Source organism: Myodes glareolus, chromosome 15 (genome assembly GCF_982192425.1).
Source record: "Myodes glareolus chromosome 15, mMyoGla1.1, whole genome shotgun sequence".
NCBI classification, from domain to species: Eukaryota; Metazoa; Chordata; class Mammalia; order Rodentia; family Cricetidae; genus Myodes; species Myodes glareolus.
In genome coordinates this window covers 20,871,891-20,976,521 of record NC_142040.1, presented here as the reverse complement: position 1 = coordinate 20,976,521, position 104,631 = coordinate 20,871,891, and the positions used below count along the sequence as shown (strand labels likewise).

Genomic DNA, 104,631 nt, shown 5'->3' with positions numbered 1-104,631 from the left:
TCAGAGATGGAATGTGTGCTGTCTGGGCTTTGTTGACGGCAGGCCTTTGAGAAGCAGGTCTGGAGTCCTTCAGTCCCGACGCCTCCGCACTATACACGACCTCCGTGATTCTGTGATTTCTACAACTAGTAACGGCAGAGAGATAAAGCCGGGATGGTACTGTACGCCAACTCTCCTTAGCCTTATTCCCCAGGGAAAGGTGAGTGTGCTATCTGCCTGGTCCGCAGCCCCACTATGCAGGACAATCAGACCCGCAGCCCCACAATGCAGGACAATCAACCGGACGCGATAGGGAGTCAGGTCAAAGCAGGAACTCAGTTTATTACTGTGAGCGTCAGCTTATATAGGTTAAGAGACATAGCGTGATGTGGGGGCACCTCCAGTCAATGAGAGACAACCAAGCCCTCCCTCTGGGGCAGTTACCTAGATTTTGCTGTTTCATTCCCCCCTCAGTAGCTTTGAGACTATCCTTCAAACTCCAGCCAGGTTTTCCTCTGTCCTACTGGCCTCGAGGTACAGGCCCTGAGATAATTTTGGCCCAACACTATATACACTAATTTTTTTAAATATTTATTTACTTTATGCACTTTGAGTGGCTTGTGGACCTGTATGTACGTGCACCACGTGTGTGTCAGAGTGGGCATTAGATCCCCAGGAACTAGAGTTGCGGATAGCTGTGAGCTGCCATGCGGGTGCTGAGAATTGAACCCAGGTCCCCTGCAAGAGCAACGTGATCTCGAAAACACTAAGCCAGCTCTCTAGCTTCCCTTCTTTTCTAAACGTCATAAACTTTTACTTTTCTAATAATACAACTTGCAAATAAATTTAAAAAAAACACCACACACCAAAATTACCCAGACCAAAGTCTATTCAGCTCAAAGAACACAGCCACAATAAACACTTGGGGCAGGAGCCCATTCCATGCACTGGCTCCTCAAAGGGCGGAATGGACTCAGCTGCCTTCTCAGAACCTGGTGCTGTGAACGGCCCTCGCTTTCACGGCTGCTCTTTCCTAACCCTCCTCAGCTTTCCTTCCTTCAGCTCAGTTTAAATGTTCACAAAGGGAGATCCCACAAACATTCAGAATCTAGCCTACCTATTTAACACCCTTTTCACTGCAGACTTCGAAGTGTTAAAATAGTTCTTCTCCTGTCATTTCCCCCTGTCAGTAGAAAAGAAAGATGCAAATTCCTTAGGACGTGAACATCAACAGCATAGCAACATCCGTAAGTATCTTGAGAGAGAGAGATTCCCTCTCCTGCACCTGGGTCTCTTGTCGCCCAGGATGACCTTGAACGCCGCATCCTCCAGCCTCAGCCCCGAGTGCTGGGGTTGCAGGTGTGTGCCACTAGGTGCAGCCATTATCTATTCTTCAGAACGGTTCTCCTGTACGGCTCTTCCACACGTCTCTCTCTAGTGCTTTCAAATTTATTACATTTATTTATTTATTACTGGAAGGGCGAGTCATGTGTACCAAGGTAAGAGAGTAGAGGTCAGGGCACAACATACGGGAGTTGGCTCTCCCATTCCACTGTGTAAGTCCCAGGGAATGAACTCAGGTTGTCAGATTTGGCTACAAGTCTCTCTATCTGCTGAGCCATCTCGCCAGTCCTCTCTCCTCTGTTCAAGAATGCTGGCTGTTAGCTGCTCAGAGCTCACATCAGTCCAAGGCCCAGTTCTCAGAAATCTCTCGGCCTGTGACCCATATTCCAGAACTGGTTACACTTGGGCTTTCCCTCCACCCCTACCCTTGATACCAAGGATCAAACCTAGGGCCTCACAGTGGTCGGAAAATCCTCTGCCGCTCTGCAATACCCCTGGCCCATTTTACTTTTGATTTTGAGACAGGATCTCATGAAGTTGCCCAGGCTGGCCTTGAACTTGGAAATCTCCTGCCTCATGCTTCCAGGTAATTGGGGTTATAGGCCTGAGCTACCAAGCCCAGCTTCACTCTTGAGCTCTTTTGAGTCACCGTATCATCCCAGAGCTGCTGACTAGCCATCAGGAGCTGAGTGCTTGGGGACCTTGTGGTCTCTGTCTCTCTGGGGCCACTTCTCAGGAGCTCTTGGCCTCTCTCTGTAGGCTTCAAGGCTTCTTTTGCTGTGTATCTTGTCAGCCCCAATTTTCCATACTAACCAGCTTGTTCGCTGTGAGTCACCACCCACAATTCCCACGGGGAGAAATCTGCTTAACTCGCCTCTCTAAGGGCAAACTGGGCTGTGTACGATTGGTTAGCAATGGACTGCCTAGAACAAGGTCAGACCACTGACTGGTGGGGATAGGAGCACAGGGGTGACCTAACTCCTAATGGTACAACATGAACGGAAGAGGGAACTTGGGCAACTTCCTAGTGGACTTACAATGTAAGAGGCGACCTCTTTTTGAGGCTTGCGTCCTGTGCATTCCAATTTAATATGGTTGTTTTGTTTGGTTGGCTGTGGTTTGTTTGGTTTCTGTTGTTGTTGTTTGGCTGGGGGCTTTAAAAAACAGTGTCTTATTCTGTCGCCCAGGATCTTCTAGAACTTGAGTCAATCCTCCTGTTTCAGGCTTTCAAGAGCTAGGATGACAGGCCTGAGCCGCTATTCCTCACTATCAATACTGTGCTTTCCACACTGCTTCTCGCTGTTGTATCTTCAGAATAAGAGGAATGTGAGCTCCCTTGGCGTAAATAGAGAGTAACTCTCCTGAGGCCATTCGGTAATGGAGCCAGAGGATAGGAAGCCAGGTTCCCAACCCTGACACGGGGGCTTCTGCCAGCCTCGCTGGGGAACTGGGTTCAAGCCTGGATAAAATTCCTGATAATCAAGAAGCATTTGTAAGCAAGGGTTCCCTCTTTATGTAAGAGGACATATTGAAAGGAATGCTGGGAGAGACTTTTAGCATGTAATTTCTCAGATAAAGCATTTAAAAATGTAAATTTGGTGTCATTTCAAAATTTGCAGGGTAAGAACTCATTTTAGAGTCTGTTTTGATTACAGACTCTTAAAAGTCTTCAGGTCCAGTTTTCTTTGGTACCTAGGAAAAGTTCAAAACCACAGAGCAAATGTATATATGTGTAAATTAATCATGAATGATATAACTACCACCTTTAAAATCCTTTTGATTTATTCCATCAGCTAAACTCTAATGATTTTTTTAAAAATGTATCAAAGGACTACCTCTCAATTTTTCTCCCTTGCCATCTACAGCGCTCAGGGCAATCCTGTCATCTCCTAGGCCTTTGCTGACCTGCGTGGTCAAACGCTTTGTGAAAAGCTGTTCAGTAGTACGCCATGTGATGTCGGCTCACATTAATTCTCTCTCCAGGAGAGGCACTCAGTATTCAAACTGTGTTTGTGCTGGCATAATCTATTTAGTCTTCGGCTTCGCTTCTGGAGATTTACAAGCATGCTGCCTTGACAAGACTCTCCTCTCTGCAAGTCCTTCGCAAGCAAGCCCGGGAAGAGAAATCACAATGTCCCGAAAGCCACTTTCCACGGAAGCCATTAAGAAACCGGTAAATATCTGAGAGAGCTGCATAAAGATGTCCGCGACGACCGGATAATAAAGGCAGCTGCTCCCATCATAGACAAGCTATGAAAACTTAAAACTTCCACTTATGCACCTAAGGAAAAATTTCTCAAAAAAAGCAAATCCATCCATGTCATTGCATCTTTTTATGTAGAAGGTAATTTATTCACTTGTTTTCAGCTTTCAGCCACATTCTGTGTTCCTAAAAGCACGAAGTCCTTTGATTCCAATAGAATCATGATTTCATGTTAGCAAGCGCCTAATGTTTCTCTGACTGGGTTTCATATACGTCAGTTTGGGGGAATAAAAAGTGTTCGTTAAATTCCTCATTTGAATTGGATGACGCAAATCGCTTAATTGTTCAGAAAGCAATTAAGAAAAATCTTTTACTAAGATGTTGGTCTAGATGTTGATGATTCTGAAATGAAGTCTTGGGAACCTTTATCCTGGTTGGAGAAGGACTCCAGAGCGGTCCTGTTAGCTACAACCCAGTTGGCGGGAATGGGTTCTTCTCAAGTTTTGTCTTTCTACCATCCTTCTGGAGTCTGGTTCTGGTAGGTTCGGTGAGTACCAGGGGTTCTTGTGTGATGGTTGCTGGGTAATTTTTACCCAGCAGTTCAACCTCCACTTGCTGGCCCACTTCACTGAGCTCTGTGGGGACATAAGCAAAAGCCAGGCTCTTCTGGATGCTGTAGCTGTAGCCCCCAGACGTTGTGTTGCCAACCACCTGAAAAAGAAGAACAGCTGTCCTCAGCATGTCAGCATAATGGTCAGAGCGCTGCGCTCCTCGTCTCCAGATGTTTCCCAAGAATCAGAGCTGGCTCACAGCAGGGAGGAGGCTATTAGCATATATTCACAGTACAGAATACAATTCATCCTGAAATACTTACACATGTACCCCATGTCCTTCCCTCCATCCCCCCGTCCTTCTGGTCCCTTTCTTCACAGCTTGTCACCTTTCTACTTTTATGTCTTATCTACAGATATTTTTCAATCTGTATTCCACAGATGAAAGCAAATATGTAATCCTGTCTTTCTGAATCTGGTTTCTGTCCCTTAACACAATGATTTCCAGTTGCACACATTCTTCTTTGTCCCTGGTAACCGGACTAGTTAACCCTCCCACCGGCAGTGTTCGAGGACGCCTTTGCCTCTCACATCCTCACCAGCACTATTACTGTCTGTGGAGATCCTGTCTGGGCTGGGGGAGGGGATTTCAGCCTTACCTATTAGAAGGCACCTAGGTAAGGTGTGATGTTAGCAGTTAGTTTTACCACGTCTCCTAGACTCTGGAGAAATGGGCAGGAGTCCTGGCACCTACTCTCAAGAGCTTCCAGTTTAGGTGGGAGAAATAATAGAGCTACAAGAAAATAGAACCATAATGCCATGGCTTAAAACATGAAAGGCCTACTTTATAATTTGAAAACAGGTGGAATTAGGTTGCAAAAATGAAGGGTTAAAGCTTCCAGAGGGAGGGAAGGCTACAACCAGCACATGATAGATAAGTCAATAAAAATGTGTTCAGTAAAATTGTACCCTACCTTAGTTGGCAATGGGCAAAGGAACAAGCCATCAAAAACAGAGACGTTCCTAGGTAACTGGGGTGTGAACAATACCAATTAAGCAATCAAACCCCAGGTGTTGATAAAAAAAAAACAAACAAACCATGCAATAAGCCTCTTTAGAAGATCAGAAGGCTAGTGCAAGCCAGATCTAAAGGAAAGGATGACAGAGAAATAAAAACAGAATGCCGGGCTGGAGATCCGGCTCAGCACCCGAGAGCACTTGCTTTTCCATCCCAGCACCCATGTCCTGTGACAATTCCAGCTCCTGCAACTGGCGTCCCCTTCAGGCCCTTAGGCAGTGCACACACATGGTACACACATGAGCAGGCAAACAGGCACATTAAGTAAAAACCTCTCTTTGAAGAAATTAGAATTCAAGGGCTGGAGAGATGGCTCAGAGGTTAAGAGCACTGACTGCTCTTCTAGAGGTCCTGAGTTCAATTCCCAGCAACCACATGGTGGCTCACAATCATCTGTAATGAGATCTGATGCCCTCTTCTGGCCTGCAGGCATACATGGAGGCTGAACACCGTGTACATAATAAATAAATAAATGTTTTTAAAAAAGAAATTAGAATTCAAAACCATTTGTTAAATCAAAACACTACTTGGAACAAAGACTAGAAGACAACAAAAGCAAAATAGGACATGTGAAGAAATGTACTCACACAGACAGACACACACAGAGACACACACACACACACACACACACACGAGGTCTCGTGACATTCTGCTGTTCCTTCTGTTCAGCACAGTGAACTGCACATGGGTGGTGTCAACACTCACAGCATGAGTCCACCTAATCCCCCTGACAAGAGCACAGGCTAGCCCTTGTCACTTCAGCCTTGTAACATCAGTGTATGATGTTAGCACACTCATGAACTCTTAACCCTAGACCTTATCTCTGAGGTCCAGATTTTTAACTATCCCTTTGAAATCCTGAATCAGAGGCTCTCCGTGAGCTTATAATGAGAACTGGCTATTAAAGACAGAAACAACGGAGTTGAATGTTTTCTCCTGGCATATGATTGACAATTAAAATACTGCGCATGCTTTGAAGTTGCTTTTTCTCCTTTGGGTCAGAGCTTAGGAACACAAAACAAGGATCTGGGTCCAAGAGGATGGGGGTCTAAAGGCTGTCTCGGCGACTTTGGATTCCTTTCTAAGTCTGTAAACCAGAGATTTGTGTGGGCAGGTGGGAGAGTTGGCATGGTTTTCCTGGGTTACTTAAGAAAGAGGAAGGGCACTGGGTGACACTGGGTGCTGGACCCTGACTCACTGATCACAAGCCCTCAATCACTCAGAGATTCCTCAGCCATCCTGCTTCTCCTAAGGACCCACAGGGAATGCTTGCTGGCATTTCTTCCTTAGTCTCCTAAGAGGTCTTTGTTTTGAGTGTTAATTTTTAAAGGGGCTTTCATTTCTACTTTAGCCCGGGACAGTTTCAAAATCTAGCCTTTCCTTTTATCTTACTTATAACATCCACAGAGAAGGTTTTTTTTTTTCTTCTAGCACGATCTACCCCAACTCCTCTGGGTTAAATTAGATCCATCCCTTCTCACCGAGGACACCGTAAGGACACGTGTCCCACCTTCCCCTAGTAGACCCTCACTCTTCGTTTATTGGAACATTGACCTTGGGATTTTGTTTTTGACCAAGGTATATAATTCTCATTTATTTTTAGCCTTTTCTCATTTGTCTCTTAAATTAAGTCTCTCACTGATGTAGGACAGCATGGAAAATGAACTTTCACAAAGGTGGCACACTTTAAAGTTGCATGGTAACTTCTTGTGCCTCTTCTGCTGTCTCTATGTGTTGGGATTTGTAAGCAGAAGGAGGAGGAGACAAAGGTAATGACAATGACCACTGTGCTTACCTCCTGAGCTCTCTAGACTTTCCCACAGCCTCTTCCTAAAAAAAGGGTCTTTCAGAACTAAAGTGCCCTTATGTCTTAATTTCTAAAAACCTAAACCATATTAAGGACAGGCATCCCCCAGCCCCCACTTGGACTGTCCCCCAAGGCTGCCCATCACCATTTGACGTGCATACATCTCATGGACTTCCCTCTCTGTCCACCCCCTCTCCCCTAGTGTATAAACTCCACAAAGGCAATGGTTCTCTTCTGTTTAATTTGTTGTTGTGCCTAAAACATGGCTGGCACAGAGTAAACTACAAAAAATTATATAAAATGCATTGAAGAACATAAACTTATTTTCTGTCACCAACACTGGGAATATTTGTGGTAATAAAATGTCAAATACCAAAAGCATAGGAGATAAGCACAGTCAGGAAGCAAAAAGCAAAAAAGTATCTATCATTCCAGAATCTAAGGAATAGCTGACCAGAAGGTTAGTGTCTCATGTTTGGTTGGATAACGTAGTTAATGGAGAGGGTTCTAAATGCTCCCAATTGCCCCATGCCTTGAATCCCAGCACTGGGGAGTAGAGGCAGGTGAGGCCAGCCTCATAGCAAATTCCAGGACAGCCAGGGCTACCTAGAGAGACCCTATCACAAAAAAACCAACCAAGTAAATAAAATTAAGAGCTGTCAACACAAAGAAATGATGTTTCTGATAATGGAGCTGTCAATCACCCTGAAATGATTGCCACACACTGTGTCACATGGCCCCTCTTAAATATGCATAATTAGTGTGTCGATTCAGACATTTGCAAACATTTTAATTTTTTTTAATATTTTTTTATGGTTTATTTAACTTTATTTTATGTGCATTGGTGTGAATGTGTCAGATCCCCTGCAACTGGATCTTCAGACAGTTGTGAGCTGCCATGTGGGTGCTGGGAATTGAACCCGGGTCCTCTGGAAGAGCAGTCAGTGCTCTTAACCACTGAGCCATATCTCCAGCCCCAGCAAACATTTTAAAAAGATGATCTTTGGAAATGAGGACTTGCCATGGAAGATCTTTTAACTAGGAATATTATACAATATATTATTTTAATTAGTTACATTGTTTATGCTGCGGACTGTTACTTTACCTATGTAAAGGTGTGTTTCTTTCGTTTATTCTGCATTTGTTTATAATATAAGAATGTGCATTTAATTATGTAAAGATGTGGTGCATCTGTTTCACCTTGCCTGCTTAAGGCACCTGATTGGTCTAATAAAGAGCTGAACAGCCAATAGCTAGGCAGAGAAAGGATAGGTGGGGCTAGCAGGTAGAGAAAATAAAGTGAGGAGAAATCTAGGCTCAAAAAGAAGGAAGGAGAGAGAAGAAGGAGGAGAGAAGAAGGGGCACACCTGAGCAAGCCATGGGGGAGCAAGCCAGTAAGCAACATCCCTCCATGGCCTCTGTATCAGCTCCTGCCTCCAGGTTCTTGTCCTTTTTGAACTCCTGTTCTGACTTCCTTTGATGATGGAAGTGTAAGCCAAACAAACCCTTTTCTCCCCAACTTGCTTTTTGGTCTTAGTGTTTTGTCACAGCCATGGCAACCCTGACTAAGACAGCTGTAGACATTATCCTGTCCAGGGGCTTCATGCTATAGACGAAGAAATCAGGGCGAGCAATCAGGTCAAGAACCTGGTTAATAGCAGTTGGTGCTTGGTAGAAGTCATGGCAACTGTGGACGAACTAGAAATCGGAGGAAGAACAGGCAGATGCTGTGTAACCCAGGCTGGCCTCAAATTCACTGCACAGCTCAGGCTGGCCTGAAACTGATGATCCTCCTGCTTCAGTTTATTGAATGCTGAGATTATCAGAGTTCCTAGCTAACAACACGTATCAAGGAATGAGGTCGAGAGCCAGAGAGGTGGCCCAGTAGCTGAGAGCCCTTGTTGGGGCATTTGATTCTCAGTGTCCATATGGTGGTTCACAGCTATCTGTAACTCTGTTTCCAGGGGATCCAAAAATAGAGAAAGGAAAGAGGAAGGAAGGGCCACAAGGAACCTTTCAAACAGAAGAGCAAGCTCAGCCCTGGCTGAGATGGGAAGTGAAGACCAGCCTGGTGGGGAAGGCAGAGAGGAACTGGAGAGCTGAGGAAAGCCCATTAGCTCCACCGTGTGTAATAACATACTCAGACAACACGTGGAGCTGTGGCGTGTAACTAGGTAGTAAAGTGACTTCAGGGTACACCAGCAAGGACAGAAAGAGGACAAACTGAAAGAGTTAGCAGTCTTTAGAGGAAGGGGCAAGAATCAAAGCTCAAATATAGGTTGATTAACTCAGCTCCATCTACCAATCACCAGCTGTAGAAACTAAACAGATTTACCCCTTCTCTCTGAGCCTCATCTTTACAACAGAAATGCTCACACATGTCCAACAGGGATGCTGCAAACCTAAACAGGCAAACAGGTGAAAAGTATCTGGTATGTAGGGGGAATTCAGCCGCAACAGTTCTATCACAAGGCTTGTGCCTTCGTTTGTGTGTTTGTTGAGTGAGGATGTGATTTGATGCCACAGGTCCCCCGACTCCAGCCACCTACCACTAGAGGGACGGAGAAAATGAAAACAGGCGTCAGAGGTGCTGCAGTCGGTGAGAAAAATCACAAGACCGGGATCTCTGAGCTTCGCACATTAACAAAGCTGTCCCTGCTCCACACAGAATGCACAGCTCTTAGAAAGGTCTCGAAGGGCCAGTGCTCTTTGTCCCCGTCAGCCCCCTGGGCAGCCCTCACCAGCCAAATCACATCCAGGTGCTGAGCCACACTGGACTTTACAAACAGAAAAGGTGAGAAGAATGAAGACCTGTGGATGGGCTATCCCACTAACCCTGCTTAGACCAAACTTCGAGAAAGATGTGAACAATGCAAAGTTGGAAGACAGAGACCGTATTCTTCCTGAAAAACCAAATGAGAAGGTGGCTCCGTCCCATGTCTCCTGCTAAGCTTCAACCCTCATTGTCATAATGTGTCCATTTGGATTTGTGGTTGTTGTGCTAATAGTATCTTTTAAAAAGGATTTCTGAGAAATTAAATCAAATATCAAATTCTTACAAAATCAATTTTCTGCACTCACGGACATAAATATATTGCTTCCCAATATATTTAAAATCTTTGGCTATATATTTTCACATGCACATAGATTCTCCTGTTTACAAAAATGAGCGGCATTTCAGTTTCTTGTCAGTTAATTGCCTTCTTTTTCTTTAACGTCAGCTCAGAAATTAAAACTGTGCCATCCTTTCAGTAAGTGGATAAATTAGGGGGCAAAAACCCATCCCAGTAGAGCCCAGAGAAGTTAGGTCGTGGGTGATGGGGTGGCCCTGGCACCCACCTTGCCCTTGTACCAAATGCTTTCATTTCCCTCTGGATCCACATCCTCCGTTGCCAAGGTGAGGAAGACGAGTCTCCGTTTCAGGCCCTCGGCTTTAATCTGCTTCAGGGCTTGCTTGCCTATGAAGTCGGCTGGCTGCAGGAATCCAAGATAATGATGATGAATGAGGGTTCAGACACCGTGACAAGGTTAGAGATGCAAGCATTTAAATTTGTCTTTGCTATTTTTCCCCAATTACACATTAAATAAAATTACAGATTGGATCAAACGTCTACACAAATATTTCTTAGTGGCCAAGTGACAGTACCAGCCACGTATTCCTCTGGAATAGGTTAGACTTAATGTAATAACTTGGGAAGACAATTTTATCAGAACCAATTCATCAGAAAAGCACAAGGAAAGCGCGGCCTACCGTGCTGGTGGTAGACACAAGTGGCCCTGTGTCTCATGGGTCTGGACAATGGCATCAGCTGTCTGGACAAAGCACGTCTCAATTTCCACCCATTGGAAGATATATATATATATATATATATATATATATATATATATATATATATTCTTTAATATGTGTATATATATTCATATATATATATTCATTCTTTGATATGTGATGGATGCCAGGAACTCCCCCAAAATGCTACATTTCCCCTTTCCTTCAGAGCAAATTCCCTGGGATGTTTTAACTACTGGGCTCTCCTCATTACTTCACGCAGGAGAACACACACAGGTGTGGAGTCAGACTTCAAGTGAGACCCCGTGTAGGCTGTAGGGTTACAAAGTGAGTCAGCTGTGAGTGTCTGTAACAGAGACCTTACTCCTGAGCCTGCTCTTTAGCCTTTCTTCCTCCTTCCAAGTAACACGTGGCTGACGACACTCATGCTCCAACTTGAAGGCTTTCCCATTATTAGACACCCCTCAACTGAGCAGTCCCCACAACTAATCAGTGGGGACGCTGTATAATAAAGAAAGGAAGATACAATTCCACCCAGCCAGAGTGCCAGGAGACCTTGGGTAAAGTGAGACAAATTCAGCGGAGGCTAAGAGCGAGGACAGTGCCCAGGAGAGAGCAGTGCCCTTCGGGTGAGAAGATGATAAGTCACACACACACACACACACACACACACACACACACACACACACCTCGTAAGGGGTGAAGAGGGAATTCGCTACACAAAGCACAGCTCGCTAAAAGACATTCGAGATGCAATAAAAAAAACTCTCCAAATCAACTGTCACATACACTCAAAAACAAACAAACAAACAAACAAAAAACCCAAAACCCAAAGAAGCCGTCTCAAACTTTATTTCTCTACTAGCCAGATAGGGAACACTAGTTTGTGCCAAAGGCGTACTCTGTCGCCAGCACTTAAGATTTATATGGTGTTCTCTCAACATGAGGCCTTAGGACTGTGTGCAATAAAGCCCATGCCCGCCGGCAGTCAGCGGGAGTTCTCACACGCCTCACACCCGATGCCCCCTCACAAGCCTTCAGTGATGCTAGGCTTCCAGGATGGGTCCTGCAGGGACCGCACTATAAGTCGCTTACCTGCACAGGATGCTGAAGAAGGCTTCCATTACCCTGGGCTTAAATACTAAAAAGCCTTGTTTAAAAAGATCGGAGGAATCACTGTCCCTTTAAGACAACGTGCTTTTCTTCCCCGGAAAGCCTGTCTCCGGTGAAGTCAAACCTGGAGCCAGGGGTCTGGGTTACATCTACCCACTACGCCCACCATTCTGAATTATTCATCGAAGTATAACTTCCCCTTTTCTCCTTTTCATTTTTTTCCCCACTTCACAAAGCTTGGGCATGTTTTCCTGGACACTTGGGCTCCCTCGCTGTCTTTGTATATTGTTATCCTACATCTCAGCCCACCACCCACACCTTGCTTCCTCCCCAGGGCTGCTCACAAAAGGCTTTGCCTTCCTCTTCCTCTGCTCCAGCTCCCTCCTCTGGGTAGCTGCTGAGGTTTACAGTTTTCTATCCTGCCATTTTCTTTTAAAAACTAATAAAACTGCCCTAGAGATTTCTTCTGAGTCTGCCCTTCATTCTTTTATTAACAAGACTAAGAACCCTGAAAAGGGCCCCAATTTCTGTGGTGACAGGTGGCACCCCATGTGGTGCTCCCCAAAACTTCCAGTAACCAAATAACAGGAATAATTCAATAGAGAATAATTCTTGCTAAGTCACGTTTATGATGGGTTAGATTTATGATGGGTTAGGCTGTTGACTCAGTAATCCTCACAGTAATCCCCGGGGTAGGACTGGATAGGTACACCAGTTCACAGGGCAATGACCTGAGGCTCAGTCAATGGCAACACAAACCAGCATCTGTAGATTTGTCCATATGTAAAAACAAACAAACAAGCAAACCCATCTGTATCAGGATCCTGGGATACATGGCTGCTAGAAATACTCAAAACGCTGAGGCTGAATTAAAGATGGGAAACCCATGCCTGGAGTCCTGGCACTTGGGAGGTCAAGGCAAGGGAATTTTTGAGTTCAAGGCCAACCTAGGCTACGAGAGACCTTATATCAAAATCAAATCAATAAATTATAAGAGTCAAAATTAACCTGTAAGCCCCACCTGCCCAAGGACAAGGTAACTCCCTGAAATTGAGAGTTGTCATTCTTGGGAAATAACAAGCCAAGTGGTTTCTCTCCCCTAAACAAGTTTGTTTGAAGCAACTGCACCAGAAGTGCTTGATCACATGTAGGTGGGAGGGTCGTAGGCAGGAAAGACATCAGGATGTATGCTCCCCCCTGATTGGGTCTAATGGGAAATGCAATGAATTATGACTTTTGCCTTTTTAAGCCCCTGCACAATGTGATCCATGACTGTCTTCTGGGGACTCAGAGGTGGACCTGGCCAGAGCCTGTCTTACCTGGCCAGTGTTTAGCTAAAACTTGCTTCAAATTGGGCTCAAAGTTGTGAAACTTGTTTTTCTCTCAAGAATCTCAAGATTAACAAAACACAAATTCTCTAAAAGGAAAATACTTTAAAATTTTTCCTTCAGGTGGCCCCTGTCTGCTTTGGTTGACATTCATTATCAGTAGTTTTGTCGTGTGAAATATTTGAAAACACTCTGCAAGCCGGGTACTAATAAAATCTGACAACTTCTGTCTCTATCTTGTGAGCAAGAGCATCCTTCGGCACGAGTGTAAACAATGCCCTGACAACCAAATCCCCACTGCCCGTACATCTCGGGATGGTTCGTGTAGTCAACGTGACTGGATGAGATTCGCCGACGATGCTCAACAAAGCAGAGCTCCGTGTGCCTGCCGAGGAACGTGCAGAGATTATAGCGTGAGAGCTCTGACCTAATGGTTTAATCCACAGGTGACTTCAGAATTTGCTTAGACCTATGGGAGTTGGTGGCCCTGGTTCCCTTCTGCAACTCCATTTCTCTCTGCTTCCTGGCGGCCATGGGTGGAGTCTCCCTCCCTTGGGCTCTCGCTGGCATGATCCTATACTCCAGTACATGAACTGAACCCTCTGAAACCACGAGCCAGAATAAAGTCTCCCCCTTCCAGGTTGTTTCTGCCAGGCATTTTTGTCACAGCAGTGAGGACAGTGACAGAGAGGAAGGAGTCCGCTTCCACCCCTTCACAGGCCTCTTCCCAATCTAATGGGGCTCTCAACACGGGCAGACGTAAAGTGCAGTCACCACATTTCAACCCTGTTTTATTTGGCTTACTCTCAAGATTTTACTCTACCACCTACTAATTAATTGTAAATGAGAAGAAACAAGTCTTAAGGGGATGCTGTAATCAGAAGTGGTACTTTCAGAATGACCCAAGAACAGAAATACATCTGTTTAATGAGTCATTGATGAATTACTGATATAAACAGCAGTTAATGTCTTTAAGAAATGGACCGATTTCTGAGGCACTGAGTCTTCAACTTAAAAATAGTCTTGACATGTTTTTTTTTAGTGTACTACTTTTAAATACCAGTAAAAGTCATAATGTCAGCCACCTGTAACACACACTAAATATATCATCCATATATACAAAGTAGGCTGTCCGTGAAAGCTAATTACTCATCCTCTATTAGCCCTGTTAATGGCATGCATGTTACCTGAATACTGGTGTCAATTAAGTAAATTAAACCCGTGTACTTGGGGAATGAGACTTGGGGCAATGAAGTGTTTGAAGACACAGTCGAAGGTGACAGCTACAGTGGAGGAAGACTGGAACCCGGATTTGGGAGAGGGGCCTGCCGTAGACCAGAGGAGAGAATAAGGGTGAAGGCTTGGGCCTTCTGTTCCCGTTTATACAGGATAAAATGCCATCAGAAAATTCAAGGGTATCTGTCATCAGTTTAACTTAAGTTTTGGGCTCATATCCTTTAAACTCAAATATTAAATGTTCCAAAGACAGAACTGAAATAAGTTTACATCCCGTGCAACAGAAACTGAATTAAGTTTCACATCCCACATCCCAGAATCCCCAAGAACCAGGCATGGGCGCCTAATCCTGTTCTGTGTTTGTCAGCCGCTTGTTACCAGCTGCTCCAGAGTACAGGGTGAAGATGAAAATCCTGGCTGCCACTGTCTCTCATACATAACTTGAGAAGCTTCTTGCTTAAAATGGGCTCAGAGAATCATGGAAGGCATCCTGGAGGAGGTCTCCTTGGGAAGCTCGTGACCATTGCTAGCCCGAGAATGGGTTAACTGTCGCATCCTCTGGTCAGCTGTTCAGTGCTCTGGGCATCTGGGTTTGACTCAGATGCTGAGAAAACTGTGTCCTGAGGTCACTCATTTGGGGAAAGGGTTGGTTCAGGCTTCACACCATCAAGACAAACCACAGCCTTCTTCAGAGGTAAACCACAGAAGCCTACGAGAGCTTATAGTCATAAGGACCGGTCTCACTATATTACCAGAATTGCAAAGCCGGCGGAGGCTGGAAGGAGATTGAGCAACCAGGCTCAAGCCTGGGCAGCCCTGGTATGCTTTCTCTGCTGTTCAGTCAAGCGCATCTTCACCAGATCCTTTGTGGCCAGGTGGTAAACAATGAGTTTAGCTGTATTGTTGGCTGGAAAATGAACTCTCCCACATACACCAAGTTTTCATTCTCGGCCCTTAGCACACAGCTGAGAAACAACTCAACTAGCGTTTTCCTAGCCCCGAATTACTAGCCAGATGAGAGAGAATCCCTTCTCAAAAAAAAGTCTTTAAGAAAGGAAGAAAAGGGACTCTACCAGGTACTGAGAAGGAGAGGAAGGAGGAGAAACTCAAGGAACAGTGTAGTGGCTGGCACACACCTGTTATCTCAGCACTCAGAGGTCGAGGCTGGAGGATCGCGGTAGAGCCAGACTAAATAACAAAACCCTGACTCAAATACCAATAAAACAATTTGTAGACTGAGGAAAACATTTAAAACATGCCCGAGGTAGACCAATTAGCAAGATAATTACCATTTAAAGCAAATTAAAATTTTTTGAAAGCTAAAATAATAGCCCCTCTCGCATGTATTCTGTGACTTCCATTCAGTCCAATTTTAAGGAGCTAGCTTTTGAAGCGCATAACTCAAAAGAATGCTGTGGGCTACACGTGCCTTTACCAGGTACACTTTTACACTTAACTTCAGAAACGGCATTTAGCGTTCTCACAGTATAGTTGGCACTGCAGATTCTGCAAGTTCAATCGATTGCAGAGAAGAAAAAAATGGTCAGGAAAAATTTGTGCTTGTGTTGAACTTATGTAAGCATTTTTCTTATCATTTCCTAACAGTGAAGTGTGGCCCCATTTGCATAGTGTTTGTGTTGCCCTGTGTGCTGTGTGATTTGAAGTATGCAGGAGGGTGTGGAGGACTCAGAATTGGGGTCCCTCGCTGTGCTCCGGAAGTGTTTGAGCACATGGAGATTTTTGTTCGCTGGAAGGGCTGGGTCTCCACTACCCACCCATCATAGGGTCAGCTGAGTTTTCTGCTCTCTACAGGGTAAACAGGTACCTGAGTGCCTGTTAGGTGTTTTACATATATGCAAAAAGTGCCTGTTGGGTGTTTTACATATATGCAAAGAGTGCCTGTTGGGTGCTTTACATATATGCAAAGAGTGCCTGTTGGGTGCTTTACATATATGTAAAGAGTGCCTGTTGGGTGCTTTACATATATGTAAAGAGTGCCTGTTGGGTGTTTTACATATATGCAAAGCAAATGACCCTCAAGGAAACAGCATGGAAACTGAGTGAGCCTCAGCAGAGATCTTTCCTTGATGACTTCTTAACTGCTGCAAGGGTTTCATGCATGGCTGCTTTCGCCTATGCATTTCGTTTAGATCTGCATCAGCCAGATATTTAGTGAGGTGACAAATCCTCTTAATCTCATCTCAGGCTCATAGCCTGCTCGTGAGGTTTATGTTTTCTCCATGATGTAAGTAAGAACATTGAAGCGTGTGCAGATGAACTACCTCGTGTGTCTTAGCCTGGCAGGTGGAGCTGAGGGGGCAGCGAGCAGTCTGCGGCAGCGAGCAGTCGGCAGCGTTATGACCGGGACCGCAGGGCAGGCCGTAGGAGCTCCTAACACCCTTCGCCATTGATTCCCACACAAATCTGAAAACCCAAATCCCTGCTTCTGGAACAGAGCTCCAAACCCACAGGCACAGCTGCCTTCCAGGCCTTTCCACCTGGCTACTCCACGCCCACCAACCCTCCCCGTCTGCCAGCCACATCTGTCTTGTTTCCAGATGCTGACAATACCCCATCTTTCTCTCCACCCTTCACACGCAGCCCCCTGGGTGAGCTCCACGCTACCACCTCATATTGTTCCCATGATTTCCTCCCCCACCTACGGCCTCCACTTAGCCAAAGCCTGTGCCCTTTCTCCACTAGACTCCTTCAGTAATTGGGGAAAAGATCTTCCTGTCACACGAGCAACTTTCTTTTAATCAGTTTTCCATCACCGGAGAGTCACTGCTTGCTCAAAGGCCCTAAATCACTCCTTAGCTTGGCAGACAAGAAGGCCCCCTTCCTGATGGGCACCTCTGCGCTCCTAATAGCAGTTCTGGGCACTGCTTTCAACGGAATACATTAACTGAAACGTTATTCATGTGCCAGTTCCGAGTTAGGTGTAGGAGATAAAATAATAAAACATATTTTGTATATGGAATTGAAAGTGTACCATTCTGATCAAAAGAGATAAACAGAATAAGTTTACTCTTTGAACAAGTAAGATAATTTCAAATGCTCAAGACCTACAAGGAGATCGTATCTGTTAAATTTATGTTGGATTCCATAATCTACTTTAGAAATGATTTACTAAAACCTGACAATATCTTTAAAAAGATCAATTGTAATCACCAAGCTAATTTTATGCCTAAAGTAAAAAGCTTAACATTAGAAAATAAATATAATTCAACAGATAGCAAGTAAAAAAGAAAAACTCGCTGATTAAATGTAAAAAAAAACACTTTAAACTAATATCTACTCCCAATTAAAAGAAAACATTTAGCACTAGGAACAGAAGAAATTGCTTCAACCTGAAATAAAGCAGCCATGCAAACCTGCAGTGAACACCATCCATAGTGAAGGGGAGCCATGCAAACCTACAGTGAATGCTGTCCATAGTGAAGGGGAGTTGTGCAAACCTACAGTGAACACAGTCTATGGTGAAGGGGAGCCGTGCAAACCTACAGTGAACACAGTCTATGGTGAAGGGGAGCCATGCAAACCTACAGTGAACACCTTCCATAGTAAAGGGGAGCCGTGCAAACCTACAGTGAACGCCGTCCATGGCGATAGGGATGGTGTTTTCCTCCTGCAGTCAGGGTCAAGGCAAGGGTGTTTGTCCTCACTACTTCCATTCAGCTTTGCTGAAGGTTAAGCCAGTGGAGGATCTGAGCAATGCAGTAAGGTAAGAAAAGGAAATAGAAGACTTTAAAAGAAACAAAGAAAAGCTGTATTTTCATACAGCATTGCTGTCTGTGTAGAAGACCTGCTGGAACTTGCAAAAAATCTACTCGAGCTATTAAGTAGCACTAGTAACACTGAAAAATTCAAAACCTACTGTGTTTTTTATTTGTGTGTGTATATTTGCATGTGTGTATGTGTGTGTAGAGGTGTGCATTTGTGTGTGTGTATTATTGTGGGATTTGTACATGTATGTGTTGAGTGTGTGTATACAAGTGTGTGCAAGTCTGCAGGTGTGTACATCTTCTTTGATGTGCATTGGTGTTTTGCCTGCAGGCATTCCAGGGGATGTTGGATCCCCTGGAACTGGAGTTACAGACAGTTGTGAGCTGCCGTGTGAGTGCTGGGGATTGAACCCAGTCTTTGGAGGAGCAGTCAGTGTTCTTACCTGCGGGATCATCTCTCCAGGCCCCAGGTGTATGCATTCTTATAGAGGGTGTACATGTATGTTGTAAGATATTTGACTACACTGTATAAAGATATGTCACTCTGATTGGTTTAATAAAAAGTTGAACAGCCAATAGCTAGGCAGGATTTCCAGGCACAGAGGATGCTGGGGAGAAGAAGGGCAGAGTCAGAGGAGACGTCATGAGACACAGAGTGTGCAGAATGGGAAGTATGTGGACGAGGTAGGTGAGCCTTGGGGCAGCACATAGATTAACAGACATGGGTTAAGTTATAAAGGCTAGCTAAAAACAAGCCTGAGCTATTGGCCAAGTACTTATGATTAATAATAAGCCTCTGTGTGGTTATTTGGGGAGCAACTGGTGGGACGGAGCTCTCAGGGGTCTAGATGGAAAACTCTGCCTACACATGTTTGTTTGTGTGGACGCAGATCTGCGGGTGTAGCACTCTTTAGAGGGTGCACATGTATGTGTGTGTACCCATGGAAACTAGAATTTTATGGCGGGTGCCTTCTTCTATTTCTCTCTAACTTGTATTTTGAGACAAGGTTTCACGCTGAACCTGGAGTCCACTGAATGGACTAAAACAACTGGTCAGTGAGCCCCCAAAATCCTCCTGTTTCTGCCCACACAGTACTGGGATTACATGTGCACACAGCCATGCCTGGCTTTTTATATAGGAGCTGAGCAGTGAAACTCAAGTCCTTATAGTGGGCCGCAAGCTCTTTACCATCTGAACCATCTCCCAAGCTCCCAACTGCATTTCTATAGACTAGCAATAAACAATTGAAAGTTAAATTTAAAATAACATTTATGGTAGTATTAAAACACGAAATCCTTAGGTATGGATATGTACAAAGATTTACAGACATACACTAGACTATACAAAATATTTCTGAGAAAAATGAATGATGGTCTAAATGGGCTTAGAAGCATACATTGTTCTCAAGTGTTGAAAGACTTGAATTAACCTATAGATGCCGAGTATTTTCAATCAAAATACCAACAGAGTTTTTAAAAATCAATTGGCAAGCTGATTCTACAATTTATGGAAAACCCAAAGGACCTAGGATAACCAAAATTAATCTTACTTAAACTATAGCAATTAAGGCAATGTAATATTAGTATCAGGAAACACTGATAGTTCAGTGGAATCTGGCAGAGCCCAGAAATAGGACCTATGGACATACAAGAGCTGAGTCCTGCAGGTACGTGAAGGCGGTAAGTACAGACGGAGCAACCTTTCAACAAATGGTGCTGGAAACCAGAGAGCCATGGGGAAATAACTTCATCCTCCCCTCACAATGGATACAAAGATCAACTAAAGTGGACCATAAATGTAAATTTAAGAAGGTGGTTTCAGACCTTGCTTCAAAATGAATAATTTTTAAATGTTTACAATTTCTAGATGAAACTTAGCTATGGCTGAAATTTTGGGTTAAGCAACAGTTTCTTAGACATGAACTGAAAACGCCCTCCGTAAGTGGTCAGCCTAGGGTCGGTGAGACGGCTCAGTATGTAGAGGCACCTGCTGCCAAGCCTGAGGGTCTGAGGTTCATCCCCAGGACCCACACCGTGGAAGGAGGAAATCAACAGGTCGTTTTCTACTCTCCAAGGCCCATGTGTACCCTCCCCCCACAATCCATCAACCAATCAATTCATGTGAACCGTTTTAAAGATCAGTTGATAAGGCTTCGAATTTTATAAATTAAAATCTCTGAAAGACACATTTCAGCAAACAAAAATATAAGATACAGATTGCAAATGTATTTACAGGGCACTTGCCTGATAAAAATTTATATGTAAAATATATAAGTAACTCGAACAACTCAGCAATAAGAAAGTAAACTGAACATGGGTGAGAGATCTGAGCAGACACTTATCAAAGAAGAGACAGAAAAGGCAGACAGGAAAATTAAAAAGTGTTTAACATCATTAACCACAAAGGAAACAAATTACAACCATTTCACACCTCACATAACAGCTCGACTAAAGAAACAGACCAGCTCCTGGTGGCAGGGCAGGCCTTTAATCCCAGCACTCAGGAAGCAGGGGCAGGCAGATCTCTGTGAGTTTGAGGCCAGCCTGGTCTACAGAGCAAGTTCCAGGACAGCCAAAGCTGTAAAGAAATCCTGTCTCAAGAGAAAAAAAAAAGAAAGAGAAGAGAGAGACTGACCAAAATAACATCTGACAAGGTTGCAAAAGAGTGAAATTCCTATGTGCTGGTTGTAGAAATATAAAATAAAAATGATGCACTTTGTATAAATCAACATCTTGAAACATTGACATAGGAGCTAGAGAGATGGCTTATTGGTTAAGAGCACTTGCTGTCCTTCTGGAGAACCTGGGTTCAGTTCCCAGCACCCACATGGCAACTAGCAAACTAGTTACAGGGATCTGACGCCCTCTTCTGGCCTCCATGGACAATGCATGCACATGGTGCACATATGTACAGACATACATACACACAGGCAAACATATAAAAATAAATCTTTTTATAAAATAAACATAACATATCCTTGCTATTTGACTCAATAATTCTACTTCCAGGTATTTGTCCAAGAGGAAATAAGGCATATGTTTATAGAAACAGTTGTGCAGAAATGCTGCCAAGCACTGTGATTACACATACCGTAATCCCAGCACTTGGGAAGTGGAAGCAGAATGGCAGGGAGGTCAACCTCATTCCCCAGCTAGTGAATAAAGAGCCAACGAGCAATATGAAATACTGCTTCAAAATAAATATATCTTTATAAACGTTTATAGCGGTTGCATTTATAATCATCCTAAACTGAAGTAGCACAGATGTTCAGCAACAAATCAGTGCTGAAACACACCGCAGCACAGAAGACGGAACACTGTGGCCATGGCCGTGTCGGCCAACGCAATGGGTCTGCAGCCTGGTGAGCTTAGTAAAACCGAAGCTTGAAGGAGCAGAGAGAGTTTTGCTGCCGACAGTAGACAAGAGCAGCCCCGGGTTACCGCCAAAACGACACCTTCTCAACAAAGGAAGCTATGCAGGCTCATGTGGGGATTGTCTCATTGCTGGGCACGCTCAGGTGAAGGTCATAATTTAAGAATGATAGTAGACACGTCTCTGGATATGCTTAGGATCACATATAGAAAGGTTAAAATAAAGGCAGAGGCAGGAGGATCTCTGTAAGTTCAAGGTCAGCCTGGTCTACAAGGCAAGCTCCAGGACAGCCAGAGCTGTAACACAGAGAAACTCCGTTTCTAAAAAAACAAAAAAAGTGCTCAGTTTTCAAGTTTTGGCTGGAAATATAGGAAAGGACGTTTTGAAGCAATAACGTAGGAGTTTGCCGCTAAGGACACCTGTTTCATCTTGCAACTAACAAATAACAACATGAATGACTCTTGAATTATGCTGAGTAGATCCATATCCCAAAAAGTATATGCTATATGTGGTAGTTATAACTTGACACAGCCTGGAATCCCTGGGAGAGTCTTGATGGGGGAGGATTGTCTACATTCATTCAGTCCCTGGGACTCTCTGGAGGTGGGAGTTGTCTTGTGAACCGATGTGGGAAGGCCCAGCCCACTGTGGGTGGCGTCATTCCCTGCACTGGAGTTTCTGAACTGTGTAAGTGGAAACATCAAACTGGGCACAATCAAATAAGCAGGTGGGCATGGTGCCTCTCTTCTCCCTGCTGTAGCCGTGACCGGCTCACTCCAGTTCCTGCTGCCATGACTACCCTACATGGTGAACTGCAACCCGGAACTGTGGACTAGGAAAATCCCTTTCTTCCCTAAATTGCTTCTTGTTGGGGTATTTTATACAGCAGCATAAATGAAACATCAATTTCATTTATATAGATGTTCCATTATTCCAAAAGATGCAGAAGTAAATTATAGTGACAGAAAGCAGATAAATGGGTGCCTGGGAGTAGATGAAGCTGTGGGGAGGGTTGGAAGGTGGGGATTACCAAGGGTTGTAATTATTCCTTTTGCCTCCGGGGAAAGGCACATGCTATCTTTATTGAAGCTATAATTTCATTTTGGTATGCATATCAAACCTTTCAAACTGTTTACTTCAAATGTCAATGATTTTGTGTTCAATATGCTGTTCAAATCATAATATACATACATAAAAGAAAAGCAGTCTAAAATTACTTAAAATTTATTCTGAGACCAGGGTTTCCATGGACGTCAAGGTCTGAAAGCAGCGGGCGGAGAGCACACTTGGGCTTTTCGGGTAGAAACACTGATTCATAACTGAAATTGGATCTATCTGAGGATGATAATTCAGTAGCTGTTAGTCTAATATGCTCCGACAGGTGTTTGGGAACGGTAAGCTCTGCTCCAGCCCAGGCTGAACCCCGTGTCTTCCCTTCTTGCCCATTGTCGCTTAGCAATGAAGATGGGTAAGAGAGTAAGGATTGCACACGGAAAATGACGTAATTATATGGCTCCTAAACACCGTGGCTCCCACCTCTATGCAAAGTGGCATTTTGTAGACTTTGAGACTCGCAGAAGGGGCTTCCTTTTACAGATCAGAAGTCTCAGGTACAAAATGAAATTAAATTGCTTCCTCAGGCTGCGTAGATAGGGTTGAATGACTTTTAAAAACATCCAGGGGCTCGGCAGCTAAAAGCACTTGCTGCTCTTGCAGAGAACTGGATCTGCTCCCAGCACCCACGTGGCAGCTCAGCTGTCCTCAGCTCAGACCCAGGAGGTCCAGGCCTCTCTCTTCTCACCTCCATGGTACCAGGTGGGCACATGATGCACAACCATACATGAGTGTTACTTGTATGTGTAAAACAAATAAATATAAATAATAAAACTTTCTTAAGCCCAGGGGCAGGAGTCATGGCTCAGTGGGTCAAGTGCTTGCCTTGCAGTATGAGAACCTGAGTTCGGATGTTTTGTACTGGTGTAAAGCCAGACGTGGTAATAGTGCCTGCAACACCGGCACTCCTATGGCAACACGGGAGGTGGAGGCAGGAGAGTTTCAGTACACTCATTGGCCAGCTAACCGAGTATACCCAGTAGTGCACAACAAGAGACCCCACTTCAAACAAGGTGGAGACAATGACCAACACCCAAAATTGTCCTCTAACCTCTGCACAGGTACCACGTCATGGGTGAACCCTGACCCCCCCCCCCCCCCCCCCACATACACATTGTAAAAGCCCATTTGGGACTTGAGTTGTCATTCAGTGGTAAAATGCTTGCCTTGCAGGCATGAGACGTGAGACCTATTTTTCAAGGGAAAATAGTCACTTTTTGCACACTTATAAAGAACAAAGAAGTGGGACACACTATTAGTGACATGCCGCCTAACCAGGACGAACCTTCTGACACAGCAGGCTCCACAGCACCACGCTCTGCCCCGGCCTGTTGCTTTGCCATCTAGTCTTAAGACCGCACTTGGTATGGGGTTACCAGAACTAGGCAATGTCATCATCTTCGTGCTTAAAGAAAACAAAACTAGACGAGATGGCTCACCAGTGGGACACTGCGGAGCAATCTGGATCCTCCTTTCAGAGTACTGGGCTGGGGGTGGGATTGGCAAGATGGCTCAGCAGGTACAGAGACTTGCTGCCAAGACTAACAGTCTGAGTTGGGTCTCTAGACCCACACGGTGGGAGGAGAACAGCAAATCCCCTCTGAGCTCCCCTCCCCCTCCCCCAAATAAATACACTCCACAGGGACTCGAAAAGAATAACATTGGCTTGGGGGCAGGTCAGGAGTTTGCAAATTAACTACATCAGAACCACTACATTCAAACAAATTATTGCGAGTCAACTATGGCCACGTATACTTGTAGGACCAGCATGCAGAAGGAGAGACAGACATGGTTGCCACAAATTTTAGGCCAGTCTGGGCTATAATAGCAAGACTCTTGGGAATGCAGGATGATATTCTGCATCACCCTAGATCTCCAATCCTCTTCTGAACTCTTGCTCCCACTCCTCTCTCTCTCTCTCTCTCTCTCTCTCTCTCTCTCTCTCTCTCTGTGTGTGTGTGTGTGTGTGTGTGTGTGTGTGTGTGTGTGTGTGTATGTGTGGCATACACATGTGTATGAGTTTGTATGTGTTCAGGTCCAGGTGAACATGTGTGCACATAGAGACCATAGGTTGATGTCTGGCACTTTTCTCCATCAGTTTGCGCTGGCTAGTTTTATGTCAACTTGAGACAAGCTAGATTGGTGGTTCTCAACCTGTGGGTCAAGACCATCAGAAAACACCTATTTCCGATGGTCTTAGGAACTGAGGCATTGCTCAGTAGCAGCATTACAGTTATGAAGTCACAACGGAAATAAATATATGGTTGGGGTTTCCTAAGTATGTATTTTCCAATGGTCGTGACCCACAGGTTGAGAACCACTGAGCTAGAGTTCCCCAAAAGGAGAGAACTTTGGTTGAGAAAAATGCTTCCATAAGATCTGACTGAAAGGCATTTTTCTTAATCAGTGTCTGATGGGGGAGGGGCCAGCCCATGGTGGGTGGTGCTATGCCTGGGCTGGTGGTCCTGGGTCCTATAAGAAAGCGGGCTGGGAAAATCATGAGAAGCAAGCCAGTAAGCGGCACTCCTCCATGGCCTCTGCATCCGCTCCTGCCTCCAGGTTCCTGCTTCAGTTCCTGTCCTGACTCCCTGAGATGACAAACATTACTGTGGAAGTGTAAGCCAAATAAACCTGTTCCTCCCCAAGTTGTTTTGGTCATGGTGTTTCATCATAGCAATAGTGACCCTAACCAAGACACTCCCATCTTATTTTATGAGACAAGGCATCTCGGTGAACCTGGATCCTTCTTTCTCCTCCCTTTCTACCCAGTGCCCAGATTACAAATGCGTACCGCCATGCCTGGCTCTCCTCCCTTTCTATCCATGCCAGGGTTACAGGTGCACACCACCATGCCTGGCTCTCCTCCCTTTCCGTCCAGTGCCTTGGTTATGGGTGCACACCGCCATGCCTGGCTCTCCTCCCTTCCCGTTCAGTGCCTTGGTTATGGGTGCACACCGCCATGCCTAGCTCTCCTCCCTTTCTATCCACACCAGGGTTACAGATGCACACCGCCATGCCTGGCTCTCCTCCTTTTCCGTCCAGTGCCTGGGTTATGAGTGCACACTGCCATGCCTGGCTCTCCTCCCTTTCCGTCCAGTGCCTTGGTTATGGGTGCACACCGCCATGCCTGGCTCTCCTCCCTTCCCGTTCAGTGCCTTGGTTACGGGTGCACACCGCCATGCCTGGCTCTCCTCCCTTCCCGTTCAGTGCCTTGGTTACAGGTACACACCGCCATGCCTGGCTCTCCTCCCTTTCCGTCCAGTGCCTGGGTTACGGGTGCACACTGCCATGCCTGGCTCTTTACCTGGATGTTGGGGTTCCAAACGCAAATTCTTCTGTTTGCACTGCAGGTACTTTCGGCCTGGTCCTATGCAGTTATGCAGTCCAGAGTGGTCTTCAACTCACAGCATCCCTCCTGCCTCAGCTCTCTATTTTTTTTTTTTTATATTGACTCTGGGTCTCACTTCATTGCCACGGTGGCATTGCGCTCATTCTGTAGCTCAGGCAGGGCTTGAACTTGAGACCTTCCGGTCCCAAACCTGGAAGTAGCTGGGATTACAAGTGCCTGGGACGTACCACCAGGCCTGGCTGAGATTTTATTTTAATTCAAGTAGGGTGGAGAATGGACCTTCATGGGGTAGGGGGATAAATGTTTAAGAAAAATCTGCTCTACCTAAGCACGTTCTTCTTGGTACGTAACTCTCTCTGGCTCTAGAAATCGCAGGAGAGAAATTCCCCAAATGCCTGTGGCATCCTGAAGCAACCGTGTTCCCTTTGCTCGTGATTAGAATAATATATTGTTCCATTTCCGATGCTAATCAAACGCCGCCGATTTTTTTCCCCACATAAACTTCTTTTGGAATGACTCAAAATACCACGGAAAACAATGGTAAGACTTATTTTTAGAGGAGGTTTAATTAGATTTTAAAAAGCAAATTTCTGATTGGGTTAACCTATTTTGTGGGTTTGAAATTCTTCCTTTGGGGCTCTACTGCTCACTTCCACAAGGTGGCAGTGCTGTGCACCGTGGCAAGCCCCTCCTCCTGCAGACGTGTTTCCAGAATGGAGGCTAAGAACCTGTCCTGCAGCCTTACTTCCTCGAAAATTCAGTTTCTTGGGTTCTGAGAGGCATCAGAAGTGTTTCTTTAGCCAGTGGTTTAGCAAGAAATATAAAGGTATTCAATAAATGTTGGCTAAATGAATGTGTGCGTGTGTGTGTGTGCTTGTGTGAGTATGTGGGTATGTACATGTGAGTGTGCATGTGTATGGGTGTGCACGTGTGTAAATGTCTATGTGTGTGAGTGTGTGTGCATATGTGTGTGTGGTATGTGTGTGTACATATATGAGTGTGTTTGAAAGTTGTGCATTTGTTTTTTCGTGTATGCATGTGTGTGTTTGAGCATGCGTGTGCATGTGTGTGAGTAAGAATGTGTGTGTTCTTGAATGTGCATATGGATGAGTTGTGAATGTGTGTGTTTGAGTGTTCACATGTGTTTGAGTGTATGTAAGTGGGGAGTATATGTGAATGTGTACATGTGTGATTGTGTGTAAGGGTATTGTGAGTGCATGTTTTTGAGTGTGCACATATATAAATATGTGATTAAGCGTACATATTTTTGTGAATACGTGTTTGAAGGTGTGAGTGATATGTGTGTGATATGTGCATGTGTGTGAATGCATATGTGTACATCTGTGTGTTAGTGTGCATGATGTGTGTAATATGTGTGTAGATGTATGTGCCTATATGTGTTTATGCATTTGAGTGTAGATGAGTGAGTGTGGATGAGTGCATGTTCATAAATATGTGTGTATGTCTGTGAATGTGTGTGACTATGTGTGCCTGTGTATGTTTGGACATGTATGTATGCACTGTGTATCCATGTGTGTTTGGACATGTGTGTGTGCACTGTGTGTCTATGTGTGTTTGGATATGTAGGTGTGTGTGTGTGTGTGTATGTGAGAGTGTGACTCAACGACCACTTTGATTGACTATCACAGTGATTGCTACAAGTGACCACCACAGTAACCACAAAAGTGACTACTTCAGTCGACCAATCAACGACACCACATTGAGCACATGATCGACTATCACAGTGGATGCTGCAACTCACCATCGCGGAGACTAACACTGTGAACTGCAACTCACCACCGCGGAGACCAATACTGTGAACTGCAACTCACCACCGCGGAGACTAACACTGTGAACGACCACAGAGTGACCACCCTAGAGACTGCTATGCTGACCATTACAACGACTTTCTAAGTGTGTGTGTGTATATGTGGTGTGTGTGTGTTTGTGTGTGTGTGTGTGTGTGGTGTGTCTGTGTGTGTAGTGTGTGTATCTGTGTCTGTGTATGTGTGGTACGTGTGTGTCTGTGTATGTGTGTATGAGGTGTGGTATATGTGCATGTGTGTATGGTGATTGTATGATGTGTGTGTGTGTCTGTGTCTGTGTGGTACGTGTGTGACTGTGTGTGTGAATGTGGGGTGGGTGTGTGTTTCTCATAAGCCAGTGCCAGGGAAGGAACTGAGCTAGTAATGGAAGATTCCTATTTTCCATTTTCTCTCTCTCTACCTCCTCAGTGGTTTGGACAAGAACACGGTTCACTTAACAAAGCCCGATGACTGCCCCCATCCCACCCCCCACACCCCGTTTTGCTCCTTAAAACGGGTGTGCAGTCATCTCACCCTATGCTAGGAGGAAAAAGTTGTTATAACAAAAACATGCCTGAGGACAGTTTCTGTTTATAAGAGAGTCTCTGTAAACCATAACATATGTCAGAAGGAGCGGGGGACAAACCTGGGCAGATTTTCAGGTCCCCTGATGCCATATGAAAGGGAAAGACAGGTGCTCCACACCGAGCTTCCCTGGGCTAAAGAAACGCCCTTCCTCGGGTGGCATCATCTCCGTGTGATTTGCTTCCACCCTCAGAGACAGAGGAAGCGCCTGGTGCTCCCCACCGCCTACCCCTAGCTCAGACACCCACCTGCCCGTCTCACTACGGTCACTGTCACGGGATAGATGTTTACAGATCTAGCAGAGGATTCTATTTGCTTTGGAGGTAAAGAAAAGGAAGAAATTATTTCAATAAAATTTTCAATTTTTTTGTTTTGCTAGCTTTGTTTCCTTATCAAAAACAAACATTGCCCTGTCTCCACTTCAGTCTCTGCCAGACACTCCTTTCCCAAAGCAATGTGGATTTGGGTATTATTATCCTCTTAAGTGTTACAGAACACCATCTGAAGGGCTTCGTAGGCATCCTCTCTCTGTATGTTAAATGTCCGAATAATGTTTTTGGTTCTTAGGCCCAGGACTTGACTTAACAAGTTACAATATTTGGTTTCCAGGAAGCTGTCTCTCACTGTAGACCGCCGCAAAGCTGCGACAAAGCTGTGAGCCCCCACCCCGGGGAGGACCTCAGGACCCCGGCATTTGCCTGAGAGATTAGCCTGTACCTCTACCATGAGGTTGTAGGCAACCAACTGTCTGCATCCATCCCACAATGGGAAAGACCCAGCTCAGTTAGGGCTGAGTCCTTGGGCTTCGGGAATGTTAACCCAACACAGTCATTAAGGACAAACTCTTTGACACCTGACTAAGCATCAACAATTCAGTATCAAAAAAAAAAAAGCACATTATCCATCAAAATTAGTATCTATTAAACAATTTACTTTGGAGCTCAGCTTTGTTTGTTCGATTATATCATTTGAAAGAGCTAAAAAAAATTCCTGGGTGCACTTGCTGATCACCAGAAAAAGCACCTAAAGTTTCCACTTTCAACATGAAGACATCACTCAGCTAGGCCTCCTTCCCACAATACCTCCAAAACACGTAGGCTGAAGAACTGATTCTCCCTCCACCCATCAGGGCCAGCAGCACAGAGCTGGGTACTTCAAGGAGTCGGGCATTTTTATCTTTCTTTCAAACAGCCAAACACAGACTTCTGTCACCGCAAGGAGCAATCTGCTGCTAGGAGCGGCCCCAGCTCCAAGCACCTGCTTTCTCTCGTCGAGAGACAGATGGAGCGTCATAAAAATAAAAGCCAGGAAAATGCACAGAGACGATGGGTTCCTTTAAGAACTCTTCATGGAGTCCTTGCTCCTAAAATTCGGTGCTACAAACACACACGTTTCCTGTTAATACCTTAGCTGAGAATTTGGGAACTGATACAAAGCGGAAAAAAAAAAATTCCCATATCCTGGTGTATAGACAGACGTTTGCATATTCCCACAGGAGGGAAAGCCAGCCTAGAGGCTGAAACACGATAGTGTATTTGGGGAATCCGACAAATACCCTCTGAGCGGCTGTTGCTCCTAACCTTGAACACTGTCGACGGCTGCAAGTCCTCCCCCCCAACCCCGTCAATAACATAACCTCATTTGCATGTGTAGGACTGGCCCCAATGAGTAGGGCCATACTAAATCGGCCTCCTATGATATGAATTTTCACAGTAATAATGTAGCATAGTTTCTCAATTCCTAGGAACCCCTGTAGGGCTTATTAAACCACAGCTTTGTTGGCCTAGCTCCCAGATATTCTGCTTTTAGTAGGTCTAGGATTGGACCTGGGAATTGGCATTTCTAACACGCTCCCAGATGTGGCTGAGGCTGGCAGCCTGAGGGCCACTGGTGTGGAGTATCTCTTTGGCACATCGATTTCAATACAGATTCTTTGGGCCTGTGTTGGCTCCTCCCATTTCATACTGGGCGTGACAGAAAGACATCCTTTGTTTGTATTTAGATGTTATCATTAGATACAGACTGCTTCAAAAGCACTTGCTTAATCCAATGTGGCAAGACCGCTAATTTACCCTTTGAACATCCAAGGAGAGTCAATGACCAGTCTGCTTGGTCCTCTCGGTTAGCTGAGGTACAGCCTCACTAGATGCCAGAAGTGGTTGATACACACATAGCACAATTTCTGTAAAGATGTCTGTTGAAATCCAACTGATTATAATCGAACTCACAGACATTGCCTGCCTCTGTCTCCCAATTGCCAGAATTAAAGGTGTTCACCACCACCCAGTGATTTTTACGACCTTTCATCTTGGGTTTAGTCTTAACCCTGGATTCTGCTATCTTAAATCTCTAAGTCAGCGGTTCTCAACCTTCCTGATGCTACGACCCTTTAATACAGTGACTCATGCTGTAGTGACCCCCATAAAATTATTTCATTGCTACTTCGCAACTGTAATTTTGCTGCTGTTACGAATTGTAATGTAAACATATGCTTTGCAGGGTATCTGATGTGTGACCCCAAAGGGGTTGCAACCCACAGGCTGAGAACCACTGCTCTAAGTGCACTAACACAGATTGTACTAGTTAAATTATGACAGACAGCTCATACAGAGAAATTAAGCAGTGCTTAGTATTTATGTTCAACTGATTTTTTTTCTTATACTCACATTGGTTTAATTTTAAAGCATGTCTCCAGCATAAAACACTGCCACCATTTTATGATTTATTTCATACACATTTGAGAACATAAACACACCTTATTCAGCTTGATAAAATAGTCCAGTCCAGCTTCCAAGGGGTTTGTATCACAGTTCATCTGCAAAGAAAACATGGTTCAAATCTTGGATGAGCATGTTCACATCAGAACTGTGCCGCCATGAAAGGGTTTGGCACTTCACCAAGATCTGCCTGCCTCTGCCTTCAGCGTGGAGGATTAAAGGGGTGTGCCACCCCCCCCCAGCAGACTTAGCACATTTTGGGTAGGGGTGAGGGGTAGACAAATTCCCCATTACTACAAAGAGAACAGAAAAATGGAGAAGCAAACCCACTGCCTGCATTCACCAAACAGTGGCAAACATCGAGTTCCACCCTGAACCGATGTACACAGCTGATTCGAGCGGCAACAGTCTCTAAAAGTGTTCTTTCCTTGGAGCAAAAGCGCTTTGTGATTTTTGAGTAAAGATTCTTTTTTATTATTTATTATGTATACAATATTCTGTCTGTGTGTATGTCTGCAGGCCAGACCTCATTACAGATGGTTGTGAGCCACCATGTGGTTGTCGGGAATTGAACTCAGGACCTTTGAAAGAGCAGGCAATGATCTTAACCGCTGAGCCATTTCTCCAGCCCCTTGAGTAAAGATTCTTAAAGAGACTAATTACGGACTAGTCTCCAGGGCAGTATTTTCTTTCAAAATTCAAATGAAGTCTTTGGCAAATGTCATTTAAATATAGCACACACAGAAACTGAAAGCTGGGATTTATTTCCACTGCTCTTTTATGTTAAAGATGTTAATTAATTAATTTTTATTATGTGCACATGTCTGTGGCTGGGTGTGGCTGGGTGCAGGCAAGTGTCCTTGGAGAACTGAGACACTGGGTTCCCAGTCCCAGACCTGGAATAATGCAAGGTTGTGGGCTGCCCCAGGAGGATGCTGGGAACTGACCTTGAGTCCTCTGCAAGAGCGGTACAAGTTGTTACTGCTGTCAACCCCTGAGCCATCTCTCTGGCCTCTGCTCTTTTAATAAATATTTGAAGGCTAGCACATGGCATTCCACAAACAAGAATCTCCCGTGTATTGTGTGATAATTTTACATAATTATGTTTTCTAAAGTCTTTAAATAACTTTGCTTACCTTGTAATTAGCCATGAATGGGAGTGAGGAGAGAAAAATTGATGGCAGAACGCTGGCCTTTACAGAGTTCAGAGAAGAAGAAGGGAAAGTGGGGTTGCATCTCAAAAGTGGTCGCATCATGATACACGATAGGATGCATTGATGCAGAGGGAAGCTGATATTTGGTGCTAAACTTGAATAAAGTCATGTGAGATTTTTGTCTCTGTTTTGTCTTCAAAGATTTTTTTTTTGCCTTCTCAAAATTTTATAAGATTAAAATTTATATGATGAAGACTAAGGAAAGATGAAAGTGGTTAAACTCAGTAGAAACTGTTAAATATATAGAAATGGAAACAAACAGAATACCACGCATTATTCAGTTAATAATGAAGAATTATAGAAATCAGCCTGCTTTGTTCTCCTATGGCAACGGGAACTCCCTGCTCTAACCTCCCAAAGAGTCAACACAGTACTTACACAAACTATATAAACACAAGACTACTTTACACCACGTAAAATTGTTCTCATATTTCTTAAATCAATTTGAATTACTCTGAAATTATTTTTCAGTTTGCTCAAACTTGAAGAATTCTTTTCAGAAAAACAGAGAGGCTTCGTCGCTTTTTCAACACTAGAGGGCGCTCTGGCACTGTTGGGAAACCGGTCCTAAACCCGAGCGCGGTGGGAGAGGGCAGGAAAAAAAAAAGCAAACACCAGAAACGTCAACAACAGAATACAGCTACGCCTAACTCTCAGCGGAACGCCTCTCTGCACTTTTTTGGGGAGACCACGGAGACAAAGCTGCCCTGTTTTTCTGAGGGCGCTGACCTCACCTAAGTCCTGGCTGTAGACTGTGCCCTGAAGCAGGCAGGAACTAGCTTCCTCCAAGCTCCCTTCTAAGGCCCAAGACCTGAGCTTTCACGTTAAATTAGAAATTAATGGTATAGTGTGTTTATTCGACTCTTTAAAAACCATCTGTCTGTGTTAATTCTTTAGGATAAATACTCAATTTTACTGAAGAGCAGAATATCCGAGAGATTCGGTCACCGAATGAGCTTGTAAGTATGCAGGCTGTAGAAGATAAAGCTAAACCCCAGAGTCCCCACTCCGAAGCTCATCTTTTCCACGGCCCCTAGAGCCTCAGTGTTTTCCAAGAGAGCAGTTCTCTGAAAATGTTAGGGGTTTGGTTCTCCCACTAGGAAATAAAAATAGGTGACTAGGACCGGGATCAGGAATCTGGACTGCGGTGACTCAAGGATTCCAGCGCGTTTGGATGCAAAATAAGAATCCTGGTAACAGTTCGTTCTTGGACAGCTGCGAAGGTTGATGGTTAAACGTCAGAGGCGTGGGACAAAGGCTTCTGTGTGTGCCTGTAGTGGATCTTGATTACAATTGGTGTGGGAAGACGCATCGTCATTGAGAACACTGCATTCCCTGCACCGGGACCCTGAGCTGGTTAAAAAGCAGAAAGCCAGCCCAGCAGCTGTACGCAGACATGCAGTCATTGCGGTTATGGAAGTGTTGTGACCAGCTCCCTCAAGCGACTGCCCCTGTGACGTCCCCACTCTGAAGAACTGGAACTGAGGACTGAACTAACCCCTTCTCCCTGAATTTGCTTGTGTCGGGGCATTTTATTACAACAACATAGAAGGGACCGGGCAGCAGCTAGGTAAACCAAATGCACATAAATAAAAATGTTGCATAAATGGTTAAGCGTTCTACAACCAGAAAATCTTGCTTACCACTATTACAGGTGGGGAAAGACTAGACCAACACATATGGGGTCCTTGTCCCCATCCCGCAGGAGGGAAAAAAAAAAAGAACATTATTTCAACCAAGGTTGTAGTATGAGAAGAAAGAGATATGTGGAGAAGAGGAGAAGGAGAGAGATGAATGGAGATGCTCGAATCCTCTGGGGTGTGCTTGTTAGAAAATACCTGGGGGCCTTTAGTCCCAGCACTCGGGAGGCAGAGGCAGGCGGATCTCGGTGAGTTTGAGGCCAGCCTGGTCTGCAAGAGCTAGTTCCAGGACGGCTCAGGCTACACAGAGAAACCCTGTCTAGAAAGGAAGGAAGAAAGAAAATGTTTGGAGGGGGTTAAGGCAGAATAAACATGATTCCAGAACCCAGTCAATGTTCATGGTAAATAGAGGAGGCCTCTTTCCCTAATCAAAGTCACCTAATAGTGTTTGATTTCTCTTACAGCCAGAATTGACAATACTGTTAGACTTGTACCCAACAAACAATAGATAAATAGATATAAGGTCTTAATGAGGGTGCTGGTATTCAAACCTCTGAGCCCCACGCTCGGAAAGCTTTCTCCAGTCTTAAGGCGTTCAGGGCATATGTTCCAAAATTGTCAATGCCCTCCTGCTGGCCCGCATTCATGATGAGCTCATACAGGGCTGCAGAGTCTTCTCTTCGGTGGTACAGCTCCCATCCCAGCTCACCTGAAATGCACGAACAGAGTCCACTCAGCACTGAGAGCCGTGCCTGCAGGGTGAGCACTCATGTGTGTTAGCCAACACGCTCAGGATAAAGCCTGCTCGCATGATGGCCTTTGCCAGTTTTTAGAAGACCGGTTCACAAGGAGCCGGTCATCTCACGGGTCATTTGTGTGTAGTCCCTGCTCCTACACGGAGGGCGGGTGCTGGATGACTTCTCTTCAGAGGCAGAAGGACTCTAGTCAGGACTAACTTCCCACCCTGGACCTTGGCTTCATCCTGAGCCTCGACCATTTCCAGGGCAAGGATAGTAGGTTAACAACCAGCACATGTTTTCAAGCGTTCAGCTGGATACAGGAAAGACATCTGCGATGCCTACACTCAGAAAACTGAGGAAGGAGGATTCTGAGCACAGGGCTAACCTGGGCTACGGAAACACTATCCAAAAACAAAGCTAACTGAAAGCTTTAAAGAGGGCGAGGGGCCAGTTCAGACAGTCACGTACTATGTATTTAAGCATGATCCCAGAAAGCACGTCTTAAAAAAGGTGCAGGATGGGATGGGATGGGGGTCACACAAGGGCTCAGTGGGCAAAGATGTCTGCTGCCAAGCCTGATGATCCGAGTTTGATTCCTGAGACCCACACATCGGAAGGAAAACACTGGTTCTTGTCAATCACCCTGTGTGCTGGGGAAGTGGGCACTCTGGCTGGCCCATTAGCCTGTGAGAAGTCTTGTCTCAGAAAACAAGGTAACCCCCAAGGTGGATCTCTGGTCCCACATGTACGCATGTCGACCCCACAATTCATTCACATGTTCACATACACAAAAGTAAAAGCTAACAGAGTTTACGGTTTAGACACTCCTGTTGAGTCACAGCCTAAAACATGTAAAGAATGTGAAATTATTCATTTCGTTCTCGTGGATAGCCAGCAAGTCTTTAACTTGCTTTGCTTCTTAGCCTCTCTCCTACCTGATCCTTTTGTTCACCATTAGAGCTAGGTGCTAGAAAACCAAAGGAAAGAACATTACAACCCAAAGGCTCCTTATTTTTCAATCAGAGTTGCCCTTTTTGCCAAGGTTGGGAAAATTAGAACGGAGGTCCGAGAGACTGTGACGTTAACAGTGAGCCTGTCACAGGTCGATAGCTCCGCCAGGACGCCACCCGAGCAGGAGCATTACCGAGCTAAAGTGAATACCTGGGCACCCAGCGCTCCTTCAGTAAGGGGACACAGGGGTGGGAGGGGGTAAGCCTGAGCGTCACGGGGTAATGAAGAGCCTCCGGCACCGAATGCCTACTCTGTGCCAGGCTGGCCGCAGGTCTCCCAGGGACCACACGACTGGGAGGGAAGATTGCTGGGGGGCCATGCTCTAGTGCAGTGGTTCTCAACCTGTGGGCCTCGGCCCCTTTGGGGGTCAAACAACCCTTTCACAGGGGTGGCCTAAGGCCATCAGAAAATACAGATATTTACATTATGATTTGTAACAGTAGCAAAAGTACAGTTATGAAGTCACAACAAAAATAACTTTATGGCTGGGGAGGTCACCACAACATGAGGAGCTGCATTAATGGGTCACAGCATTGAGGAGGCCGAGGACCACAGGACCAGTGGAAAGCTTGCCACAGTCGCATCAGGCAGGAAGCCACACTGTGAGCATTCCCATACGGTCTCCTGACTGGGGTCTTCCAGCTAGTCCAACGGCTGTACTCTGCTCTTTGCTTGTCTACCATTCCAAAGGGAAGCACCTAGAAATGGGGGGGAGCCTGTGAGAGGAAGGCGACCGGACAGACTTCTTGTCTTAGAGCTGGGCAGAAGAAATCGTTCTTCAAAATCAGAGAAAGTGTGTGTGGGGGGGGGGAGGTGTTAATGCATGCATGTTTGTGTGTGAGTATAAGTGTATGTGTGAGTGAGCATGTGAGTGTAATAACGTGGGAAGGTGAGCGTGAGTGTGTGTGCAGGTGAGTGTGTGCATTGAAAGGTGTGACAGTGGGGGTATGTGTGAACACATGAGCGTGAGTCAGCATGCATTGTGAGGGTGTGGCTGTGCGTGCAGGGATGTGTGAGCGTGTGTGCAAGCATGCATTGTGAGGGTGCAACTGTCTGAGTGTGTGTGTGTGTGTGTGTCATTTCTGGCAGCCTTTTCTTACTTTAGGCTGTTTCCCAGTTCTTACCCGTATAAGAGATCCTGATAGCAGTGACAGGAATGTCAGACATCTTTAAAGACTTGGTTTGAAGAAACTTGAAAGCATCATTGCTGAGATCTTCTGAGGTCAGTTTCTGAAGGACTCGTCTTGCATATGGCCCTGCCACTCCCAGGACCCCAAGCTCATCAGTTATGTTTTGAATTTCAACATTATATCCACCTCTGACAGCTGCTTCTTCAATCCATCTGCATTGGGGTCATAAGAACTGCATAAGCGTCGCTTGAATAATGCATGCTTCTAACATATTATGTCTCTAAAGACTTGCTTCAAGTCAAGAATTATCAGAAAGTCCCTAGAGGGTCATGGCATGTAGCCATCTTACTTTGAAAGTTGCCAAAACCGAGTCCCTGAGAGGTAAAGAGATTCTCTTTAAATTGCTCACTTAAGACTTGGGAGGGAATTTTCCAGGTAACCAAGAATCATCCAGTTTAAATGAGCTTTGCCACGGTTATAAATAGTGATGGTTCTGTTGCATTTAAACTAATGGTTCCATCTTCAAAAATTAATTTAAACCGAGTTTGCTTCGATGCCTGCACCCAAGATGCACACTTGTGCTGCTAGCCATTAATAATGTGCCTGCCACCAGACACATAATTGCTCTGACAATCACAGAGAAAGAAGAAAACTCCAGTCTCAATTTCTAAGTCTTGATGAGGTTTTGGAAGGCAGTTCTCTGGCCCCTCTGTAATTTATTGAGCCGTCCCCAGAGCCCTGGGAGTCTATCACAGTGTCCGTCTAGACTAGGGGAGGCTTCGGTGAGTAAGGTGACCCCCACACCCCTCGCACCCGATCAGCAGACTTTCATCATTCTGCAACTACGGGAGACTCTGAGTCAGACCTTGATTTGGCAATAACATCCCACGTACTTTTGGGATGTTGAACTGAAGACAGAAACTTTACAGGCAATCTAGTTGTGAGGCAGTGTGCACTGGGTCCCACAGCGGGAGCCATAACTAAGTGACATCTGACTGAAGTGAGCCCGGCGTAGCACCTTAATCAGTCCTGCAGACTTGGGCAGGTGATTTTAACCCACACCTGTTTCCCCATCTGAAAATGAGGATAATGCTTCCTTTGCAAAAACTTTTTATTGGGTACATGCATGTGTGTGTGTGTGTGTGTGATGTGTGTGCATGCATACATGTTTCATGTTGCATGTGTATGGGCATGCATGCACATGCATGTGTCGAGACCAAAGGTTGACAGTGAGTAACTTCCTTGATGGCACTCCACCTTATATTTTGAGGTGGAACCTCTCACCTGAACCCGAAGGTTGACTGCTCAGACAATCTAGCTAGCCAGCTTGCTCTGCACATGTCCTGTCTCTGCCTCCTAAGTGCTGGGATTACCTGCAAGCCACCGTGCCTATCTGCCATTATATGGCTGCTGGGAGTCTAAACTCCAGCTCTTGTGCTTGTGAAGGATGCACTCTACCTTTGGAGCCATCTCCCCAGCCCCTGCAAAATCTTAAGAGAATTAATTGAGGTCTGAAAGGAGTGGTGGCCCATTGATGATGCTCAGTAAATTAGAGTCAGTATTGTCAGAACCAGAAAAACCACTGGGCAGGCAACCTTGTGGAGTGGGCGGGAACTTTACTTCAACTACTCCTACAGAACAGGTGAGGTTTGTTCACACTGATGAGGTTTGAGAATTGAAGTTGGGGGCTGTAAGAGAGCAGATGCTCTTGCAGAGAGCTCGGGTATGATTGGTTCACAGCCACCCATAACTTCAGATCCAGGGGCTCTGACGCCCTATTCTGGCCTCTTCAGGCATCTCCAAGCACACACACACACACATACTCACACACACACACACAAACACACACAGCATAATGAGCACTTTAATTGTCAGCTTGATACAATCTAGAGTCATCTGGGCAAGAGTCTCAGTGGGGAATGCTGGCCTGTGGGTGTGTCTGCGGGGCATTGTCTTAATTAAGTTAAATGATGTAAAAAGAGTCATCCCTTGATGACAGCCTCATTACCCAGGCAGGGGTCCTAAACTGTCTGGGAGTGGAAAAACGGAGTTGAGGGCCAGCAAGTGGCCATGCATGCATTCCCTTCTCCCTGCTCTCGACTGCAGATGTAATAGGGCTAGCTGTCTGAAGCGCCTGTTCCTGCCCTGACTTCCCCACAATGACGGCCTGTAACCTGACATCGCAAACTGAACTAACTAACACCTTTCTTCTCTAAATTGCTTTTGGTCGCAGAAAGGAAACTAGAATGAGCCAGTACCAGCAATGCTCTTGCGAGACTGAGTCAGTGTATCACCCGCTCAACATTTTTTTCCTGGTGTGTATTTACCTAAGATCGTGGAGCTCCGACCCAGAACCGGTAACTAACAGGAACTCGCCCGGGGACTGGTGGGAAATGGTAAACTCGGCATACACTCGGCCTTTGGGTGTCAGCATGTGACTTATATTTGTAAAGCCCACCTGCGCCAAAGGATTGAAAATCATGTTAGGGTGAACGAAACAGCTTAACACACATGTAGAATGTGTGGACTGTGAGAAACCACCACCTCTCACCTGTGTCAAGTGTATGAACCAAACCAAAGGTTCATTTACATTTTCCATTTTAAACAATCATACAAAGATTATTTGTTCTAGAAATTGCACTTTGGGGCTGGAAAGACGGCCCTGGGGAAGGGCAGTTTCGGCCAACGCTGACACCCTAAATCCAGTCCCTGGACCCCATGGGTGAAGAGCCACCTGCAAGTTGTCCTCTGACTGCTACATGTGTGACGCATGTAGATAAACAAGCATAGTAATTTAAAAGCCTCCACATCCATTTAACTGCAGTCAACTTTTAGGATCTCATTGGCACGTTAATGAAGCCGTTACTTTCCTAGACTACAATTTTCTCAGCAGAAATGGCTGCTGAGAATCAGCTTGCGTGCTCTCGGTCAGTTGAAGCGTTCTAGCCTTCAACTCAGAAGAAGTGAAATCGAAGAAGGGTGGGTTTGGGTTTTTGTTTGTTATTTTGGAAGGACCAGGTCAGAATCCTGGACCTTGTCTATTTACCTGAGGAATGACATTTGCAAAGAGATGGTCCAGAAGTCGGGTGGAATCTTGGCCTTTGATGTTGAACTTGCCAAACGGAGACAGGTCAATTACACCAACTCTTTGCATAACCTGTTTGTACTCAGAACCCACTGGCTCAAACCAGTTGGTGCGGCGGAAACTTGGCCTGAAATGTGAGATTTACTGTTTAAGACAACTGTCATCCATGATCCAAGAATTTTAGAATAAGAATATTTCAATCACCCCACCCCCATCTAGAAAAGCCTACGGGGCTGGAAGATGTGTACCCTCCAATCTGTTCTGTAAATTATATACACATGTTGGAATCTGACCTTTTATAGTTTACTTATCTGTGTGTTCCACTCATTTTATAGTGAATGGGGGTTAATTAGTGAGAAAAACAGGACAGAACTCTTGAGTGCTCTGGTCTGAAGGGCAGTGAACAAGGCACCAGTCCAAGGGTTTTGAACCCTGCTTGCTAGAATCATCTGGGGAACATTTTTCAAATACCAATTGTTAAGCCTCATTAAATCGGAATGGAGTGTGTGTGTATACCCATGTGTGTTTGGATGTTGAACACATGTCTGTGCATGGGCGTATGTCTCTGTGTGTGCACATGTATGTATATGCCATGTATATATTCCCGTGCACGCTCATATGCAGTTGTTTAGCCAGCACTATCTTCAGAACCATGAAATGCAAGTCACTTTCTCTTGTTAAAAGGGACTGGGCATTGTGGCGGGTTGCAGGGAGTGTCCATGCCTGAGTTAAGCAATGGTCTAGCCTAGCACCTTCATTTTCTAGAGAAAAGGTACAGAGTGACTTCTAGGTCTTTTGCAGCAGCTAATGACAGAGCTGGGTCTAAAGCAAAGGTCTCTGAATTCATTTCAAAAGGTCCTTTCCACTTAAGCAAACTTCCAACATGCTGTTTTTCACTTCAGAGCACCATGCTAAGTCTGCAGAATTTTCCAGTAGCTTAACTATTAAAATTTAAAAAAAAATGAAGCCAGATCTAAATCTCGCAAAATGAAACAAAGCTAGTATTTATCTGAGTCATTTCTGGAAAACCAAGCCAAGTATCTGGCCCCCAAACATGCTAGGTCAGCTGCTCCTAGAGCGGAACACACTCATTCATTCTGAGTGTATCACACCACTCACCTGAATCTAAAGTAAACATCAAAACCTGTTGTTTCTTGTGCATACATGTTCATGCATGGGTGCATGTGCACATATGTTCATGTTGAGGCCACAGGACAATCCCAGGTGCCATATCCCCAGAGCCATCCACCTTATTTTATTACCAAGACAAGCTCTCTCACCAGCCTGGAGTTTGCCAATGGGCAGGCTGATTGCCCAGCAAGACCCAGAGACCTGTCTCCATCCCTCAGTGCTGGGAGTACAAGCATGTGCCCCTTCACCCGACTTTTCTACATGGGTACTGGGGGGCAGGTCAAGCCCTGGCATTTTTGTAGGAAGTGCTTTACCATCAGACTTCCTTCTTTCCAGCCCCAAGCCCTGGTGAGAGCAGCAAAAGGACCGTCTGACGGGGACAGGAACTGTAAGCTCTCTTCTAGACTTGCTATTCAGTTTTCCTTAGTTTATGGGTTCTCATGGGGGAAAATAAGCACCGCTAACCCCGCGTCCAGCAATGACGTGCAGCACTTCACAGGAGCTCAGAGGCCTGTGCTGAGGGCAGGTTGGGTATTTTAGTTTAACCCAAAATGCAGGTACCCTTGGTTGTTTCGTGACCCAGAGCTGTGGGTTCTTTCCATGTGGTATTTGAACCTAAGTCACGACAAATCTTCTGCTGTCAATCAGAGCCATGTCAGTAACTGTATGGGGACGAGGAAAGGTCCTCTGAGGTTCTGGCAACTGCCAGTAAAAGAGTCTTCGTTGACTGGCCAGTGTCCCCTGGACTGGCTTAATAAGTGCCGCCACCACAAGCAGGTCAGAGATACCCGAGTGAGCTCAGTGCTCCCCTGAGGGCGACACACGGTGATGACAGAAGAAAGAACCTGTGCCCTCCTGTCCTCCTGCCCTGCTGTCCTCCTGCCCTGCTCTGCCATCCTCCCGCTCTGCTCTGCCGTTCTCCCGCTCTGCTCTTCCTTCCATCCTCCTGCTCTGCTCTGCCGTCCTCCTGCTCTGCTCTGCCATCCTCCCACTCTGCTCTTCCTTCCGTCCTCCCGCTCTGCTCTGCTGTCCTCCCGCTCTGCTGTCCTCCCACCCTGCTGTCCTCCTGCTACGCTGTCCTCCCACTCTGCCCTGCCGTCCTCCTGCTCTGCCATCCTCCCACTCTGCCCTGCCATCCTCCCGCTCTGCCCTGCTGTCCTCCCACTCTGCTCTGCCATCCTCCTGCTCTGTCATCCTCCTGCCCTGCTGTCCTCCCACCCTGCTGTCCTCCTGCTATGCTGTCCTCCCACTCTGCCCTGCTGTCCTCCCGCTCTGCCATCCTCCCACTCTGCCCCGCCGTCCTCCCGCTCTGCCATCCTCCCACTCTGCCCTGCCGTCCTCCCGCTCTGCCCTGCTGTCCTCCCACTCTACCCTGCTGTGGAAGCCCTTGATCAGATCACAGGCCACTAAGACGTTCTCTTACCGATACTGAGTGTCCTGGCCAGGTTTGTAGAACCAGTGTGGCTGTTCCCAGCCTGCATGGAAACCCATGGAGCATTTGGACTGCAGGATCTTGTAGAGCCCACTGACCCTCTGGGTCGGCCTCCCCGCAAACCGCTCTTCTTTAGGATAACCGACTGTGAAGAGAACATGGGTGCTCTAACAGCTTGTCACAGAAATGACACAATGTACTGAAGGGACTTCAAAATGGAGACAATAGAACTTACAATCCAAAGCATACATATGTTTTTTCTAAAAGATGTCGCTTATACCGATCATCAAAGGGTAAAGTAAAAATACACTCAAAACTTAAAATCAGTAATGTATCCGCCCATTAGCTCTATTTAGTCACACACATCCCTTGTTGTGGCTTAAAGCACAGGGCTGCCCACAGGTCCTCGCCACCCCCAGGGCACAGAGCAGGGGGTAAACCTAGAGATCTTTCTAGATGTCAGAAAGTTAGTACTTCACCAATGTTGTTGAACCCGTACGATTCTCTGGCTTTGGCCTCGGTGTACTGGGTCGTCGTCCATTTGCCATAGCGATTGGGATCCAGTTCTATCAGGTCAAAAGGGGGTTCTCCGTGCAGGATCCAGTCACTGAGGAACTTCCCTACCCCGCCAGCGTGGATTATGCCATAGCTTTTGGAGACAAAGGTTGGTGGCATGTTACAAATGAGGTACATCCGAATGGGTAAAGCATGCTCAAACAGATTTCAGGCCATCAAAGTTGGAGTCACCGAGGCCGGGGAAAACACACAAGTAATATAATCTTTATGCTGTACATTTTTTCCCTTAAAAACATATCAGTGCTTGGTCTGGTATGCAAATGAAGGCACCTGACTTGACTGCTGGTGTGTTTTCTCAGTTCCACCCTGAGGGATACCAGAGGGATACCACCCTGAGGGATACCTGTGCCTGCCAGCTAGTAACTACGCTGGCTTTAGTGTGGATTGGTTGGCCCTCACCTGCCTTCTGAACTGTGATTATCCTTTGATAGGAAACTCTGTGGGAGATGCCCCTCCCTCTCTTCCCAACTCAGAGTAGTGCTGATTCTCTTAAGTGATGGCCTCTAGGCAGGGGATCTTGTACTTAGAAGCACTCCAATGGGGGCAGGCACTCATTGGGGGCTTGTGGGAGAGGGCAGAAGGGGACATGGCCTCTGTAATTTGTAACTAGCAGGTCCCTTGGAGGGGAAGGTCTGCCTGTCCCCATTCCCACAAGAAGATACATTGGGTCTCATGTAACCCAGGCTGGCCTCAGACTGACTATCTAGCTGAGGGTGGCCTTGAACTTCTGATCTTCCCATCCTCCCCCTTCCTAGCTCTGGGATCACAGCGATATAGCACTATACCTGGCTTGTAGGGCACTGGGGATCAAACCCAGGGCTTTTTGCATGTTAAGCTGGAACTCTATCAACTGAGCTACAGTCCCAACCACCCAAGGATGCTTTAAACTACACATGTTATGATGTCAGAATCACAGTTTCCGGTAGGCTTTATGTGGGTCTACCCGCCCGTCCTTATCCAACAAAGTCTTTAAATATGAGTCTATCTGTGGTTACATAAAAAGGAACTTTTGAGAAACTGGATGGGGTGAGAGTCGTGGAGAGAGAACCAAGGGAATTGATATTTAATTGTGAGACCCCCCCATTCCCACATATTTAAAAAACCCTCATAAAAGAACCCCGGCGTCCCCCAAACTATAGTGACTTCACAGCCTGCACTTTGCTTCTGAGAAACGTGAGAGGAATTCGGCACAAAGCAAAATGCTCTCCCCACAATTGCACTCCTTTAGAAATATGGCTGTGCCTTGACTGTCACCAAGTTAGTTCCCAAGGAGAACACAAAGGCATCAATTGGTACTTGCAGCATGAGCCCCGGCACAGAGCCGCAATCATTAAAGATGATCTGAACAAACAGCCAAATAGAACAGAGAAGAAAACTAGAATATTAGAAACTGTGATATGATGGTGAAGTGAGTTTGACATCAATATTCAGCATATTAATGGAACAAATATTAGAAATGAAACACGGGCAAGGAGTGGAATCTTAAATAGAAAGCGGCCGAGGAAGTTCTATGGAAGTAAATCATGTTAGACAAACAGGAATTACAATGTAAACACATAAGACATTCTATTCATTTGATACTTTGAATATGTCACATTCTGTTATGAAAATATTCTTGTCCGATTGGGGCAAATTGACCCATTGGAAGTCAATGGCATAAAAAGAGACACAAAGAATGGAAGGGCAGGAAAGACGTGAAGAGAGTTTCAGAAGGTGATTGCCTCTGCGTACTGAGCTTTATCTTATAAGTGCTTAGCCCATTATGTGTTTAGTTCCTCTTCATTCCTTGGCCATCAAAAGGAGAAAATTCCACCCTTGCCTTACTCCACACTCCACCGCTTCCCCGTCCTCTATCAGCTCTTCGTTTCCATTCTAGGGCCTGATACTTTGATGTGGGGCTTCGCTAAAGTAAGTGCTTCTTCAAGAAATGTCAAACATCAGGGTGCTACTCACCCAAAACCTATGGCCACCCAGTAGTTTCTGACCCCCTGATGGGGCCCCACCATAGGCAGGATGTCGGGAGAGTAGGTGATGGGACCATTGACAATATTGATGATGTCCGCCTTTTTCAAAACAGGAATCATCTCCATGGCTGCTTCTAGGTGGTCCGTGATCCGGTCCAGGTCAGACTCAAAAAGTTCTTTTCCAAAGCCTAGAGAGACAGACCTCTGTGGTCAGAATGTTGTGTGTAAGAAGGTCTCAAAGTGATGCGATCTCTGCAACAGGTGCCTGTAAGGCAGGCATTCCTTTGTCTTTAGATGCTAAACTCAGGGCCAGCGAGATGACTCAGGGTAAAGGCACTTGCCACCAATCCTGACATCCTGAGCTCACTCTCTAGGAAAGAACTGACCCCTGAAAATCATTCTCTGACCCCCACACATGTGCTATGGCATTTAAATGTCCACATACATACACACACACACACACACACACACACACACACACACACACATATATATATATATATATATATATATATCAATGTAAAAGATATTAAGCCCAAACTTGGCACTCACTATCCCCATGCCAGTACGCAAAATATCTTTGGGGACAATAATGCTATTCCTTTCTAAAACAAAGCCACCTGTTTAGTAAATAGAAATTGAAATTTATGCTTGGTGCTTACCCCCAATACTTGATGCAATTGTTATTAATAGTTTGGTTTGTCAGAAGTTTTTTTCTGTTTGTTTGTTTGTTTTTGAATTTTTTGATCTTTCAATTAACATAAAAAGGAGAGCAAATGGAGTGTATTCCAGGACCCTGGAGAATGAGGACCATGGCTCCAGGATCCAGGATGGAGGACTTAAGAGCGTTTTGAATGTTCCTTTCCTTGGGCAGCCTCCATCCTGCAGCTAACTCCCATGTGCATCCGCAGGTCGGAGCTCTGTGTGCAGAGGTGAGTCTTGCACAACGATTACCTTCTGCTTGTCCTAGAAGTCACTGTGTGGTGTGGGAGAATTATCTGTAATCTGTCAATCATGTGTTTTAATAAAACGCTGATTGGCCAGGCAGGAAGTATAGGTGGGTCAACCAGACAGGAAGTAGAGGCGGGGCAATGAGAATAGGATAAGGTTAGGGAGGAAAAAGCTCCCTCAGCCATTCCTGTGCAGACCACCGAAGAGGCAACAACATGTGAGCTGACAGCTGAAAGAGGTACCAAGCCATATGGTTAACACAGAGTAGAATTATGGGTTACCGAAAGATGTAAGAATTAGTTAACAAGAAGACTGAGCTAATGGGCCAATCAGTTTATAATCTTATGGAGTCTTGTGAGTGATTTTCCTTGGGAGTTGCCGGCTGTGGAGTACTGGGCGGGACAGAAACCCCAACAAGCCGGCCCTCATGCTACAACTGTGGCTAAAAGCATGACCACAGATAAACTTCATGATGTTCATCCACATAGCATCCACCCAGGTTCTCCCATCCCTTCTTGAGAATTGCCAGTCAGGGCAGAGGTATGGAACCTCCAAGTGAGCACTGTTACACTGGGTCACGTGGACACCCATGTCAAGCACAATACATAGTCCACTCTCCCTTCAGCTAGAATTATTTAAATATTTAAATATTTGTTCTGCATTTATTTGGCAGAAAAGCCACAGCTTGGGCAGGATGGGGACAGAGTCGCTCCCCATACTAACCTCCCTAGCAGTTCAGCCCTCCTGAAGTCAGGATCGATTCTGCACAGACCCAGATGTGCAGGGCCCACTCAGCAAAACCAAAACCTTCTGGCTGCTGGACCAGCCTCTGCAGAGGGCGAGGTGGGTTAGAAATCCTTTCCTGGTACATGGGAGGGAGGATAAGTTCTCTGCCCCAAACTGCTCGTCAACATACAATTCCAGAAAATACACTTATGTTTCTTCACATTGCCTCAAATATTTCAGTGCCCAAGCCAAACCATAGTTTAGCTCCTTTCTCAGGCTGAAAGTAGAGGGTTGGGGAGATGGCTCTGCCTAGAAAAGAGCTGGCCTTGTGAGTACAAGGACCTAAGTTCAACCCAGAGCCCATGTTTTAAATAAATTAAATACATGCATAGATAGATAGATAGATAGATAGACAGACAGATAGATTAGATAAATAGATGAGAGAGAGAGAGAGAGAGAGAGGGAGGGAGGGAGAGAGAGAGAAAGCTGGGCATGGCTGCATGTACTTGCAACCCCAACACTAGGGAGGTGGAGACAGAGTGAATTCCTGGGGCTCACTGGCCATCCAGCCTACTTCTGATGAGTTCCTGGCCAACGAGAGACCTATTCCAACAAATAACATGTAGACTGTGTCTGGAGAATGACACCTAAGGATGCACTCTGGGCTTCACATGTGCATACATCTGTACATATATGCACCTGCATACAGGGACACACATGTCCAAAATTAAACTAGGGGCGTCTGCCTAGATAACTCAATTCTTGATTTGGCTTCATGGAAATGTCTCATAGAAGAAAAAAAAAGAAAAAGAAAACAAAAAACTCTGGCCCTCCTTGCCTATGGAACAACTCTATTGGTGCGGCCCAGAGCACTGAGTTGCCCGTACTTGTGAGATGCAGGAGGGCCTCTGCCCACTGTTTCAACTTGGTTGAGGACTCTAGCCTGCATTCTTTGCAGGCTGGAGATCCTGTCTTGGGCACTTGCAGTGTGGACAACTGTCAGAGCACACGAATCTGTGTTCAGATCTTGAAACCAGACCAAGTAGGGAGATTGAGGGAAAGGACTTGGCAGACGGTTGGCATGGTCAGAGAGCCTTTGCCAGCAGCCCCATCTCTAGTGTCAGCTTCTCTCCTCAACCCTTTCTTCGGGTCTACTTACTCTTCACAGAGTCACCTCCAACCCCTCCCTCATGCCATCCCAGACACCTGAAGGGTAACACTGAGGTTCTGTCTTGTTCTCTACCTGGCTCCCAGCCACGGGGAGTTGATCCATCTTCTCTGACCTTTGTCCCTTCATTTGCCGAACCCACCTGGAGGGACTCCATGAGTGACCCAGGAGGCCTGAAGCTTCATCTTCTCCTGACTTTCATATGGCCCAAACAAGAGCCCGTCCCTTTCCTGTCGGAGGTAGTAGGATCCTTCCAGGTCGCGGAGTACCGGGAGCTCTCGTTTCAAAGCTTTCACTTCCGGTATGGTTGACGTGACGACGTATTGATGTTGAACAGGGATGAGAGGATGCTCTAGTCCAATCATTTTGCCTACTTCACGAGCCCAAAATCCTTAAGAGAGAAAATTATTTTAAAGACACCATCACATGTATACATACACCTATGACATTAATATGGTAATTTGTATTTGGAAACACCGTTGTTTATTTGGTTCAGTGCTGGAGAGCAAACGAAAGGCCTTGTACATGCTTGCCAAGGGAAGCTCTGCCACCGAGCCATATCCCCAAGCCCTAAGGATTTGTGAGCATCACAAAAGTGAATGCCTAAAATTCCACAGACTCAAGGCTCTTCTGCTGACTTTGGTCTATGTACTTTGGTAGCAAGAATGCATTAAGTTTCTGCTACTTCAAGAGTAGCAGTGAGATTGTGAAGCTGCTTCTTGGAAAGCCCCGTAGTTAAAAAACGAGAGAAACTAGGGGGGAAGCTCAGTGGTGACACTTTCGGGCATGCGTGTGAGGCCCTGAGTTCATCTCTAGCACAGCAGTAAGGAAAGCAGCAAAATAGAGGCGAGGTCCATCAGTTCCCAAGGTTAGACCTGAACACACATGTCTGAAAGACCATAGCGACTATGACCACCAAATCTAAATGCTTTTGCTGCAGTGGCAAGACTTTATGTCTGTCTGTCTGTCTCTCTTTCTTATTCTGTCTATTTTTTAAAAAATCATGGAGTTACATGTTGCCAGAGCTAGCCTCAAACACTTAATATGCCCAGGCTGGCACTGAACTTCTGAACTTCTGGCCTCCACCTCCCCAGACCAGGGCTACAGAGAGACATGAGTCACGACACCCAGCTAGCAAGACATTATTTTAAATAAACACCACACCTTTACCAATAAAAAGGTATTTCAGTATCTAAAATGATCAATGTGTGTGTGTGTGTGTGTGTGTGTGTGTGTGTGTTTGATAAAGATGTGGTGTAGCTTCACCCGTCAATTAATTATTTGTAGGGAGGGATTTCTATTGACCAGTTTGTTTCCTAGTAGGTTTGAGTAATTATCAAAGGACTGGCAAACCCTCTCAATTACTGCTTTTCTTAGGGTGTAGTTTAAAATTTCAACCGTTTCTGTTTCTATTTTCTTTTTTTTTTTTCTGGCAAGAGGTTCTAAGATCTTCATCGTCACATAGTCCAAGGCTAGGTACAGTTACCAGGAGTCAGCCTGAGAGCCCCGAGCAGGTCGGGTTTGCCTCTAGTGTTTGTTTCCAGTTAAGCTAAAGCCATCTATACGCTTGTTCTGTTGTTTTGTTTCCGGCTGGCCTGTCAGGGTGTCACGCTTGAGTAATCACCCCCCACAGGCTGCCCTTTGTAAACTTGGAATCCAATCTGTGGGCATCTGAGACCTTTGCTGGCCTTAAATAATCTAGAGACTTAATTTATTGTTTCTTGTAGAAAGGTGTGAATTATCACTGTCAGGACTTGGTAAGAAAATATAGCAAAGCTGTATATTGTCCTTATACACACTAAGACAGTTTTCAAATCTAAAGTCAAATACTTAGCCAAGTAATTCAAAGTACTACAGTCTCCCCAATCTAGTTATTTCGATTAAAAGCATAAATTGAAGAAGATAAATTCTGTCCTATTCAAATATAATTATAAATTACTGAGTCTGATGCCTTGCTTATTAATGCATTTTATCATTAAAATAAAGTATACATGTTTGCCCGCATCTCAGCTAACTGTATTGCTTTAAATCCCACAAGCTCCACACCGTTTACCCTTTGGTGCTAGTATCTGAGAAGCCTCCTTTTCTGTTTATTGAATTAGTCTAAGTCTAGCTAGGATTATGCTGCAACTCTGGCAAGAGCACTCAGCGACCAAGGTCAAAGGGGAGAGTCAAGCATAGAAAAAGCATCCTGAAAGGAAGCAAGTGAAGGGCCCAGAAAGGTGAGCACTGGAAATGAGCTCTGTTTAAAAGAGTGCAGAACTGGTCATGCAAAAAATGGTTGGAAGGAAGGAGGTTAGGTTGAAGGAAGGTTGATTCATGACCCAATTCACGTCTGCAAAATGCCTTGTACACAGCGACAATGGAGGTCTCTCTCGTCTGATACAGTGACAGGCAAAATGCAGCAACAAAGCTTTTCTCTCTAGCTTTGGAGCCTGTCCTGGAACTCACTCTTTAGACCAGGCTGGCTTCAAACTCACAGAGATCCGCCTGCCTCTGCCTCCTGAGTGCTGGGATTAAAGGCGTGTGCCACCACCACCCAGCAACTCTTTTTGGATAAACGCTAGGCTCCGTGTCAGCATCATTCAGTCACTTCCTGATTGGCATTACTAGGAAAGTTCTTAGATAAAATTTACAAAGTTTTCTCAGGTTTAATGAATCAACCGGAAACAGGGTCAAGAGGCACTTTCCTTACCGTGCACGAGAAAGCTTCGCTTCATAGTGAGTGGCTTCTGTGTGTCTAGGCCCTGTCCCTGTGCGGTGCTGTGTCCCTGGGCCCAAGCAAGACTGGACTAAAGCAGAATCCAGTTCATTTATAAAGTTCTGGGTAATAAAGGGCAGTTAGCCTGCTGCGTGCTAAGATGTTGGAAGCACTGAGAACCCTCCTCAGCCCTGCTCGCTCACAACTAGGGTCACACAAACAGGAAAACTAGGAAAGAGGGGGAGGGCAGAAGAGGAAAGGGGGAAGGAAGGGAAGAGGAGGGGAGGGTAGGAGAGGAGTGGGAAGAAAGGGAAGGGGAGGGGAAGGTAGGAGAGGGGAGTGAGGGAAAGTGAGGGGAGGGGAGGGGAGGGGAAGGCAAGAGAGCAGAGCGGGGGGGGGGGGGAAAGGGAAGAGGAGGGGAGGGGAGGGAAAGGGAGGGGAGGGGAGGGGAAAGGAGAGGAGGGGAGGGGAAGGCAGGAGAGAGGAGAGGAGGAAAAAGAGGGGAATGAGAAGGGAGGAGGACTGAGAGGAGGAGAGAGAAGAAGGCACAGGGAGAGAATATGGTCAGTACACTCCCCTGCTGGCTCTCAGAGCTAGAACTGTTCTCAGGAGCTATGTCAGCCCGATGAGGTGGGCACACCTGTAATCCTGGATCTCAGAGGGTGAAAAGAGTTTCAAGTTTAAAGCCAATTTGCACCCGGGTAGTGGTGGTACATGCCTTTCATCCCAGCACTCAGGAGGCAGAGGCAGGAGGATCTCTGTGAGTTCAAGTCCAGCCTGGTCTACAAGAGCAAGTTCCAGGATAGGCTCCAAAGCTACAGAGAAACCCTGTCTCAAAAAAAAACAAACAAAACAAAACAAAAAACCCAATTTGTATTTGTATTCTATACAGTTTGAGGCCACTTGGCAATTTAACAAGGCCTTAGTTCGATGCAAAATTAAATACATAAATAAATGAATGCGTAGGATGTAGTTCAGGGGCACAGTTCTTAGCATGAATGAGGCCCTGGGTTCAGTAATCAGCAGCAACCCCCATCCCCACCACCACAGCCAAAGAAAAGGTCTTGGGAAATCATCTAAGAACAGACAACACAGTTAAAACACAGTTTCTAGACCAGAAATATAGCTCAGTGCTAGAACACTGGTATGCTGGCTAGTTTTGGACAAAGGAACCCCGACTGGGGAAATGTCTCTGTAAGATTGGCTATATATAAACCTGCGGAGCATTTTTTTTTTTTTAAATTAGCGATGGATGTGGACAGGCCCATCCATGTGAGTGGTGCCATCCCTGGGCTAGTGCTCCTGGGGCCTATAAGAAAACAAACTGAGCAAGCCCTGTAGGTAAGCAGTGCTCTTGTGTGGCTTCTGCTTCAGTTCCTGCCTCTGGGTCCCTGCCCCGACTTCCCACAGCGATGGGGAAGTATAAAATAAAATAAACCCTTTGTTCCCTCAGGTTGCTTTTGGTCATGGTGTTTTTTCACAGCAATAGAGACCCTAAGTCAACCAGCCTAACCTGTCAACCAGCCTAACCTGTCAACCAGCCTAACCTGCACAAGGCCCTGGGCCCAATCACCAGCATTTCAAAAACAAAACACATATAATAAATACACCTTACTAGCCCCCAGCTAGACTCTCTGAATTAGAATCTTTCTGAAGCCTGAGAAGCCTTCCAAGGTGATTCCCAGGTACCCTCGTTTAACAACCAAGTTCCTTGGGAAGTCATTTCCTAGCAAATGTTTGCTAGATGGTTTCAGGGCAGAAGAAAGGAATAATCTTATGATTAGCACCAAGAAGCCATGATAGTTGATGCTGGTTAATGTTTCCCAGACACAGGCATAAACTCTCAAGAAAACAGGCATTACAGCCCTAATTATTGCGGTAACTAATGGTTTTACTCTTTTCCACATATACCCTGTCCTGAGCATTTCATAGTTTACTGCCCACAATAACTTTCTGAGAGGGCATTATTAACCTTTCTAAATTGGTAACTTGCCTCAAGCAGAGGCTTGGTCAAACATGTGTCTCCGGACCAGAGCGCCAGTGCCCTGGACAAAACTAGAAACACAGCAGCAAACGCACAGGCCTTTGTTCTTTCCCCTCCCTATGTGCATTCCAAAGACGCAGCAGCCCCTACGTCTCTCACAGTGCGACCGCTTCCAACTCTGCATCCTGGTTCCTTCAGGTGGATTCCAGAGCCACCCTGAGGACTTTGCCCGACGGTGTGTGGCATCTTGGTCTCACTGGGTAACTCTGGGAAACGTTCCAACTGCCACGTTCTGAAACCATTAACGTGATGCTTGCTTTTATTCATAAAACTGACATTAAAACAGCATCAGCTCTACGAGAGTGGTGTGACCAGATCTCTGCCCCCGGTTACCAACACCAAGGCTGACCTTACAGAATGCCTCCAGCAGTTAGGAAAGTTCTTTGAAAACACACATAGAAATATACCAAACACACCACACACACACACACACACACACACACACACACACACACACACACACTCCTCCTTACTTCCCAGGGGCTACTACTATGTAATCAGTGACTTCTGCCCAGGGAAGGAAAAGGAAGAAAAACTGGGACGGAGGGAGGGAGGGAGGGAGAGAGGGAGGGATTAGAGATAGTGGGAAATTTGGTGTGAATAGGATAAAGAGTTGAGAACTGAGACAGGCCAGTTCACACAGGTTTCAGCATGAGCTTCCTGGAATACCACAGAGAGACAGTAAAGGTGATTGGGCAGTTTGGAGGGGCAAACCGTGCAGGAAGGACGGCCATTTCTTGAAGGGCTGACCATTGTTAAAATGAGATCCCTAAAGCTTGTCTTCCTGGGCAGCTCAGACAACCCTTTTTAAAAATGGGTTTATTTATTTTATTTTATTTTTTGTTTTTATTGAGCTATATATTTTTCTCTACTCCCCTCCTTATCTTTCCCCTCCCTTCTACCCTCTCCCATGATCCCCATGCTCCCGATTTACTCAGGAGATCTTGTCTTTTTCTACTTCCCATGTAGATTAGATCCATGTATGTCTCTCTTAGGGTCCCCATTGTTGTCTAGGTTCTCTGGGATTGAGAGTTGTAGGCTGGTTTTCTTTGCTTTCTCAGACAGCCTTCTCTCAGGGCTCTACAGACATCACCTCAGGGTCTCACAAATGCATAGGAAACACCACCTGATGTCCAGTTCCCGGGGTGAGCTCAGGTCTCCTCGGAGCAATTCTCACTTTGCTCTTCGAAAAGGCCTTAATGTCACAGTAAAAGAAATGTGAAGTGTTTCCATAGTACCCTATTATGTAAGTAATTGTATCCATTTTAGAAAAGCAGTGGGTAAATGTGTTAAACTGAGAGTTATTTCTCAAAATATACATCACGGCTGCACGAGTTCCTGAGGCACTACGTTGGAAACAAAACACAGCGGGCCTCTGAGCAAGCTCGCCTAAAGTGAGCGCAGCTGCTGGTCACTAATGTCTGCCCCAGGAGCTGGACACGGAGGTCTCAGTCTTTGCTGCCGCTATGAAAGTAGTCAAAGAGTTTTAGGAGTAAATTCAGGCGACCATGAAACACTGCAAATTTACAAAGAACTTATTAGGTGGCGTTGGTGGAATGAATGATTTCCAAGACTGCTCTTCTAAGAGAACTTGGACTAGAGGTTCCGACTTGTATTCGGTTGCTTCTACTCTTTAGGCAAGTTTTATAATGTGTTTAATAATGTTCTGAAACGTAAAGTTTAAAATTTTTGACGAGTCAAAGTAATCTTTGAATAAGAGAGAGAATGAGAGAGCAGAAATGATCAAATCTGCCTTAAAATATAAACTAAGAACAAGTCACATGGTAAGAAATTGGAACAGTGGAATTCAGGTTTGTTTGCTTGCTTGGTTATTTGCTTTGAGGCAAGATCTCAAGTATCCCAGGCTGGACTCAAACTCCCTACATAGCCGAGAAAGGCCTTGGACTTCTGATCCGAGGACTTCATGCATACCAGAGAAGCACTCTGCAAATTGAACTCCATCCTTAATCCCTGGAATCTGAACATGAGCATAACCAGTAAAAGATAAAGATAAAAACTGAAAAGAGAAAGAAGCCTAAGTTGGCGAAACACAATCTAGAGTAGATAAGAATGGAAACCGGGGGAGTACACAGGAGAGGGTGGGTAAAGCCGGGCAGAGTGGCAGAGAGAGGGCTGGTGGCTTACCGGTAGCATTCACAACTCTCTTTGCTCTCACAGACCCTTGTGGTGTTTCCACATCCCATGTTCCATCTGGCATGGGCTTCAGAGACGTCACCGGTGCAGGATACTTCAGAAGGGCCCCGTATTTCCTAGCCCCAGCAGCCAGGGCCATTGTCAGAGAATAAGGATCAATGTGACCATCTCCTGGGTTATACAGTCCAGCTAAAATCTAAATCAACCATAAGAAAGTCAGTACGCCATGTATATTTATCACTCGATGCAAATATAGCCTGCTAAGCAGATGCTTAATAAAACCAATCTTTAAAAGTCTATCAGTGGCTAGAGGGGTCCAGAGCTGAGTGGCAGAGGGCTTGCCTGACATGCACAAGGATTTGATTCCAGCATAGAAGGAAAGCATCTTGACAGCAGGGGGAACGCCTTTTTCCGAAGCCCTACTCGGACTTGAGCAAGATTCACAATGAGAGTTGAGTGACTTGTCACAATGACAAACAGCTTGATCCAGCCCTGCAATGGTCTCCGATAGTTGGACATATGCCACTAAGAACAAAGAGCACAGTTTCTAATCTGCTGGTAGCTATTATCTCCAGCCAGTGGCTAAAGCTAAGTTCTAGATGATAGAAATGTAAAGAAAAGGGTTATATGGTGGCTTCCACAAACCGCTCCAAAAAGACAACTAGTGTTATGTCCATCTTTGTTCCTTTCTCCATCCTGGGGTCTGGCATGCAGATACGATACGACGGCTGGGTTCTAACTGCCATTGAGGAATAATAGTACAAGAGTCACCACACCCCAGGAGTGACAATTATCCAGAAAGTGACCTGATCCTTGAAATCTTGATGACCTCGTGACTCTTCGTTAGGGTTTCTGTTGCTGTGATGAAATACCATGACCAAAGCAACTTGGAGAGGAAAGGGTTTGTTCAGCTTAGACTTTCAAATAACAGATCATCATCAAAGGAAGTCAGAATAGGAATTCAAGCAGGAGAGGAACATGGAGGCAGGAGCTGATGCAGAGGCCACGGGAAAATACTGCTACTGGCTTACTCCACATGGCTTCCACAGCCTGCTTTCTTATAGAACCTAGGACCACCAACCACAATGGGCTGGGTCCTCCCAAAGGGATCACTAATTGAAAATGTCTTACAAGCTTGCCTGCAGCCTGGTGTTATGGAGGCATTTTCTTCACTGAGGTTCTCCCCCATTCAGATGACTTTTGCTTGTATCAAGTTGACATAAAACTAACCAGGACAAATGCTTAAATGAAAGAGAAATTGACTCGCTTAAACATTATTATTGCAGTCTCTCATGTTTAAAATCAAATCTAATTCTAGCTGACATGTCTGTTACAATATATTGAATTATTCAATACTGTAAATAAAATTACATATGTGTCAATGCATATCAGATATCATCTGGTCAGGTGGTGCAGGTATGTAATCCCAGCTCCTAGGAAGACCAAGGCAGAAATTTCAAGTTCAATACCTGTTTGGAACAGAGTGAGTTCAATGCCAGCTTGGGCAGCTTTGGGGAGACCTTGTCTCAAAATAAAAAATAAAAAATGGGCTGGGACTGCAGTCCAGTGTTAGAGTAGTAGCCTAGTGGTGGAAAGAACTAGGTGTCCATTTGCCCTGCATTCGTAGGCCCACATATATGCGTGAGGAAAATGTATGCTCGGTTCATAGGTCAACAATGCCTTCTTGCAGCCTACTTTGTGTTAAGGCTTCAGCTTAGGCATTGTGAGAGAAATAATAAAAGGATGGACCGAGACGAGGTGAGCTGGCAGAGCCATAATGCAATCTCAGCTATTGGACAAGAATTTGCCGTCACCCATGAATTCGGAGTCTTGACAAATATGTTTTCCTGCATCTGTTTAAACTATTTTGAGCTCTTTGCCCTTTGTTGATGTGATGTTATTACATTACGTTGATTGACATTTAGTTTTTAAACCAATCTCGCCTTCCTGGGACACACTCTATTTGACTGTATTGTAGAATCCTTGCTCCAATCTACTGGATTTTTGTGAAAGACTTTGTATCTATATTCATGAAGGGCTATAGTCTGTCTTTTCCTCTGATGCTTTTCTCTCGTTTTTATGTCAGAGACATACTAGCTTTATAGGTTGTGTCAGGAAGTATTTAATTCTAATTTTAGAAGACTTTGTGAGGGATTGGTATATTCTTCAAGTATCTGTTAGAATTTATCAAAGATATCATCTGGGCCTGGACTCTTCTTTGTCTGAGTTTTTGTTTTCTATAATTTAGTCTTTGCCCTTATGGTTCCAGTGCAAGAGACTTTGGGTTTCAGTGAAATTCACTCTCCTGCCTGCATGCAAATGTCACCCTGGTGGTTTGTCATGGCCATGTCCTGTGGTGATCCCATGTCTGTTTGGTTTGGCACACTGGCCCTGGTCCATGTGTTTCCATTGCTTAATATCTTTGAGAAAAATCTGTAATGATGAGAGTTCCTAGGCAAGCGTTGCAGGGTTGACATCTAAAGAGACAAATGGATTCTCATAGCCTAGCGGAGGGGATTTCAATGAAGACACTGTTAGCACATCAACTCATAGACAAGGCGTTCCATGCTCTGTAAAAGCCCACAAGAGCACAGCGCCCCAGCACCCACATCACTTACACAAACACTCAGAACAGGAACTACTGACAGTCACTAGCAGGGCAATAACCGTCTGCTTCCCCCATGAACCCTTTGGCTACCCATACCCAGGACGTATGCACAGCACAAGTCAGGGGTCTGGGTTCAAATCTTTCCTCCAGCAATTCTGAACTGAACAAACTCATCCCACTGTGTAAACTGTTGAAGATTTTGTTTCTGGGCCACAATAGCCAGATTTTGCATAGGAGGGGCTAACATGGTCTCTATTACATAAACAATACTGAAGTAGATGCTAGTGCCATGATCATCACGTTGAAAGGATGGTCACCCAGGAGGGAAAAACTTTAAATTCCCTGTCAGTGGATTCTCTGCAAGAAATTCAAAGTTGATCTCGATCTTCCCCTGGCACAGTCTGAAAGGGAAGTGCAGCTAAGGGCTGGGAAGCATATGAGGGTGGCACAGGGCTTCTTGAGCTTTAAAAATTTAGAAAACTCTTTCTAGAACCACGACAATAGGATGCCAGTCTCTGTGAAGTTCCCCAACAGACAGCTGGGGCGTAGAACTTCAGTCTGAGCGATCCAGTCCTAGATGGGCGTTGAAATGTCTCTTTAGCCAACGTGGGCAGAAACTAAAGGGTTTTCATTGCCCCTGCATATGTTATCGAGTAGCAGCTCACCTTGTGATTTGCCCACATTCCAGGATCAGTCATCTAATGTTGCCATTCTCAATGTGCACACGGATTGCTTTTACTTTCATCTTATCAAACTCATAAATTCACGGAACTTATTAAAATATATTTTTAAAATGATTTTAGTTCAAGTTGACGAAGTGAAATTGCCCTTCAGATAAATACCTTGTTCAAGCACAACAGTGGTGGCACATAGCTTTAATCCCAGCACTCTGGAGGCAGAGGCAGGTGGATCTCTGTGAGTTCTAGGCCAGCCTGGTCTACAAAAAAGCCAGGGTTGATGCACAGAGAAACCCTGTCTCAAAACAAACAAATGAAAAATACCTTGTTCATGTTGAGTAAAGGAAACATCTCTTGGATTTTTTCAGGCTCAATAATATACTGTTCAGTGGCATGCCAGTTGGTCCGGGTCATTTGATATTTAAATTCATCTACCCTTACAGGAGTCGTAGCAAGTCTGATACTGCCCGGTTGATGGAATCCCACCACCTGTGACAATCATTCCAATAAAAGTACATCAATAAACTACCCCCTGGTACTCACACACAGTTCTCCAGCACAATAAAAACTCAAGTGAGTAAAAGAGAAATTTACTATATGTAGCTAACATCATAATTACACAAAATATTTGCAGCTTATGAAAAGATATTCATCCGGCAGCAATTTACTCGGTGTTCCTATAAGCCAGGCAGCACCGAAAGCCTGAGGTGCAGGGTGAACGAGAGAGGCAGAGCCCCTGACTGATGGAACTGTCTGTCGACAGGTAAAGGTGCGGCAGTAAGAGCATAGGGTTGCGTGGACTAGGGGGTCAAGTGCAGGGTGGAGAAGCACCACATGAAAAGGAGAAAGCCAGAGGATTTAGGGAGGGATTACAGAGAGTTCGTGTGCTGCTCTGGGGAGAGCAAGTGTGAGTCAACACTCATTTGGCGTTTCTTAAAGTCTTTCTATTTGAAAAATTTCAGTGTGCCCTGGGTCATGGAACAAGAGGGTATCCTGGTCTTCAAGTTGCTCACATCACAGTCTGCAGGAAAGAGCACCAGTAAAGCAACAGTAACAGTGGGACAGTGTGTTAGAACAGCGTGCGCGCGTGCCGTGTGTTAGAACAGCGTACGCGCATGCTGTGTGTTAGAACAGCGTGCACATGTGTTATATGTTAGAACAGTATGCACACACGCTTGTGTTAGAACAGTGTGCCCGCATGCTGTGTGTTAGAACAGCGTGCCTACGTGCCATGTGTTATGATGTAGATGGGCCTTCTGTCTGTGTTATCTTCATTGGTTAATAAAGAGACTGCCTTGGCCCTTTGATAGGACAGAAAATTAGGTAGGCAGAGTAAACAGAACAGAATGCTGGGAAGAGGGCAATGAGGCAGATGCCATGGAGCTAGACACCAGGTCAGACATGCTGAATCTTTTCCGGTAAGACACCACCTCATGGTGCTACACAGATTATTAGAAATGGGTTAATCAAGATGTGAGAGTTAGTCAGCAACTAACTCTCTAGAGATAATGGGCCAGGCAGTGTTTAAATGAATACAACTTATGTGTTATTATTTCTGGGGCTAAGCTAGCTGTGTGGGAGCCGGGCGGGATGAAAAGCAGGCCTGCCCACAGCTCCTTACTACAGTGTTAGAACAGCGTGCACGCGTGCTGTGTGTTAGAACAATGTGCACACACGCTTGTGTTAGAATAGTGTGTACGCATGCTGTGTGTTAGAACAATGTGCACACACACTTGTGTTAGAATAGTGTGTACGCATTCTGTGTGTTAGAACAGTGTGCACACACACTTGTGTTAGAATAGTGTGTACGCATGCTGTGTGTTAGAACAGTGTGCACACACACTTGTGTTAGAATAGTGTGTACGCATGCTGTGTGTTAGAACAGTGTGCACACACACTTGTGTTAGAAGCATGAGGGGTTGGTTGTCTGTGTAGATTGACAGGAAGGTGGTTCCAGTTAGAACAGGAAAGAAAAAAACAGCATAAATTTAGAAAGCAGCTGTGAAAGCACCCAGAACATTCCAGAAGTATACACTGTTGAGAACAATTAAAGCACATGAGCAAAGGAAATTGAGGGAAAAGAGAATGTTAGGAAGTGAGGAGACGAAGGCTGGGGGCCTCAGACCCTGCTAAGTCTTTGGTCTTGATCCTGCAGACTCTGGGGAGCTTTTAGTGGCCTTCAGTCAGAATAAAGCATGAAAACATTGAGAAGCCTTTGATCTTAGCTCATGGAAACTTTTTATTTTGTGAGCACAGTCACTATGAGAAGGGATAAAGGCAAAGACAGGGAAGGGGACTTATTGTACTGTTTCTAAAGCCAAAGGATGATGGGAAAGAGAAAGGCGGAGTCATGAGTCACCAGCCAGATGCAGAGGGAGCAGGAGATGAATGTGCCATGCTAATAAAGGTACCACTATGTGGCAGAGTGTAAATAAGGAATACGGGTTAACTTAAAAAAGTAAGAGTTAGCTAGTAACAAGCCTGAGCTATTGGACAAGCATTTGTAATTAATATGAGCCTCTGAATGATTATTTTGGCAACTGGTGGGTGGGTCCAACTACACTCTTCCTTTAAAAAAATAAAAAATAGTTAAATACGTGGATAATATACTTGTAGAAATTAAAGTGATGTTAAGATCAACCCCGGTTCTTACCTTAACCTTTCTTTCTCTACCACAGCAAGCCCTGCACATGGATTCTATATCTGAGTGATTGACCTCACAGACAGCTTCAAACTAAAAGCATTTACCTGTCCAGTTTCTTCTTCCAGCTTCTCGTACAGTTTGATGCTGTCATAGTGTATTTTCTTCAAGTTTATCCCAGGGTGAAAGTAAGTTGTTAAGCCTGCCTGAAGAATAGGGAGGGAAGAAAACACTGAAATATGTGGGCATTTGCACAATGTTGATAACTCCTCTGCTACGCAGCAATTTCATGCTGCTGAGACTAGAAGAATATAGGGTGGGTGCAGGAAAGAACACATTGGTTGGAGACCGCCAAGCAGATGGTGTATCACATGGTACAAGAAGCAACTTCAGTCGTACAAGTAGAGCAAGAGCCAGCCCACAGACACATCCAGGAAGAGCCTAAAATGCACTAGGAAAAGGGTGAAATGGCGTGGGTTAGGTGGAAGGTTTAGAACATCTGCTGTTGTTGATTGATTTTTATCTGAGATGCATGGGACCAGAAGTGTTTTGATTTTAAGTTTGGAGACCAGGAAGATGGCTTGGTGGGTAAAGCTACCTGCCACCAACCCTGATGAGCTCCCAGAGCCCACTGGGTCTTAAGAGAGGACCATCCACTGTAAATCGTCCTCTCGAATTCATGGCACGTGTGAGTAGGTAGATAAGTGCATTGCACACACACACACACACACACAGAGAGAGAGAGAGAGAGAGAGAGAGAGAGAGAGAGATAAATTAATTAACTGCTGGGTGGTGGTGGTGCTCGCCTTTAATCCCAGTACTTGGGAGGCAGGTAGATCTCTGAGTTTAAGGTCAGTCTGGTCTATGGAGTGTGTTCCTGGACAGCTAGGGCTACAAAGAGAAGCCCAGTCTGGAAAAACCCAAAACCAATAATTAATTTAAGTGTAATTGAAAAATAAAAGTAAAGATTTTGAATTTTAAAATTATGAACCAGCGCAGAGCAATGGGCATCTGTCGGGACAACTGGCACAAGAAAGCCCGACCACAGGAAGCGGGAGTATGAGCTGGGACAGCCTGCTGCCAACGCTAAGCCCCGCCCTCGTGGTAAACACAGTCCAAGTTAGAGGAGGCAATAAGAAGTGCCGCGCCCTAAGAGTGGGTGTGGGGAGCTTTTCCTGGGATTCTGAATGCTGAACTCGCGAAGCAAGGATCATTGATCTCGTCTACAATGCAACCAAAGACCAGATGGTCCGCACCAAGACCCTGGTGAAGAACTGCATTGTGCTTATTGACAGCACACTGTACCGACAGTGGTACGAGTCCCACTGTACACTGCCCCTGGGCTGCAAGAAGGGAGCCAAGCTGACTCCTGAAGAGGAAGAAATATTAACCAAAAAGCGATCAAAGAAAATTCAAAAGAAATATGATGAAAGGAAAAAGAAGGCTAAAATCAGCAGTCTTCTGGAGGAGCAGTTCCAGTAGGGCAAATTTCTTGCCTGTATCGCCTCAAGACCAGGCCAGTGTGGTGGCGCAGATGGCTACGTGCTAGAAGGCAAGGAACTGGAGTTCTATCTGAGGAAGATCAAAGCCTCAAAAGGCAAATAAACCATCATTCATAACTCATGTGACAAAGGTGTTTATTGTTCTACATTTAAAAAATAAATTTGTGTATATATAATAATGCCCAGGTCTATACAAAAAAGAAATCTGTGTGTTTCCTAGACACCTTATATACACATTATATTATACAGCATGTCAGATAATCAAATGCACCTACACATGTTTGTTGAATAAATATTGATTAATTATTCTTTAGAAAAGATTGATAAATATTAAAAATCTTGTAGCCCCTTCCGTCAACTCTGAGAGACGCAATGTAGCATCCAGACCAAGAATTCTAGGCAATTACTGAAGCAAGAGTTTTCTTAATTAAGTGTCTGGGGTCTCATTTTTCAGCTAATTTATCTTGGGGAGCTCATCAGAACACAATCTGTTCAACTCAAATCCATTTAGGAATATTTATAACTTTCTCCTAAGGGAATTTGAGTCTCTGAAACTCAAAACTATTCCCATTAAAGTCAATCAACCACTGTTTAGAAACCAGAAGCTCAATGCTTCCAATCTTGTCGAAGCATCTAACATACACACAAGGGATGCTTCTGACAAAAATCCCATCCTGGTTCCTAAGGCATCTTGTAGCGCTGCCCTGGTGAGAGCATTGGAATGTTTCCACCACAGAACTCCTGCCAGGGTCTTAGAAACACGACCGAAGCGCTCTTTCCCTTTCACAAGCTTGAGATTTGGTGTGCATATGAACTTTCCTCATCCAGTCAGTGACCATTTCTGGCCTTCAGTATCTGCCACCGACCCCAATTCTGTCTTCAATGCATCTTCTACCCATCAACTGAGAAAATAAATGCTCACGAGTACTGGCCAGAGCTCTGATTACTCCTGGAGATCCTGTAAGCCACAGCCCTGGAAGAATCCAGGTGGCTTAGTGTTTCTATGGCTATAAAGAGACGCCAGGACCACCACTGCAAAGCTGAGAAAGGAAAACATTTCAGTGGGGTTTGCTTGCAGCTCCAGAGGTTTAGTCCTTTGCCATCACGGTAGGGAGCGCGTTGACACACTTGCAGATGTGGCAAAAGCGAGCTTTACATCCAGATCTGCAGGCAGCAGGAGGAGAGAGACCCTGGGCCTCGCTTGAGCTTTTGAAACCCCTAAAGCTCACCCCAAGTGACCCACTTCTTTCAACAAAACCACACCTACTTCAACAAGGCCACACCTCCTAACCCCTCTCAAGTAGCACCATCTCCTAATGACCAAGCATTCACATATATGGACTTGAGTAGGGGACAAATCCTGTTCAAACCACCGCACCAGAGCATCAGAAAGTTCCATTCTTTCTATCCACCTATACTGTATTCTCTGTTCCCCTACCTCAGAAACTAGAGACTAATGAATTTTCATTTGAAAGAATCACACGGACTCACTAAAGACATTTAGCCCCGTGTCCTTTGTTTAGGGAACACACACAAGTCTTTGAGTCAATTCAGAATCTGCAAATTTTTGTTGATGTAAATTTAAAATAACAAGAAAGGAACACTCTTCCCTATAGTGCAATGACAATAACCAAGTAAGAAAAAACTGCAGGAAAATCATGAAGGGCGCTAAATAATGGGGGTGCGTTGGATGCCAGCTCAGGTTGTGACCCCTAGCCTGATATGCTTCCTATCTCTCAGGGGCCTCCACTGCCTCAGAGAACTCAGCCATTGGCCTAAGCCATCATTTATCCCAGTGGCTCCAAATCCTTTATTCATACACGCATGCTCAGTTGGAATGTTTGCACGTAACCACTAAAATATTCTTATGCCTTTATTTACACAAACATGTAAATATAGGTTACTGTATTAATAGAGATCGTAAAACACACTAAATGAGCTTGAGATGAGTGAAGTATTTTAAATAAATTTTATCTTAGTTACTGTGCCGGAAAGCGTGTGAATATTAAGCTCATGAATCACGTTTTCGATAGAGCGTGGTGATTAACGCACTTTATTATTGAGCTGCGTACACTGTATTGAAAATACAGCCTGGTTCTGGGCTTGCTTTACATCCAGGATGTTTTATTTGTTTGCTTGAATTCCTTTTTGTTGAAAGTGGTCTCGCTATGTAGCTCAGGCTGGCATTAAACTCTCAGTCTTCCTGTGTATTAGCTTCTTTGGTATGAACACATACCAAACGAGAAGCCATTAGAGAAAGAAAAGGTTTATTTTGCCTTCCAGTTTGCAGATTACAGTCCATCACAGTGGGCAAGGCACAGAATAGAGGTGAGGGGAGCAGACGATGCTGCATCTGCCCTCAGAGAGAGGTGAGTGCCAGGTCTGTCTGAGCGCTTCTTTTCCTTTTATTCTGATAGGGACCCTGGCATGATGCTCCCCAAGGTCAGGGGTCTTCCTACATCGATTAACACAATCTGACAAGCCCTCACAGATGTACCCAGATGTTTGTCTTCTAGGTGATTCTAGAGCCTGTCAAACTGACAAGTAGGATTAGCTATAACATTCTTCCTTGTCCTCTTGAGCGCTTGAGAGGTTGAGACGGATTTCAGAGGCTAAGGGAGCAGAAGACGCCTCTCAACCCTACATGGACCCAAGTGGAAGCAGAGGTCTCTTGGCTGTGTGCTCTGTGTTTTAAACCCCCTTCTCCATTTCAAACACCTGTTACTGCGCCAACCTATGCAAAGGTTCCTGGTAACCGCTGACTGTCATGGTCTCTCGTCTCTCTGTTCTTGCTACAACTTGAAGAGCATCATGCTCTTTGTATTTTAAATACATGGGAACAAATCCTACTGGAATTCCTTATCAGAAAAAGAATTAACAGGTTAAACAGACACACCCCCAACAGGAGATATCATTTAGTGTAGAAAATCTAGCCATAATATCTACATTTCTAGTTAGTCCCTTTTAGCATGCTCTTCTCCCAACAGGGCTGCCTTGCAGGCCAGCTGCTCCCTCTTTAAAGACTCATCCTTGCCCACCCATCTCTTTCTAGGGCTGAGGATCAAGCCTGGAGCCTCTCACTGCTACTAGATAAACACTCCACCATTCAGCCACACTCCCAGACACAGTTTTTGCAGCCCATGTAACTGCTACATAGAAACCACGCACATCCATTTGGATTACTAGAAGCCAACACATTTGGAACACTTGCCTATTTGTAGAAGAAATACAAGCTTAAAATTCTCAACCCTTTCCATCACTGCCAGGTAACAAATCTTTCCAGAGTACAACTCTGTCAACCTCAAGCCATTCCTCTTCCTCTCCTCACAAACTATACCATGTAAAGGCTCAGTAAAGCTAGTCACCATGACGGCCTCACATAGCAGTCAAAAAAAAGGGCCAAGATGAGCCCACTGTGCAGAGCCAACCTGTTCCCAGAGAACCTGGGGATCCTAACCAATACATCAATCACGTCATGTTAGTAAAGTTTGATTTCTTTCTTATGTATGTAAATAAGTGGAAAGTTCTAGATTATCTTCCATCTTGGGTCTTCCAACCTGGGATCTCTAAAGATAGTGCTGTGACATCATTCTCAGGGACATGGAGGACCCTATTCTCCAAACCCGCATCTGATGCCATTCCTCGGGCACTGACGGAAGTAAGCAAGACCTCAGGGTCCGCAGACTTGGCTACACTTTGAACTTTCGGTCTCAGGCTGTGCCGTCCTCCAGCCCTCATTTCCTGTACCTTGTGGATGCTTACATCACAGAAAACATCTGGAACTCCAGGGATCTCCAAGGGTGCTGCCTTCATTTCCAGTTTGTCCTTTTAGCTGGTTCTCCAGCTTTGAACATCCCAGTCTGTTCCTGGATATGTCTGGGCAGAATACACTTGGCATGTGAAACTTCCTGATGGCATTTCTTACAGAGAAGGCTCATAGATGTGTGAAAGCTCCCAGAATCAGTTCCTAGGACAAGTCCTGCCCTGTCCCTCATTTCAAGGGGCACAAACCACCTAACTGCTGCTGTCTGACTCCACACAATGGTTCCCCGTTTGACTCTGGCTTACTGCCTTGTTTAACGAGATGAGGTGCTTTCCCCCACTCTTTTGGTATCTTGTAGGGAAAAAATATTTTACACAGTTAACTTCACATAACTTCTTATAATCTTTGGCTGCTTGTCTTAAAGAGTTTAGGCTAAGGTAGGCACCATGTATTGGTGGGAGAGCTAGTAAAATCTCAGGGAACCCTGTCATCTATCCTGAAATGCAAGCCTTATCAAATCACTGTCAGTAAACAAATAAGCCTTCCACTTTAATGTGTACCTGCCTGCCCCCACTGAGCAGTCGAGAAGCGTGAGGCAGTAGAAGCACCATTCACCTCAGTTGACCTCTGCCTAAAGGTGCTTGTCTGGCTAACCTCAGAATCCCCTTAGGACGCTTGCACCTACTTCCCACTCTGTTTAGTGTCCGCTCCTGTAGCTGTCTCTCTAACTGCTCCTCATGTGTTCTGTGCTTCCTACCAAGTTTCTCTTTTCTTCAAGGCTCAGACCCCACTCTGAGTGTTTTATGTGCCCGAGACTAGCTCCAGGAGGGCAGGACTGCTTTGTTCCTATGTGACCTCACTTCTGGGACTGACCATGGCGCCCTAACACGGTCTTTCAGTCTTGAGAGATGACAAAGTGTACACTGAACTAGCTGGATTTCTGCCAATTTGACACAAGTTATAGAGGAGGTAGTGTCGATGGTGAAAATGCTTCCATAAGATGGGGCTGTAGACAAGCCTGTAGGGCAGCTTCTTAATTAGTGATTGACATGGGAGGGGCCAGCCCAGTGTGGATGGTGAATGGTGACATCCCTGGTCCTGGATCCTATAAGAAAGCAGGATGAGCAAGCCATGGGGAGCAAGCCAATAAGCAGCACTCCTCCAGGGCCTCCAGGTTCCTGCTCTGCTTGGGTTCCTGCCCAACTGCTTTTGACGATGAACTGTTAGATAAAACTGTGAGTGAAATAAATGTTTTCCTCCCAGAGTTGCTTTTGGTCATGGTGTTCCATCAAGGTAACAGTGACCCTAAGGCTCACACTTAGGAAAAAAATAGAGGAAGGACAACATGAAGTCTACACAGAAAATCTAGTTTAGGGACACGAGACAAGCCTAGGGTACCAGGGCCTCTGCAGGCAGAGGGAAGGTAGTGGGGAATCAGCAAAAGGAGATACCTGTGCTGGGAAGACTGCTTCCAGCAAGTGATCCCATGCCCATACCCCATCTCCCACATACACTGAGTGAGGATGAGGGGTTGGAGGGAGGGGAGCCGGACTTGATGCTATTTTGGGGGGAGCACTGGCTGACGGATGCGTGTGGGCTGACTGCGGGACTAGAGACTGCAGTCAGCTGAGCTTGAGTCTGGGTGGCAATGTTTACCTGCATTGAGCCTGGACAACCATGTCTATGTAGACACCTGGCCCATGCGTCAAGTGTGTGCTGAGCATGAAGAGGACTTCAGAGAGAGTGCCCCTTTCCTCTCCTCACCACAGGAAAGCTGATTATGGAACGAGATAGCCAGTGAAGCCAAGCTCTTCCTCTTTCTCAAGAGAGAGAGACAGACAGACAGAGAGCGAGCTTGCACATTTGCAATCAATGAATCTTCCTTTCCTATCCCTTGCTGATTCACACGGCAATATGCGAGCTATGCTAACCCAGGGCCTTTACCTAGGCCGTTCTCCACTGCCATCCAGGCATGCTGCTTCACTAGAACAATGACAGAAACTGCCGACAGGGTGAGACTGTCACAAAATACAAAACAAACCCCACTCAGAAAATGGAATGCATCAGAAAATGGAAACTGAAGGAAATTTCTGGAAGTTACCCTGGGTAGAAAGTGGCAGAGCCAGGATCAGAATCCCGAACCCACATGTTCACATAAAGTGTATTTAAATAGCGATTTCCCACTTCCTGGAAGCACACCAGTTGGTGACAGTATTACTTTGTGGTGAAGTGAAGGTCCCATACTCGGCAGAACTCTCTGTAGGAACCGTGAATGGGAGGAGCTGGCGCACAGTTTGGGGGCATACACAGGACATTTTGGGGGTGCTTTCCTTACTGCGTGCCAGGTAGAGCCAGCCGTAAGCTCCGACTTCTCCAGTAGGACCACATCTCTCATCCCTGCTTTGGCCAGATGATAAGCCAGACTCACGCCCACACAGCCGCCTCCAATGATCACCGTCTCTGCTTTGTCCTTCCATTCTGGGGCTGAGGGTGGGCTTTCCTGTCTGGAAGACAATGCTTTTAAGAGTGACTCCCTTGCAGAGTTATTCCAGTTATTCCCTTGCTTGCCTGTCTCTAGGACTTTACGCATACAGGATGCATTTTGCACTTAGAAATCTGAGCCCTGACTAGGTGCCCGGCATTGAATGCGGCTCAGAAAATGAGCAGTAGTAGGTGGCGGTGACTGCTTCTTTCTCAACCTAGACATCATTTTTCTCTTCTGAAAAGCACACTCTGACCAGGCGATGGTGGCACACACCCTTAATCCTGGCACTCTGGAGGCAGAGGCAAGTGGATCTTGGTGAGTCTGAGGCCAGCCTGGTCTGCAGAGTGAGTTCTAAGACAGCCAGGGCTACACAGAGAAATTCTGTCTTGAAAAACAAACAAACAAACAAACAAAAACAAACAAAAAAATCACCCATATGCTGGGACTGGGGCTCAGCTGGTCAAGTGCTTGCTGTACAAATATGAGGGCCTGAATCTGATCCTCAGTTTTCACGCAAAGTTGGGCATGTGTCTCCCATCTGGAATCTCACCAAATAAAGACAGGAGGATCCCTGGGTCTTGTTGGCCAGCCTCCCTGGCCCAATCAGCGAGAGACTCTGTCTCCAAAAACAATTTGGAGAGCAATTGAAGAAGGTACCCAACCTCTGGCCTGAACACGCCCACACCCCCCCCACACTCCTATTGATTTTAGTCTTAGAAAAGCCCTAATCTTCTTGCAACTTGGCACCTGCTCATCCTCTTATCTCTGATGCTCCCCAAGTTGCAGGGAGATGGATAGAGAAGCACCCTCCTCTTCCGGCATCTCTAGTCACCAGTTTGTAGGACAGGCTTCCCGGCTTCACTGTGAGCTTTTTGAAGGCAGGGGACAATATTTGTCACTGATCTCAGCCCTCTCTCAATGCCCACATCCAATATGTATGTCCCATGAGCACATCTGATCTTTCGCATGACTTGTTCTCAACCCTCTACCGGCACAACTTCCCTATACAAGTTCCTAAAGGATGGCATCCTGGCACTGGGGAGAAGGGTTTGTTTGCTATTGCTATATTTCTTTCAGAGTATTTTCTTTTCTATTTATCAAGTGGTCCTTGCATTCCTGCTGTGTGTAGGGCTGGGCACACAGGGCCTCAGAGCTCTGAAGCTTAGAGCAGACTGGGGAGATAGAAGAAGTCAAACTGAAAATGTGTGCACTACAGCAATGAAGCACTCTTTGAGGGAAGGCACGGGTTGCAGGAGTGTCCATCAACAGGAGGGCATGATGGGAGTGGGTGAGGAGGAATGAAGGGGCCAAGGGGTAAGGCAGGAAAGCTCCCAGTCTGTAGGGGCAGTTGTGGGCAGTCCGCACAGGGAAGGGCTGGGCTCTGAAAGGCCATTGAGGCTGCATGCGGAGGGGCCTCAAGGATGCATCTGGCTCTCCTTAAGACAAAGAACACTCACAAGTCCTGTGGATCATAACCAAAGGATGTGACTTACTAATTCCTTAGTTCTTGCTTTCCTTCCTAGTCACTAACCTCTTTATTCCATTCATGTCTGACGTAGGAAGTCACAGTATGAATTAATAAGAATTCTGTGGAAATTCTCCATGGTATATTTGATGACATCAAACCAAAAGGTGTCATTTTAAGGATAAGGTTTTGTTGCTGTTGTTTTGCTTTGTTTTGTTGGTTTTTTTTTTTCAATGAAGGGTTCCTGTGTGTGGACCCAGCTGTCCTGGGACTCTCTCTGTAGATCAGGCTGGCCTCGAACTCAGAGATTTGCCTGCCTGGCTCTGCCCCCTGAGTGCTAGGAATAAAGGCGTGTGCCACCACCAGCAGCTTAAGGATACCTTTCAAAGTGCAAAAAGGCAGGCTGGAACCTTCCCTCAGACTGACGTGGTAGTGGCGGCTGTGTTTGTCTAAATACACCTTATCTGGGAAAAGATGATCTGGTTATCTAACGAGGATTACATTGCTGAGCTTCTTGATCCTAATCTGCCTTCATAGTCTGTCAGATTTAAGGACATGGGGCGTGACTTTGTATTCAGACTGACAGAAAAGCAAAACTTGTAGAAAGGCCTCATAGAGCTCTCTTCTGTTGTGGCTGCTTCCGTTTGGTTTTTGAGACAAAGTCTCACTAAGTATTTTCCACAACCTACAATGGCTTTGAGGTTGACATCCTGCCTCAGATTCCCGAGTGCTGGAACGTCAGGCTTTTGCCACCACAGCCAGTCTGTCTTAAGGCTGTTAGAAGAGAAATATCCGTGATGACTCTCAATATTTTGGAATATATGCATATGTCATATGCATATAAACACTCCCACGCTCATGAATAAAGACTTCAATCTTACATTGTATTTGTCTAATCAGGTTTAAACAAATTAACCCAAGATGAACACCTTTCCATTTCCTTCCCTATTAGGTGCAGTCTCCCAATTGGAGTGCTTTTACAGCTTGTACATCCTTCTTGCATGGTCCTTCACTTAGGGTTTGCAGTGCTCCTGAAAGCCAGGCAGAGGGGAATTAGCATCCTGTTTTTGCTGATGAGGAGCCTGCACTGGGCCAGCAGCTGCTGTGTCTGAAGGAGCCAGAACCGCTGTTCTGGGGGCCCTGTATTCCCAGAACCAGGAACAAGCCCGCATGCCACAGATGCTATGTAAAAATCTGTTGATGGAAGGATGGCCAGCTGCTACTCAAAAGCAACCCTTGCACACTGTAGGCTGTACAATGCAAACGGAGTCAGCGCCTAACGTTTGTTGAGGGACTCTATGAATAGGAGCCTCGCCTTGCCACCGTGGGTGACGCCAGGAATGAGTACGGGAAAATCAAAGATATTGTCCCGCCATTTTACATACAGACAATTTCGTCTTATTTATGAAGTTCCACAACCCTGCTCTAGGAGCCAAAGAAGGAAGACATGGGTAACGAGCACCCACCGGGGAAGCATCCTAACCTTACCCGAATCTCACTGTCTTTGGGCAAGTTTGTTGTTGTCCTTTGATCTTTCAAATGACCTAACCCTTTTCCTAACAATTTTGTTAAAAAAAAATTAAAACAAAAACAGACTCTCATATTTGCCTAAACACACGTGCGTTAAAAATGCCAAGTTTCCATTCTCTGCATTACCAACCAACCTGACCTAAGCAGTCTAATTGTTAATGAGTAGGCTGCTTAATTATATTATAGACTATTGATCAAATGAAAAACTATGCAGCCATTCAAAAGAATAAGGCAAATCAAGACACCCTGGAAGAGAATAATCTCTAAAACGGATTAATCATTGAAAACAAAACAACAATAACAACCACCATCAAGGTGGGAGTATATGGGAGGCAATGGCGTCTAGCTGTTTGAACACAGGAGACAGGTTCCTACAGACAGACATCCACACACTGCCCATTGCTGACCGGGCAGGGCTTGGGGCCAGAGAAACTGACAGTTTTCCCTGGTAGTTATAGGTAGTCCCAGGAGGACTCCAACCGGTTCCTGTGGGGAGCTTAATGGGTCCCCTCTTCCCCACCTGCGGGCGGTGAGCACTCACCCTTCCCGGCGGCCGGTGGAGCTTGGGCGTCCAGGGGAGCCCCGCAGCGCCAGACCCCGCAACCGCAGCGCGCTCGGGCGGAGCATGGCGGAGGGGAGGCCAAGCACCGACTACACGGACTGTGGCCTTAGGCAGGAGGCAGAGGGAGTGGAGAGGGAGAGGGAGCGGGGTGTCCTCCCACAGAGGGGCGGACTCCAGCACCGAGGCGCCTCCGGGACCGGTGCCACCGGGACCCGCGCCTGCACAATCGCGGCGACATGGCACCAGCCGGAGGCCCGCGGGCCAAGAAGGTGAGTGTTGCTCAGGCCTTCTTCCTTTCCAGCGAAGTTCAAATCCCGCTTCAGCCAAACCCCTAAAACCTTATTAGAACTGTACGTGCGGCCCAGAGCCTCAGTTTACCGGATACCAAGTGGATTAGCATTCATGGAGCCCTTACCCAGCCCAGAGCTTCTGCATTTGCTGGTATCCCTAGTTCGCGGGGCGGGGGTGGGGGTGGGGTGGGGACTGAGACTCAAGAGTCAGGCGACCTACTCAGAGTTGGTGATCGCGTTCAGGACCGAGGAGGGATCTGAGGTCAAGTTTTTGGATTTAAGGGACCCTTATTTTTCTCTCTCAAGGAAGCACATGCAATAGATAGCCCCTGGCGTTCATCTTCCCAGTTTCTGTCCGTTTCTCTCAGGTTTCGTCTTAAACGCATCAACCAGGCCCCTCAGCTTCATGCCTGTCCTGTATGAAACAAGGACACCTTGTATTTCTCAGTTGTTTCAGAAGGCATTCCCACATCTGGCCCTTCTCTCATGGCCACCAGATTTGGGCTTCATTCCCACAACACTGAAGACATGTTGTGGAAGCAAGGAATAGCCCAACAACCAGAAAGGCATGAACTTGGAAGAGGGGTCTCCCAGGATCCACCAGAGCCGTCCTCCCGGACACCATTCAGAGTCCTGGGGCAGTGGAAGCAAGAAATGGGCACCTCTGTTTTAGGAATGCTAAGAAACTGGGGTCGGAGGTGACCTGCACTAGGGATTGAGAGAAGTCCAAGTTCAACCCCTTGCTAAATTGCTAGTCAGCCATTAACAGCTCCCAGTGAGAAAGAACTGAGGGCAATGGTGACCTCACACAGCATAGACTCACCCTAACTGAGCAATAGTTACAGACACACCGGCAAAAGACTAGACAGGATCCCACGCAAAATGTGGAGCCGAGGTTTCATAGCTCTCTGAGAGATGTTCTTCTAATGACAAAAACTGAAATGTAGGAAAGAAATGAAATTGTTTAAAAGACTTGCCCGAGGTGGTGGCACATGCACGCCTTTAATTCCAGGACTCGGGAGGCAGAAGCAAGTGGATCTCTTCTGAATTTGAGGCCAGCCTGGACTACAAATCAAGTTCCAGAACAGCCAGGGCTGTCCCTGTCTTGAAAAACCAAAAACCAAACCAAAGCAAAAAGACTCCTTTTAAAGGTGAAGAGCATCGTGTTGCCTTCCTTAACCTGCCTTTGCTGGGATTAAAGACTGCACCACGCCGCTCCTGGCTATTCACCTTTTTAAAAAGTTTTTATGGAACCAGTGTGGTGATACATGTCTGTGGTCCCAGCACTCGGGCAGCAGAAGCAGGTGGCTCTCTGAGTTTGAGGTTAGGCCAGTTTACATAGTGAGTTTTCCCTACCCAGGGCTACACGGTAAAACTCTGACCTTTTTTTTTTAAAGTTTTGAAAACATTGTGTGCCCATTCCTCTGGGACTCTGCTCCTGGAACAGTGTATTTACATGCTGGTCCCTGTTAATGTGTTCCTGAGAGATAACTCGGGACCTCTCTCTCCTCCGCTGGCAAGCACAGGCCGCCTGTGCCTCCACCCCATTCCTCAAACCACAGGAATTGCCTCTCCCCACCCCACCCCCAAGCCAAGCCAGGCAGATGGGGCTGTTTAGGCATTTTGAATGCAGATCAACAGTCTCAGCCTGAACCCAGATGGTAAATGCAGAGGTTTTAGGTTGATATCTTCCAAAAGAGGGATGGAAAGGCACCCCCGGCCCCCACCGTCAGATCAGCAGGTGCACTGTCTGATGGAGGATGAATGAGAAGGCAGGACTGCTGCAGATGAAGTCACATCCTTAGCATCCTCTCCCTGTTCTCACCTAACCTGATTAGAACTAAGTGAGGAGGGGGAGAGACAAGGAGGGACAGGCTGCTCGGGCTTCAGATTTCCAAAATCCAGTTATTCTGATAGTGACGACAAAGAAAAATGGAGACTTTAAAATGCTGGGCAGGGGGCTCGAGAGGTTGTTCAACAGTCAAGGGCCCTGACTGCTCTTCCAGAGGACCTGAGCTCAGTTCCAGTACCCATGTTAGGAAGCTCACGACTGCCTGTAATCGGTTCCAGGGGATCTGCTCCCCTGCGGGCTCTTAGGTCACTGCACACACATGCACACTTGTGCACACATGCACAAAAACACATAAAAGGTAACATAAATTTCTAAAGAAAACTTTGGACAAGCTCCCAGATAAGAAACAAAAATGAGCTGAGGAGTGGCGCATGCCTTGGGTCCCAACACTCGGAAGGCAGAGGCAGGCGGATCTCTGTGAGTCTGAGGCCAGCCTGGTCTACAGAGTGAGTTCCAGGACAGCCAGAGCTGTTACACAGAGAAAAAACAAAATAATAATAATAATGATAATAATAGAAAGAAAGAACAAAAGAAAGAAAGGACAAAAGAAAGAGAGAGAGAGAGAGAGAGAGAGAGAGAGAAAGAAGGAAGGAAGGAAGGAAGGAAGGAAGGAAGGAAGGAAGGAAGGAAGGAAAGGAAGGAAGGAAGGAAGAAAGAAAGAAAGGAAGGAAGGAAGGAAGAAAGAAAGAAAGAAAATGTCTCACCTTCTACCCCGTCTCACAAAGACACAGTAGTCAAAATATGCATTATGGTTCTTTTTAAAGCCTGCTAATTTTTTTTAAATGCTTTCTTTATTACTTATTATATGTACAGTATTCTGCCTGCGTGTACATCCGCAGGCCAGAAGAGGGCATTGGATCTCGTTACTGATGGTTGTGAGCCACCATGTGGTTGCTGGGAATTGAACTCAGGGCCTTTGGAAGAGCAGACAGTGATCTTAACCTCTGAGCCATCTCTCCAGCCCCCAAGCCTGCTAATTTTTGCTGGAAGTGTGCCAGGCTTTGCTTCTGCTTCTCAGGACACAGTCACTACCCCTTGTGGTGCCTCCGATGTTTTCAGAACCACTCGGTCTCTCTGCTGTCTCAGCTGGCAGAGTTCACTGAAAACCTCTCCTTCATTAGATGCTGGTAGAGGTAGGAGGAAGATAGACAAGTAAGATATGTCACCTGTCCCCCCCCACCTTCTACCATCAAAGTGAGACAGGTAAGGGCCAGATACTGTTGAACAGCTGCACACATGGACAAAGGTGCTGAAGTTGTCAGGGCACAAGGAAAGGTGATGGCCGACAGAAGGACAGTGAGGTGTGTTAAGATTATTCAGTAATCCAGTGGCTGGAGCAATAGGGGTGAGGAAGCCAGAAATGCTTCACAGATACAAGCGGTAAGGTTGGACATGAGAAGAAGGAGCCTAAGTGAGAAACCTGGAGTAACGGTTTCCCCTCAAGGACTGGGTGATATGTTTTATTAAATTTGATTCTCAAATTGACTAACCCAAGGAGGTGATCTGCATCTCTCACCCAACTAGATGCAAAAGTAAGTCGCGCATACCTGCCGTGGCTATGCTGGGTCATCCTACAAAACCTTATTACCAGTTGGCTCCCCCTGACACTGAGTGCAACTGAGGGTGGCAGGGCTACAAGATGATTCTACACCTCGGTGACATAATGCCACTCCAGTCAGAACGGGAAAGATGGCTTCTACCTGTCCTGCTGGCTAGTGCTGTGACAAGGACACGCCCAACAGCCATGAAGACTGCAAGTTTGGGGGTTTGTTTAAGTTGAAGATATTGTGCCCCCATCCTTTAGTATATGAGTAGCGAAGACAAAACAAACAAACAAACAAAAACTAAAATGACTATCAGGTTAATCCGTGCTTTCAGTATAGTTTGGTCCAGAAACTGCCAATCGAGAAAAAAAAAAAAAAAAGATCTATAGCTCCTTAACTGCACAAAATAGGTATTTAGATTGGCCAGGAATCATGCTGTAGTGTCTTCTGAAACACTCTTAGACATAATTTTAGCAGAACTATTGTCTGAAGAACACAAAATCCACATGTCTAAAATTGGAAATGACTTTAGAAGGAAAAGCAGGGCACAGAGAGAGCCTGCTGAGTCTCGGGTCTCTTTCCCAGGGCATTTTGGAGCGTCTGGACAGCGGGGAGGTGGTGGTTGGGGACGGCAGTTTTCTCATCACGCTGGAGAAGAGAGGCTTCGTGAAGGCCGGACTCTGGACCCCAGAAGCAGTGGTGGAGCATCCAAGTGCAGGTGAGTACCACGGCACCCAGAAGTGTTTGTACAGGTAACAGTTGGCTTCAACACCAACGAAGGAACATCAAGGAACAACAGCAAGCATTTCCTAAGGACTGCTTCTCTTGCACAATTGCCAAGGGGTGGAGGCTAAGGCAGAGTGTGAACTGAAGCACCGGGAACAGTATCCTTCTCTCTCTCTCCCTCTCCTCTCACCCCTTCTCTCTCTTCCTCCTTCTATCCCTCCCTTTCCTCTTCTCCTCTCTCTCTCTCCCTCTCTCTCTTTCTCCCTCTATCCCTCCCTTCCTCTCTCCCTCTCTCCATTCATATTTTCTTAAAAAGCATAGGTTTAATATATATATAAATATATATATTTAAAATATACATATTTCACTGTTTATTCCTTGGAAATTTTCCTTCTAGCTATTCAAGAGTTTTTGTAAGTTAACAAAAATTATTAATTGCCTTAGATTCATCCTGCTGAAAGTTGTGCACGGTAGATAACAACCATGGCTATAGTAATAATGGCTGACGGCCATCACCAGCTTAATGAAGCAGACAGCCAGGCTCTGGGGACCAGAATGCATCTTCCTGACTTGGGGGGAAAAAATAAAACTAAAAGAGTTAGAAGCTAGAAACCATTGCAGTTGGTTGGTGACCTTACAGTGGTGTTTTAACTATACTTGGCTTTATTGGTTTCCCTTGCTTTTCTAGAGTCGGGGGACTAAGCCCAAAGAAAAAGAGGGGAGATCAGGTCACACACTGGGAGTGTGGCTTGAATCTACCAGACTCCATTCACATATCCGTCATGCAGAAGAGAAAGCTAGGGTCCTTGTTTGGTTCTTCCCCAGAACAGCAGTGTTAGACAAGACCTGTGACCTTGACCACGTCCTGGGGCAGGACGTGGGCCAACGGTGAGGACAGATGAGTTTACCACCAGGAGATGCCCAGTGTCGTTGGTGCCCTGAGGCCATTTGTGCTATTTCCGAGACTGCTCAGACACCTGCTTCCGCGGAGGACAGAATAGCTTTGCTTCTCCGGTGCCTCTTGGGACCTTTTCCTTTTTGTCTTACTTTCGAAAGATCTTTCAGCTAAACTGAATGTGTTGAATTAGCCAGAAGGGGGTGCTGGTGGGACGGAAGTAAAGGGGGATTTTCTTTTCTTTCCTTTTTGTTTTAGCAGAGTCTCAGACATCCTAGGCTCGCCCTAAGCTAGCGATGTATGTAGCTGAGAAAAACCTCAAACTTCTTCTGATCCCCCAGCCTCCACCTGAGTGCTGAGATCACACCTGCTTTACAGGGTGCTGAGGATCAGATCCAGGGCTTTATTCACACTGAGGAAGCATTCTGCCAACTGGGCTGCTTTCCCACCTCAGGGAGGGGACTCTCTCAGAGGCCATGTGCAGCCAGGGCTGCTTACCACATGGCCCCTTCATCCTTGCTGTGGAATCTGCCTGCTGTGGGTGTCATGTGTAGGCCTGCTGCTCTCTGTGTGAGCTTCTTCACTCTTCCCACTTGGGTGATAATAGGCCAGCGGCATCCTGCACACATTGCCGTGTGAATAAGCTCCAGACAAGGGATGAGGGGACAAGAACTAGTCAGGCCTTTTAGTCTCTGCAGGGGACCCGCTGGAGAGCAGTCAGCAGAACCCCGTGGGATGCTCCACAGTGCATGTGGCCCTGTCACACTCCTGGCTTTAATTGGTAGCTCTCTCAGTTCTACGTTTGAAATTGGATCTGGTGGGGAGGAAAGAAAGGAAGGGAGCTGCTACTGAGAATGTAAGCTTCTGGAATTTGATTTTGTAATTGTGATTTCAATTGCTTGGCAGTTCGCCAGCTCCACACAGAATTCTTGAGAGCGGGAGCGGATGTCTTGCAGACGTTCACTTTCTCTGCCACTGAGGACAATATGGAAAGTAAGGTAACTGGGGTGTGGGTAGGGGGCAGCCACCAGGAACAAGCCTTCTCGTGGGAGGTGGTAGGACTGGGCTCCTGTGTTACTGTGACTCCACAGATGTGTGTATGGAACAGAATGTCTTTGGGTCTTGATTGCTGTGAAGAGACACCATGACCACTGCAACCCTTACAGAGCAAACATTTAATTGGGGTGGCTCACTTACAGTTTCAGAGGTTCAGTCCCTTATCATCATGGTGAGGAACACGGCAGTGCGCAGGCAGACATGGTCCTGGAGCTGAGAGTGTTACTACATCTTGTGGCAACAGGAAGGCAACTGACTGTCAGACTGAGAGAAGCTTGAGCAAAAGAGACCTCAAAGCCCATCCCCACAGTGACACACTTCCTCCAACAAGGCCACACCTCCTAATAGTACCTCTTCTTTTGGAGGCCATTTTCTTTCAAACCACCATATAGAATATCATCAGTTCATGTGTAAGATGACAACGCCAGACAGAACAGGCTGTTGGAAAGGTGAGGCATCCCGACAGAGGTGTTTTGTGAAAAAAGAACATTTCTCTAAATCTTTGTTTACCCCCTCACTCTGTATTGTTCTTTTATCCACTTATCTGTCTGTGTTGTAATGAGGAATGGTGGACTGTGTCCCTGCCACCCGGCTAGTTTATACCCTAAATAACCACATGGAAATTGTACTAATTTAAACACTGCCTGGTCTGTTATCTCCAGCCCCTTATTGGCTAACTCTCACATATTAGTTTAACCCATCTCCATTAATGTGTATCGCCACTTGACTGTGGTTTACCGGCATGAGTCTAACCAGCATCCACCTCGGAGAGGAGAGCCATGGCGTCTACCACACTGCCTTTTTCCTCCCAGAATTCTGTTCTGTCTTCCCCACCTACCTGAGTTCACCCTATCAACTAGGCCAAGACAGTCTCTTTATTTAAGCAATGAAAGTAACAAATAGACTGAAGACCCTCCTCCACCATGTCTGGAGACAGGGGAACCTTGGGAACTTAAGGCTGCCTACCAATGACAAAAATCAGGCTCAATACCCAACTCTGCAGTCTACTGCCTGTGTGACTTCATAGAAGACCGTCCTGCTTGGCACACTGACTTTAGCTCTGGAAAAGATAATACACAGAATTATGCTCAGACCCGCCAGGAAGAGTAGATGAGATGAAGAATGAGGAAACATTTGCAAAGCCAACTGTTCATGACAACTGACTTTTATGGATGCTCATGTTCATTGGAGAAACTCACATTTAATGAGAAGCAATATGTCCACGTTTATGGTTACATCCATGGACTCTCATTATGGTGCTCTCTGTGCTAAGCAGAAAGATGGTATAAAAGAGGTGTCTTAGTTAGGGTTCCTTTTGCTGTGAAGAGATATCATGACCACAATAGCTCTTATAGAGGAAACATTTAACTGAGGTGGCAGCTTATGACTGCAGAGATTTAGTCCATTGCCATCATGGTGGAGAGCATGGTGCCATGCAGGCAAACACGGTGCTGGCTACATCTTAATCAGAAGAAAACAGGGAGTCACTGAGAAAAGCTTAAGCAAGAGAGACCTCAAAGAGATACACAGTGATGCACTTTCTACAACAAGGCTACAACGCCTAATAGTGCCACTGTCTATGAGCTAATGGGGGCCGATGACATTCAAACCATCACAAGAGGCTTAGACCATCTTCTTAGATAGATAGATAGATAGATAGATAGATAGATAGATAGATAGATAGATAGATTTTTTTATTGAGTTCTACATTTTTCTCTACTGCCCTCCCTGTCTATCCCCTCCCCTTCAACTGTCTCCCAAGGTCCCCATGCTCCCAGTTTACTCAGGAGATCTTGTCTTTTTCTACTTCCCGTGTAGATTAGATCTATGTATGTCTCTCTTAGAGTCCTCATTGTTGTCTGGGTCTCTGGGATTGTGATTTATAGGCTGGTTTTCTTTGCTTTATGATTAAAAACCACTTATAAGTGAGTACATGTGATAATTGTCTTTCTTTCTTGAAATGATGTTTTCTAACTCCATCCATTTGCCTGCAAATTTCAAGATGTCGTTATTTTTTTCTGCTGTGTAGATGTACCACATTGAAAGAATGCTGTGTAAACGCCATTATTTTTTTTTCTCCACTGTGTAAATGAACCACATTTTCCTTATCCATTTTTTGCTTGAGGGGCATTAAGGTTGTTTACAGGTTATGGCTATGACAAACAGTGCTGCTATGAACATAGTTGAGCACATGTCCTTGTGGCACGATTGAGATATATCTTTGGATATGTACCCAAAAGTGGTATTACTGGGTCTTAAGGAAGGTTGTTTCCTAATTTTCCAAGAAATCGTCACACTGATATCTAAAGCAGTTGTACCAGCTTGCACTCCCACCAACAATGCAGGAGTGTTCCCTTTACCCCACAACCTCTCCAGCATAAGTTGTCATCAGTGTTTTTGATCTTGTCCAGTCTTACAGGTATAAGATGAAATCTCAGAGTTGTTTTGATTTGCATTTCTCTGATGACTAAGGATGTTGAGCATTTCCTTAAGTGTCTTTCAGCCATTTTAGAGTTCTCTGTTGAGAGTTCTCTGTTTAGGTCTGTATTCCATTTTTAAAATTGGATTATTTGTTCTTTTGAGTTCTTTGTATATTTTGGTGCGTTTATTTTATATAGCGGAAGGATGGATTCTGTTTTCATATTTAATCTGTCAGCCTGTGTCTTTTTATATGTGAGTTCAGTCCATTTATATTAAGGGATATTAATGACCAGTGGTTGCTATCTCCTGTTAATTTAGTTTTTGTTGGTGGTGATATTAATTTGTGTGTTTTTCCCTTCTTTGGGACTTGCTGCTGTGAGATCATCAGCTGTCTGTGTTTTTGTTGATGTAGTCAACTTCCTTGGGTTGGAGTTTTTCTTCTAGTGCTTTGTGTAGGGCTGGGTTTGTGACTAAGTGTTGGTTAAATCGGGTTTTGTCATGGAATATCTTGTTTTGTTCTTCTATGGTGGTTGAAAGCTTTGCTGGGTACAGTAATCTTGGCTGGCATCCATGGTCTCTTAATGTCTGCATAATGTTTGACCATGACCTTCTGGCTTTCATTGTCTCCAATGGGAAGTCAGGTATAATTCTGATAGGTCTGCCTTTATATGTTACTTGGCTTTTTTTCTTTGCAGTTCTTAATATTCTTTCTTTACTCTGTATGTTTAGTGTTTTGATTATTATGTGGTGAGGGGACTTTTTTGGATCCATTCTATTTGGTGTTCTGTAAGCTTCTTGTATCTTCATAGGCTTATCCTTCTTTAGATTGGGAACGTTTTTCTTATATGAATTTGTTAAATATATTTTCTGTGCTTTTGAGTTGAACTTCTCCTTCTTCTATACCTATTATTCTTAGGTTTGGTCTTTTCGTGGTGTCCCATATTTCCTGGATATTTTGTGTTAAGTTTTTGTTATATTTAATGTTTTCTTTGACTGATGAATCTATTTCCTCTACTGTATCTTCAGCACTTGAGATTCTGTCTTCCATCTCTTGTATTCTGCTGTTCATGTTTGCATTTGTGGTTCCTGATCATTTTGTTATGGTTTTTGTTTCTATAATTCCCTTGACTTGTGTTTTCTTTATTGCCTCTGTTTTAGTTTTCAAGTCTTGGATAGTTTCTTTCATATGTTTGATTGCTTTTTCTTGGTTTTCTTTAAGAGATTTGATGATGTCTTCCAATTTTTTGTTTGTCTTTTCTTCCATTTCTTTGAGGGAATTTGTCATTTCTTCTTTAAGAGTCTCAAACATTCTCCTGAAGTTATTTTTTAGGTCATTTTCTTTTGCTTCATCTATAGTTGCTTGTTCAAGTCTTGTTGTTGTAGGGTCTCTAGATTTTACTGGTGGTGTATTGCTCTTTGTGGTGTTGTATATGTTCTTGCCTTGTCTACTCATCTTTTCCTCTGATTGGTGCAGTTGGGACTGTCTGTGATTCTGTTGATTAATCTTCTAGGTGCCAGTGAATCCAAGGCTCAGATGGCTGTTCCTTATGGTACAGTCAGTGCCACGGTTCTGAGATTGCTCAGCGCTCCCGGGCTTTGCTCTGCTCCCTTGGAGCTTTCTGTCTCAGGCCTGCTTTGGTCTAGGTTGCCAGCTCAGACCTGTTTCTGCAAATGTCCCTGGTCTGGATCTGCTCCTGCAGAGGTCTCTGGTTTAGGGTTGGCCCTGCAAAGGTCTCTGGCTCTGATCTTCTCCCTGGTCTGGATCCGCTCTCTCTCCCGTGGAGTTTGCCTTCTCAGGCCTACTCTGGCCTAGGTCATTGGCTCAACCCTGCTCCTGTGGAATTTGTTCAATCCTCTTCTTAAGAATCTGTGTGAAAGGGGAATGAACAAAATTATTAAAATACAATGTGGTGGAACTGAGAAATGGCTCAGCAGTTAAGAGCAATTGTTGCTCCAGGGGATCTGGATTCAATTCCCTGTCCACACATAGCAGATCACAACTGCCTGTAACTCCAACCCCTGGGGACCTGATGCTCCCTTCTGGCCTCCAAGGGCACCAGCACATACATGGTGCACAGACATACATGCAGGTAAAATCCCATGCACATAAAATAATAATAATAATAATAATAATAATAATAATAATAATAAAGGATTGAGTCTCTATACCTCACAATCAGTCTAAATTTATGTTTTAAAAACTCAGTGTGGATTATAAAAATAATGGAAATATAGAGTCACTGGTGGGGCTGGGGAGATAGTTCACTCAATAAAGTACTTGCTGTATAAACACAAAGCCTGAGTTTGGATTCCCAGAATCCATGTAAAAGTCAAGTACATTGATGCACACCTGTAACCCCATCACCAGATTTGGAGCTTTGGGGTGGGCAGAAGCAGGCAGACTCCCAGCGAATGTAGCTAAATCCATGAGATCCAGACTCAGTGAGAGACCTTGTCTCAAAAAACAACATGGAGAGCAATGGAAGAAGACACCTGGTGCTGACTTCTGGCCTCTACAAGTACATGCACTCCTCCCTCTTCTCCCTGTCTCTCTCTCCCTTCCATCCTCCCTCCCTCTCTCACACAGGAGTCACTGGTAAGAAGGGAGATTATGTTCAAGTCTTCTTGAACTGTAGGTTGCAGCACTGACTTGCTCACTGCTCCCTCTGTGACTTGTTGTGACTTGTTTTATTTTACATTGAAAACACCGGGCTCGTGTTTCTGCTCTTGCTCTCAGTGGGAAGCCGTAAATGCAGCAGCCTGTGACCTCGCCAGGGAGGTGGCTGACGGAGGGGATGCTTTGGTGGCAGGGGGCCTGTGCCAGACATCGCTGTACAAATACCACAAGGATGAAACTAGAATCAAAAACCTTTTCCGACTACAGCTGGAAGTTTTTGTCAGGAAAAATGTGGACTTCTTGATTGCAGAGGTAAGGCTGGCCTTGGAGGAACTGGACAGGACTGCCCTATGCCCTGATCTCCTCCATGCAGATGGTCAAAGGTTTAGGTTCATACTCAGCACTCCAGGCAAGGCTCTGGCATCTGCATGCTGGGTTTCCTGTGAGGCAGGGGATGGACCCACAGCATGCCTCAATATGAGTGTTGTTTTCTGAGGTTACATGATTGTGGTAGATGACTTGGGGGGACAATGAGATGAGAAAAAAAAAAGGACAGTGGCTTAGGACAAACATATCCCCTCCCAAAGGAGAGGTCAGTCAGCAAGCTGTATCACATATTATAATTTGGTAATTGTTACAATAGTTTTTCAGCATTTTTGCTTTACCATTCCAAAGCCTACTTTAACTTGAGGCCAGTTTTAAGAAGTGCTGTCTCCTAGTATTTTGAGCATGTGGAAGAAGCTGTGTGGGCTGTGGAAGTCTTGAGAGAAGTGGGGAAACCTGTGGCTGCGACCATGTGCATCGGCCCGGAGGGGGACATGCATGACGTGACACCTGGAGAGTGTGCGGTCAAGCTGGCGCAGGCAGGTAAAGTGGCCATGATGAGATGGGCGGTGCAGGGGCTGCCTATGAAATGCAGCAATCTTTGCTCAATATTGTCAGGGAAATAGAAAAACAAGAAGGAAATCTTCTTGTCTATAAGTCCTAGGGTAGCTAACCTCTAAACTGGCTTCTAAGATTGACTGATTCGTTGGTTGGGTGGTTGGTTGGTTGGTTGGTTGGTTGGTTGGTTGGTTTGGAATGAAATTGAATCATTTCTAATCAACATAGCCCAGGACAGTGTTGAATTTGTGACCCTCCTGCTCCCAGATGCTGTGGTGACAGGCATGTACCCCAACCAGCTCAACTTCTGTTATAAGAAGAAGTAACAAATGAGCCCACTGGAAGTTGTAATGGTTCTTTATTGCCTTGCGCAGGAGCGAACATCATTGGGGTCAACTGCCGATTTGGGCCCCGGACCAGCTTGCAGACCATCAAACTCATGAAGGAGGGCCTCAGGAATTCGGGCCTACAAGCTCACCTGATGGTGCAAAGCCTGGGCTTCCACACACCTGACTGTGGCAAGGGAGGGTTTGTAGACCTCCCAGAATATCCCTTCAGTAAGCTCGGGTGCATGAAAAGTCCCTCGTGGGTTTGTTTCGCTAGTTTTTCACAACAACAGAGTTTCTCTGTGTAGCCTTGGCTGTCCTGGAACTTGCTCTGTATACTAGGCTGGCCTTGAACTCGTAAAGATCTGCCTGCCTCTGCCTCTCGAGCACCAGGATTAAAGTCATGTGTCATCACTGCCTGGCCCTCATGTTTCTTACTATTACTAAATTGATACAGTTTTATAATATAAGGCCATATAAGGAAAAAAAAACTTCCAGTGTTAACCAAATGGAAACTCCCCTAAAGGATGCATAATCATTCTAGTACTCATATTTGTTTTTTTGTTTGTTTGTTTGTTTGTTTGTTTTAAACCTGGGGTGAGGCTGGGTAAAGGAGAAGCCCAAACAGCGAGAAAATGTCATTTGAAGATAGGAGCTGCATTGCTCACTTTTCCGTTTGTTTTCGCCTAATACCTACTGAGAACCAACTTAGGGGAAGCTGTATTCTGTCATGGTGATAAGGCATGGTCTGTCATGACCTCCATGGACCGGATGAGGCCAGGAAGCTTAGGTGCCCAGCAGACCTCAAGGTCTGCCACTGGTAAAAATTGCACATTTCCAAACAGTTATCAGCTGGGGACCAAGTACTCAAACACATGAGCCTTTGGGGCACATTTTGCATTCAAACCAGAATAGAGATGGTAACAGAACCATCAAAATCACTGTATTGCAGGCATGGAACCCAGAGTTGCCACCAGATGGGATATTCAAAAATACGCCAGAGAGGCCTACAACCTGGGGGTCAGGTACATCGGCGGCTGCTGCGGATTTGAGCCCTACCATATCAGGGCCATTGCGGAGGAGCTGGCCCCAGAGAGAGGATTTCTGCCTCCGGCGTCAGAAAAGCATGGCAGCTGGGGAAGTGGTTTGAACATGCACACCAAACCCTGGATCCGAGCAAGGTGGGGTCTTTTTAAGTTGCGCTCATACTTTCTCCGACGTACTGCTGTAAACGTGATGCGTGTACAAGGCAGTGAGAACTCACGCAGTGCAAAGGTGCCGAGGATGAAAGCAAGCCGCCTCTGGCCCCGTTCCCAGGGAGTCCTGGTCTGCTCAGGCTGCTGTAACAGAATACTATGAACGGGGGAGCTTAGAAACAACAGAAATTTAGGGCTAGGACTGGGATCCTGTACCTTAGCCAAAGCACCCATAAAACAAAGGCTTACAGATTTTCTGTGAGTTCAAGGCCAGCCTGATCTCTACAAAAGGAACTCCAGCCCTGCCCAGCTACAGAATGAGGCCCTATCTCAAAACAAACAGAAATTGTTTCTCATAGAGTTCTAAAGTCCAAAATCAAGCTGCTGGTAGATGCAGTGTTCAGTGAAGATCCTCTTTCTCAAAAACAGTGGCTTTTTGTTGGGGGAATCTGTAACAAGTCTCTGTCTGACCAGACAGCTCCCAAATAACCACATGGAGACTTACTATTAATTACGAAAGTTTGGCCTTAGCTTAGACTTGTCCCAATAGCTCTTATAACTTAAATTAACCCATTTATATTAATTTGTGTTTTGCCTCTTGGGTTTTTTTCTTTCTTTTGTTCTGTGTGTCCAACTCCCTCCATGTCTCATTGGCATCTCCCTGCAGCATAGATTCAGCTCCTACTTCCTCTCTCTGCCCATAAGTCCTGTCTATATCTCCTGCCGAGCTATTGGCCATTCAGCTCTTTATTAAACCAATCACAGCAATACATTTTCACCCAGTGTACAAATATCCCACAACAGGGCTCTCATAACAAAAGGGTCAAGTCAAGATCTCTGGAGGTCTTTGATAAGGACATTAATCCCATTAGCTAGAGATCCTGCCACTGTGATTTATTTACCCATCCCCCAAGACCCAACTCTTGTGATCATATGGATTAGGTTTCAAAGCACAATTTAATGAATACAAAAATTACATATTTATGGGTGCCACATGATGCTTTCATACACGTATACACTGGATAATGTCCATGTCAGGATAAACAAACATGTCTACCTCCTCCAGTAGTTACCATTTCTTGATGGTAAAAATATTCAAATTCCTTTCTTCTAGCTCTTTGATATGTCATGATATATATAGTACAGTTCTGTTCTCTGTAGTCATCCTATCACGTACCTATGTCTTAATCCATCAATATGAAGTTCACTCTATAAAGAAAGGATTGATTCTCTCCTGTTTCTCTCTACTCTCCCTCTCTCTTCTACTTTTTGGGCTGCCTTCCTGTACCGTGTGTGTGTGTGTGTGTGTGTGTGTGTGTGTGTGTGTGTGTGTGTAAGAATGTTCTGGCACTTGTGAATTCACAGAACCACCCTAGGTGTCATTCTTTCTCAGGTGCCATCCACCTTGGTTTTTTGAGACGGGGTTTTTCCCTAGAGCCTGGAGTTTACTGATTAAATTAGGCTGGCTGGCTAGTGAGCACCTCCTGCCCCTGTTTCCCAGAACCAGAGTAATAAGTGCCCACCACCAGACCTGGCCTTTTATGTGGGTGCTGAGACTTGAACTCAGATCTTCATGCTTGCATGGAAAACACTTTCTGACTGAGTGATTTCCCTGGCCCCATTCTTTGGCTGCTTCTAGTATACAATTAACATTTTTAGCCACTATGTCCTATTCTGTAGTCACAATTAAGTCTTCCAGGATTTTTCTATAGGTTGCTTCTAAATTATAAAGCTGGAGAATGGCATGTACAATATTATAACAATTGTCATACGAGCAGCAGGAAATTAGTTGTTTTCTGTCCTACCTCTTAACCCTGCTGGGTAAGTAAATTCCTTTCTTTGTAGGTACAAAGTGAACACACTGGCATGCCCCAAGACTGTGTCCTTGGGGAGTAGAAAGTCTCATAACTGCTTTGAATGGGCACACTTGGTCTTACCTTAACAATGAAAAGAGTTCAGCTATACACAGAATTAAGAGTCAAAACATGTTTCAGACTTAAAACTTCTTCTGTCTGACGAAGCCTTCTAAAGGACTATCGATGATTCCAGACCTCTTCAGAGACAGAATGGGGGAGGGGAAGGCTGGAGGCTGGAGAGATGGCTCAGTGGTTAAAATCACTGGCTGCTCTTTCAGAGATCCTGAGTTCAATTCCCAGCAACCACATGGGGACCTTGTCAGAGGGTTGAAAAGGGGAGGGGAGAGGAAGGGAGGGGAGCAGAGAAAAATGTAGAGCTCAATAAAAATCAATTAAAAAAGAGAAAAAAAAAAGAAGAAATTAGCCTTGAAAGCCAGATGTTAGACAAGTATAAAGAATGTCAGTCCAATCACAAAGCTAATTTTCATCTGTGGAGAACTCACAAACATCTATAATGGAGTCTGGTGCCCTCTTCTAGTGTGCATAAAAACACAACACTCATATCCATAAGAAAACGAATTAAACAAACCCAGACAGACGGAGGATGGAAGGGAAATCTCCCCGTCACTCACCTGTCACCCCCGTAGAGGCAGTTCTCTGAGAGCCTGGCTGATCTCTATGAGCCTGTAGAGGTTCTTCAGTCTCCCCAGCTAACTCATCTGCTCTCCTGCCTCTGGCATTCATGAACTGCCACCTTCCCCTCAGCTTTTTCAGCAGGTCCCCTGGAGATCTTCTGGTGCCCCCGCACCCTGTGTTAGGCCCATGCTCTCTCTCTCATGCACAGACTCGAGTGTGGACTGATCCTTTCTGCTGCCGAGTAGCCCTGTTGACCCTTGGTTTTTTTGGTGACTCTGAGTTTCCAGTGTGGTGTCTTGTGGGTGTCACAGGTCCTTGGCCATCCTTTGAGGTTTCTGGGGAGTGACCATGGATGTGTTCCCTTGGGGGTCTGCTGTTGCTTATCTCTTGGTGCCTCTACACTTCCCAATGCCCTCCCTCAGAACACAGTGCAAGCTGGAAGCTCAGGGAAGAACAACCGTTCCACTTTGCAAACCTTGAGCACTTGAAGGGGAATGTCCCAAGCATCGGGGTCTGGTGGATTCTCTTCCCTCTTATATTCCACCAGTCGCCTAAATTCTCAACAGAGGTAAATTGGCTTTGTGACTGGACTGACATTCTTTATACTTGTCTAACATCTGGCTTTCTAGGTTATTTCCAAGTTAATTTCTAATTAACTTCCTCTTTCATTGTTGAAAGAAGATTCACAGGCCTGTGTCTTCTCTGAGTTCTTCCTGATCCTAAATTATGCTATATGTTATGATCGCTTTATTATTAAAGGCATTTTCCTCAGGGCCCCGTGAGCCTTGCTCTGTTTTCCTGTGTATCTGTGTGTTCTCTTTCTTCCAATGTCTATCAATACAATGCCATCTCCTTTACATGGTTTGGAAGCTGGTTGTGCCTTGGGTTACCTTTTCCTAGGGTCCTGTTTACTCAATGATGTTATGTAGTAAATACATCTTCTTTGTTAGTCTTGGTGAGATTTGAAGGCAAGGAACCATTGCCAGAACTTTCTATGGGTGTCTGTCAGAGAAGATGGTTTTCACAGGTGTAATTCATAAAAATGGACCAAATGTAATTCAAAGACAAAGGAAGGACATTTTGGTGATGAATATAAGTTTAAATAAGTTAAAATAGCTTATTTTCTATTTATTAAATTTTCTAAATTATTAAATAGTTCAGTTGCTATAACCTGTGCAACCTTAAAAGTAATGGGCCAGTAAGAGTAAGACCTTAGTTTGAAGACCAAAGTACTCTTTGCACCCTGAACTTCCAAACCTATTAATGCTTGTAGAAAGTCATGATTCACAGAGGCCATTTTAAACCTCAAATTCTGACATTACATCATATAAAAATATTAACCATTTTCACAAGTTTCCTAAGGAAAGCGAGGGAAACTGTAAGGTTATATTAAACACCAAAGTCTGTGACCAAGAATCCTATACTCTTTTTCTTTTGTCCCAAAAATAAGAAAGAAAGCCCCACAAGGTTGTTTGTTTTCTGTTCTTGGTTACATAGTTGGAGAATTACCTTTTGCCTCATTATGTTTAAAACTGTCTCGATAACTTCTCAGTTCACTAAAATACTGAGCAGACTTAGGACATCTCTGCTGGAGGTTTCAGGATGAAATGTAATTAATAGTTGTAAAATCTCCTATAACTGAAATACATTGTTCTGAAAGGTGGCCTTGAAGCCTGGCGATCAGTAAAGAAAAGGATAAAAGGATGGAAACCGGCCTGGGGAGATGGCTCAGTCTGTAACCGGCTTGCCGTGAAAATAGCGAGGGCCTGAGTTCCCATCCCTGAACCCAAATGAAAAGGCAGGCACAGCAGTGCACATCTGTAGCCCCAGTACTGGGGAGACCCGTGGATCCCTTGCCGGCTTAATTAGTCACATCCCTGAGCTTCACATTTAACAAAAGACTCTGTCTCAAAACATAAGGTCCAGGGCAACTGAGGGAGACAGCTGGCCTCTGTGTGCACACACACATATGCACACGAGCGTGTGTACACACATGTTCACGTATATCCCACACACAAAAATTGTGCAAAAGTCACTGGTGTGAATATACAGAGTTCTTCTGACTGTACGTTGAAAAAAAAGTTCTGCTTTAGTCTGATCTCTCCTTCCCTCCCTCCATCTCTCCCTCCCTCTCTTCCTCCTTTCCTCCCCCTCTTCTTCCTCTCTAACACACACACACACAGTGACACATAGAATTTATAAAATTCTTTAACTTAATGGTGCATATTTTCCAAACCCAGGGCTAGACGGGAATACTGGGAGAATCTGCTGCCAGCTTCAGGCAGACCTTTCTGTCCTTCGCTCTCAAAGCCGGATGCATAAGAAGCAACGAAAGAAAACTCTGAAAAGACAGACCAGGAAGAACCAGTCTCAAGCCCTGTGTTCCTTGCTGCTGTCATCAGCCTGCCTCGTCTTCCAACTGCTGAGCATCGATGAGCTGCTGTCCCTTCAGTTCAAGCAACATGTCCCTCCCGAGCAGACTCGCCAGATGCTGTGGAGATGTGGAGCACCTAGACCTCCCTCCCTAAGCACACTCTGACTAGTAATTCCACAGTGCACCCATGTGGAGATATGCAGGCAGGCTCTCAGGGTGGACTTGACATTCTTAAATAATCCGAAGTCAGCGAGAAGCTAGCTACCTTAGTGAATAATTCAGTTGTCTAAGCTAGATGCTTGAGGACGAGGGAGCGAGCAGGGCTCTGATTTAGCAATCAATATGCTTTTCTCAAGTGATTTCTATCGTAGCTACAAACACGTCTCAGTAGAAGAAATGCTGGAACTGCTGTGAGCGATGGCAGGATTATTAAAATCACGGGGCTTTGCTTTTAAAGATGACTTTTGCTCTCAGGTCCCAGGATTTGTAAGAGCGCCTTTCTATCCACGCGCAGCTAGACTGGAAACTGCTGACGGTCACGGCCCTTATAACACGCTGCTCACAGCTCTCTTTCTCTAGCCAAACACAATTGCAATGCTCAGTAAGATACTTGTTGGTTATAGTCAAACAGATGAACCCTAAAAGACTTTCCAAAAGTCGGAGTTCAAGTCCATCTTGTTCTAGTTCTTTCTTGATTCCCATTTGTGTCACACGCTGACAGTGTATCCACTTTTCTCCTTTTCGCAACAATGTAGCAATGTGTGACAATTAGTAAAATTACAATGTATTTTCTTTTTATGGAATTCGAGTGTCTTAAACTTCATAGACATTCTCTGGAATAATGACAATAAATATCCATTACCTGCCATGTTCTGGCTTTGTCCTGTGCTCTCATGGCCACATCGTCACGGGGTTAAAACTGCGATAGATTCCTTTTAAACACATCTGTTTGCAGGCGAGGAAACGGGCCTGAGGAGGCCATGGCACTTGCCAAGGTCACACATGCGGGAGTGACATTTGAGCCCGTGTGCTCTAGATCTGGAACCCTCAAGCGCTGCTCTGCCTTACCTCTGCCTGAACACAGCTGTTGCTTTTATAATGATTGACTCGAGACATTGGTATTTCCATTTCCTTAGATGGGTTATCTTTGAGTTTGAAGCCTTCAAATTCCTCTCTTTCAGTGCTTCGTAAAATATAAAACATGGAGTTTAAAGTCATTAAACTTAGGAGTGAATTATGAGTCACTTCTTACGAGTGAATTGACCCTTCAGTCTGGATGTGGTTGTTTTTGTAATGCTAATAACCTGGGACTCATTCACCACTACCACTTCAGAATGCCATCTGATGCAGTCAGAGGGTGATTTAACTCAGAGTCCCTGAGGGTGACCAATCTAAGTGATCAAATGGCCTTGAGGGTGACCAATCTAAGTGATCAAATGGCCGACTCTCCTTGCACACCCCTCCGCCAGTACTCATCCACTGGAGCCTCACGACCTCTCAAGGTCACTTACTTCTTTCTAAGACATGTCTCATTCTTAGAAAGTGACTCCGTAGGAACCAGAAATTTGCTCACTACAGCCAGCCTTCACTTGGTCCAAACATTAGGCTTTGATTATCCATAGAACAACTTTTTATTTCCAATTTGGTAACTTAAAGATAGCTGTCGGGGGGGGGGCTGAAAAGGTGCCTCAGGGATTAAAAGTATGCACCTCTTTGGCAAAGGACTTATTTTAGTTTCCAGTGTCCATATGGTGACTCACAACTGTCTGTTAGTCCAGTTTCAAGGGATCTCATGCTCCCTCCTTGCCTCTGCAGCCTCTTGAATACATATGGTGCACAAAACCTCACTCAGGCTCACATACATACATGCATACACACATGCGTACATACATAAATAAATGCCTTTTCTCAATTGATAGTTTTTTGTTTTTTAAAAAGCTGTTAGGCTTCCCTGGGCCTTCTTTTCCTCATCTCCTTCACACCATCTGTGTGATAATCACTTAACGTCTCTGTCAAGATCCTCTTCTGTAAAATGAAGGACACAGCGGAAGCATTGTCGCTGAGGTGCTGAGAGGATCAAATGAGATAATACGGCACTTAAAACAGTGTCTGGCATGTGCTAGGCTCGTACCGTGCGTGTCCCCTTGTCTCCGTGATGGCTCACCCTGGGTCAAAGCTTCTTCCTGTGTTAAGTACCTGAGCTTGAACCTGCGCTCCAGCGTGAACTCCTCACCCTGTAGCCACTGCTGAATATACTGAAGTCACGTGACGAGGGAAGCATATGACATCATGAGAGGAACCAGAGTGGAGAGGCTGCACTGGGGCAGGGCTGTCCCTTCTGGGGTCCACACAGCCCTTTCCTCTAGCTCTGCAGCATTCAGTAGGGAAGCGATGCAACAAGTTTGAAAAACTAATGGTAAACGGTAGATGGTAAAGATGTGTTTTTAAATCTAGTTCCATCGACCTATAAAAAAGGAAAATCAGTTGAGACGCAAATCCACAAAGAATAGCTCATTTAGACCTGAAGAGAGAGTTGGGCTGTCCGTCAGCTTTGCAGAGAGACAGCTCCCACAGCAGCAAAGGTGTGTGGAGCACGGACACAGGAATCCTTGGTTTGAAAGGTGTGAGTAGGGACAATAATAAGAAAACTAAACTGAAGATGTTCAGAACTAGCGATACGAGATGAGAGGTGGCCCCGGGACTGATCGGATCAATCTGTGCCATGTGTGTCCTCAATGAAACAGTGCACAGCCATGGAGAATTGGGTCAAGAAGACTGTTGAATAACCTGGTTGTGTGTGTGCTGTTTTGCTTTGGTGATGTGTAGTTGGAACATTATTGATAGGACAAAGGTCATCTTGTGTCATTAAACATGAAGATCTCACTTTGGGTGTAGAGGTGCAGTGGCCTTTGCCTAAGATGTCGGGGACACTAAAGTTGATAAAGCTCCCCAGGGTTAAGCAGATACACCATTAAAGTGAGGATTTCGGGTGCTTTGGATTGAACACATGACCTTGCACAGACGTTCTACCACTGATCTACACCTCCAAACTACATATTAAATTAAAAAAAAATGTTTTGAGACAGAACCTCATCTTGTAGTCCAGAACAGCCTTGAACTACGGATTCCTCTGCTTCAGTTCTTCCTTGCTGAGATTACAGATGCACGGGCGCACACCTGGCTGCAAACACTTTTTAAAGGATTGATTTCCTATGTGGAAAGACTGAAAAATGTATCACGATTGGATCATAGTTTAAATAACAATAAAACATATCAAGAGAAAGAATTTCAACTCCATTAAAAAGCAAAAAGAAAAACTATCCCCCTAAACACAGTCTGGAACCTACCATAGCACTTCCTGTCTTAGTCACTGTGTTCTGGTAATACTGGACAACACATGAGATCATTTAAAATGTCAGAAAAGCAAAGATGAAAGTGTTGTTCAGGCAGAAGGAATAGTTGTATAGAAAGAGTATCCAAAAGGCTACTATAGATCATAAGAGAATCTAGTAATATGAGGATTAAATTTCTGTACACAAAAGCCATTGCATATATATATATTTGAGAGCTCTTTTGCAAGTACAATAGGAAATATTTATTTCACATTTTGGCAAAAACAATTAACTATCCAGGAACAAAACTAACTTGAGCTGTACAAGAACTATTGAAGGAGTTTAGGTAGATGCTGTGGTAGGATGCAGAACAGGACTTCAATTAATACATGCACCTGCTCAAAGGAAGATGCTGAGACGCTCTGCACTGATGAGCAACTGTCATGAGACCTCAAGGGAAAATACCATCAGAATTGAGGAGAAAGAGGCATGCCAACTCTCACGTGCATATGGAACAACACTGGTGTGGGAAGTCCTTCTGTCTATGTGTTGCTTTTATTGGCTAATGAATAAATCTGTTTCAGGCCGTGGCTTAGCAGAATAGGGCAAGACAGGAGTTCCAAGCAGATAGAGGAGGAGAGAGGAGGCAGGGTCAGAGAGAAGCCCTGTAGCTGCCTCTGGAGACAGACGCCTCTGCTGGAGCCCGCCCGGAACCTTGCCTGTAAGCCACAGCCATGTGGTGATACACAGATTAATGGAGATGGCTTAGTTTAGGATGTAAGAGCTAGCCAATACGAAACTAGAGCTAATAGGTCAAGCAGTGATATAATTAATACAGTTTCAGTGTGGTTATTTAGAGTCTGGGCGCCCAGGAACGAATGAACAGCCTCCCCCAACACAAAACTATAGAGTTGAGGTAAAATTAGAAAAAGAAAGGGGGTAGGGCAAGTGTGGCAATATTATTCAGACAATGATAATAAACAGAATAATTAAAACCATGGGGCATGGGCCTGCGGAGATGGCTCAGTAGTTAAGAGCACTTGTTGCTCTTCCAGAGGACCTTAGGTTCAATTCCTGGCACCCACATGGAGGTTCACAACCATCTGTGACTCCATTTCCAAGGGGTCTGATGCCCTCCGCAGGCTTCTTTGAGCACCAGGCATACATGTGGCACATAGACACGCGTGCACATAAAACATGCATACACTTAAAATAAAAATAAAACAATAATTAAGTTATAATGCACAGGTTATTTGTATTAAAAAGCGGTGGTAGGGAGCCATGCACTATAAAGGAGCATTTCAAATCAGCCAGGGGAACCTGATTAGTTAAAGATGGGGACAACTGATCAGCCATCTGGCGTGTGCATTCGCTCTCTGTCTCGCTCTCTACATTTAAAGCTGATCAAAGTCTTGGCCAAAATTCCATGGAGAAAGAGCCATAAAAGAACAAAGAAACTGTTACATAAACATTTTTCAGTGTGTGTACACACAAATACCCTGGTCCAAATGGCGTTAGAGGCAAATGGGAAGAGAGTGCAGTGGGCACCGGAAAGCTCCCGTCCAAGAGGGATATCCTGAGGTACTTTAGCCCAGCCTTTCTCCTGCTCATGCACACATTGCAAGGGAGGTGCAATAATATTCGGGACTCCAATTAATAATTATATAAAATTATCACATATTTATTATATATATAATTATATAATATATTTTTATATAATGATAATTAATATTAAGATGATATTAGAGGGCTCTATATCCAGCTGGGACCCAGACAAAGTCCTTGGTTAGTACTAGTAGTATATTGTCCCTACTTAATGTTCTGTGCTCCGGTACATAGGACACTGTCACCCAGATGTTTGGGGAAGTATAACATACAGGGAAGAGATGGTGTGCCAGGCTGGGAACTGGATCTGCAATCATTCACCCAGCACCTGGGCAGTTTCCGAGGAGTCGCACACAGTCCCTAACAGAACCTGGGAAGCCCAGCATGACTTCCCTCCCTAGGGAGCAGGCTTACTCCCTTTGATCCGGTTCTGGGGAGCAACTCTCTTTTTGTAACCCATATGACCTGACAGTCAATGCTCAGAACTGTCAAAGGTTTTCTTTTCCTTTTTTTCCTTTAAAATTTTCAAAACACAAACCAGCAAAGCCTCTTGATGTGTTATTTCTATAGCCATTTCGCCAAAAGCAATGGGAAAATGAGAACTGTGAAAACGGCTTCCTCGATGGCTTGGATCAGGAAGACAGCGGGTGACAAGTGACATGTGAATAGGTGGAAGAATCTGAGTGCCAGCAGCCCGTTGCAAATATTTGCATGTGTTTACTAGACTAATGGAGATTTTCCTGAGTTTACAAATAAGAGAACAGATGACCTTACTCCACTAAACAAGGGAAAAGATACACATTTGAGGTTAGGGAAATGTACAGCAAATCAGTGAGGTGACTTTTTTCCCAACTGTGTTGACAAGGCCAAGAAGTTAATGATGTTTTTTATTAATGAAGATGCAAGGGACTGACACCCTATACATGCACACTATGGAGAAATGTAAAATACCATATTTTACATTTAGAAAACAATTTGCCCATACCTACCAAAATTTCAAGTTACACGTCCTTGTATGAGCAATTTCCTTATTAGGGTATAAACTGCGTTTTCACATGTGTCCAAAGGTGCATGTCTGAAAATCACCTAAATATCCAACAATAACATATGTTATTATATATATGTGTGTGTGTGTGTGTGAATTCTCAAACATTTACATATATTAAAACATGAAGTCATTGAAAAGGATACAGTAAGGCTGGAGAGATGGCTCGGCAGCAGGCAGAGGTACTTGCCGCCAAGCCTGGCAGCCTGGACCCCTAGAACCCTCCTGATGGAAGGAGAAAGAGAACCTACTACAGCAGGCAGTTCTCTAAGGACACACATGCGTGCAAACACACACACACACTGACACAGATGGGAACGCGTCAGGCCAGCATGCCGTGAAGTAGAAGAACATTCCTAGACGTGTTGTGTGAGAGCCTGCACCCCTCTGTGTGTAAAGAACACTCCTGGAAGGAGTACTTCCCTTCGTTAGAAGAAAGACTGGTGATTGAAAGTCTAATGCCAGACAAGGACTTCCTTTTCGCCCAGACCCTATTTTGTCTGAATTTGGTTATATGGATAGGCATTACCTTTACTAGGAAATAAATTAGCTTGACAAGCTATGAAAAATTTCTGGATGCGAGGGGAGAACAAGATACCGTGAATTTCTGTAGTAGCACAGATCAGGAAGTCCACACCACCAATGATGCATAGCAACCAAGAATGCCAGAGTGAAATCTGTCCAAGCCAACTAAGAGGACACATGAAGTTTCTGTCCATTTTCCATGGGGATTTTTTTTTTTTTTTAAGGCAAGCTGTCTACAAACTCTGGTTTGCTAGGAAGAAACCAACAGGGAGGTAATTGTTAACAGAAAAACCTCCCACAAGACTGATGATCAGTGAGCTAAGACAAGCTGGTTTGAACCAGTTCTTTCCAGTCCCACAGTAGATATTTGCTGTCCTAGAGTTATCAAGAAGAGCAGATGGCCCTCTGATAAACCCTGCTGTGGGGAGAATCGGGAATGCAAGCCAGCAAATAGCTGGTGTAGAAACCACTTGAAAAGGATCGAAGAGCTGAGGGGAAGCTAGGGGTGGAAGCCAGCAAGGGGTGGAAGCGAGCTAGGGGTGAAGGTCAGCTGGAAAAACAACCCCTGCTTTGCAATGACCACAGACGTGGTCTGACACCTTATGAAAAAAATCTCAGGCAAGGTTAGGCAACCCATTTTTGGCTGTACAGTCCGCTGCCTTGAAGACAGGCATACACTTTGTTTGATCAATAATGAAAAGGCTGGGAAGAGTTTTAGAAGGGCACACGTCCGCCTGACCTTGGGCTTTTAGCTAGCAGCTTAGTGGGGTTGGGGGATGGCTGACTGCAGGATTCTGGCCTGCGTGTTCTAGGCCTGGCCTCTGTCGTCTGCGCACTGCAGAGAGATGGGTACAGGGACTTGTGACATGTGGCAGACAACACCACACTGACACTGACGCTGAGGATGCAATATTAACGCCCCGGTTCAAGAATAAGACCACTACCACCGTTTGAGCCAAATTTGAAGCAAGCTTGATTTTTTCTTAGGGTACACCCTAGACCTGCCTCCTAAGCCAGGTTAAAGAGAGCAGCCCAGAATGCATTTCTTGGGCCCCTTTTAAGGAGTAAAATCACAAATAGTTTGCAAAGCAGGTGTTATAACAGAGAGACAATAGAGCAATAAGGAGGTTTAGAAAAAATCTCAGAAAATATCATATGATTGACATGTGATTAGGGTTAGGGAAGGACAGGGCATTCACAAAAACAAGTCAAGGTCAGGGGTTGGGGCAGGCCAGGCTCCAGGAAACAAATTTAAAAACAGCAGCTCAGATCTTACAGTGGACGGAAACTTATGTTTAACAATACAGCATAATGGCTCCTGCCTTCAAAATGGAGTCAGGCAGGTTCCTCAACTGCTAGTCCACAGCATGGTGAGCCTCAGTAATACCAGGTTGGGCAAGAGGAGTGGGTCAGGGGAAGAGAAGGCCCAGACCAGGGTAGATGGAAAAGTATTTACAACAGAGGAAACGATGGAAAAACAGGCACCTCTAAAGACTCAACATTACTATTTAAGACGCAACTTAAAACATGGGGACTATTTTGTATGCTTGTGTGTTTGGTTGGCTGGTTTTTGTGCATGTCGTCTATACAAGTGTTCCTGTGGGTGTGTGGATCAGTGTCTAGTGTCTTCCTCTACTAGAATGGCTGGCCAGTGAGTCCCAGGGATGGATCTTCTCCACGTGTCTCACACACACTGTCTCACGCCCATCTCTCCTGCACTGGAGTTACAGACATATGCCTCTGTACCATGCTTTCACAGGTATGCTGACATCCAAACTCAGGTCCTCATCCTTAACATGACATGTTCTTTCTTGACTGGAACCATATCACTAGTCCCTTGGCGGTTTTGTTTATTTGTTTTCAGTAGATCTTGCTAAGTAGATCATGCTAGCCCCAACTTGTATGTAGCTCATGCTAGCCCCAACTTGTGTCAATACTCCTGCCTCTGTTTCCCAAGTGCTGGGATTACAGGTGTGCAACGCCACATCTGAGATGGAAACTGTTTTTATTTTAATATCGACTGTAACAGATTTTACTCTTTTTAAATTTTCAATAGTATATAATAAGTACTAATAGATTTTCTGTACCCTGATAATAGGTTTCTCCACCAATACAGTAAGCCAAATCAAGTGAAATTGAAAAAGTAGAGCAGGTTTATTTGAGCAAAGCAACTCCTGAGTGAGTTCTCCAGTCCCAGAGATCATGGCCAAAAAGAAGTCACAGGCACAAACTAAAGCAGGGAGCTTTTATAGCTTGTAGAAGAGGGGTAATGATGTGCCCATCACAAGCTGGGGTTATGGCCAAGTATGGTCTAAAGTTAAACGCTTTAGTCAAGGACTTGGGTAGTTGACAACTTCAGGGGGTGAAGCTGCAGTAGCCATCAAGAATGCAAAGTTGGGTTTTTCGGTGTCTTCCCTTATTGTGGAATGTTATTTTAAGATGTGTTACATTGTTTATGCTGTGGAACATTTGTTTTAGTGATGCAAAGATGTGTTGTATTCTTTTGTGTTGCATTTGTTTAACTCGTGAAGCTGTGTTACTTGCCTCCTGATTGGTCTAATGAAGAGCTGAATGGCCAATAGCTGGGCAAGAGAGAGAAATAGGTGGGGGTGGCAGGCAGAGGGGATAAATAGGAAGAGAAATCTGGGAAAAGAATGGGTAGAGAAACAAAAAGAGAAGGACAGAGGATACCAGGGGCCAGCCACCCAGCTGTACAACAAGTCATGGAGTAAGAAGTGAAGAAAGGTATAGAAACTAGAGAAAGATAAACGCTTAAAGGCAAAAGGTAGATGGGATAATTAAAAAAAAAAACTGACTAGAAATAAACCAAGCCAAAGCTGAACATTTGTAAGTAATAATAAGACTCCGTGCGATTTATTTGGGATTTGGGTGGTGGGCCCCCCAAAAGAGTAAAGAGTAGAAAACAAAAAGCAACAACATTCCCTTTGTTCAGAGATTTTCTGTGGGTGGGGTTTGGAGAGACGGGAATAGGGCTTTCCGGATCATGCAAGGGCAAGCTGGAGGCGCCAACTGAACAAGTACGTAAGATACTTTTAAACAAACATGAATAAAGAAAAATAAACTTGTGATGATTCTTTCTAACATGCCATTTGTACTGCTGATAACAATTGTTGCAAGTGTATTAATTGTACAAAGCAGTGAGTCCCGTGGTGATACTTTTGTACACATAGATAAGGAGCTCTAGTCATACTTCAGCCCTGCTCCAATCTGGTCCCTCTCACCACCAGGAACCATTTTTAAGTCTTTAAGAAGAAAAACTAGCATGGCTTTTCTAACCCTTCTGCTAAGAGATGAATGTGGGCCACAATATTACCAATTACAATAACAGCAAAACCGGTAGACGGTCACATTCTGAGCGGGCAATGAAGGAAGACTGATCTCCAGCCACCACAGCTGGGCTTTCTCCCTGCTGAGGAAGCATCCATGGGTCTGTCATGGAAGGATAAGACTGTCCTGCTTTTCGGGGCAGAAGGTAACTGTCCGCATTCCTCTCAAGAAGTGCTTTTCCTCCTTGCCCATTGCTCATCCTCCTTTACACACAATTAAGGCTGTCGGGAGACGTGCGGGCCTGCTGAGCATCCTGGCGACCCCGGATCTCTCACAGTCCTGCTCTGTACCCTCTGCCCGGGTCAGAGTGGTCACCCTGGAGCCACTGCATTGTGGCTTTCCTTTCTTTACTCTCCTTTGGATCCTTTTCTGAATCACAATAGGACAGTGGCCCAGTCAAAAAGACCTTGTTTCTTCTCTCTTCTTCCTCTTCCTCTTCTTCTTTTCCTTTTCTTCCTCCTCTTCCTCCTCCTCCTCCTCCCCCTTCCCCTTTCTTTTCAGTTCTGAGGATCAACCTCTGGGCCTTGTACACTCCCAGCTGACCAAGCTGAACTTGACAATGTCTCTTTATTTCTGGTAGTTGAGTGATGGCTGTCAGCGGGGGCTGGGGGTGTTGCTAAGCATCCCAAGCGATCCTTTTGAAAGTTCTGGCCCCCTTCAAACCTCATCAAAGAAAGGGAGAGAAAGTTGTGGTCTGCATTATGGTCTCATTTTTGTGTCTTTAAAAGATGGGTCTGGCATCTTTACGGGTGTCACTGTGCCCACTAGCATTTCGCTTTACAACCAGAGGGAAGAGCATGAACAATATGAATGAGGTTCTCTCAGTGGCTAGGAATGCTTGCCATGAGGGAGCTAAGGATTCCTAGTGGGTGCTCTACGGGGCCCGACCACCTCTGCTCCCGGCTTTGCCGCCTCCAGAGAGGGCCTCCAACACGGGCCCTGGCTTCAGCAAGTTGTTTATTTCTCATCTTTAGGAATAAAAACTGCAGTGGCTTCCAGGGACGTGGGGAGGTTTCCATGGGGTAAAACATCTACCCAGGACAGGCTGAGTCCTTATTCATGTAGGCACAACTACTGACGACATCGCAGAGCCGCTGTCCAGATCTGAGGCAGTTCGGGCTCTTGGAGCCCCAGCTGTGCCTTATGAAGTGCAGAGTCATTTTCAGATCTGAGCATAAGATTTGTTGAGTGAATAAATTACTGTTTGCTAAATGTGGTGGTTTGAAGGAAAATGATCCCCCCCCCCCCGAGGGAGTGGCACTATGAGGAGGCGTGGCCTTGTCAGAGGAAGTGCGTCTCTGTAGGGGCGGGCTTTGAGGTCTTTTTTCTCAAGCCTCACTCAGTGTAATGAGCTGTAGACTTCCTAGTGCCTGCAAGATGTAGGACTCTCTGCTCGAGTCTCATGCCTGCCTGCATGCACACTGCCATCCATGCTCCCCTTCATGATTATAATGAACTGAGTGTCTGAAACTGTAAGCGAACCACACTCAATTAAATGTTTTCTTTATAAGAGTTGCTTATAAAGTCATGGTGTCTCTTTTCAGTAATAGTAAACCGGAAGACCGAAGTTGGTACCAGGAGTTGGGGATTTCTTTGATAGGCCTGACCATACTTTTGTTTGGAGTAACATGGACTTTGTTACTTTGGGTTAGGAAAGCAGTGGGATGCTTTAAGCACCGCTTAATGGCATATTCTAGTAGGAGCATGGACGACAATCGTGCTAATGTGAAATACTGGGAGTTGGCTCAAGAGGTTTCAGAGAAGAGTTTTAGTATGCTGCCTAAAAATAGCTCTTGTGATATTTTGGTGAAGAGTGGCGACCTTTTGCCCTTGTCTAAAGAGTCTGCCTGAGGCTAAAGTGAAAAGTTTTGATTAATTCCGTTGGCGTAGGAAATCTTAAAACAGCCTAGCGTAGACTCTGTTGTGTGGGTATCAGTGGTAACTCTGATGATGATTTATAGTGAAAAGTAGCAAGCTGAGCAAGGAAAAACATTTGGGAAGAAAAAGGGCACCAGAAAGCGGAAAGGGAGTGGTGACCTCACAGCAAGATTCCACTCAACTAAGTTTCCAACTTGTGGAAAGTAACTAAAGAAAAGTTTAGAGCCGGGTGTGGTGGTGCACACGTTTAATCCCAGCACTGGCAAGGCAGAGGCTGGCAGATCTCTGAGTTTGAGGCCAGCCTGGTCTAAAGATCAAGTTCAAGAACAACCAAATCTAGGCAGTAAAGGAAAACAGAAAGCTGGTGAAGATGTAATTAAACAAGGGGAAAATGTTCCAGCCCCAGTAAGCAGCAATCCTGGCAGCTTCGGCCACATGGTTTTGACTTTAGAGATAGAAGAAACAGGTATAGAAGTTGCCTCCATGCCCAAGGACAGCCACTGAGGCCAGGTATGTGTGAGGGGTGTCCCTGAACGAAAGCCTAGGAGAGAGGCGGCTGTGTGAAGCTGTGAAGTTGCAGCCTGGGTTGCCTTGGAGAACCTAAGACGTGAGAGATGCCCGAGCCGTGGGATACCTGCTGAGGAGAACCGTCATCGGGCAGGATGCTTGGCTCAACCTCCTCAACCCACCCATCGGGCAGCGGGATGCTTGGCTCAGTGACCCAAACTTTCCCCTTCAACATCCATCTAGAAAGACTACTTTGACTTGCTACGTTCTGGAAGGATTTATTTCTTTTCCCTCTTTTGGGGCGCCCAGCACCCAGCTCCCAATAAATCACACACAGAGGCTTATTATTACTTATAAATGCCCAGCCTTAGCTTGGGTTGTTTCTAGCCAGCTCTTCTGAACTTAAATTATCCCATCTACCTTTGCCCCTGGGCTTTAATCTTTCTCTATTTTATATTCCTCTCTTTACTTCTTACTCTGTGGCATGCTGTGTAGCTGGATGACTGGCCCCTGGGGTCTTCCTCTCCTCCTTTTCTTGCTCCTCAATCTTTTTCTTCCCAGATTTCACCCCCTATTTATTCTCTCTGCCTGCCAGCCCCACCTATCCTTTCTCCTGCCTTACTATTTATTAGACCATAAGGTATTACAGATAGGCCAATAACACAGCTTCACAGAGTTAAACAAATGAATGTAAAAGAATGCAACACAGCTTTGCATCATTAAACAAATATTCCACAGCATAAGCAAGTGTAACACACCTTAAAATAAGATACTAAGTGGCTACAGTACTTAGCCACTGAGCCATCTCTCCAGTCCTCTAGCAATGCTCTCAAAGTTGCCTGAAGTTATATGCCAATCTATCCAAGAGCAATTACTTACCTAGACACTACTTTCTCTTATAAGTACTCTTTTATAAGCCCTCCCCATTCCTCTTTAGATGCAGTATACTAGGAAAGAGAAATGAGAGAATGTGTGTTGTGTGTGTGTGCGTGTGTGTGTGTGTATGCGTGCATGCATTCACATGTGTGTGAAAGGGAGGGGAATCATTGGTTTCAAACTCCCCTGTGGGGTTGAGAACAAGTCATGGGCTTTTCCCCAGGGTAAGCGTCTCCGAATCAGGAGCTGCACATTCAGGCTGCTGGACCTCACGGACTTCAATGTCTATCTTGAGAAATAGGAGGTCTTCAGACTTCATTACACACACATCCCAAAGATAATAGAATAAGGCAGGAAAGGTGGAACGCAGTGGTTCAGGACTAGCCTGGGCAACATAGCAAAGAGGAGTGCTAGAGGACAGACAGACAAACAGACAGACACACACACACACACATCAGAGAAATGCAAATCAAAACAACTCTGAGATTCCCATCTTACACCTGTAAAAATGGCCAAGATCAAAAACACTGATGACAACTTATGCTGGAGAGGTTGTGGGGTAAAGAGAACACTTCTGCACTGCTGGTGGGAGTGCAAGCTGGTACAGCCCCTTTGGATTTCTGTGTGGTGATTTCTCAGAAAATTAGAAAACAACGTTCCTCAAGACTCAGTAATACCACTTTAGGGTATATATCCAAAGAATGCTCAATCGTGCCACAAAGACATGTGCTCAACTATGTTCATAGCAGCATTGTTTGTCATTGCCAGAACCTGGAAACGGTCTAAATGCCCTTTGACTGAAGAATGGATAAGAAAAATGTGGTACATTTACATAATGGAGTACTACA

At 45.3% G+C, this 104,631-nt stretch overlaps 2 protein-coding genes and 1 pseudogene across 3 annotated transcripts; 2 read left to right on the top strand and 1 right to left on the bottom strand.

Annotated features, from left to right (window-relative positions):
* Nucleotides 1–296: 296 nt before the first annotated feature.
* Nucleotides 297–72,454, bottom strand: Dmgdh (dimethylglycine dehydrogenase). Of its 2 annotated transcripts, none has more exons than XM_085676850.2 (16): nt 72,412–72,454; nt 68,290–68,458; nt 60,797–60,895; nt 58,373–58,537; nt 54,755–54,959; nt 48,007–48,255; nt 45,009–45,207; nt 42,959–43,128; nt 42,471–42,624; nt 39,878–40,043; nt 39,159–39,289; nt 36,826–37,043; nt 34,502–34,659; nt 31,135–31,194; nt 10,302–10,436; nt 297–4,237 (listed from the first exon to the last, which is right to left on the bottom strand). In XM_085676850.2, the coding sequence occupies exons 1-16, from the start codon at nt 72,429–72,431 to the stop codon at nt 3,992–3,994; spliced, it is 2,544 nt and encodes an 847-aa protein (XP_085532976.2). In that variant the 5' UTR covers nt 72,432–72,454; the 3' UTR covers nt 297–3,991. The 2 variants fall into 2 exon arrangements, with proteins under 2 accessions (XP_085532976.2, XP_048311895.3); XM_048455938.3 differs by lacking the exon at nt 72,412–72,454 and adding an exon at nt 71,976–72,130.
* On the top strand, nt 61,157–62,294 carry LOC125414115 (small ribosomal subunit protein eS8 pseudogene; annotated as a pseudogene).
* Bhmt2 (betaine--homocysteine S-methyltransferase 2) lies at nt 72,138–91,535 on the top strand. Its single transcript, XM_048455940.3, has 8 exons — nt 72,138–72,265; nt 76,268–76,400; nt 78,210–78,301; nt 83,518–83,709; nt 84,117–84,264; nt 84,654–84,836; nt 85,558–85,786; nt 90,534–91,535. Exons 1-8 carry the CDS (start codon nt 72,233–72,235, stop codon nt 90,613–90,615), a joined length of 1,092 nt encoding a protein of 363 aa, XP_048311897.3. The 5' UTR covers nt 72,138–72,232; the 3' UTR covers nt 90,616–91,535.
* Nucleotides 91,536–104,631: the final 13,096 nt, after the last annotated feature.

Bases quoted from the DNA above. Each gene is read 5' to 3' on its own strand.
- Bhmt2 (XM_048455940.3), top strand. From the start codon at position 72,233: ATGGCACCAGCCGGAGGCCCGCGGGCCAAGAAG. The intron at 72,266-76,267 runs GTGAGTGTTGCT...TCTCTTTCCCAG, and splicing joins GAGGCCCGCGGGCCAAGAAG to GGCATTTTGGAGCGTCTGGA. The intron at 76,401-78,209 runs GTGAGTACCACG...ATTGCTTGGCAG, and splicing joins GGTGGAGCATCCAAGTGCAG to TTCGCCAGCTCCACACAGAA.
- Dmgdh (XM_048455938.3), bottom strand. From the start codon at position 72,061: ATGCTCCGCCCGAGCGCGCTGCGGTTGCGGGGTCTGGCGCTGCGGGGC. The intron at 60,896-68,289 runs GTAAGGAAAGCA...CCTATTCTTCAG, and splicing joins CTGGCTCTACCTGGCACGCA to GCAGGCTTAACAACTTACTT. The intron at 34,660-36,825 runs GTAAGAACTGGG...CGTGCATTTCAG, and splicing joins TATCAGGATCTCTTATACGG to GTGAGCTGGGATGGGAGCTG.